This window comes from Scyliorhinus canicula, chromosome 7 (genome assembly GCF_902713615.1).
Source record: "Scyliorhinus canicula chromosome 7, sScyCan1.1, whole genome shotgun sequence".
In the NCBI taxonomy this organism is placed as follows: Eukaryota; Metazoa; Chordata; class Chondrichthyes; order Carcharhiniformes; family Scyliorhinidae; genus Scyliorhinus; species Scyliorhinus canicula.
Window position 1 is genome coordinate 199004754 of NC_052152.1, and position 130116 is coordinate 199134869.

General features: G+C 47.3%; 1 protein-coding gene across 1 annotated transcript; it reads left to right on the forward strand.

The window, feature by feature from the left end:
• Positions 1 to 34307: 34307 nt before the first annotated feature.
• Positions 34308 to 119642, forward strand: LOC119969694 (deoxynucleoside triphosphate triphosphohydrolase SAMHD1-like). The gene is made up of 15 exons (XM_038803684.1): positions 34308 to 34756; positions 47746 to 47784; positions 49558 to 49718; positions 50975 to 51090; positions 54146 to 54216; positions 70443 to 70607; positions 82809 to 82909; positions 85196 to 85304; positions 88335 to 88426; positions 97827 to 97942; positions 100321 to 100460; positions 105065 to 105148; positions 112092 to 112211; positions 117827 to 117964; positions 119423 to 119642. The coding sequence occupies exons 2-15, from the start codon at positions 47767 to 47769 to the stop codon at positions 119459 to 119461; spliced, it is 1470 nt and encodes a 489-aa protein (XP_038659612.1). The 5' UTR covers positions 34308 to 34756; positions 47746 to 47766; the 3' UTR covers positions 119462 to 119642.
• Positions 119643 to 130116: the final 10474 nt, after the last annotated feature.

Sequence of the window (130116 nt, forward strand, 5' to 3'; positions counted from 1 at the left end):
TGTGGAGTCTGCAGGTCCACCCTGTGTGTGCGTGGGTTTCCTCCGGGTGCTCCGGTTTCCTCCCACAGTCCAAAGATGTGCGGGTTAGGTGGATTGGCCATGCTAAATTGCCCGTAGTGTAAGGTTAATGGGGGGATTGTTGGGATTGTTGGGATACGGATTACGTGGGTTTAAGTAGGGTGATCATTGCTCGGCACAACATCGAGGGCCGAAGGGCCTGTTCTGTGCTGTACTGTTCTATTCTATAGGTGGCTGGGGAGGAATTCAGCCGCTCCTGTCCTGACAGTGAGGTAGCGTCAATAAGCCAGCATCATCGGTTACATCAAACTGACATGAGTCATGCTTTAGGTATCTGACAGCCCCGGTCATGCATTAATGAAATCTCCCTTTTCTAGCAGCCACATAAGGAGAGCAGCCCAGGGCCTCCACCAACCAGGTCTGCGGAAGCTCTGACCCCAGCGCAGGTGATTTCCCAGATATTCACATTGAAGCACAATCACAACTTTCATCCACACGCTGCCCCAGCACAGCGACACACACCTCAGTGGGACTTAGTATCCGAGTTCACTTGTGTTGGGACTCCGGGGCCTATGGGGCTGGAATTGACCATGCACTAGCCCATGTCGTAAAACTATTTGTATCTCAACACCAGTCCTATTTGTACCTTGATACTGCTCCTAAGATCCCACCAGTGAGTTTCTGGAAGGTTTCTAATTTTCACCAATGTCTGGTTGTTCATCTGTTGTAACTAGTAACACACCCTCTGTGGTCCCTCGATAGATCTAAATAACTGTCAATTGCTCAGGAAGTGATGGTATGTTATACCCAAATTCCTCCACATACATAAAAGCAAAATACTGCGGATGCTGAAAACCTGAAATAAAAACTGCTGGAATACCTCAGCAGGTCCAGCAGCATGTGTGGCGGGAGAATCAGAGTTATCGTTTCATGTCCACGTCGTCTGCTCTGAAGAAGGACTCCTCCAGACTCGGAATGTTAACTCTGTTTCTCTCTCCAGACCTGCTGAGTTTTCCCAGCATTTTCTGTTTTTACTTCGCCACGTATATGTGCAGTTGATCCGTTAGCTCATTTCGGACTTTAATTTCGATGCTGTTGTGCTGGTAAATGTTCACAAGTTTGCTCTTGGCTTTGTTTCTGGTAGCTTCAGGGTGCAACAAAAGGTTGGCTGAGGTACCTCTCCCACATTAATAGGCTGCTTACCCTGTGTGACAATATTTCCCTTCTCCCACACAGGCAGTCTGAGTGGGCTTCAAGCTGGCCTTGCTGGTTTCCATATTACAATTTACCTCAGTACAACTGAACCCAAGTATTAGTTAGGAGTGTTTCTGCAGTCAGTAGTGCCTCTAGGAATTATATTCATCCAGCCACGGTCCTATCGTGTACTCACCCATATTTATCACTGGGCTATCGTCCAGTGGCTCTGACATTCATCATCATGAAGTGCTTCAAGAGGTTAGTCATGGCACGAATCAACTCCAGCCTCCCGGATTGTCTTGATCCACTACAGTTCGTCTACCGCTGCAACAGGTCCACAGCAGACGCCATCTCCATGGCCCTGCACTCTACCCTGGAACACCTAGATAACAAAGACACCCGTGTTAGACTCCTATTTATCGACTACAGCTCAGCCTTCAACCCCATCATTCCTACAAAACCCATCTCCAAACTCTGTGGCTTTGGCCTCGGCTCCTCCCTCTGCGACTGGATCCTGAACTTTCTAACCCACAGGCCACAATCAATAAGGATAGACTACAACACCTCCTCCATGATCATCCTCAACACCGATGCCCCACAAGGCTGTGTCCCCTACTATACTCCTTGTACACCTATGACTGTGTGGCCAAATTCCCCTCCAACTAGATTTTCAAATTTGCTGATGACACCACAGTAGTGGGTCGGATTTCAAACAATGATGAAACAGAGTACAGGAATGGGATAGACAATCTGGTGAACTGGTGTGACAACAATAATCTCTCCCTCAATGTCAACAAAACAAAGGAGATTGTCATCGACTTCAGGAAGCGTAGTGGAGAACATGCCCCTGTCTACATCAATAGGAATGAAGTAGAAAGGGTCGAGAGCTTCAAGTTCTTAGGGGTCCAGATCACCAACAACCTGTCCTGGCCCCCCCATGCCGATACTATAGTTGAGAGAGCCCACCAAAGACTTTACTTTCTCAGAAGACTAAGGAAATTTGGCATGTCACCTACGACTCTCACCAACTTCTACAGATGCACCATAGAAAGCATTCTTTCTGGTTGTATCAGAGCCTGGTATCAGAGCCTGCTCTGCCCAAGACAGCAGGAAATTACAAAAGGTTGTGAATATAGCCCAATCCATCACGCAAACCAGTCTCCCATCCATCGACTGTCTACAATTCACGCTGCCTCAGAAAGGCAGCCAGCATAATTAAGGACCCCACGCACCCCGGACATACTCTTCATCCACCTTCTTCCATCAGGAAAAAGATACAAAAGTTTGAGGTCACGTACCAACCGACTCAAGAATAGCTTCTTCCCTACTGCCATCAGACTTTTGAATGGACCTACCTCGTATTAAATTGATCTTTTCTCTACACCTTGCTATAAATGTAACATTATATTCTGCAGTCTCTCCTTCCTTCCCTATGTACGGTATGCATTGTTTGTACAGCATGCAAGTAACAATACTTTTCACTGTTTATTAATACATGTGACAATAAGAAATCAAATCAAAATCATTTGGCTGAATGCCATTGTTGTAATATCACTTTAAGAGAGCATATGCTAATGGTGAGTAGCCAGGATGTCAATTATGTGACCAGCAGACATTGTTCAGAGGGGTTTTCAGTTCAGCTAACAGCATGTGGTGTGAAGAAATTTCAGCTGTACTTTACTGTTAACAATACCAATTGAATCTTTATAGTAAATATGATGGCGGAGAAATCATGTACCATATCTTCAAATAAACCATGTGCATACACGGCTGATGGTAAATACGAGACTGCCCAATTCCCAAAGGGAAAACTGGAAACATCTGCCACAATGAATTGTGTACTGTGAGACCCCCTGTTCATAATCATTTCTACCACTTGCCTTCACGCATCCTTTATTAATGTTTTGACCACTGCTTGTTTCCAGTTTAATTTGTCATACTAATGAAGGAAAAACACAAAATTACATCTGGAAATATTGAACTGCAGAGCCCCTACAGTGCTGAAGGAGGCCATTCGGCCCAACTTTGAATAAGACCTGAGAGTTTTTTATAAATGGACATACAAGCCAAACATGAGTAAGGATATAAAGTCAAATATAAAGGACACTGATACTAAAACGTCTGAAAATGAATCAAACAAGCAAGAAGGAACAGATCTTGAGCAGACAAATGCAACTGCGGAACGACAGACCGTACACAACGGTACGACTCTGAAACAGAAGGACAACTAAACAGCACAGTCCAATGCAATGGCAAGAAAGTGTTGAAACTTGCAGCCACAATTGACAGACCATACAGTATGGAAACAAATCCAGGTGGCAACCGAGCAAGGAACTGCAGGACAGTGCGTGAAACACAGGTACAGGTCGAGGTCGGACAAATAAATGCGTGTGTGGACAATTCAAAATTCATGCATGGGTGGCACAAATGCCAGGAAGAAAAGAACATTGTTTAAACAAAAAGAAGTCATGCCAACAAATTTAATGAGTTTGTATTTGCTCAAGTCACATTTCAGCTTACATCAGGCAATTAATTGTCCATTGTGGGTCACACCCCACTGATTGCACATTCCTTTCTCTTAACACTGATTAGATCGGTCCAATTTGTTGCAAGTTTCAGCTTGTTAAGCCACCTGTGGCTCTCGTAATTTCTTCGATGCCTTCCTGGTGCAAGGTTAAGGACGTTTCCTGATGACCAGAGAGGAATTTGGAGAAACAGTGGGAGGATCCAGTTGTTCTGGTTCACATAGGAACCCAACAACACTGATAGAACTAGGAATGAAATTCTGCTGAGAGAATTCAGGAAGTTAGGATCCAAATTAAAATACAGAACCCCAAAGGTGAGATAACATCACGATTGTTACCTGAGCTACGTGCCAACTGGCACAGAATCAAGCCGATTGGAGAATGCCTTCTGAACCTTGATGTTACTTCACCCCTCCTGTTTGCTGCATGTCTGGCTACACCACCATAAAACATAGGAGCAGAATTAGGCCACTTGGCCCATTGAGTCTGCTCCGCCATTCAATCATGGCTGATATTTTTCTCATCCCCATTCTCCTGCCTTCTCCCCATATCCCCTTATTAATCAAGCACTTATCTATCTCTGTATTAAAGACACTCAGTGATTTCACAATCAGTTTTTACACAATACATCTGTTTTGCCGTATGTAAATAATCTTACAACTGTTCCAGGAAGCAGTTACACCCTTCTTAGGTTAGGTAGAACTTTAGAGGTGACCAGTGGTCATAGACAGGGTCTTGTGACTGGGAATCCTGCAGGTATGGGGACCCTGCAGGTAGTGACAGAGGAGCCTCTGCCCTTGGTTTTGACCACCAGGTACAAGGTGCTTATTACCTGTGTGGATGAGGAGAAGGACTGCAGGGTAGATGAGCAAGCCAAGTACGGTACAATGCTACAGGAAGCTATTTAATTGGGGGTATTGGAAAGAAATGTGATATAGAACAATCTCATCGAGAGAATAGATTCTGTCTCTGCAGTCATGAGGTCCTGAAGGTTGTGTTGCCTGCCTGGTGCCAGGGTTAAGGACACTTTTTGTTGGCTGGGCAGGAATTTGGAAAGGGAATGGGAGGGTCCAGTTGTTCTGGTCCAATAGGAACTGACAACATAGATACAATGAGGAATGATGTTCTGCTGAGTTTAGGAATTTAGGGTCCAAATTAAAATACAAAACCTCAAAGGTGATAACCTTGGGACTGTTACCTGAGCTCTGTGCCAACTGGCATAGAATCAAGCAGATTAAAGAATTAAATGTGGGGCCTAAAATATGGTGTGGAATGCAGGGGCTTCAAATCATCAGGCAGTGTACCCGTATTCAGGAAAGAGGGAGCCATTCCACTTAAAACAGGCTAGGATCAGTGTTCTAGGGAATCGTATAACTATGGCTGCAGATAGTAGTTGAAACTAACAGCGGAGTGAGGGGAAGGTTGTTAGTGAAGGGAGAATTAGAAATCCAAAGTGAAAAGTTGAGGCAATAGAACAGTTTAATGATGTGAACAAGTAGAGTGGAACAGGAAGGGACTGTGAATCGAATGATAATAGTATATCATCCAGTAATGTCCATGCAACTATTTGCAGCAAAACAATAAATTAAAGTTACTTGACGGGATGTGTGAAACATCTGCAATAAGATAGGTGAAATAATGGCACAAATAAAGATAATTGGTTTAGATCTGATTGCCAATACAGAGACATGGTTACAAGATGTCCAAGGTTGGGAAATAAATATTCCGAGTACATTAAGGGCAGCAGGGTAGCATGGTGGTTAGCATAAATGCTTCACAGCTCCAGGGTCCCAGGTTCGATTCCTGGCTGGGTCACTGTCTGTGTGGAGTCTGCACGTCCTCCCCGTGTGTGCGTGGGTTTCCTCCGGGTGCTCCGGTTTCCTCCCACAGTCCAAAGATGTGCGGGTTAGGTGGATTGGCCATGCTAAATTGCCCGTAGTGTCCTAATAAAAGTAAGGTTAAGGGGGGGGTTGTTGGGTTACGGGTATAGGGTGGATACGTGGGTTTGAGTAGGGTGACCATGACTCGGCACAACATTAAGGGCCTGTTCTGTGCTGTACTGTTCTATGTTCTATCGTTATTGTAAATAAATATTGGTGTGGTGACGGAACTCCTATCTCCCGTGGATTACTACAAATGCTGGCAAACTGGTTGAACCAGTTGATCTGTTTTGGCACTAGACTTGCAACTTAGTTCGAAACACTGCGCCACTGTGCTGCCCCATAAATGCTGGCATAAACTGGTTGAACCAGTGATCTGTTTTGGCACGGGACTTGCAACTTAGTTCCAGGTAAATACTTACTGCTCGAATTGTTGTTTCAGCTTCAGGTTGAGTTTGACCAATCCATTTGTAGAGCTTGCGACAAATGATATGCGCGGGTTCCAGTTCAGGTTCAGATGAATTCAGGATCTGTTGAAAGATTGCATCTAGAAAAAACAATCAAAGCTCAGGTCAACTAAACAAATTGTTTCTTCGTCTTCTCACAGAAAAAGGTAAACATTTATATCAACAAAAATATAAGGCCCAAAGCCCTTAATAATGTGTCATCTATTTTTTTTCTGGCTCTTTCCTTCACCTTCGGGTTCCCCATCTCCTGCAGCCAGATTTTGCAGAAGGCTCAATTTCCCTAGAAATAATGATGTGGAGATGCCGGCGTTGGACTGGGGTGAGCACAGTAAGAAGTCTTACAACACCAGGTTAAAGTCCCAACAGGTTTGTTTCAAACACTAGCTTTCGGAGCGCAGCTCCTTCTTCAGGTGACTGGAGAGGTATGACATAACCTGTTGGACTTTAACCTGGTGTTGTAAGACTTCTTACCTAGAAATAATGGCAGGGGGGAAAAAAAGCAATGCAGATCTTCTTTAAAGTTTATTAAACATCGTTTGACTGGGCAGCACGGTTAGCCCTGCAGCCTCACGGCGCCGAGGTCCCAGGTTCGATCCTGGCTCTGGGTCACTGTCCGTGTGGAGTTTGCACATTCTCCCCGTGTCTGCGTGGGTTTCGCCCCCACAACCCAAAGATGTGCAGGCTGGGTGGATTGGCCACGTTAAAATTGCCCCTTAATTGGAAAAAAAATGAATTGGGTACTCTAAATTTAAAAAAAAAACACCATTAGACCATTTCTGGCCACATCTTTGGCAGATGCTGCACTGTTGGAAAGGGTGCAGAATATCATCAGGGTCTTAATTATGCGATGAGATCACAAAAGCTGGGATCGTTCTCCGTAGAGCAGGGAAGGTTAAGGGGAATCTGATGAAGGCGTTCCAATCCATGGGGGGTTCTGATGATGAGTAAATAAGGTTTGAGTAGGGTGATCATGGCTCGGCACAACATTGAGGGCCGAAGGGCCTGTTCTGTGCTGTACTGTTCTATGTTCTATTACATTTCAAAAAGACAAGTATACTGGGAAAGGAAGATGGGAAGCTCTGATAGTAAAGGGTGAATTAAGGGGATTAGTGCAAAACTATCTCAGGTCAGAAGGATCAGAAAGTAGAATCAGTTTGGGTAGAGATTAGGAATAAGAACATGAGAAATAGGAGCATGACTAGATCACACGCCCTGTTGAGCCTGCTGCACATTTACTACGATCATGGCGAGACTGGGGCTTCAACTCCATTTCCCACCTACTCCCCACAACCTGTAATTTCCTGACAGATCAAAAGTCTGTCCATCCCAGTCATAAATATATTCAACAGTGAAATATCCACAACCCTCTGGGGAAGGGATTGCCAAAGACTCACAGGCCTTTAAGTGAAGCGGTTTCTCTGTTCGCAATCCGCAATGATTGGCCCCTTACTGTGCCCCCAAGTTTTAGATTTCCCGATCAATGGAAACAATCTCTCAGTGTTCACCCAATGAAACTCCTTCAAAATTTTATAGGTTTCAATGAGATCATCTCCCATTTCCATAAACTCAAGTGAATATAAGCCCAATTTACTCAGCCTCTCGTCCTAGGACAACGTCCTCGTCCCAGATACAAATTTAGTTCTACCGCCTCCTAATGTAAATCTCCTGCCAGTCATAGCACATCAATTTTCCAATTCCTTAACCTTCTCCTAAGATACTTCTACGCTCCAACTAACTCTACTTCTCTGTTGTGACAATTTTGATATTTATCTATAATTAATTAATATAAAATTAACGTATTGTACAAAGTAAGTAGCAAAAATGTGGTTTCAGAATGAATCCTAGTCCAGTTGTTTCCCCATCTGCTAACTCCACTTCAATACGTCGATTCTTCAGGAGTCTTGACCCTTCAGTAGCAATGCCGTAAGAGATATTTATTAATGTTTTTCTCATTGTTTACTTTGTATCTGAGAAAAAAAGCCTCTCCACCAAAGGTCCAGTTTCAAATTGTCTGAATAAAATTTCAAGTTTTGCGTTAACTAGAGGTGGTTTTCCATTCCATTGTTACATATTTGAAAAACAATCATGGCAATTTGTGTCAGGGAACAAGTCAAATACTTTCAGTATTTTATTTCTATTGGACTGTCTGCCAGCACCAGCTGCCACACCAACTGTGTCTTGCAGGATCTCCTGGCGATGAGGCGGGCCTTCTGGTGCCCTCCCACCCCCCGACCCCAACCACAACCCCAGGAGAAGATCAGCGAGGAGGAGGATACGGACAACGACGGGGGCCCCTGACCCGTAGCCCAAGACACCCTGGAGCACCAGTCCGCGGTTGACAGCATCTCCAACACCTTTCACCATCCCAGAAACACTCACTTAGGTTGGGCACGTTAGTGAAGAGGCTCCTGGGGCATTATCTTGTTGCCAATCAGCACCGGAGTCACCAATAACGTTGCTCTTTTTAATGAGTGGAATACTATCCCACAAATCGGCATCAATGATGTTGTCAAATCAACTAAATATGAGTTATTATTGATAATGTTGCTTTTCAGAGTCGCCAGATATCAAATGATACCAACACAAGGCTTTACCAAATAATCGATCAAAGACCAAACAACCAGTTAGTCAGTTCATGTTCAAAGATAGCTTATTTACACACAAGGATTACTTTGACATGCAACATAAAACACCACAAGTTAAACTACACCTAACAAATGCAATTTGAAAAAAAAATTTGGGGCCTCACGGTAGCATGGTGGTTAGCATCAATGCTTCACAGCTCCAGGGTCCCAGGTTCGATTCCCGGCTGGGTCACTGTCTGTGTGGAGTCTGCACGTCCTCCCCGTGTGTGCGTGGGTTTCCTCCGGGTGCTCCGGTTTCCTCCCACAGTCCAAAGATGTGCGGGTTAGGTGGATTGGCCATGCTAAATTGCCCGTAGTGTAAGGTTAATGGGGGGATTGTTGGGTTACGGGTATACGGATTACGTGGGTTTAAGTAGGGTGATCATTGCTCGGCACAACATCGAGGGCCGAAGGGCCTGTTCTGTGCTGTACTGTTCTATGTTCTATGTTCTAACTGCAATAACCTATATTTATTTCAGGGCAACCGGTTCTATGCAGATGAACAAGGCCTTTGTTCGGATCTTCCGTGGCTGGGTAGAAGAAGTGGCTTCTTTTCTGCTGGGCTCATCCGTCTGGTAGCGATCGTTGGTTTTGAACTTGTCTTCTGGTCATAATACTGTGGTGATTGTAGATCTGAGTAGATGCAATACAACTGAGCAAGCACTAGAGGGAGCACGGGAGAGCGATAAATACACAGGGACAGGAAGTTAGGACACACTTCACGGAAGGGCGAACTGGTAGCAGGACACAGACACACAGGCAGACAGCATTTGAGGTAGTCGTAAGTTAAGCTCTGAAGACAGAACAAATTCACAATAAAGCATCTTCTCCACCTTTGAGACTACGAGCTTTATTAAGACACGAGGTACCAGCAGTGGCTTCAGACGCTTACTACAAGACAACTCAGCTGCAGACACAGAAAGACCAAAATGGCAAGAAAAACTCCTACTGGACATTCGACTTGGGAAGACATCGCTTATTCGAGGATGTGGGTTGGACATGACCGGCAATGTAAGAAATGTCTGGAAAATATTTAAACAAATGTTCAATTTTTATATCATACTTAATGATTTGGCAGCAGCCTCAGACGAAATTAAAATAGCAATGCTCATCGCAGGACATGAAGCTAGGAAAGTATATAATGGATTTAAATACTCAAAAGCTGAAGACAGCAACAACTTACAAATAATACTAAACAAATTTGAAGAGTACTGTATGGAATTTCAACAGCACTGTATGCTCAGAGGCCAAACTGCACAGAGACTGAGTCATGCAAAACTCAAACAATCACTAAAAGAACAGAAAGGGTTCAGTCAAAAAATTGCGAGTGAAAAGTACAGATCAAAAGAAAGAATACATTTTTCACAAAGCCAAAACGTTGAAATCCAGTCTAGATCGAAAGGAAAAGGTAACGTACAACTTTCAGAAAGAAAAAACGCTGAAATCCGCGATAAAATGGCGTCGGAGCACATTTTACAGTCTCTGGGAGACAAAGAACTAAAATCTGCATCTGCGCATGAAACAGAAGCCGCGCATGCGCAGTTACAACCACCCGTTTTGCGTTCTGCGCATGCGCAGTTAAAAAAGTTCTTGCTGATCGTTATGCACATGCGTAAGCCGCGCATGCGCAGTCTCAAAACGTTTTGGTCGCGGATCGTTATGCGCATGCGCAAGGCATAACGCATGCGCATGTTTGAAGACATGCAACTATTATCTTTTTATTAATCAGAGGAGTTGCCTATTATCTGCACACTTGTGTGGGCCATTGAAGAGTGCTGTGGACAACAGAGCATCACGAGCGTCATGACGTTTGAGTATCCGGACCACGCCCACTTAAAAGGGAAATGCCCGAAAATTGAAAACAAGATATTTAAAGCTGTAAAACCAAATTTTCTTGCATCAGAAGACAGAAAAACGCCTGAACTTAAACCAGCAGTTGAAAATAACTCTCACAACACCCTGGAAAAAGCAGTCTGCACCACCCAAAGTGAAGAGAACAAAAAAAAAATCCGAAACAAAAAAAGATGATTTGTTTTTTGAACAATACTACTCAGACATGGCTGAGTTATTCGGATATGCTGATCACAGCATCAGCAACACGGTCGCAAAGCTCAACACAAATCTACTCGCGGTAGATGAATCCAACACCATGGTGCCATGGCAGATCGTCGATACATTGGATGACAGCAATACCCAAGACAAAGACGACGCCACACAGAGAGCACAGAAAGACTCCACAGAGAGAGCGATGACAGGCTCCACAGTGAGAGTGATGAAAGACTCCAAAAGGGAAGCAAGCAAACACTCCCTGGCGAACACCATGCATGAACAAGACCATGAAGGTCAACCCGCCTTATCTGAGCAACCGCAAGCAGACTATGAAAGTCTACCAAGCTCACATAATCAAGAAGAACCCACTGCATGCAAAAACAGTGACAAGGTGATCACACTCGACATACAGGAGGTACAGGATCACAGCGAGACTGACAGTTCTCAGCTTGTCGGTACAGAAGTACAGAATAGGGTCACCCAAGAGTCCAGAGAGACCACGCCAATAGAAACCATCCAGATTTTGACTCCAGAAGAGGAGCACCAAGAGTCCAGTGAGACCACATCAACAGAAACCATGAAGATTTTGACTCCAGAAGCGGAGCACCAAGAGTCCAGTGAGACCACATCAACAGAACCCATGAAGATTTTGACTCCAGAAGAGGAGCGCCAAGAGTCCAGAGAGACCACGTCAATTGAAATCATGAAGATTTTGACTCTGGAAGAGGAGCACCAAGAGTCCAGAGAGACCGCGTCAAATGAAATCGTGAAGAATTTGACTCCAGAAGAGGAACACCAAGAAAGCAAAGACGACGAATCAAATCCACCACAAATGACTGATGTCACCAGCATCAATGCAACATCAGATCATTCTCGCCATTCTCGAGACGAAACGTTCAATGTAACAGATTCCACAAAGGACACTCGCACCAATAATTGTGACAATGACTCAAATTATCCACACGGGACACTCATTGAGCATAACAAGAAAAACAAAAATCACAAGAAGCACCGCAGAAACAAGAACAACAGCGCCAACAAAAACTGCAAGCACAACGTCAAAAACTACAAGAAGAACAACAAAACCAACAAGAAGCATAACAAAGATAGCGACAACAACAAAGACAGAAACGACAAAAACAGCAACAAGAACGGCAACGAAAACAACAAAGACAGGAACGACAGAAACAACAGCAATGAAACAACGACTTGTACACAATGGTACTACTTGGCACATGAAGGACAATGCCACAACACACTGCAAAGCAATGACAAGACTACAAACATGCCATGGGATGACAACGAATCGCACAAACTCACATCTGCTCCAGAACAAGCAAGCACACCAGCTTTCAAGGCAGATGATATACTAAATCGATACCACAAGCACAGAAAAAAGTCCATGTCAGTCAACATCAGTGGTTCAACCATGCAAACACCATGGGATGACGTATTGATTACTTAAAATAACAAGAACACCGACAACATTCACAACGGAGTTGCAATATCAATATCACCACGTCAACAACAACAAAAGAAAAAACTCAGTGAACAAATTCATCAAGTTTGGACTCATAAATGTTTTTATTACGATTGGACTCGTAAATATAAATTGGCTTTGTAAAATATGCAATAGCACCATCTCTTGTATAGATACACATACCGTAAGTAATCTAACTGTTTTGTACAATTTTCTTTAACGATGTACAGAAAATATGTAAAGAAAAAAGGGGGGATGTGGTGATTGTAGATCTGAGTAGATGCAATACAACTGAGCAAGCACTAGAGGGAGCACGGGAGAGCTATAAATACACAGGGACAGGAAGTGAGGACACACTTCATGGAAGGGAGAACTGGTAGCAGGACACAGACACACAGGCAGACAGCATTTGAGGTAGCCGTAAGTTAAGCTCTGAAGACAGAATGAATTCACAATAAAGCATCTTCTCCACCTTTGAGACTACGAGCTTTATTAAGACACGAGGTACCAGCAGTGGCTTCAGACACTTACTACAAGACAACTCAGCTGCAGACACAGAAAGACCAAAATGGCAAGAAAAACTCCTACTGGACATTCGACTTGGGAAGACATCGCTTATTCGAGGATGTGGGTTGGACATGACCGGCAATGTAAGAAATGTCTGGAAAATATTTAAACAAATGTTCGATTTTTATATCATAGTTAATGATTTTGCAGCAGCCTCAGACGAAATTAAAATAGCAATGCTCATCGCAGGACATGAAGCTAGGAAAGTATATAATGGATTTAAATACTCAAAAGCTGAAGACAGCAACAACTTACAAATAATACTAAACAAATTTGAAGAGTACTGTATGGAATTTCAACAGCACTGTATGCTCAGAGGCCAAACTGCACAGAGACTGAGTCATGCAAAACTCAAACAATCACTAAAAATACTACACTTGGTTTTAGGCGTAGGCCGGGGCCAAGAGAGACTGAACACATGTCTGTGTCACTTTTTATCCCTCTGGGATTTCACCCTCTTTGGGGCGGTCCTTAGCTTTGGACCCAATAATTTGGCTGGCTTTGATCACTGCCTTCAATTTTGGCCAATAAAAGGGCGGATGCCTTGATGGCTGGGCGTGTCCTTAGCAGTAATTGTCCTTGGCTGTTTGGGCTCCCTGAGTAAAGGGAGTGCCGCCGGTTAGTCTGTATCGGTTACCTGAGTACAGTCTTTTTGTTCTGGGAAAATGGGCCATTAGAATGCAAATGAATGCAAATGGGGGTTTCGATAGTGTCTAGCTATCTGGGTTGCAAATACACACATAAGCTCTGAGTGTGTCTGAGTCCTGGGTTGACCATAATTCCCATGGTTCTTTGCAGGTGGCCATCTGTGATGGCTACAATCTGGTATGCAGCACACACATCCAGTGGTACATCAGGTGGAGGTAGGAAACCCTGAGGGGGTGGATGGTTGGAGGGTGGCCTGACCCCAGGAACTAGCTGCCACCCGGATGGTTTTCGAGATTCTGTAAATGGTGGTCCCATCAGTAGTGCAGATGCAGTCTCAGAGCCAGGGACTACATGAGGGGGTGTCAGCGAGCATCCAAAGTCTGCAGGTGCAGTTGGAGGAGTCCAACCGTCTGAAGGAGCAGGAGGTTTTGCTGACTACGCATGGGTGGCGTCCGTGGTGGAGACACTGGGGGCGAAGGTTTCAATCATGGGTCAGTATGTCCGACGCCTGGGGCACTCTGTGCAGGTGGTGGCCGAGGCCCAGGACAGTGCTGCACTATCACAGGCAGCCATGTACCAGGGCCACCTGGACATTGCATCAGCGCTTGAGAGCGTGGCTCAGTCACAGCAGGCCATGGCTGAGGGCATCGGCAGCATTGCCCGGGTGCTGGCTGATGTAGCACAAACCTAGAGGGAGGTGGTGCAGTTGTGAATGTGTCTTTAATTCACTTGTCTCTCAGTCCAGAGGAAACAATCTCAAACACGTTCGTACTTTAGAATATTCTTTATTGCGATCGGGGCAGCCCTCTAGGTATTCCGGGGAACCACCTTGGAGAGTGCCAAAGTATTGCTCAAAACATCCTTTTTTTATATGTATTTTTAAGGGGCTGTCCCTTACATTCACTTGAGCTTGCCCCCATTACAAAGCATAACTTGTTTTTGCCATAGTTTCAATACATGATTTTACAGACTTTAAAGTTATCTATTGGCACATAAGTATGTAGCAGTCTTAGCATAAACAGCAGGTGTTTAGCCATAATTGCAAGCGGCTCCCACATTTCATATTCCGTCATCCAGCCATCTTCCTTGTTTCTCAAGGCTATTCGGCTTACAGTCATGAGTCGGCTCACAAATTCAATAACAACTCCCCTATTTGTAATTTTCCACTAATGTGTCCCATTAATTGTGGCTTGTTCTAGCTATTAACCCTTGCTTCACATTCTCATTCCCCCCTTTGATCATTCCATGATCACACAGCCCTCAGGGACTTATCCTTGAAAGTCTGAGGAATTCCTCCAGGAAATCATCCTTTGGTCCAATGTCCTCATACACATTTCCAGCATCTACTAAGTCCTGCTTGTCTAACTAGAAAGGCCGCTGCAGCATCTGTGGCATCACAGAGGCGCCTAAACAATTACAAAAGCATTTAACACAGGTTATAATAAAACATAGCAAAAGGCAAATAACGATAAAGATAATAAATCCATGAAACAGATAGGTGGACCAGGAGCTAGACCACAGCCATCCCCACCAGTTGTCCGAGGAGGACTGGCGGAGTCTCTTTACCCCATCCCTAATGTGAGTAGGTGAGTAATGTTCTCCGAGCTATCAGGGATATAAGTACAGCACTCAGAACCCACTATAGCACATGTACCTTCCTCGCTGGCGAGGAGGTAGTCTAGAGCCATGCGGTTCTGTAAGGCAACCGTCCGAACAGCTACTAACTGTGCGCTGAGCTCACTGAGTCCTTCCGCGGTATCATTATCAGGATCGGTGCGATTACGTCGCAGAGCCCATTCTGCGACGTCCTCGATCAAATAGGAAAGAGGGACCAAAGGAATACCCCCATGGGCATGGCTAGGAACATGCGTACATACCCAACAAGAGGAGACATTCAATTTCTTTGCATAAGTATAAGACATAAACAGGAATGAATTTGCAGTCACATGGTGCGTTGCCCGCTTCCTCCTGGTAGGCGGGTGAGTATGGAAAGTCTTACATTCAGGAACTCGTGGCTTGCCTTTCCTCGTACACTGGTGGTCCCACCGGCAAGCGTACCGATTGCAGGTCAGGGATTCGCGGGTAGTCAGGAACCGAGGCTTCTGCTCGTCTTGATGAATGATGGTGGTGCAGGTATCTACCGGGGTCGCCGTCCACAAGGTCTCATCTGTGGTGCTGTTGGCACAGCTAAAGGTGTCCTCACGACAAAGGTGCAGAATTCTTCCGCCGGGTCTACATCGCCGGTCGCTAGTGAATGTAAACTGGATGGCGCTGGCGAGGATCACTAGTAAAAAGAGCAGCTTCATCGTGGGGTCCTGCTCCTAGTTCGAGTAAGGTCGTATGTACCTAAAACGAGAGTTAATAATCACGAAAACGTCACTAGCTTACAGTGGTGGGTATGAATCCACGCATTGCATCCTTCAACTTTGACTGCCGTGGGGGTGGTTGGGAGAACTTGGAATGGTCCCTCCCAAAGCGGTTCCAACCCCTTCCGTGTCCAATTGCGGATCATCACATGATCTCCCGGTTGTACAATATCGGAGCTAGCTAAGGGTGGCACTTCCTCTTGTGCGGCACGTACTCGCAAGTGGAGACTCTTTAAGACTTTAGTGAGGGCTATTATATAATTAGCCATTTCTGTAGTCATGTGGTGGAACGGGACCTCTTGGGGAATCTCACAATCCCATGGAGTGCGGAGAGGTCTTCCATACAGGATTTCCGCAGGGCTTAATCGAGTCTTTCCTGCTGGGGTGGCTCGTATTTGAAAGAGTGCAATAGGTAATAATTCAAGCCAAGTGGCTCCAGTCTCTGCTTGTAATTTAAAAAGCTTAGTCTTTAAAGTCTGGTTAGCTCTTTCCACTATCCCAGCTGCCTGGGGTCTGTAGGCGCGGTGTAACTGCTGTTTAATTCCTAGTTGAGTTCAGAATTCTTTATTTATTTATTTTTTTAATAAATTTAGATTACCCAATTATTTTTTCCAATTAAGGGGCAATTTAGCGTGGCCAATACACCTACTCTGCACAATTTTGGGTTGTGGGGGCGAAACCCACGCAGACACGGGGAGAATGTGCAAACTCCACATGGACAGTGACCCAGAGCCGGGATCGAACCTGGGAACTCAGCGCCGTGAGGCGGTTGTGCTAACCACTAGGCCACCGTGCTGCCCTCAGAATTCTTTATTGATCTGTCCCACAAAGTGATGCCCATTATCAGAGCTTAAACGATAGGGAATTCCAAATCTTGGTACAATTTCACGCAGAAGAACTTGTACTACAGTTGAAGCCTTATTATCTACAGTAGGATAGGCCTCTATCCATTTACTAAACACATCAACAATCACTAATACATGCTTATAACACTGGCATCTTTACAACTCAATGTAGTCCAGTTGCAGGGTCTCAAAGGGACCCTCGGGCAATGGTGTTTTCCCCTGCTCGCAGGGGACAGCCTTCCCAGGGTTATACTGCTGACATATCGAGCAGCGATTGCTAATTCGTTGGGCTATTTCCTGCAGTCTGGGATGCCACCAGGTTTTTAACAATATATCACCTGTAGCGCGAGCACCACAGTGAGTTGCAAAGTGTACACATTCGGCCACCCAGGCTGCCAAAGCATCGGGCATACATGTCTGCCCTGCTGGGGTGACCCACAGCTTATTTTCTTTATCACATGTACATCCTAATTCTTCCCATAACTTTTTATCGCTAGCAGGAGCGTCCTCCTGTAGCTGTAATGGTCGGCATAGGTTTTTCAGAGGGGGACTGGCTCTTTGAGCTTTTAGTCTGGCTCATCATTTTGGGCACTACCATGGCCTTTGACTTTGAGGCTTCTTTTGCTTGGTGGTCGGCCTGCCTATTTCCTTCATCTACTGGAGTTTTTCCTTTCGTATGGGCAGTACACTTTATCACTGCTACCTTTTCTGGGAGCATAAGAGTTTGGAGTAACTGGGTTACTAGTTGCTGATGGGAAATTGGGGTGCCAGCGGATGTTAAGAATCCTCTGTTCTTCCATAATTGTCCAAAATCATGTACGAATCCAAAAGCGTATCTGGAGTCTGTATAAATATTTACTTTTTTGTCTGCTCCTAGTGCGCATGCGCATATTAGTGCGAACAATTCTGCTTGCTGGGCCGAGAATGGAGTTTCAAATGCTGCTGATTCTACTGTCTCCCCATCCTGGTTGACTATAGCATATCCTGATAACCGCTCCCCCCTTTCACCGATGGAAGCACTTCCATCTGTGAACATGGTCAGGTCTGGGTCGTTAAGAGGGTGAAAATTCAAAACTTAAGATTTGTAAGTTCCAATTAAAATGCATCTTCAGCTGTGTGGACTGTTCATTACTTTATCAGAATTAAAAGGGCCAGAGGTCACAGGCAAACCCAGCATGGGAGTGTCAAGACATCTTCTGGATTACACACAAAAGCTTGTTGAAAGGATTAATTTTCTTGCAGAGACAAAAAGGGGCGTATAGTGGGTGGATAAATTGGAATGATGCCATTCGCATCTCGAAACGTTTTTTATATTTTTCACTCAAATGGACTGGGAGTAAAAGTTGGAGTGCTGCCAAATTCCCGTTATCAAGTCTTTCAGAAAACACATATTTCATCTACCCATCTGTTGTTTATACTTAATTCTGCAATCTCATAATTAAAACATCTGCGTTGTGAGGCAGGTTAGTTTCACCCTACTGTTGATTATTTGTGTCAGAGAAGTTTTAACCCTGAACTAATAAAACACCGGCTTGATCAAATTTGTCATATGCATTGCAACTTGTCATATGTATTTCAATTATCCTAACTTCCACTGAACACCATAAAACTAATATTTTCTTATTCTTACATACGTGATTTTGCACCCTGATTAAAATTCCTTGTGTATCAAAATTACCCTGGAAATGCCAATGATAGCCTTTGAAAAGAAAAAATTGTTAACTGTACTCAAACTATAATCTTTAAAGGCAACAGGGAGCGGGTGTCCTCCCCCATACCCCCGCGGTGCCAGATGCGCCATGATCTGGCAGATATGTCATACTATCCGCCTGCCCAACCGGAGTCTTCAACGGCATGCCCGCTCCGGCAGGTCCTCGAATGACAGGCAGTGCCGGCACACTCGAGACCTCACGCAGCGCCTCATTCCCATCTCCTCCTCGCTATCTGGGTGGCCGGCTGCCCATTCTCACTGGTTGCCACCTGTTTCTTTGGGGCAGGCTCCATTGCTGCAGGGTCCCCCTCAAGCAGTTCCATCTTGTAATGCCTCAGTGCCACAGCTACCAGAATGAAAGCCACCATTCCTGGTTGAATTCCGAAGTCCATTGTCTGTAGGGGTAAAAGGCAGACATGTTAGCATGGTGCGTACCTCTGTGCCCAACCAGGTCCACCACGGTGGCCGTGGTCTGCACTGTAGGCCTTGCCCCTGCATGCCACCCCCCTGACATTACCCCCCTCCCTGCTGCGATTTTGGCTTCACGACCGATTGTCCGCCAAATCGGCTTTCCCGATTACAGCGTTGGTTAACGGAGAACCCTGTTCTTGGGTTTTAACCACAAAACACACTTTTTTCTGAAGTGCTTAGTGCAAGTTAAAATTTCAACAATGCGTTAAATCTTAATGATTGTTTTTTTAAAATATAAATTTAAAGTACCCGGTTCTTTTTTATTCAATTAAGGGACAATTTAGCGTGGCCAATCCACCTACCCTGCCCATCTTTTTTGGGTTGTGGGGACGAAACACACGCAGACACGGGGAGAATGTGCAAACTCCACACAGTCAGTGAGCCAGAGCCGGGATCAAACCCAGGTCCTTGGCGCCGTGAGGCAGTAGTGCTAACCACTGCGCCACCCAAGTTCTATTTTATTCTAAATAAAACATATGGGAAATTTGTCAACCGCTCCAGAGTGGAAAATTAGCTGTGCTGGGATCTTGTCACATTATTAGTGACCAGCACCTTGACAAAGAAGAAAATAGCAAAATCATGATGGGCTGTGTTGGGATAATTTGGTTAATTATTGAATTGATAAATGTTGACTTTATTGTGCACATAATTTCTCTTGTTTGTGATTTAAAATGTTCAGTTTTATGAGTGAAGGAGTGATGTAGCGAAAAGATAAAAGTGAAACCAATTAACTCAGTAATCAGAATTGTTTAGTGAATGAAGAATGATTGGATTATGTACCTGCTTCTATTTATTTTCAACAAAAGCTGTGTACGCAAGATGGTTGGCAATGGTTTATTACATGTTTCTGTTTGAGAAATGTTTGACAGCTTTGCGATTTGTTTAACCGCCACCATCCACCCCAAATTGAGAACTACAGACCTGTTAATTCAACGTCAGTAGCAAGGAAAATGTTAGAATCTATTATAAAGGATGTGATAACTGGACAATGAGAAAGTAATGGTAAAATTGGGCAGAGTCAACATGGATTTATGAAAGGAAAAGTGTGTTTGACAAACCTGCTGGAGTTGTTCTTGAAAATACAGAAAAATGTGTCATTTGAAACATGGAAGTCTGGCAATATCTGGTCTGTGAGGGTACAGGGAAAGATCCCACAAAAGGTTAATAGCAGCTGCAAAGAGCAGGATTATAAAATGCAGATTCTTGCTCACAAGCAGGCTTATCAAACACACAGGTTTCATGTGGTAAGCTAAAACAATGGCTCACATCTTCATGGAATGTAACTATCTCAGGAAGCATCTGGAAAAGCATGGATGAGAGTTTCAATTGAATTAAGTGACGAATGTTTGAAGCAGGCAGGTCTTTCAAGTCATAACCAAGTTAAATTTTAGCATACAGCTAAAAGCAAAGTTTCACACCTTAATTGAAATAAACTCTCTTAGTAAACAGCTGGAAAGGATGGATGATGCTCAGTCGAATTTGGTGTCAATTCTAAAGTGTAAAATTCTACAAACATCAAGTCAATTAAAAGAAAATTGGAGACGACCTGTCTACGAGAGACATAATTTAAAGTCAAAATCAAAGGCAAAGTTATGAGCTGGGGACAATTGGAAAATTAAACGATTCGAAATCACAGAAATAAAAGTTAACTATTGAAACCAAAGCATTTTTTAATCAGATCTGAGAGGAGACGTAATGCCCAAAATTAATAATTAGTTGTATTAAAATGTTTACATCAAAGATACTTTTTAACTATCAAAGTGAAACAAGCTCATTTACAATAAAGTCGTTAAAACTTAATAACTCTTCGAAAGCGAATATAAACCCGAAGAAAGGGGACAGCCAGCAGAGCCAGAGCCAGCTCTCACAGCTCGGTACATGGGAAAGATGAAATGAAAATCGCTTATTGTCACGAGTAGGCTTTAATGAAGTTACTGTGAAAAGCCCGTAGTCGCCACATTCCGGCGCCTGTTCGGGGAGGCTGGTACGGGAATCGAACCGTGCTGCTGGCCTGCTTGGTCTGCTTAAAAAGCCAGCGATTTTAGCTGAGCGAGCTAAACCAGCCCCTAAGGACATAGGACACAGCAACCGTGTTCACCAGCGAATACATCTCAAGAAGACCAGATTTTAAAGAAGATTGATTGTCAAGGTGGGCCTGAAGGTCCCTTCAACCAACAGGAAGGATCCAGAAGCAAGGTCTTTTTACCTTTCTGTTAAGAAAGTATTTACAGCTTTAAAAAAAATTAAATTATAATAATAAAATAATTTTAAAGTTTTAACCTGAAAAAGAAATTTTAAAAAAAATTATAATAATAAAATAACTTAAAAGTTTTAACCTGAAACAGTGGTTATTAGCCTACTTTACTTACTTAACAACGCAGGACCCAGAACATCGATGCTACTAAGGGGTAAGTAGGTAAAATTCTTCGGTGAAGGTATGGGTTATACCGGGGGATAACTTGAAAATATAGTTTGACCTGAATAGCACCCACCGAAGCCTGAATCCCTGTTCACCATTTAGAATATCGACCCTTTTTTGGTATAGGGGGAATTCTAAGAATAGTGGTGAGTTTTAACTTCAGAGTTCTTTTGAGAATGTTCCTTGTAACATCGATCAAGGTTTCCCAAATCAGGGTTTCCCAAATCTTTTGAGCCATGGAACCCCTAGTGACTTCCCAAGTACATCAAGGAACCCCATAATATCGACACCCCTTTTTCTGCCACAAAATTAGTCCAAGCACAAAGTCAAATGTCCCCCTCTCTCTCACAGAAACGCGCCACCTTCTCTCTCTGACGCACACATGCATATCCTACGCTCTTGTGCCCACGGGTCTTCCCTGCTCCCGCCCACATGCATCTCCCATGCACCTGTATCCCGTGCTCTCACGCACATGCGTCCCGTGCACTCCCACATATCTCCTGTACTCTCGCGCACACACGTGTCTCCTGCATTTTCGATCACATGTCTCCCATTCTCTTTTTTTAAAAATAATTTTTATTGAAATTTTCCGATACAAACATTTACCCCTATTACATTTTAGATTATAACACCACAAGTCCCCCCTGGAAAAACCTCCCCACGCCCTCCCCCGCGCGCACCCCCCCACCCCCCCTCCCCCCCCCCCCCCCCCCCTCCGCGCTATCAGTCTAGCAACCAAACCGTTTTTCCCTTTCTGCCGATGGCCTCGGGCAGTCCTTGCCCGCGACCCCCCGCTGACGTGCTCCCTTCGTTGCTATCCCTCCCCCCCCTCCCTTCCCCCCCCCTTTTCTCCCCGGGTTGCTGCTGTTTCGGCCTCCGGTTCCTATCTCTGATCCAGAAAGTCAAGGAAGGGCTGCCACCGCCGGAAGAACCCCTGTACCGACCCTCTCAGGGCGAATTTGATTCTTTCCAATTGGATGAAGCTTGCCATGTCGTTTAACCAGGTGTTAACGCTTGGTGGCCTTGTGTCCCTCCACTGAATCAAGATCCTTCTCCGAGCTACCAAGGACGCAAAGGCCAATATTCCGGCCTCCCTTGCCTCCTGTACTCCTGGCTCCACCCCAACCCCAAAAATCGCTAGCCCCCACCCTGGTTTGACCCTGGTTCCCACCACTCTCGATACCGTCCCCGCCACCCCCTCCCAGAACTCTTCCAGTGCCGGACACATCCAGAACATATGTACATGGTTCGCAGGGCTTCCCGAACACCTAACACACCTGTCCTCCCCCCCGAAGAACCGACTCATCCTAGTCCCCGTCATATGGGCTCTGTGCAGCACCTTAAATTGGATGAGGCCCAACCTTGCGCACGACGACGACGAATTGACCCTCTCTAGGGCATCCGCCCATGTCCCATCTTCTATCTGCTCTCCCAGCTCCGCTTCCCACTTGTCTTTCAGCTCCTCTATCGGTACCTCCTCCACCTCCTGCATTATTTTGTAGATGTCCGAGACCTTCCCTTCTCCGACCCAGGCCCCTGACAGCACCCTATCACTCGCCCCTCCATCGGGAAGCAAGGGGAATCCTTCCACCTGTCATCTGGCAAATGCCTTCACCTGCAGGTATCTAAACGTGTTCCCCGGGGGGAGCTCAAATTTCTCCTCCAGCTCTCCCAGGCTCGCAAACCTCCCCTCTATGAACATGTCCCTCAGTTGCCTGATGCCCGCCCTGTGCCAGCTCTGGAATCCCCCGCCAGTGTTCCCCGGGACAAATCTGTGGTTCCCTCTCAGTGGCGCCGCCATCAGACCCCCCACTTCCCTCCTGTGTCGCCTCCACTGCCCCCAGATTTTAAGGGTGGCCGCCACTACCGGACTCGTGGTATACCTTGTGGGGGGGAGCGGCCATGGTGCCGTTACTAGCGCCCCCAGGCTTGTATTGCCGCAGGACGCCCTCTCCATACGTTTCCAAGCTGCCCCCTCCCCCTCCATCACCCACTTGCGCACCATCGATGCGTTCGCCGCCCAGTAGTATCCGGAAAGATTGGGTAGCGCTAATCTTCCACTGTCCCTACTCCGTTCCAAGAAAATCCTTCTCACTCTAGGGGTGCCATGCGCCCACACATAGCCCATAATGCTGCTAGTTACCTTCTTGAAGAAGGCCCTGGGGAGGAAGATGGGCAAGCACTGGAACAGAAACAAGAACCTCGGGAGGACCGTCATTTTGACTGACTGCACCCTCCCTGCTAGCGACAGCGGTACCATGTCCCACCTCTTGAACTCCTCCTCCATCTGCTCCACCAGCCTTGAAAAGTTCAGCTTGTGGAGGGTCCCCCAGTTCCTTGCCACCTGCACCCCCAAGTACCTGAAGCTCTTTACTGCTCTCCTAAAGGGGAGCCGCCCAATTCCCTCCCCCTGATCTCCCGGGTGTATCACAAAGACCTCACTTTTACCCACATTTAATTTATATCCCGAAAAGTCCCCAAACTCCGCTAGTATTTCCATTACCTCTGGCATTCCCCCTTCCGGATCCGCCACATACAACAACAAATCATCCGCATAGAGTGATACCCGATGCTCCTCCCCTCCCCTTGTCAGTCCTCTCCAACCCCCTGAACCCCTCAGTGCCATCGCCAACGGTTCGATCGCTAATGCAAATAGTAAGGGGGATAGGGGGCATCCCTGCCTGGTACCTCGATGGAGCCCAAAATACTCCGACCTCCTCCCGTTTGTAACCACACTCGCCATCGGGGCCGAATACAGCAGCTTCACCCACTTGATAAATCCCTCCCCAAACCCAAACCGTTCCAGCGTCTCCCACAGGTATTCCCACTCCACCCTATCGAATGCCTTCTCCGCATCCAGTGCTACCACTATCTCAGCCTCCCCCTCCACTGCTGGCATCATAATTACATTCAACAGCCTCCGGACATTTGTATTAAGTTGTCGTCCCTTTACGAAACCCGTCTGGTCCTCATGGATTACCCCTGGCACACAATCCTCTATTCTGGTTGCCAGGACCTTTGCCAACAGTTTGGCATCTACATTCAAGAGGGAGATAGGCCTGTAGGACCCGCACTGTACAGGGTCTTTGTCCCGCTTCAGGATCAAGGAGATCAGGGCCTGTGACATTGTCGGGGGCAGAGCCCCCCCCTCTCGCGCCTCATTGAAGGCTCGCACCAGCACTGGACCCACCAAGTCCACATACTTCTTATAAAATTCCACCGGGAACCCATCCGGCCCCGGCGCCTTCCCCGCCTGCATCTGGCCTATCCCTTTAACTAGTTCCTGCAGCTCTATCGGCGCCCCCAGCCCCTCCACCCGTTCCTCCTGGACCTTTGGGAACCTCAATCTATCGAGGAAGTTCTCCATTCCCCCCCTCCTCCTGGGCGGCTCAGACCGGTACAATTCCCTGTAGAAATCCCTGAAGACCCCGTTCACCTCTTGCCCCTTCTGCACTACGTTCCCTCCCTTCTCTCTCACTCCCCCAATCTCTCTGGCTGCATCTCGCTTGCGCAGCTGGTGTGCTAGCATCCTGCTCGCCTTTTCCCCGTACTCATAGACCGCACCCTGTGCCCTTCTCCATTGCGTCTCCGCCTTCCTAGTGGTCAGTAGGTCAAACTGGGCCTGTAAACTGCGCCGCTCCCTCAACAGCCCCTCCTCTGGTGTCTCCGCATATCTCCTGTCCACTTCTATAAGTTCCCCCACCAGTCTCTCCCTCTCCTGCCTCTCCTTCCTTTCTCTGTGTGCCCTTATGGAGATCAGCTCTCCTCTGATCACTGCTTTCAGGGCCTCCCATACTACCCCCACCTTCACCTCGCCCGTGTCGTTCGTGCCCAGATATCTCTCAATGCCCTTCCGGACCCTTCCGCACACCTCATCGTCCGCCAGCAGCCCCACATCCAGGCGCCACAGCGGGCGCTGGTCCCGTGCTTCCCCCAGTTCTACCTCTACCCAGTGTGGTGCATGGTCCGAAATCGCAATGGCCGAGTACTCCGTGTCCTGCACTCTCGAAATCAGCCCCCTGCTCAGTACAAAAAAGTCTATTCTGGAGTACACCCTGTGGACGTGGGAGAAAAAAGAATACTCCCTCGCCCTTGGCCTGCCAAATCTCCAAGGGTCTACCCTCCCCATCTGCTCCATGAACCCCCTTAGCACCTCCGCCGCTGCCGGCCTCCTATTCGTCCTGGAACTCGATCTGTCCAGCCCAGGGTCGAGCACTGTGTTGAAGTCCCCCCCCATGATCAGGCCTCCTGCCTCCAGACCCGGAATGAGGCCCAACAGGCGCCTCATAAAACCCGCGTCATCCCAATTCGGGGCATATACATTTACCAGCACCACATTCTCTCCCTGCAGCCTACCCTTCACCATCACGTACCTACCCTCCTTATCTGCTACCACCTGCGCCGCCACGAACGACACCCTCTTTCCCACCAAAATCGCCACCCCCCCGGTTCTTTGCGTCCAAGCCTGAGTGGAACACCTGTCCCACCCACCCCCTTCTCAGGCGCACCTGGTCTACTACTCTCAAGTGAGTCTCCTGCAACATTGCCACATCCGCCTGCAGTCCCTTTAGGTGTGAAAAAACCCTTGATCTCTTGACCGGTCCGTTCAGCCCCCTCACATTCCAAGTAATCAACCGGGTCGCGGAGCGACCCGTCCCTTTCCCCTGTCTATTAGCCATGTTCTGTCCCCTGTTCGCCCCGGGTCGACCCTCCCCTTCTGACCCGTTCCCCATGGCGATGGCCCCCCCCCCTCTCTCCTCCCGTTCTTCCCTTCCCGTCCTCAGCCTTTCCAGCAGCAACCCGGTATCCCCCCCTAACCCCCCATCCCCCCCCCCCCCCCCCCCTGGCTAGGACCCCTCCTAGCCGCAGTGTATCCACCATCGTACTCCCGAGAGTCAGCTGGTTTTCGCTGACCCGGCTGCCCCTGCCACACTCCGACTCCTCCCGATGTGGGGGGGGGAGGGGCCTCCCCCCCCCCTTGCCATCCCTCTCTGACTCCGCTTCAGCGCGGGAAAAGCCGCCATTGCTGGCCACACCCCACTCTTCTCTCCTCCCCCTTCCTCCGTCCCGCGCGCGGGAAACAGGGGAGAGCCCGCGCTTTCGCCCGGCCACACCCTACCCCGCCATCTTCAATTCCACCCCCGTCCCCATCCACACCGATAACAAAGTCCCCTTAAAACGAGAGGAAGAAAAAAGAGAAAAAGAAAACACGCATAACCCACTTGCTCCCCCCCCGTCCCGCCTCCCCAACTTAACAATATAATAATATAAATAACAAATCGCAAATAAATACATAAATACATAACTATGCCTGCATAACTAAATAACTAAATAACTACCCAATAATAACGTAGTTAACCAACAGTAACCATAACCCTTAAAGAACAGATCAAAAAACAGTAAAAAAGCCCCCCCTACAACAACAATAATTAAGGGAAGTTGGCAACGGGAAGAGACACACAAAAAGGAACAAAGAAACCCCCCATAACACAAGTTTCAAAGAAACCAAACGATCCATCAACTTTAACCAAGTTCCGACCTGGCCTAAGAAAGACATGGGCCACTTGATCAGTCAAGGGTACTCGGGCGGCCTCGACCGCCGGCGTTCCCAAGTTCTAGTTCAGGTCCAGCTTTTCCTCCCGAACAAAAGTCCATGCCTCCTCTGGGGTCTCAAAGTAATGGTGCTGGTCCTTGTAGGTGACCCACAAGCGCGCTGGCTGCAGCATTCCAAACTTGATCCTTTTTGCGTGCAGCACCGCCTTCGTTCGGTTAAACCGGGCCCGCCGCTTTGCCACCTCCGCACTCCAGTCCTGATATATCCGCACCGTCGAATTCTCCCATTTGCTGCTTTTCTCCCTCTTGGCCCACCTCAGCACTTTCTCCCGATCGCAGAGACGCTGGAACCGCACCAGCACCGCCCTCGGGGGCTCGCTTGCCCTAGGCCGCCTAGCCATGACCCGATATGCTTCTTCCAGCTCCAGGGGCGATGGACCGGCCCCCTCTCCCATCAGGGAGCTCAACATCTCCGCTACATATTTCGGGAGATCAGGCCCCTCCAGGCCTTCTGCTAGGCCCAGGATCCTCAAGTTCTTCCGCCTCATTCGCGTGTCCAGCTCCTCAAAGCGGCTCTGCCATTTCAGGTGGAGTGCCTCGTGCACCTCCACCTTTCCCACGAGGACCGTGGCTTCCTCCTCCCTCACCGCCATCTCCTGCTGCAGCTCTCTTATCGACGCCTCTTGGGTCGCCTGGGCCCCCATCAGCCTTGTGGTCGTCGCGTTCATGGACTCTAAGAGTTCCACTTTCAGCTCCGTAAAACACCGGAGGAGAGCGGCCTGCTGCTCCTCCGCCCATTTTCTCCAATCTTCTAGTGCACCACCGGCCGCCATTTTGGTCCTCTTCCCCCGCTTTTTTTGGGGAGCTGCTGCCGCTTTTTTTGTCGCCCCTCTCCGAGTACCGACCATAAAGTTGGTCTCACTCTCCTCAGGGAGCCTTCCCCCACCGGGATTTGTCTTTACAGTACCGTCGGGGCCCTCCAATCGGCCCTTAAACACCTTTGTCGCAGGAGCTGCCAAATGTGCGACTTAGCTGGTCATAGCCGCAACCGGAAGTCATGTCTCCCATTCTCATGCACACACGTGTCTCCTGTGTTCTCAAACATAAATTTCTCCCTCTCTCATGCAGTCTCCCACACGCCTCCCTCCCTCGCACATCTCCCTCTATTGCATGAGTGCAGAGCTCACTCTCGCATACATGCGCGCCTCCCTTACTCACATGTGCACCTCCCTCCCTCGCACGCACCTTGATATGCGCATTTCCCTCACCTCCTGTGAACCTGACTTAAGTGACATCGTGAGGATCAAGCAGGCTCTTCTTTTGCTTTAAAGGTAAGCAAAATCACAGATCTCTGAAGGTTGCCACTCAAGTGGATAGAGCCGTGAAGAAGGCTTATAGTGTGTTCGCGTTTATTAACAGGGGGTTTGAGTTTAAAAGCTACGTAGTTATGCTGCAACTATACATGATGTGGAAGCATTGGAAAGGGTGCAAAGGAGATTTACCAGGATGCTGCCTGGTTTGTAGGATAGGTCTTACGAGGAAAGGTTGAGGGAGAAGGGCTTTTCTCTTTGGAGCGGAGAAGGATGAGAGGTGACTTAATAGAGGTTTATAAGATGATGAGGGGGATAGATAGAGTGGACGTTCAGAGACTATTTCCTCGGGTGGATGTAGCTGTTACAAGGGGGCATAACTATAAGATTCAGGGTGGGAGATATAGGAGGGATGTCCAAGGTAGGTTCTTTACTCAGAGAGTGGTTAGGGTGTGGAATGGACTGCCTGCTGTGATAGTGGAGTCGGACACTTTAGGAACTTTCAAGCGGTTATTAGATAGGCACATGGAGCACATCAGAATGACAGGTAGTGGGATAGCTTGATCTTGGTTTCGGACAAGACTCGGCACAACATCGAGGGCCGAAGGGCCTGTTCTGTGCTGTACTGATCTATGTTCTATGAAAGAGGCGGGTAGCACAAGGGTCAACCAAAGTGCGTCCTAGGGAAAAAAATATTTGAAAGACACTGCTTTAAGCAGCTTTATAGTGACCTCACTCCTGGTCATATGTTTATCACAAGGCTCACTAAATTGAGGAGCATTTTAAAAACCAAAAACACCTGTTCATCACACACCAAAACACCTGTTCATCACACACCAAAACACCTGTTCATCACACACCAAAACACCTGTTCATCACACACCAAAACACCTGTTCATCACACAGCTCTCTTTCCAACTTTATGACAATAAATAAGGGGAACCACAAACTTATTTATTTGCACCCTCCTGTCTCTCAGCTCCTAACTCTGGGGCGGGACATCTCCTATAACATTGGCACGTAACTTTCAGCTAGTGATGGGAAGCTACAGGCCACTGATTTTATTGGAGAAATCTGCGCACTTATCTGCGCTCCGCTGATGCAACGAATGTTCTATGTTTTTCATGCATGGGATCTGCCTGGACTGCACACAGAACAATACTTTTCACTGTACCTCAGTACACCTGACACTAAATCTGAATCCTTTCCCTATGGCAGTCTCGGGCCTCTAGCGCCCCAGTCTGCGCAGGCTCCAGCGCAGCACAGCAGACCTGCCAGCTTGTGAATGCCCACTGAAGGCAGGCATGTAAACAACAGACTTAGATAGAAAACAACAGACAACCTTTATAACAAGTGTTTTAAAGGCATGTGGACCTATTTTAACAGATATTTTGCTCTTTCTTTCAAACAGGCATTACTATTGTTGATTCTTTTAAAGTAATTTTTAATTTTTTTATGATTGAAGGTATTTATACATATGTTTGGTTATTTGTTTTAAATCTGTGAAACTATTTAAATCTGCACTATATTACTTCATAATAATAATAATCGCTTCTTGTCACAAATAGAATTCAATGAAGTTACTGTGAAAAGCCCCCAGTTGCGTGTGGTAGGCTTAAAAATGTTTGTATGAGGGCAGCACGGTGGCCTAGTGGTTAGCACAACTGCCTCACGGCGCTGAAGTCCCAGGTTCGATCCAGGCTCTGGGTCACTGTCCGTGTGGAGTTTGCACATTCTCTCCGTGTCTGCGTGGGTTTCGCCCCCACAATCCAAAAATGTGCAGAGTAGGTAGATTAGCCACGCTAAATTGCCCCTTAATTGGAAAAAATAATTGGGTAATCTAAATTTGTAAAAAAAAATGTTTGTATGTTTTTTCTTACAAATTTAGAGTACCCAATCTTTTTTTCCATCTTAAGAACAAAGAAAAGTACAGCACAGGAACAGGCCCTTCGGCCCTCTAAGCCCGTGCCGACCATGCTGCCTGACTGCACTACAATCTTCTACACTTCCTGGGCCCGTATCCTTCTAGTCCCATCCTATTCAAGTATTTGTCAAGATGCCCCTTAAATGTCACTATCATCTCTGCTTCCACTACCTCCTCTGGCAGCGAGTTCCAGGCACCCACTACCCTCTGTGTAAAAAACTTGCCTTGTACATCTCCTCTAAACCGTGCCCCTCGCACCTTAAACCTATGCCCCCAATCTAACGTGGCCAATCTACCTAGACTGCGCATCTTTGGGTTGTGGGGTGAGACCCACGCAGACACGGGGAGAATGTGCAAACTCCACACACCGGACAGTGATCCGGAGCTGGAATTGAACCTGAGTCCTCACCGCCGTGAAGCAGCAGTGCTAACCACTGCGCCACCCTACTGTTCGTATGTTTTAATTTAGATTATGGTAATAAGATTTTAAAGGCGCCCAGTGCTTTTTGCTGTCACTCTCCTTGTAACATCTGTATTTTTTATTATTAGTGTTCATCGAATCATAGAACTAGTACAGTGCAGAAGAATGCCATTCGGCCCATCAGGTCTGCACTGACACTCTGAAAGTGCATCCTACCCAGGCCCACGACCCCACCCTATCCCCATAACCTCACCTAACGTTTGGACACGAAGGGCAATTTAGCAAGCCAATCCACTTAACCTGTACATCTTTGGACTGTGGGAGGAAAACGAAGAACTCGGAGGAAATGGCGGTGGCATGGTGGCAGTCATTAGCACTGGTGTCTCACAGCACCAGAGACCCGGGTTCAATTCAGGCCTTGGGCGACAGCCTGTGTGGACTTTGTACGTTCTCCTTGTGTCTGCATGGATTTCCTCCCATGGTCCAAAGATGTGCAGGTTAGGTAATTTGGCCATGTTAAGTTGCCTCTTAGTGTCCAGGGCTGTGCAAGTTAGGTTCCAGGGATAAGGCGGAAGAGTGGATCCAGTTAGGGTACTCTTTCAGAGGGTCGGTGCAGACGTGATGGGCCGAATGTCCATGTACTGTAGGAATTCTATTCTATGGTTCTCGGAAACCCATGCAGACATGGGGAGAATGTACAAACATTGCACAGCCACCTAAGGCCAGAATTGTACCCGGGTCCCTGGTGTTGTGAGGCAGCAGTGCTAACTAGTGTGATACCATGTTAAATATGTTTCTGCCTTTTTTACTTCCATTATCTTAATCATTTATCTCATGATTAAATGTTGTGTTCTATGTTTCAGTCAGACATTTGGAGAAGCTTGTAAAGTTTAATGTAAAACATTTATCAACAAAAAGAATTTTATAAATCCCAAACTTTGAAACCAAACATTAAATTTAACGTTCAACTTTATCAGCTGGGGGCAGAATGGTGGCGCGGTGGTTAGCACTGCTGCCTCACGGCGTCGAGCTCCCAGGTACAATCCCGGCTCTAGATCACTGTCCGTGTGGAGTTTGCACATCCTCCCCATATCTGCGTGGGTCTCACTCCCACAATGCAAAGGATGTGCAGGTTAGGTGGATTGGCCACGCAAATTGGCAATTAAGTGGAAAAAAATAATTGGGCGCTCTAAATTTTTAAAAACTTTATCAACTGAACAATGACATAAAACTACCTCAACTTTTACAAATTTCTTGCAATAAAATATATTTTCATCTGCTCATCTGCACACCCGGAGCTGGGGTTTGCAAGTTGGGTATTTTGTTCCCAACCTGTGGTCCGTTGGGCGGGGGCGGGGATGTTTATTTTACCATGTTGACGTCATTGTTTATATCACTGTTATAAAAAAAATTCAAATACCTCAATCAAATATTATTTTTCTTTAAATTCTATAGTAAACGCTTTTGCAAGTATATAAAAAGTAAGAGAGGAAGAGAATAACTAAAGTAAATGTTGGTCCCTCAGAAGAGGCAGAAAAAAATCATGGAAAACGAGGAAAATGCAGAGATTGAAGAAATATTTTGTGTCTTTCTTCATGATCAAAGTCACAAATTAAATACCAGAAATAAGTGTTTATGGAAGAGCCAAAAATTAGAAAATTAAGGTAATTAGAAGAGCAAAAAATTACTGGAGAAACAAAAGAGACCAAAATCTGACAAATCCCCAAGACCTGATGGTCTACATCCTTGAGTTCTAAAGGAGATAGCTGCAGCAGTGGCGGATGCACTCATCTTAATTTTCCATAATTTCCGAGATTCTGGAACAGTCCTACCAAATCCCCGTTGCCAAGGCCCTCTTGCCTGCTCAAGGCATATGAGTAAACCAAATAATACAAGGTCCATGGACTATGTGATGAACCAGTCTACAAATGGACTTTGGTTTTTTAAAAGGCTGCTGGAAGGGTGTGGGAAATGACGTGATGGGCTATGCGCCAGCGACTGCAGCCCAATCAAATGCAAATAGTTCTGTGTTGTTAGCCCTGTTCATATGTTGTGAATAGTTTACACATTGTGACTGGTTTCTTACACTGTTACACCTCAGTACTATGACTACTGGTTGTCCCAAGTTAAAGGGGGAAGATGTCGGCCGGGTGGTCATATGGATGCTGGGATGGCGCTTGCACAAAAGAGGTTATATGTCGGGGAGCTAGCGAGTTCTCCTCTGAGTGTGGGTAGGCACACAGCATGTAAGTCCTGATCAATAAATATATTTTATCAATAAATCTTTATTGTTGTTGGTCCCAGGTCACTAGTTATTGCAACCTAATACGTCTACAGCTGTAACCATTTGATTATTCAATTCTGTGATTCTATCAGTTCGTGATCTGGAATGCACTGTCTGACGAGTAAATTCTTTTTTTTAAATTTAGTGTATCCAATTAATTTTTTTCCAATTAAGGGGCAATTTAGCATGGCCAATCCACCTACCCTGCACATCTTTGGGTTGTGGGGGTGAAACCTACGCAAACACGGGGAGAATGTGCAAACTCCACACGGACAGTGACCAGAACCGGGATCGAACCTGGGACCTCGGCGCCGTGAGGCAACAGGGCTAATCCACTGCGCCACAGTGCTGCCCCGGACGAGTAAATTCAACAGTAACTTTCAAAAGAAGATTAGATGGGGGGATATTTGTAGGAATTAGGGGTGGCATTCTCCAATCCCACAGCAGAGTGTCCACGCCATTGTAAACACCGTCGCGTTTTACGACGGCGTGAATGGGCCACTCCCACGACTAATTCTGGCCCCTCCAGGGGTTCGCGCCGCTCCAGCTGCAGATCCCGGCGTGAATTGTGCACCGCGGGATCCACGCAAGGACAGTTGCACTGGCACCAACGAGGACATGCGCAGTGGCACCGCCACCAATGTGCACATATGCAGTGGCCTTTAATGCGCTGGCCCCGACACAACATGGCGCAGGACTACAGGGGCCGCCACGTAGGAATGGAGGCCCCCTGCCAGAGAGGCCGGCCCGCAGATCGGTGGGCCCCGATCGCCGGCCAGGCCACATTGGAGGCCCCCCCCCCCCCAGAGTTGGACCCCCTCTCCCCCACAGGACGCCACCCGACCCTTACACACCGAGGTCCAGCCGGCCCAGAGCAAGTTAGAACGGCGCCGGCGGGACTCGGCTCTTTTCTTACGGCCGCTCAGTCCATCCGTGCTGGAGATTCAGTGGGCCGGCCACGTGGAGCGGCCCGCGACCGGGGCCGCGCCAACCACACCGCCGCCAATTCTCCGCTCTGCGAGAATCGTATGCCGGCGTCGGGGCAGTGTGGTGCGATTCACGCGGCCTGCCATCGATTCTCCGACCCGGTGCGGGATCGGAGTATCCCGCCCCAGGGGAACGGACAGGGGACTGGGATGGATTGGATAGTTTTTATAAATGGCTATCTTCTGCATTGTAGTGGCATCGGAAATAGTTTACAACTTAAAATTGTCTCGCACCTTTATTGTCGTAAAAAATCTCAAGTCACTTCACAAAAGCTTGAGCAAAGTTCGACAGGCAAGGAGATATTAGGACAAGTGATTGTCTCAGTCAAAAAGGTTGACTGGAAGTGATGTGGGCAAAGAAATAGAAAGATTAATACCAGCAGGAACCTGCTGGGCCGAATGGCCTCTTCCCTTACTGTAAGTTCTCTGCTGGACTCAGGATTTGATTGGCAGTGAGAATGAATACAATCGATCAATCAGCGGCGAGAGGCGGCCCGATTCCTGGGATATTTTAGCAATCGCTGAGCTGTCAGAGGGACAGAGGCAGCTGTCAGCGGAGAGAGAGAGAGAACGTCAGTGAGAGTGAGAGAGCAAGGAAGTCAGAATCAGGGAGAGAGGGAGAACTGTCAGCGGAGAGGGAACAGACAGCGAGTCAGTGAGAAAAAGCTGTCAGCGGAGACAGAGTGAGCTGACAGTGGAGAGGGACAGAGACAGGGTGGGAGGGCTGTCAGTGGAGAGGGTCAGAGACAAGGTGGGAGGGCTGTCAGTGGAGAGGGACAGAGACAGGGTGGGAGGGCTGTCAGTGGAGAGGGACAGAGACAGTGAGCTGACAGTGGAGAGGGACAGAGACAGTGAGCTGACAGTGGAGAGAGACACAGTGGGAGGGCTGTCAGTGGAGGGAGACGGAGAGTGAAACTTCATTGCGTTCAGAGAGCAGCGGTACCATCCAATTACCAGGACTGGGATGTGGAGGAAGTTTCCTGTGTGAAGAGTTCGTGAAGTTGTGCCAAAGTAAGTAGAGGACGATAGAAGGTCGCAACACAAAAGTAGCCCATTCGACCCATTATTTTACCTTGCAATTTTACTCCCTACATTTGTTGAAAGCAAAATGCATCAAGAAGAGATGCATTTCCTCTGAGATGTACCATTGCTATTTCATTTTGGCCACTTAATCACATCCAAAATCACATTGTGTTCGATTGGTTTTTATCAACCTTGTTTCAGAAATGTTCTTGCAAAGCATGTAAGAGATGTTCTTGGATGATTCGTGGAGTCCTAAATAATTTTAATTTCATTACATTGTAATTACACTTAGTTTATTTTTTGAACTATTTTCATAGGATGTGGACATCTTTGGCTAATCATTTATTATCCATCCCTAATTGCCCCTTGAGAAGGTGGTGGTGAGCGCCTTCTTGAACCGTGCAGTCCCTGGGGTGTAGGTACATTCACTGTGCTGTTATGGAGGGAGTTCCAGGATTTTGACCTGGTGACTGTGAAGGAACAGTGATATACTTCCAAGTCAGGATGGTATGTGACTTGGAGGGGAAGCTCCAAGTGGTGGTGTTCCCAAGTGTCTGCTGACCTTGTCCTTCTAGGTGTTAGAAGGGAGGTTGGAAGGTGTTGCTAAAGAAACATCGGTGAGTTCCTGCAGTGCATCTAGTAGATGGTACACACGGCTGCTACTGTGTCGGTGGTAGATGGAGTGAATGTTTGTGGAAGGGGGAGCGATCAAGTGGGCTGCTTTGTCCTGGGTCGTGTCGAGTTTTTGAGTGTTGTTGGAGCTGCATTCATCCAGGCAAGTGGAGAGAATTCCATTACATGCCTGACTTGTGTCTTGTAAATGGTGGACAGGCTTTGGGGATTCAAGAAGTTGTTTACTGCGGAACTCCCTGCCTCTGAATTGCTTTTATAGTTGCTGTTAATAATGCTAATAGCATATCAAATGTGCTTTGTATGTTGTGAACTCGTTACTTGGGTAATGCCATTGTGTGACACATAGGATACTTTTCTTTGACTCCTTTCACACTGAAATCCCATAACACTAGCAAGTGTGTCTAGCAGACCTGTTTAACTGTATTATTTCACAGTCAAAACCAGTACAAAATAAAGGTAATATTTTGTTGTTAAGTAGCCGTGGTCAACCAATGGTGTAAGTGTCTGTCTCTCAAGTCAATGCAATAAAACTGTATGGACCATTACTGGATCACACCTGGATTAGTGCGAACTGTTCTGGCCTGCCTGTTATATAAATAGTATAGAGGCACTTAAGAAGCTGCAGAATTGATTATACCTCAGTGGAAAAATAGAACAGGCTGCGGCTTTTAACGGAGGAGAAAGTTCAATCGACATCTCAACCCCCTTTTTGTTTTTTGTTCTCTTGGTTTGGCCCAGTACAACTCTGCCCCCCCCCCCCCCCCCCCCAATTGGGCCACCTGTCACTTGTCTTTATGTTTTGCTTTCACTGAGCACTTGTTCTTTTATAACACATTCTGCTATCTTACCTTAATGCTGCTATCAATACCTTCTTTAGTCCTTGATGCCACCATTGATACTCCCTTTGTCTTGTGTCCATGATATCTTTGTCAATCTCGGTACCTTTGACAAGGTACGTTTAATAATAATGATCATTATTAGTGTCACAAGTAGGCTTACTTTAACACTGCAATAAAGTTACTATGAAAATCCCCTAGTCGACACACTCCAGCACCTGTTCAGGTACACTGAGGGAGAATTCAGAATCCAATTCACCGAACAAGCACATCTTTCAGGATTTGTGGAAGGAAACCAGAGCACCCGGTGGAAACCCACGCAGACAAAGGGAGAACGTGCAGACAGTGACCCAAGCCGGGAATTGAACCTGGAATCCTGGCACTGTGAAGCAACAATGCTAACCACTGTGCTACCGTGCCATCCATGACAAGATGCAGCATGGTAGGTTGCTGCATAAGGTTAAATCTCATGTGGTCCAGGGTGAGGTAGCCCATTGGATACAAAATTGGCTTGACGACAAAAGACAAATAGTGGCTGTAGAGGGTTGTTTTTCAAACTGGAGGCTTGTGACTGGTGGTGTGCCTCAGGGACCAATGCTAGGTCCACTGTTATTTGTTATTTATATTAATGATTTGGATGGAAATTTAGGAGGCATGATTAGTAAGTTTGCAAAGGGCACCAAGATTGGTGGCATAGTGGACAGTGAAAAACACTATCTAGGATTGCAACGGGATCTTGATCAATTGGGCCAATGGGCCGAGGAATGGCAGACAGAGTTTAATTTAGATAAATGTGAGGTGATGCACTTTGATAGATCGCAGGACCTACTCAGTTAATGGTAGTGTGTTGGGGAGAGTTATAGAACAAAGCAGTCTAAGAGTACAGGTTCATAGTTCCTTGAAAGTAGAGGCACAGGTGGACAGGGTAGTGAAGAAGGCATTCAGTATGCTAGATATCATTGGTCAGAACATTGAATAGAGGAGTAGTGATGTCTTGTTGAAATTGTACAAATTGTAAGACCACATTTGTAATACTGTGCACAGTTCTGGTCACCTTAATATAGAAACAATATTATTAAACTAGAAAGAATGCATAGAGTCATAGACATTTACATAATGGAAACAGGCCCATCGACCCAGCTTGCCCATGCCGCCCAGTTTCTATCAGTAAACTAGCCCCACTGGCCAGCATTTGGCCCTTATACTCACCCTGTCCATGTAACTGTGTAACCTTTTTTTTGTTTTTATAAATTTAGAGTACCAAATTGTTTTTTTTTCGTGGGATTGAGACCCACGCAGACACGGGGAGAATGTGCAAATTCCACACAGACAGTGACCTAGAACCGGGATCGAACCTGGGTCCTCAGCGCTGTAGGCAGCAGTGCTAACCACTGTGCTCCGTGCTGCCCTAACTGTTTTTTAAAGGAAAATATTGTACCCGTCTCTACCACCACTGCCTCTGGCAGCCCATTCCAGATGCTCACCAACCTCTGTTTGAAAGAATTTCCCCTCTGGTCTCATTTGTATCCCCCCCTCTCACCTTAAACCCATGCCCTCTAGTTCTAGACTCTTTACCTTTGGGAAACGATGTTGACTATCTACCTTATCTATGCTCCTCATTATTTTATAGACCTCTATAAGATCACCCCTAAGCCTCCTATGTTCCAGGGAAAAATGTCCCAGCCTATCCAGCCTCTCCTTATAACCCAGACAATCAAGTCCTGGTAGCATCCTCATAAATCTCTTCTGCACTCTTTCTAGTTCAACAATATCCTTCCTATAATAGGCTGACCAGAACTGAACACAGTATTCCATGTGTGGTTTTACCAATGTTTTGTACAACTGCAACCAGACGTTCCAACTCCTGTACTCAATATTCTGACCAATAAAACCTAGCATGCTGAATGTCTTCTTCACCACCCTGCCCTCCTGCAGCTCCACCTTTAAGGAGCTATGGACCTGTAACCCTAGATCCCTTTGTTATGTAATTCTCCCCAACTCCCTACCATTAACTGAGTAGGTCCTGCCCTGATTGATCTCTCAAAATGCATCACCTCACATTTATCCAAATTAAATTCCATCTGCCATTCATCGGCCCACTGGTCCAATTGGTCAAGATTCTGTCGCAATCTTTCATAACCTTCTTCACCACCCACTATGCCACCAATCTTGGTGTCATCTGAAACTTACTACCCATGCCTCCTACATTCTCATCCAAATCATTAATATATATTACAAATAACAGTGGACCCTGCACTGATCCCGATTCCTGAGACACACCGCTGGTCACAGGCCCCAGTTTGAAAAACAACCTTCCACAACCACCCTTTGGCTTCGGTTGCCAAGCCAATTTTGTATCCAATTGGCTACCTCGTCCTGAATTTTGTGAGATTTAACCTTTTGCAGCAACCTACCATGCAGTACCTTGTCAAAGGCCTTGCTAAGTCCATGTAGACAACGTCGACTGCACTTATCTACCTTCTTGGTTCCCCCTTCAAAAATCTCAATCAAATTGGTGAGACATGACTTTCCCCATGCTGACTTTCCCTAATTAGCCTTTACCTGTCTAAATGCCTGTAGATCCTGTCCCTCAGAATATCTTCTAACAATATACTCACGACAGAAGTAAGGCTAACCAGTCTGTAGTCCTCAGGCTTATCCCTATATCCTTTCTTAAACAAGGGCACAGCATTTGCTACCCTCCAATCTTCAGGCACCTCTCCTGTGGCCGTCGATGATTCAAATATCGCAGCTAGGGGCCAGCAATTTCCTCCCCAGCCTCCCACAAAGTCTTGGGATACATTTCATCCGGTCCCGGGGATTTATCTATCTTGATGCAAAAAATATTTACTGGGATGCTCCCGGAACTTGATGGTTTGAGTTATAAGGAGACGCTGGATAGACTGGGACTTTTTTCCTTGGAGCATAGGAGGCTTATGGGTGATCTTATAGAGGTCGATGAAATAATGAGGGGCTCACATAAGGTAGGTAGTCAATTTCTTTCCCCAAAGATAGGGGAGTCTAACACCAGAGGGCATAGGTTTAAGGTGAGAGATACAAATAAGTTCAAAGTGGCAATTCTTTCACAGAGTAGGGGTGTCAGTGTCTGGAACAAGCTGCCAGTGGCATTTCGACAGTACTGTATTATTATGGCTAAGATGGGTATAGAGGAATATGGGCCAAATGCAATTGGGACCAGCTCAGTGATAATGACTGGGCAGTATGGACAGGTTGGGCTGTTTCCATTCTGTAAACCTTTATGAATCTATGACTCTCCTTAGCTCTGGCCTAGCTCTGACCTTCTACTTTGCCTTACCTCCCCACCCTCATTCTCCAACTGTATAATTCAGCATATTTGTACCTCTCTTCAGTTCTGTACAGAAGAGTGGCACAGACTCGAAACGTTAACTCTGTTTCTCTCTTCACAGATGCTGCAAGACCAGCTGAGTTCATCCATTATTTTTGTGTTTTAACTCAGAGTTCCAGAATCAACAGTATATTGCTTTTGGCTTTTAAAAGTGACAGGCGAGTCTTGATTCCGGGATTCCTGACCCCATTCCCAGACTGATTTTTCGGAGTGCCTTTTAAAGTGTACGGGCTGGGTCCAGTCACGAGCCCAATCCTGACACTTGTGACCTGGCCGGTTTCATTGGGGGATATGCATGTCCGCAAATTTAATGGAGCTGGTTTAAAAGGATCAAAGTTCACAGCTCCTCAGAGGAGTTATGAACACTAGTCTGCATGAGGTGACCATTAAAGAAGTGAGTTTAAAAGGTCCACCGCCTGCCCCTGTGCCAAGTTTTGACCCCACCCACCCCCATGTACTTTATGCCCCCGATGCCAAACTATGCACTTTAATGCCCTTTGTCCCACAATACACTGTACAGAATCAATAGGCCCTTATAGAATCACTACCGTGCAGAAGGAGGCTATTCGGCCCATCAAGTCTGCACTGACCCTCTGACCCATCCTACCTGGGCCCACAACTCACCTTATCCCCGTAACCCAATAAGTCCACCTAACCTTTTGAACATTAAGGGGTCATTAAGGGGGCAGCAGGGTAGCATGGTGGTTAGCATAAATGCTTCACAGCTCCAGGGTCCCAGGTTCGATTCCCGGCTGGGTCACTGTCTGTGTGGAGTCTGCACGTCCTCCCCCTGTGTGCGTGGGTTTCCTCCGGGTGCTCCGGTTTCCTCCCACAGTCCAAAGATGTGCGGGTTAGGTGGATTGGCCATGCTAAATTGCCCCTAGTGTCCTAATAAAAGTAAGGTTAAGGGGGGGGGGGGGGGTTGTTGGGTTACGGGTATAGGGGGGATACGTGGGTTTGAGTAGGGTGATCATGGCTCGGCACAACATTGAGGGCTGACGGGCCTGTTCTGTGCTGTACTGTTCTATGTTCTATGTTCTATTTATCATGGCCAACCCAACTGACCTGGACATCTTTGGACTGTGGAGGAAACTGGAGCACCCGGAGGAAACCCACACAGACACGGCGAGAACGTGCAGACTCCACACAGTCACCCTCAGCAGGAATTGAATACGGGTTCCTGATGCTGTGAGGCAGCAGTGCTAACCACTGTGCCACCATACCATCTAATTTAGTGACAGTAGGACATATAAAAAAAGGATTTAAAAAGATAATTCATTCAGAACTTTCCACTAGATGACAAGTCAATAAAAGTGTCAATCATTGATAAGCAAGTTAATTGCAGTGTTAATGTAAGCCTACTTGTGACACAAATAAAGATGACTAATATTACCAACTGATATGTGTCACTAACAACAACAGAGCATTCCCCAAATTATGCAATTTATGTCAACATGGCACAATATGTGCCATGCACGAGGGGACATAGCTTTAAATTGAGGGGTGATAGATATAGGACAGATATCAGAGGAAGTTTCTTTACTCAGAGAGTAGTAGGGGTGTGGAACGCCCTGCCTGCAACAGTAGTAGACTCACCAACTTTAAGGGCATTTAAGTGGTCACTGGATAGACATATGGATGAAAATGGAATAGTGTAGGTCAGATAGGCTTCAGATGGTTTCACAGGTCGGCGCAACATCGAGGGCCGAAGGGCCCGTACTGCGCTGTAGTGTTCTATGTTCTATGTATCCTTTAAAATATCAATAACAAGAAACACAAGCCCTTGTAACCATTTAACCTTATGGAAATAATCATGGTGAAATTGATTAGAGACCAGAGGGCCATGGCTGCCAATCAAGCAATGTGTTTCCTGGGGCACAGTCGTTCCAACAATAATAAATGTTGCCATAGTCCCAGAAGGCCATGGTCTGCTCTCACTTTTGAGAGAAAGCTGAATGGTGGCTATTTAACCTGAGGATCGCCACACCTCAGACAAGGAGCAAGGATGAGAAGACTGTACCTTCATGCCGGACGGGAATTGAACCCACATTATGAGCAATGCTCTACATCACGAACCAACCATCCAGCCAACTGAGCTAATCGAACCCCAGCCATCGTAATAGGTGTCTGGCATTTCACCCAAGCATACATAATGTACCAGAAGCACATATTGTGCCATGTTGACATATAATTGCAGAATTTGGGGAATGCTCTGTTGTTGTTAGTGACACATATCAGTTGGTAATGTTAGACCAAGTTCCTCCTTGTTCTAATGCTTCAGGTGGATGCTAAGGGTTTAAGCACTATGTCAAGAGGAGCACGGATCCTGGGGTCATTTATGCTGAAAACAAAACTAATGGAGTGTTCTTTGCATTGGCCATGCTAAATTGTCCCTCAATGTCCAAAGATATGCAGGTTAGCTGGTTACGGGTGTGGGGTTGGGGAGTGGGCCTGGTTGTGGTGTTCTTTTGGAGGGTTGGTACAGACTCAATGGGCTGAATGGCCTCCTTCTGCACTGTAGGAAGTCTATGGATTCATCATGTTGCTGTTAACACGTACAGTAATGTTAAAGTTACAACACGGATTACAGACAGTCAGTGTTCCGTTTCCACACAAACAGCAGCCCTAATCCCACATTTCTGCTCGGTTTTCAATCCCTTTTGTACCTTTTTCCATGAAACTAATACCTAACTATGTTTTACCTATTGATACAGTCTCTGTTTCAATCACTAAGTTACTTAGGACCCTCTGCAAAAAGAAAAATGATTGTGCTTGCAATTAAATCTCTTCCATTTATTGTTCTATTTCTGTCTCTTTAGTCACGGTAAACAATATTCTTTCTACCTGTCGCCTGCTGTTCCTTCATGTACGGTGGCACAGTGGCCAGCACCTGCTACCTCATACAGCCAGTTCAATTCCGGACTTGGGTGACTGTCTGTGTGGAGTTTGCATGTTCTTCCCGTGTCTACTTGGGTTTGCTCCAGGTGCTCCGGTTTACTCCCACAGTCCAAAGATGTGCAGGTTAGGTGGATTGGTCATGCTAAATTGCCACTTAGTGTTCAAAGATGTGCTGGTTAGGTGGGGTTACAGAGATCATAGAATTTACAGTGCAGAAGGAGGCCATTCGGCCCATCGAGTCTGCACCGGCACTTGGAAATAGCATCCCACATCCGTAACCCTACCTTTTTTTTTAAGGGGCAATTTAGCATGGCCAATCCACCTACTCTGCACATTTTTGGGTTGTGGGGGCGAAACCCACGCAGACACGGGGAGAATGTGCAAACTCCACACGGACAGTGACCCAGAGCCGGGATCGAACCTGGGACCTCAGCGCCGTGAGGCGGTTGTGCTAACCACTAGGCCACCGTGCTGCCCCGATCCGTAACCCTACCTAACCTTTTTGGACACTGAGGGCAGCTTAGCAGGGCAAATCCACCTAACCTGCACATCTTTGGACTGTGGGAGGAAACCGGAGCACCCGGAGGAAACCCACGCAGACATGGCGAGAACGTGCAGACTCCGCACAGACAGTGACCCAAGCTGGGAATCGAACCTGGGATTCTGGCGCTGTGAAGCAACTGTGCTAACCACTGTGCTACCGTGGATAGACTGTGGGAATGGGTCTGGTAAGGTGCTCTTTCGGAGGGTCGATGCAGACTTGATGGGCTGAAGGGCTTCCTTCTGCACTATATGAATTCTAAAGTGCAGTGCCACAAAACAATTTCAGTCCTATATGTCTCTATTTAAATTCCTTATTTCCTGAGACAACGTTAAATTATTAGCTGATGGGCTAAACTGAACTTGGCTTGTTTGTTCATTGTTTGTTTCACTATGCGCTGTCATTGATCATCTTTATTTGTGCTAGTCTGAACAGGTGATCAGAAAAAGTTTCTCGCTTATCCTACTTGAGGGAAATTTTATATTTTTCTTTTGTGATTATAAATTTAGAGTACACAATTATTTTTCTTTTCCAATTAAGGAGCAATTTAGCCTGGCAAATCCACCTACCATGCACATCTTTGGGTTGTGGGGGTGAGGTCGATACAAACATGGGGAGAATATGCAAACTCCACACGGTCATTGACCCAGGGACGGATTGAACCCAGGTCCTCAGTGCCGTGAGGCTACAGTGCTGACCTCTGCGCCACCTTGCTGCCCCGGGAATTTTATATTTTTCAACGTAATATTTGTAAAAGGGAAACTGATGATGTGGTAGGTGGAGCAATTATAAAAATTTATTCTAATAAATTTAAAATTGCTTGATCTGACTTCACATTCGTAACAATTACGATTTTTAAAATGTTCTTTTGTGGGATGTGGGTGTCACAGGCGAGGCTAGCATATTTATTGCCCACCTCGAATTGCTCTTCAGAAGATGGTGGTGAGCGGCCTTCTTGAACCGTTGTAGTCCATGAGATGTAGGCACACCCACAGTGCTGTTATGGAGTGAGTTCCAGGATATTGTCCCAGCGACAATGAAGTAACGTCGATATATTTCCAAATCAGGGTGATGTGTGGATTAACAAAGAAAATTACAGCACAGGAACAGGCCCTTCGGCCCTCCCAGCCTGCGCTGATCCAGATCCTTTATCTAAACCTGTCGCCTATTTTCCAAGGATCTACTTCCCTCTGTTCCCTGCCTGTTCATATATCTGTCTAGATGCATCTTAAATTATGCTATCATGCCCGCCTCTACCACCTCCGCTGGGAAAGCGGTCCAGGCACCCACCACCCTCTGCGTAAAAAACTTTCCACGCACATCTCCCTTAAACTTTCCTTCTCTCACCTTGAAATCGTGACCCCTTGTAATTGACACCCCACTCTTGGAAAAAGCTTGTTGCTATCCACCCTGCCCATACCTCTCATAATTTTGTAGCCCTCAATCAGGTCTACCCTCAACCTCCGTCTTTCCAACAAAAACAATCCTAATCTACTCAACCTTTCTTCATAGCTAGCACCCTTCATACCAGGCAACATCCTGGTGAACCTCCTCTGCACCGTCTCTAAAGCATCCACATCCTTCTGGTGATGTGGCAACCAGAACTGCACGCAGTATTCAAAATGTGGCCTAACCAAAGTCCTATACAACCGTAACATGACCTGCCGACTCTTGTACTCAATACCCCGTCCAATGAAGGCAAGCATGCTGTATGCCTTCTTGACCACTCTATCGACCTTCGTTGCCACCTTCAGGGTACAATGGACCTGAACTCACTGATCTCTCTGTACATCAATTTTCCCAAGGTCTCTTCCATTGACCGTATAGTTCGCTCTTGAATTAGATCTTCCAAAATGCATCACCTCGCATTTGCCTGGATTGAACTCCATCTGCCATTTCTCTGCCCAACTCTCCAATCTATCTACATTTTGCTGTATTCTCTGACAGTCCTCCTCCACCAATCTTAGTATCATCTGCAAACTTGCTAATCAGACTTGGAGGCTTGGAGGGCAATTGCAAGTGGCAATGTTCCCAGGCATTCATTGCCCTTGTCCTTCTAGATGATAGAGATTGTGGGTTCGGAAAGTTTTCTCAAAGAAGCTTTGGTGAGTTGTTGTTTCATGGGGCGGCATTCTCCCCTACCCGGCGTGACGGAGGGTCCCGGAGTAGGGAAGTGGCGCCAACCACTCAGGGGTCGGGCCTCCCGAAAGGTGGGGAATTCTCCCCAGCCCGGCCAGCCCCACGCCGGAGCGGTTAGCACCAGAAGACTGGCGCAAAAAACCGGCGCCCCCGGCAGCGGGGCTGGCCGAAAGGCTTTCGCCGGTCGGCGCATGCGCTATGTGGGGTTCTCTTCCGCTTCCGCCATGGCGGCTGCGGAGGAAAATAGTGCACCCAGGGCACTGGCCCGGAGTCTGAGCGGGGGGCCCCGATCGCGGGCCAGGCCACCGTGGGGGCACTCCCCGGGGTTCGATCGCCCCCCGCCCCCCCAGGACCCCGGGGCCTGCTCGCGTCGCTGATCCCGCCGTTCCAGAGGTGGTTCAAACCTCAGCAGCCGGAGAGGCCTCCCAGCGGTGGGACTTCGGCCCATCTGGGCCGGAGAATCACCTCAGGGGCCTCTCCGATCGGAGTAGCGAGATTCCTGCCGCCGCCACTTCCCGGGTGGCGGAGAATCTCTGCCACGGCGGGGGCGGGATTTACGGCGGCCCCAGGCGATTCTCCGACCCTGCTGGGGGTCGGAGAATTTTGCCCATGGTTGCTGACATGACTATGAAAATTGAAGGTGACCAGATTTCTGTTATTTCAAATTTAGATTTAGACATTTCCTTTTTCCTAATTTTAACAAAGCAGGAATAGAACTATAGACGAGCAATAATAATAAATTGCAATTGTAATATTAAATAATAGTAAAAAGAGTTATATTTCATAGAACATAGCATCATATCTTTTAAAAAAAATAAATTTAAAGTGCCTAATTCTGTTTTTTCAATTAAAGGGCAATTTAGCGTGGCCAACCCACTGACCTGCACGCACACACGGGGAAAATGTGCAAACTGCACACGGACCGTGACCCGGGGCCAGGATCGAAGCCAGGTCCTCAGCGTCGTGAGGCAGCAATGCTAACCACTGCGCCACTCTGCCGCCCTTGATAATATCTTAACAGATATCACACATTCTCAGCACTCCGCAGACATTTCAAAGGATCATAGAATTTACAGTGCAGAAGGAGGCCATCCGGCCCGTCAAGTTGGCACCGGCCCTTGGAAAGAGCACCCTACCTAAACACACACCTCTACCTTATCCCCGTAACCCAGTATCCCCACCTAACCTTTTTGGACACAAAGGGCAATTTAGCGTGGCCAATCCACCTAATGTGCACATCTTTGGACTGTGGGAGGGAACCTACACAGACACGGGGAGAACGTGCAGACTCCGCACAGACAGTGACCCAAGCCGGGAATCAAACCTGGGACCCAGGCGCTGAGAAGCAACACTGCTAACCACTGTGGTACCGTGCCGAGCTAAGATATCCCTATGAACAACTATAAGCCTCATTATTTTCCTCCCTTATTTACAGCAGCAAAAATTATTTTTTGCAATTAGCTGTGTCACTACATCTGCCAGGTCAATGAACAGTCCATGAGGTGGGGGAGGGGGGATGGTTACAGAATAATATCACTCATAACAAGCTTCGAGTCATTTAATTCCGGCAACGCTAATCATTCGAAATACCCTCATAAGGCTGCATTTTTACACAGGCTCCCATTTCCCCATTATCTTGAGATGTGTGGAAGATAGCACTTTTTTTTTTAAAATTTAGATTACCCAATTATTTTTTCCAATTAAGGGGCAATTTAGCGTGGCCAATCCACCTACTCTGCACATTTTTGGGCTGTGGGGGCGAAACCCACGCAGACACGGGGAGAATGTGCAAACTCCACACAGACAGTGACCCAGAGCCGGGATCGAACCTGGGACCTCAGCGCCGTGAGGCGGTTGTGCTAACCACTAGGCCACCGTGCTGCCCGAAGATAGCACTTTTAATAGAGAAGCTCATTTCTGGACAGCCATAAGGGCTGGATTGGATTGGATTTGATTGTCACGTGTACCGAGGTACAGTGAGAAGTATTTTTCTGCGTGCAGCTCAAACAGATCATTTAGTACATGAAAAGAAAACAGGGCAACACAAGGTGCACAATGAAAACAGAAAGGTTAGTGATAGTGTGATAGAATAACATTTTAAGTGAATAGTAGTTATAGGAGATGTAAGAAGAGGATTTGTATGAGAGAGCGAGCAGAGAGTCGCCACGCTCCAGCGTTGAGGGAAATTTATCTTGGCTGTTCCTTCTTTCGATTCATCTGTCTGGGCGTAACCCACTTTGATGAAACAGGCTCAAGGGGCTGAATGGCCTCTCTCTATGAAGGGATGCAAGTGCAGTATTCACTCTATTGTGGCTGAGATGTCTTGTAATATGGTGAACCTAGATTTCGCTCCCATTGTCTCCTGTCACTCACTCGGGGTAGTGTGTTTTGAGGGTTGCGGATAAGGAAGGGCAAAGCACACAGGGTTTGTGGCCAATTTACTCAATTCCAAATGGATGTTTTGTGCGGCATGCTTTGCCAAGTATCAGCTATTCTTCTTTTGTAAGCAAGAATTGATTATGAGATGATGTCTGAAGTTCTTGCTTTGTATTCTTCTTTCCAGCACTTGTGGAGAACAATCAAAATGGTCCCTGTCGCAAAGGTAGGTGAATTCAGTTCATAGAATCAAAGAATTTACAGTGCAGAAGGAGGCCATTCGGCCCATCGGGTCTGCACTGGCCCTTACAAAGAGCACCCTACTGAAGCCCACGTATCTACCCTATCCCCGTAACCCCCATTTAACATTTTTGGGCACTAAGGACAATTTATCATGGCCAATCCACCTAACCCGCACATCTTGAAAATGAAAATCGCTTATTGTCACGAGTAGGCTTCAATTAAGTTACTGTGAAAAGCCCCTAGTCGCCACATTCCGGCGCCTGTTCGGGGAGGCTGGTACGGGAATCGAACCGTGCTGCTGGCCGGCTTGGTCTGCTTTAAAAGCCAGCGATTTAGCTGAGTGAGCTAAACCAGCCCCTATTCTTTGGACTGTGGGTGGAAACCAGAGCACTCGGAGGAAACCCATGCAGACATGGGGAGAACGTGCAGACTCTGCACAGATAGGGACCCAGCGAGGAGTCAAACCTGGGATCCTGGAGCTGTGAAGCAACTGTGCTAACCACTATGCTGCCGTGCTGCCCATCAGCAGGGGAAATCGAAGAATCGATTGAAGAGGAAATCGAGTAATTTCTGGGTAACAGTCATCTTTCTGGCTTGCAGCAATGTTGAGAGTTTGGAATAGGTTATCAAGTGGAAAAAACAATAAATGATGGAGGAGGAGGTGGGGATGAATTAAGAAATTATGACACTGCATCTTTCTAGATGGGCTGTTTTAGCACAGGGCTAAATAGCTGGCTTTTAAAGCAGATCAAGGCAGGCCAGCAGCACGGGTTCAATTCCCGTACCCACCTCCCCGAACAGGCGCCGGAATGTGGCGACTAGGCGTTTTTCACAGTAACTTCATTTGAAATCTCTTGTGACAGTAAGCGATTTTCATTTCATTTTTTTTTCTGTTGCTCTCCTCTGTTGAGGAAGAAGGTAGCCCAATGCTTACATGATCTGTGTCTGCACATTGCCAATTACATGGTGATGGTCTGTGTGATCAGATACACTGAAAGTTGAGACACAGGTGAATAAGACCATCATAAGCCATGCACTGTGATTCATTTGTGATTAAATTGAAAAATTGCGTCAAACCTTGGTTCATGCCCACTTAGAGTACTGTGTGAATTTTCAAATTACAAAAGAGCTATAGAGACATTGGTGAAGACACAGAAATAATTTACAAGGAAAATACCAGAACTGAGATGTTATACCTGGCAGGAAAGATGAAAGAGGCAGGACCATGTTATTTGGCAAGAAAAGATAAAGTTGGGAGGTGACTTGGTAGAGGTCTTTAAGAGTATGGAATGGTTCGATAGAAAGTTGTGTGGGATCCAAAAACCAAGAGCCATGAAATAAGATAGTCACTTCTAAATACAGTCGAGAATTCAGGAGAAAATTCATTACCCAAAAAATGTGAAATATTCCACCACAAGGACTTATGGAACGAAATAGCTTGGATGCCTTGAAGGAGAACCTAGTAGTACATGAGAGAGAAGGGGAAAGAAAGAAATGGGTGGATGGTTGACTGGAACATTAACACAGCACAGATTAATTAGGCCGAATGACCTGAGTTTGTGTTGACTTGATGTAACTCAAAAGTTTTGTTGTTGTGCTGTGTTGGGAGTTGGTGAGTACGAATAATTTCATGATTGAATGCCTGCAAATTAATCATTAATTAATTATGATAAACAGGGTTAGGAATTTAATGAACATGTTCACATTTGTAACCCTATAATGTGATGTGGTAAGACACCTTTCAATTTTTCTGTAGATTTTCAATGACCCAATCCACGGACACATTGAGATGCACCCACTCCTCGTCCGAATCATTGACACACCACAGTTCCAGCGACTTCGCTTTATCAAGCAACTCGGTGGGCTGTACTTTGTGTTTCCGGGGGCTTCGCACAATAGGTTCGAGCACTCCATTGGGTAAGGATCTGCAAAGGAATTCTGAACATTTAATTTTGGAAGCAGATTGGGATAATTTTATCAACCTGAAATATTAGCTTTGTTTTTCTAACTCCATAAATATTCTTGACTTGCTGAGCATTTCCAGCATTTTCTGGTTGTCTTATATTGCCTTACGTTCCTTGGTGTCAGATATTGCTTTACAAAGCTTCCGTGAGACATCTTGGGATATTTTGAGAAGTTAAAGGTAATAAAGAAATTTTTATCACATTGATATTTGCGGGACCTTGACATGCATAAATTAGTTGTTTCTTACATTCCAACAACTAAGATTCTTGAAGTGTAATTTTTTAGCTGTGAAGCAATTTTGAACATGGTGAATATCATAGAATCATAGAATACCGACAGTGCATAAGACCATTCGGCCCATTGAGTCTGCACCGATCCTCTGAAAAAGCACCCTACCCAGGCCCAAACCCGATCCCTGTAACTCCACCTAACCTGCACATCCCTGGACACTAAAGGGCAATTTCCTTTTAGCACAGCCAATCCATCTAACCTGCGCATCTTTGGACTGTGGGAGGAAATCGAGCACCCGGAGGAAACCCACACTGTCACGGGGAGAAAGTGCAAACTCCACAGTCACCCAAGGCCGGAATTGAACCCGGGTCCCTGGTGCTGTGAGGCACCAGTGCTAACCACTGTGGCCCGTGCCGCCACGGTGAAAAGGTTTTCTTCCCAAAAGGACATTTCTCTTAGTTTCTCACCAGGAACAGCTCACATCTCTCCCTCCCTATAACACCTACACTACCTTGCATCTTTCTCTATACATCTCACAACCTTCTGCCTCAGAGGTGAGAGTGCTACTCACTGAGCTGTGATCAATACAGATGCATAGTTGCACCATGGAGGTGGGGATCTGGAACTCACTTCATGAAAGGGTGATAAAGACAGAAGCCCTCACTGCATTTAAAAAAATACTTGGATGTACACTTGAAGTGCTGCTTACCTACAGGACTACGGACTGAGAGTTTTAAAGTGTGATTTCGCTAGGTGGCACGTTTCTGGCCAACAGACATGATAGTCTGAATGTCATACGCCTGTGCTGTAAACGTTCTATATTTGCAAGAAATTGGGTGAAGAAAATTTGGAGTTGTCCATCACTAGATGATATTCTCTGGTAAAATATATGGGTGTTTACTGTGTTTGGGACTCCATGACAATTGATGTATAAAGAATTGGGTGCCCTTGTTTAAATTCTCTGTTTTGCCCTGCAGTGTGGGATACCTGGCAGGCCAGTTGGTTACAGGTCTCAAAGAGCGGCAACCGGAACTGTTGATTAACGAACAGGACGTGTTATGTGTGCAGATTGCAGGACTTTGCCACGATCTGGGTGAGTGAGCATTTCTGAAAGAGCTGGTGGAGCAGGGATATTTTTTTCTTCAAATTTGTTCCGGGGATGTGGCCGGGGATGTGGGATAAGGGCTGCATTTATCAACATTCAGAGGGTGTGGGTGAACCGTCCTCTTGAACCATTGCAGTTCATGTTGGGTAGGTTCACTCAGTACTTTCTGTAATGATTCGATACAAGTGTGTGGTTTGCGAGGTGATTTCAGAGGACAGTTAACTATACTTATGTGGGTGTGTAGTCATGTGGAGGTCAGTGTGGGGAAGGGTGGTGTGAATCAGATTTTTTTTAAATTAAAGACAATCTGGCAGATTCATGATGATTATAAACAAGACCAGCTTTTTACTAATTAAGTTCAGATTTCCCTCAGCTACTAGGGTTGGATTTAGACTCAGGGCTCACAGCATTATTCCTGGCCTTGTGATAATTCATCCAGTACCATTTCTAACATGCTGCTCTCCATGTGTGTGATTTAAAAAAAAGTAAGATTATAACGTTAATTTGCTTCCAGACTTGGGCTCAAAATGCACATGAATGCATCTTTCTTATCCAAAGTGCTCAGCTTAACAGTAAGGTGTACAGATCCATAGATTCCAGGTTTGATCCATTAGTTGCATGGATGTTCCAATCTACACTCAGGCCTGAATGTTTGCTCCCGGGTCAGGAGTGCGGAGTCGGGAAATTCCCAGCGCCACAAACCCAATCAGGAAGAAAATGCCATGGAAAGTTGGATTTTCGTCCTGGGTGGGGTGTGGGATTTTTCGAGCCGTGGCTGGTGACCTTGGATGAGTTCAGAGGTTGTCAGGTGTGAAGGTGGACTGGGTGGAAAGCCTGTCTCACTGTTTCAGCACTGCGTGAAAATTAAAAAATAAATAAAACATAAAACAGCCTTTACCACGTTCACCCCTTCACCTCCACCCATTCCCCATGGCACCTCATACCCTCTAAGCCAACCTATGCCCCTCAACCATCTCCACGGCCCTTTTTTAGCCTCTATACCAACTTAGTATCAACGCACCATGCTAGCTCACCCAGTATCCAACATAGACAAACCTCAGCACCCATGCGGAGATGAGGTGAGAAAAAAAGTTCTCAAGTGTCTAATGAAGAACCCACTACTTAAAAAAATTCTTGTTTGGTGAAAATCCATTCACTACATTTAACCTCCTTTCTATTAGTCAGATATCCAAACACGACTTATGTATTTCTGGAGAAGATTTAAAGAGGTGGGAGAGGTAGGATGCCCTTTGAGAGATAAGGTACCCTTTTGGATATGGTCACGGCACCTTAGAAACACAAATTTTGGAATTCTTAGTCTCACTTCAGAACCAATTGGAACAGTTAATTAAAACTGAAATGACAGCCCATGTGAAAATGAAATTTTGTGAAATCAGTCACGCAGCAATAATCCTGTAGTGATAACCTTATGTCACCAGAGTGAAATAACAAGCAATGATTTTTTAAAAACAGACTTTGAAATGCCTTGACAGCTTAACAGCTTCCTTGACAGTTCCTATCGACACATCCTTTTGACAGCTCTGTTGGCAGCTCAAAGGAGCTCGACGTTTCCAATGAGGTTATGCACTTTTTACGCACATTCACATCTAACTTTAACAATCCCAAAGGGTTGCTTACCTCGCCCAAAGAGTACATGACTTCACCAAAAGTTGTCTCAGCACCTTATCCAAAACAATAACTAGCTCTAAAAAAAAGATATCCTGCTTCACCGAAGAGCTCCATCTGCATTAGACTTCTCCTAAAATGAGCAGGCCATGTTTTGGACATCCGGATATGGAACTCAGATCCGTTTGAGGCAGCTCCATTTTAACTTGTGCAGTTGTCTCTGTGAACCATGGATCTGCATATTAGAACTCACCCTGATTGCACCCACTGCCAAAATGGTAGGTGCCATGCTCGCCCACAGACTTCCAGACTCTGGTCTCTGGAGCAATTTGCATAACGATGGACAGACTCTCCGTGACTATGAAAATTCAGTCCTTAGTGTGGGCTCCTCATTTGTATCTCATTTCATGACTGGGAACATTCAGCGGCAGCTACATCAAGATCTGAACAAGCAGTCGATAATACAGTATTTTTTACTTCAAAATAATAATCTTTTAATTGTGTCACAAGTAGGCTTACACTAGCACTGTAATAAAGTTACTGTGAAAATCCCCTAGTTGTCACACTCCGACGCCTGTTCGGGTACACTGAAGGAGAATTCAGAATGTCCAAATCAGCGAACAGCACGTCTTTTGGGACTTGTGGGAGGAAACCGAAGCACCCGGAGGAAACCGACGCAGACAACGTGCAGACTCCGCACAGACAGTGACCCAAGCCGGGAATTGAACCCGGGTCCCTGGCGCTGTGTAACAACAGTGCTAACTACTGTGCTATGTGCCACCCGTAAGCCGGTGATGGTATGGGTCACTCCAGTCACAAGTTCTCTTGTGAGAAAATCATAGCAAGAGGGACGTTAACCATTTAATTAGTATCAACCCCTCAATACAGTAAAGGGCTTTGCACACCCACCTTGTTATGCATGGAGCAAGGAACTGGATGCAGGGCTTGCCCAGCACTTGGCCAGGATTTTCATTTTCTGCTTCCACATAAGCTTCAGCAAAATGCAGCCGCTTTTAAATAAAGTTAATGATTTTGCAGTTAATGGTCTCTTCCCATTTAAAGAACCCACAAAGCACCGTTGGCAGCGCCATGCCAAGTCTTCAAGGCAAACTTGGTTCTGAAAGAGGAAAATTCACTCTCAGATGCTCAAATGCACTGGAAAGAAGTCTCGCTATTTTCCTTACCATCCTAAAGCAGGCTGTCCATGGAGTGTGTGAAAAGTTGGAATAGTGGAAATAGAAATGACATTTAAATGTGGATCTTCCACTTAGCAATAGTAACATTCCTATAAAACTAGGATTAAAATCAACATAACTTTTAGCCAAGGAGAAACATCAGAGTATTAACAAGGTACCACATAATTAATTTTCTGAACTATCAGCCTTGATGCATACATAGATATATTTTCTTTTCCCAGGTCATGGGCCATTTTCACATTTGTTTGATCGAGCATTTATCCCTCGTGCTCGGCCAGAGAAGAAATGGAAGGTAAAGTTAGACTCTAGAGTAATTGTGAGTGTTACAAGAAATAATTGTCATGAACTGGAGGTCATTGTCACATCAATGGGGAAGGTCTTCGAGGAGCTCAATGGGAATGAAAATAATAATGGGAATTATTATTATAATAATTAATTAATTAAATATAATAATAATTAATATTATAATGGGAACAATGGGAATTAGATAATTCACCCAAAGCTCTGTCTGTTTGTCAAATCACAAGTCCTGTTCACGCATGGCCCATCACGCCTGGGTTTGCTGACCTATACCTGCACCCAGTCCAGCAACATGTCAATTTTAAAATTCTCATCCTTCGGTTGAAAGCCCTCCATATCCTCACCCTTTCCTATTTCTATAATCTCCTCCAGCCCTGCAACACTTCAAGATCACTTTTCTCCTCCAATTCCTGCCTTTTGCGCATCCCTAATTGCCTTCACTTCACCATTGGTGACCGTGCCTTCAGCCATTTGGATATCAGCTCTGGAGTTCTCTCTCTAAACCACTTCATTCTACGTCTGTTTCTCCTTCTTTAAGCTGCTCTTTGCAGCCGAATCTCAGATAATTTGTGGCTCAATATCCAATTTTGTTTGGTAACACCCCACAGCACTTGGGATCTTTTATTATAAGTTCTCAAAATAAATGCAAGATGTTGTGTGATTTTAAAATGTTTGATGCTAGTAGCAGGAAAAAGTAAAGAAAACATATTCACCCTGTTGGGCACACATTATTGGTTCAACTGACCATGACTATATTTTCAACAAAACCTATGGAGCTGGAAATCTGTTCACTTTGAGCAACATTACCAAAGGCCACCACCATTTGCAGGGTGTGATGCACCGAATGCTTTCTGCATGACCTGTGGTGCACTGCTGGAGGATAAGGCGCATAGAGGTGAGTCCCCTGTAGGACGGTATTTTACCATATTTTTAAAAAAGTGTCGATTCTGGTGAGAAAATCGTCAGTTGGAGTCATGCCCAAGCTGAGGTGCCTCACATTGGCCAGCGAGGAGCAGAACTACACATGTGCAGAGGGCAGAGTGGGGGCAACAGATAAAAGTGAGAATCCTCAAGACACACAGTCATGGTTCAAGCCTCACGTGAGTAACCTTTCTCCTGTCAGTTATCTCCCATGATGCACTAATACATCACCCTTCCCTTGCAGGGCAATCTGTTGAGCAGCCCACTACAGACACGAGCACCACTGAGGGAAACTTCTCCGAGATGAGCATAGAAGAGGTGCCATATCTTCCACCTGCACCCTCCACCAATGTAGATACTCACATCTCGGTGGGATTAACCAGTGGGCAGGTTTCTGGGTCACTCACTGGTGAGCACCTCACAATTGACTATGCAGCAGGTGGAGGCAGGGACGTCACAGGGATCCGGCACTTGGAGGAATGCGGAGCCCAGGACTCTGCTGAGTCCTAGTCAGATAATGTGCCCCATGATCCGGTTGTCCCAGAGCTGCTGGAGCTGCAAAGGCAGAGTTGCGAGCATCAGGAAGGGATGACAGCATTCCTCCTCAGACTTCAAAGCCGCTGGAGGAATCCCATCGCCTTCTGTCCGAGGAGATGGAGCTGTCACTCCAACACAAGGCCACACTGCAAGGGAGGCATCAACAGTGGAGACGGAGAGGGGGTGTAGGACATGCACTCCATGGTGGGGGATGTCCGCTCCATGGTTCAACTCATGAGCTCCATGTTCAAGGCTTCAATAGTGATGCAGGACACCCTCTGGGGCTGTATTGGAGGGCACTCTCTGACTGGTCCAGGCATCGGAACCGCACTTTCAACAGTCCAATCGCCTGCTTGACCAGCACACGTGTTGATGCATGAGCCTCGTTATAGCGAGCCTCAGTGGGTGTTTGTGCTCCCCCCACTGGCGTCACCAGCCACCTCTTGAGTGGGTTCTCCTTGCCCCCGAGGAGTCATCCCTCCAGACGCTGCTCTCCCTCAAAGATGGCTGGGATCTGTGAGTGCTGCAAAATGTAACTGTCATGGACACTCCACGGGAAATGGACACACATCTACATCATGCGCTTCGTGTTATCACAGATGATCTGGAGTGGTATTCCATGTGGTTTGTGAATGGCATCACATGCCGCCATGGAGACCGCAGAGTAATGTGGGTGCTTTCTCTCACATCCTGCATCTGGATCACGTCTGCCAAGTGGATGATTCCCATGATCCTGGCGTCCTGGTCCTGGTCTAAATTGATGTAGATGTGCACCCTCGCAAATAGCGCATCTGTGACCTCCCTTATACATTAGTGTGAGACTGGCTGGGGAATGCCGCACAGGTTACACGTGTTGCCCTGAAACGAGCCCCTGATATAGAATTTCAGAGTGGCGGTAAATTTAAGGACCACAAGCAACGGGTGACCTCCCAGTCCATGTGTGCCAACTCTTCCATCACCTGGAATAGGTAGTCCACCGTTCCCCGGGATAGACTCAGTTTTCTCCAGCATTGCAGCTCTCATATCTGGAGGTAGGATGGTCGACTTGGGGAAATCCTTTGCGGATAGTGTCTCCTACGAGGCTCCACGATCTGTGGTTCTGCTCCCGAAAAGGCAATGGGCCCAGCCTCCCTCTCCTCTGCAGGGAGCTTGTCCTGGCTGTGCACAGGGGCACGTCAATGTCATTACTGCTGGTCGATCGCAGTCAATAGAATAGCCAACTTGACAGGCTCCATGATTCTCCAGAATCATAAACTGAAAGGAAGAGTGAGAATGAGTATTGCTGACAATGCCCTGACCCTCAGCCCTCTGCACTTCTGGAACATCCAACCACGCACTTCCCCTCTTCACTAAGAGTCCCACTTCGCTAAGCCTCATTCCTCCCCCTTCACACAATAGTCAATTCCCTACAGTTGCTCCTCTCCAGCTGGATGAAGCATGTTAACCCTGGAGTCTCAGTGGTACCCAATCCCTGATAAACCCCCTCCTCCAACTCAAGCATTCGGTGATAGGGCAGTTGAGTGCATGCATTGGACCAGAGTTTTAACTTCACGGAGGACCTCAATGATGCCCTCCATCATGACCTTGAATGGGCGAGTGATGATAAACTTCACCATAACACCTTGCTTTGGGGTCAACATCAGTGTGATCTCGCTAATGCAGATGTCACTTTGAGCATTGGAGTGCAATGCTTGAGGCCAATGCTTCGAAGGTGTTAAGAACTTGGCTCCAACTATTTTAATCGAATCAAACAAACTAAATTAAACAAACTGAGGGATAAATTAAAAGAGGAAGATCCTTAAAGGGATACTATCTTAAACAAAAACAAAACACAAATGAGACTTAAAACATTAAACTGAAATGTGATTAAAAGGGTCAATAAAGCACCCCATACCCTGTGGTATGCAGTGGACACAGAAGGCCTTGATGGTACCTCTTCAGTGAAACTTGGCCGCAAATAAAGCCGCAGAAGAGGGGCAGTCGGGTTGGATGACCCCCGTGGATTGCCTGCTCCTTGGCCCTGTTTATGGCAAGTTTTGCCAGGTTTATGGCAGGGTTTGCCAGGAACAATTTGGCTCCAATCAATGGCACAGTGATGTGTTGCTGTGCTGACTTAATTGGTACAATTGACTCGTCAAGGGTTAGGGAGCAGCTGATCAGGCAACTGGCTTCCTCTTGTGGAAAGCTCGGCTCAACGGCCGATGCTCCAGTTGATACTGGTACGCCGCCAGTAGTAGGGCCAGCATTGGATCCGGGCTGAAGCTATTGGTGGTATTGCTTTGTCTTCTTTCAACAAACCCAGCAATGGCTTGTGGTCTGTAATTATAGTGAATTTCCGCCCACACAAGTACTGGTGAAATTTCTTCCCCCCGAAGATCACAGCTAGTCCTTCCTTTTCGATTTGGGCGTACTTTTGTTCTGCTGCTGCCAGCGTCCTGGAAGCAAACGCTATAGGCCGTTCCTGTCCGTTTTGCCCTCTGTGTGCCAAAACCGCACCAATGCCAAATGGTGACAGGTCGCACGTGAGCACCAATTCTTTCATGGGGTCATGTTGTGCCAAGACGTTCTCTGAGGAAAGCTGTACTTTTATCTTCTTGAAAGCCCTGTCTTAGCGGGCGGACCACGTCCAGACTTGCCCCTTTTTTAGTCATTGGTGTAGGGGGTCCAGGATGGAAGCTCTGTTCTGCATGAACTTTCCATAATATGTCACCAGTCCTAAAAAAGACCTTAATCCCTGGATTGTGGTGGGGGCCGGGGCATCTTTAATCGCCCTCACCCAGTCCTCCAAAAGGTGCAGCCCTGATTTGTCAACCCCAGATAGGTTACTTGAGGTGCTAGGAAAACACATTTCTCCCTCTTTAGGCGCATGCCTGCTGCTGAAAACCTCCTTAGGACTTCCTCCAGGGTTTGCAGGTGTTCGGCATTTGTTTTTCCTGTAATGAGGACGTTGTCCACGTAAATGGCGACTTTGTGGTAGCCCTTGTAATATATTCTCCATTGTCCTCTGGAATATCGCACAAGCCGACGATACCCTGAAGGGTAATCTTGTATACTGGAAAAGGCCCTTCAGGGTGTTTATCGTTGAGAATTTTTGGGACTCTTCGTCCAGTTTCAGCTGTAGATATACGTGGCTCATATCCAGCTTTGAGAATAAGAGTCCCCCAGCCACCTTTGCATACAAATCCTCAATCTGGGGAATTGGGGGCGAAATTCTCCGCACACGCGGAAAATCGTAAAACCGTCGTAAAAATCGGGAGCGTTTTACGACGGTCGCGAAGGCTTCATTTCCCGACGGATTCACTTCCTGGAAATGGGCTAGTAGCGCGGCCGCGTCAATTACGTGCGTGATGACGACGGAACGCGGCGACGACACGATCACGCCCACGTGACGCCGCCCGACACCGTAAAAAGGCGCGGGCGACCACAGAATCTGTCGGGCAGGATGTCGGAGCCGAGGAGAGCTGCTCCTCGCTTTGTAGATGCAGACGTCGAGGCGCTGCTCGATGCCGTGGAGCAGAGGAGGGGCATCATCCGCCCGCGGAGAGGGCATCGCCAACCTGCCAGCGCGGTACGCCAGGCCTGGCGTGACGTGGCTGCTGCCGTCAGTGCTGTGGGGCAGACCCCTCGCTCAGCTGAGCAATGTAGGAAGAAGCTACACGACCTCACCAGGTCAGCCATGAGGGTGCCCCCTAGTCACAACCATCCCTCCCCCTTAACTTAAGCACCCCCCCCCCCCCTCCTCCCGGCACGGGAGGGGGATTGGGGCAGAGGTATTTGAGGATGGTTCACAAAGTTGTCGCAGACCCAGCGCTCTGGCCCCGAGGAGAGATGCAATCGTCTTATGACAACTTGACCCCCCCAAACTGTGCCAGTATCTGAACGGACTGCTGATACCTTCCGTTTTGTAATGATCTACCTATGTTCCCTCCCCCAACAGGCCAAGGCCGCTCACAACCACCGTGAGCGGCACAAGACTGGAGGGGGTTCGCCCAACCTGCACCCCCTCAGCACCTTTGAACAGAGGGCCCTGGACCTTGTTGGGGGGTCTGCCACCCGCGATATCGCGCTATGCGAGGTTGGCGGAACTGCAGCAAGTGAGACAACGCTCCCTGACAAACACTCACCCCTCCCCCATCCTCTGTCCCTTCACACACCCTGCCCACTGGGACACCTCCCCCATCCTCTGTCCCTTCACACACCCTGCCCACTGGGACACCTCCCCCATCCTCTGTCCCTTCACACACCCTGCCCACTGGGACCGTCCAGCGGCCTGCCGAGCAAATCGAAATAACCCGTCTCATTCTCTTCCCTAGGACGTGATGCCGAACGACCAGGGCCGTCTGCCTCCAGACGGAGACAGGAAACTGCCGCCACCTCACCCGGGGCCTCACAACAGAGGGTGCCCGATCAGCGGGCAGCCCCATCCGCCCCAACCCAATCTGCGGACCAGGACGCACAGAGGGTTCGAAGTCCACAACCACCAGAAATGGCCAGGGACAACCCTCCTGACGCTGAGCAGCCCCACACCCTGGAGGAGGCCCTAAACATTGAGAGCGTCGGGCTTGCGGCACTGCTTTCTCCCACCACATCCATCATCCCAGAGACACACACCCCGGCGGGCCTATTTAGTGATGAGTCTCCTGGGGCACAGTCTGGTTGGCACATCACAGCTGAGCAGGTACAGCAGGTGGAGGTCGGAGAAACAGAGGGCCCGGACTCGCGGAGGCCAGGCCAGGCCCAGGATGCAGCTGGCTCCCAGACGTTTTCTGAGTTCCTGGAGTTTATCAACCCACCCGCACAGTCGATGCCTCAGGAAACCCAGGGAAACAATGACGGGAGGAGGGCTGCCTTCCTGGCTCTGCAGACGCTGTTAGAGGAGTCGAACCGCGTCCAAGAGCAGGGTGTGGTGCCGCTCATGGCAGAGACCCAGTCCGACACCGCACGGGGGGCATCCGCGGTGGAGGCAATGGGTCAGGTTATGCAAGACGTTGGGGTTAATGTGCACGCGTCATCCTCGGCCCTGGACAGGGTTGCCCTCTCACAGGCAGCAATGTGCCAGAGCCAAAACCACATTGCCGGCGCCCTGCGGGCCATGGCCGAGTCTCAGCAGGTCATGGCCCAGTCGCAGCACGCCATGGCACAGTCCCAGCAGTCGATAGCACAGTCCCAGCAGTCGATAGCACAGTCCCAGCAGTCGGTCGCGGAGACCATCAACCGCCTGACACATGTGCTGGATGGCGTCGTGCACACACAGGTTGAGGTCGCACAGTCCCTGGTGGGAATGTCTAACTCCCTGGACTCCGTCTCTGCAAACCTTCGGATCCTGGTGGATACCATTGCAGGCCTCCAGGACTGGCAGCGCCAGGTGTCGGTGGCGCGACGGGGCACCTCCCCGCTCGCACCTCTGTCCCAAAGTGAGGCCCGGGGGCCACCGGGCTCCCCGAGGGAGGAGGAGGTTTTGGGGTCCGTCCCATTAAGGCCATCACGGGACGTCCCGGAATTCTCGGCCTCCCCCTGTCCCATCCCTGGTGCATCGGGTGGGCAGCAGGCAGAGCAGGGTGGCACAATGTCACCCGAGACGCCCGAAGAGCAGCCTGGCCCATCAAGGCCGGGTCGCCCCAGGAAACGCTTAGCCAAGGAGAAACGAGTCGAGGGGGGCGATTCACAGCAATCCTCCTCCACTCCTGCTGTATCATCTGGGGAGTCACTTAGACGTAGTGGTAGGGCCCGTAAGGCAACTAAGATAGACACTGAGTAAGTTGGCACGGGTGAAGGGCACAGTTTAGTTGTAGGGGCTAGGGCACCTGTAAATAATTGTTAATATTAAACGCACTGTTCCACCTTACTTGTAATACCGTGTGATTGTTCCACAGCCACAGGAATCGTGATGGTGACCGAGTGTCGCTGGGGTTGACGGGTGGTGAAACCTCGGTGCCGGGTGTGCAGTCCCTGCCCCTACCCCCTCCCACAGCTAGCCCACGCGGGCACGTGATGGAGTGTCAGTGACGAACTCAGCGGCCACCAAGGTGGATGGTTCAGCTATTGCCATGGATCAGACTCTCTCTAACGATTCTGAGCTCACAGCTCTTCGCAGAGCGGGCTGCCATCATTCCACATGGCACTGATCACACCCGCTGACACAGCCATCAATGTTGTGCCATACCGTCTGGACCCAGTGATAAGCGTGATGTCGAAGTGGAGCAGTGTACACTGAGAGGGGGGGGGGGGTTGTGGTGGTGGCAGTTGTGTGGTGACCCTCTGCATGACTAGCGATGCAGGTGGTGGTTTGGTGTTCATCGGGGACGTCACATGCGATGCGTGAACCGTGCTGCCACCAGGGCGTCGCGTGCCCGCCGTCCTTGCCGGGTCCGTCGTGCCGCCTCCTGGACATCACCAGCACTTGGGTCGTGTCTGCGTTCTGCGCCCGCCACTCCGCCAGCCTCCTCCTCCTCCTCCCTCGCCTCCTCCTCCTCCTCTGTGCTGGCACCACTAGCTTCTCCCTCCGCCTCCTGCAGCAGGTAATCTCTCCTCTGCATCGCGATGTTGTGCAGTGCACAGCAGACCACTACAATGCGAGCGACCCTGTCGGCCTGGTACTGCAGGGCCCCTCCGGAGCGGTCCAGGCACCTGAATCTCATCTTCAGGAGGCCAAGGCAGCGCTCCACCACACCCCTGGTTGCTGCATGGGCCTCGTTGTATCGTGTTTCCGCATTGGTCTGAGGCCTCCGTATAGGCGTCATCAGCCAAGACCTCAGCGGATAACCCCTGTCGCCTAGCAACCAGCCCCTCAGCCGGGGGGGACGTCCCTCAAACATCGCAGGTATGAACAACTGCGCCAGTATGTAGGAGTCATGCACACTCCCTGGGAACCTTGCACAGACGTTCATGGTCCTCATGTGGGGGTCGCATACCACCTGGACATTAATGGAGTATGTCCCCCTTCTGTTTGTGAACACTTCCTTGTCCACAGCAGGCGGGCGCATGGGGACGTGAACACAGTCGATTGACCCCTGAACCCTCGGTATCCCGGCCACACTGGCAAATCCACGAGCTCGTGAGTCTTGACTTGCTTGGTCCTCGGGAAAGGTGATGTAGCGGTCCGCGATGGCATAGAGGGCGTCGGTCACATCCTGGATGCACCTGTGCAACGATGACTGGGAGATCCCAGAGACGTCCCCGCTCGGAGACTGGAAGGAGCCGGTAGCATAGAAGTTCAGAGCGACCGTCACCTTGATGGCAACCGGGATCGCGTGTCCTCCCCCCGTTCCACGTGGGGCGAGGTGCGACAGGAGTTGGCAGATATGTATCACCGTCTGCCTACTCAGCCGGAGTCTTCTCCTGCAGGTGATGTCCGTCATTGTTAGGAAAGAGACCCGGACACGGTACACCCTCGGCTTTGGTCGTCGCCTCTGGCGCCGTGGCTGCACCCTCACTCTCTCCTCTTCCTCTTCCTCCTCCCCTCCCCCCATGCTGCTCGACGACTGGCAACTCCTCGGCCCTTCCCTCTGCTGCTGCAGCTGGCCCTGCATCCACTGCGGGTTGTGGATGTAGGTGCTGCTGCATCTCCAAATCCAGTAGAGCGGCCCCAACCACTGCGCAGAACATAGCCGTTCTGTTCCCATACATCGTGCTAACCTACAGAAGGGTGGTGGGGGCAGAGAAACGGGACATGTTAGACGGAGGTTAGTCGATACCTCGGCAGCCGCCAGCCATGGGATACCAGTGTGTCCCGGTGGCCTGGTCGCGCTGCTGACACGCGGTCAGCCTAACCCCTGGTCACTTTCTGCATCCAACGGCCAGTAAACTATGGCCTCCTCACGGGTGCGTCAGTGGCCTGTGTCCGGAAGCCACAGGGGAACCAGCGGCCGTGTCCTCGTGACCGGCACACCATGGCACGCTGGCAGACATATTGTTACGGGGTTGGACGGCTCACTCTCTACCTAACCCCCCCCCCTCCGTCGCCCCCCACTGCCTCCCCCGTCTCCCCCACTGCCCCCTCCGTCTCCCCCACTGCCCCCTCCGTCTCCCCCACTGCCCCCTCCGTCTCCCCCACTGCCCCCTCCGTCTCCCCCACTGCCCCCTCCGTCTCCCCCACTGCCCCCTCCGTCTCCCCCACTGCCCCCTCCGTCTCCCCCACTGCCTCCCCCGTTGCCCCCACTGCCTCCCCCGTCGCCCCCACTCTGGACCCCCTCCCGTTCTCAGGGATGCCTTCCCCGTTGTGGCCAGACTCGAGCGGTGCGCTGAGCAGTGCGCTGAGCGGTGCGCAGAGTGGTGCCCTGACCTCCTCCAAGCTGTCGTCAGCCAGGCCGACGAATTTAAAAAGCAGGTGTGTTTCACGACGTGCAAACAGGGCGCCATGACGTCGGGACTTCGGCCCATCCGGGCCGGTGAATAGCGGGGGGGGCTATCAGTGGCGATTCTGGTCGTGTCAGGGGCGGGAAGGAGGCGTTTGTCGGGAATGGCGACTCCGACATTTTGCGGGGTTCGGAGAATAGCGGGAGGGCGTCGGAACAGCGTCGCCGTAAAAATTTCCGACGCCCGCTATTCTCCGAACCGTCGTGAGTCCGGAGAATCGCGCCCTGGGTATATGTCCAGTTGTGAGTAGCGATTAATTGTTTGTTTGAAATCTCCACAAAGCCGGACCGAGCCGCCCGGCTCAAGGATAGGCACTACGGGTGCTGCCCACTCTGCAAACTGGACCCGTTTTATTATTCCCTCACGCTCTAATCGTTTTATTTCCATATTGACTTTCTGCCTTAATGGTACTGGTCGGGCCTTGCAGGATTTTGGGTTAGCCTGTGGATCTACATGCAATGTCGCCTTTGCTCCCTTTATTGTTCCGAGCCTATCTCGGAAAACCTCTGGGTATTTGCACAGAAGTTCGTTCAGGCGACCATTTTCCAATTGGAAAATGTTTACCCAATCCAGCTGGATCTCTTTTAGTCAGTTTCATCCCAATAAGCTTGGCCCCACACCTTTCATTACCATTAAAGGCAGCCAAACCAGTTGCTCTCCATCAGCCACAGTTACATGTGTTGTGCCCAACACTCAGTGGTTCCCCTGTGTATGTCCTCAGTTTTGCCAAAGTCCTGGTTAGGGATAAGGGTTGGAGTCCGGTGCAAATTTTATTGAATACATTTTCTCCTATCACTGATACGGCTGCCACAGTGTCGACTTCCATCAGTGTGGAACATCCGTTCAACCTTATGGATAATTTAATGGGTTTTGATTTCACCATCGTTACACAATTTAGTTGTTCCTCCTTGGAGGTAGGTGGGGCTACTAGGGTATGCATTCTCCTGTACTCCGGCCTACGTGACCTTCTCCAAGATGATGGTCTTGGTCTTCTATTTCTCCTTCTTGGCTCCGATCTCTGGCAACAACTACAATGTTTTAGATCATAGAATTTACAGTGCAGGAGGCCATTCGGCCCATCGAGTCTGCACCGGCTCTTTGAAAGAGCACCCTACCCAGCCCACACCTCCACCCTATCCCCATAACCCAGTAACCCCATCCAACACTAAGGGCAATTTTGGACACTAAGGGCAATTTAGCACGGCCAAGCCACGTAACCTGCACATCTTTGGTTTGTGGGAGGAAACTGAAGAACCCGGAGGAAACACACGCACACACGGGGAGAACGTGCAGACTCTGCACAGTGACCCAAGTCGGGAATCGAACCTGGGACCCTGGAGCTGTGAAGCAATTGTGCTAACCACCATGCTACCGTTGCCGGGTGAAATCAGCAGGGGCTGCTGTCTGTCTGGACCTAATTTTCCCTTGCTTCGGAGGGCTTTTGCGAGTGGGCCTGGTTAACTTAGTATCCGAGAAAAATGCTAGGATCCCAAAGAAGGTCCTACAAAAAACAAAATCCAGGGGGGGGGCTAGCTCTCCCGAATCTACAATTCTACCACTGGGCGGCAACAGCCGAGCGAGTAAGGGGATGGATCCAGGAGCCAGAAGCCGAGTGGGTGCCTGCGGAGGAGGCCTCCTGCATGGGGACCTCCCTCCGGGCCCTCACCACGGCAGCACTCCCATCCCCACCCAAAAAACACTCCAGCAGCCCAGTGGTGACAGCCACCCTCCAATCCTGGAACCAACTGCGGCAGCAATTTGGCCTGACCAAAATGTCGGACAAGACTCCCATCTGCAACAACCATAGGTTCACACCAGCACTGACTGACACCACCTTCAAAAGGTGGAGACAGGACGGGGGGACACTGACAATCAGGGACCTATACACGGACGACAGGATCGCAACACTGGACGAACTGACAGAGAAATTTCGGCTAGCTGGGGAGAACGAGCTGCGGTATCTCCAGCTCAAAAACTTCCTACGAAAGGAGACAAGGACGTACCCACAACCGCCACTACTGGAAGACCTACTGGACGCAAGTATCCAAGAGAAAGGGAACTGTAGCAACTTGTATGACCGACTGGTAGAAAGGGACGACACCGTACTGGACGCAACAAGAAGGAAATGGGAGGACGACCTGGGGATGGACATAGGGTGGGGACTCTGGAGCGAAGCACTACATAGGGTCAACTCCACCTCCACGTGCGCAAGGCTCAGCCTGACGCAACTAAAAGTGGTACATAGAGCCCACTTAACAAGAAACCGTATGAGCAGGTTCTTCCCGGAGGTGGAGGACAGATGCGAACGGTGCCAAAGAGGCCCGGCCAACCACGCCCACATGTTCTGGTCTTGCCCCAGACTTGTGGAGTACTGGACAGCCTTCTTCGAGGCTATGTCCAAAGTGGTGGGGGTGAGGGTGGAGCCATGCCCGATAGTGGCGGTCTTCGGGGTTTCAGACCAGCCAGATCTATTCCTGGGGAGGAGGGCGGACGCCCTTGCCTTTGCCTCCCTGATTGCCCGCCGTAGAATCCTGTTTGGCTGGCGGTCAGCAGCACCGCCCAGAGCTGCAGACTGGCTGTCCGACCTCTCGGAATCTCTCCAAATGGAGAAAATCAAATTCGCCATCCGAGGGTCGGACGACGGCTTCCACAGAACGTGGGAGCCATTCATGCAATTGTTCCGGGACCTGTTTGTGGCCAACGTACAAGAGGAAGAATAGTCGGGTGGCCAAGAATCAGGGGAAAATGGACGGGAATCGGGGGAAGGTAGCCGGGGGGGAGGGCTACGGGTTCGTTATGGGGGTTTGATGGCTAGCTAAGGCCCAAAACCAAACTGTAAATAAATGCCAATAAACATGTGCCTCGGCCATATTGGGGAATGTAAAATATGTATGCCGGCTAAAGGGGGGAGGCCACAGTTATTATTACGAAGCTGCTTACCTGTAAATATATGTTAATTTTCGCGTGTTTTTTTTTTTCTCTTCTCTCTCTCTAACAATTTGTGATTTGTTCAATATAAAACATGAAAACTGAATAAAAAACATTTATAAAAAAAAACGTAGTATCCGAGTTGTTCCCAAGAGTGGCTATGCAGTTGCCTAGCCCCAGCGGTAGTCCCTTAACTCAGTTTCATTGATATGGGTGTCTACTTCCATCGGAGTACCCTGTAACTCATGCACTCCGCTTGCCGCTTTTCTAAGGACAAAGCCAGCTGCAATGCTTGTTTGCAATCCAGCTTGGCCTCTGCTAACAAAACTTTCTGTATTGCTAAATTATTTATTCCACATACCAAACGGTGTCGGAGCACCTCATTTAGCGACAGGCCAAATTCGCAAGCCTCTTCTAACCGTCTTAATCTTGTTAAAAAAGTTTGTAACTGACCCCCCCGGTGTCTCGGAATGCTGAGTAAAACCAGTACCTACATAGGATCAGAGGTGGCTTGGGGTCATAGTACTCTTTTACAAAGTCCGTCAATTCCTGGGAAGTTTTTGTGTCCGGTGCCTCCAGAAAAGTGAGACTGCGCATAATGGCAAAGGCTGCTGGCCCACATGCGGTCAGCAGAATGACCCGCTGCTTTTCATCCGGAATTATATTGTTTGCTCTAAAGAAGTACTTCATCTGCTCTACATATTGGGCCCAGTCTTCCACTGCAGGGTCAAAAGAATCCAACTTTCCAAATAAAGGCATTTTGCCTGTCAGTGGCTTACCCTCAATATGGGCAGCTGCTGACGAGCAGGTGTCTTCAGGTCGTTCCGTTTTCCTCATCGCCACTGTAATAAAGGGGCAGCACGGTAGCATTGTGGATAGCACAATCGCTTCACAGCTCAAGGGTCCCAGGTTCGATTCCGGCTTGGGTCACTGTCTGTGCGGAGTCTGCACATCCTCCCCGTGTGTGCGTGGGTTTCCTCTGGATGCTCCGGTTTCCTCCCACAGTCCAAAGATGTGCAGGTTAGGTGGATTGGCCATGATAAATTGCCCTGAGTGTTCAAAATTGCCCTTAGCGTTGGGTGAGGTTACTGGGTTATGGGGATAGGGTGGAGGTGTTAACCTTGGGTAGGGTGCTCTTTCCAGGAGCCGGTGCAGACTCGATGGGCCGAATGGCCTCCTTCTGCACTGTAAATTCTATGTAATCTATGTAATAAGTCCACAGAGGCAGAAGTCCCATCACCAGAATTCCTATAAATTGACAAAATCAACAGCTGAACAACCATAGCCATTCAGTCTGCTGTCTACACCGGGAGCGTAGAGGATCTGACAGAAAGGGGTTCCCTGATTGGGCGCGATTCTCCGCCCCCCACGACGGGTCGGAGAATAGCGGGAGGGCCTTCCCGACATTTTTCCCGCCCTCCCGCTATTCTCCCACCCCCCGCCCAACTCCCGACACGAATCGCTGCCGCCGTTTTTTTTTACGGCCGGCAGCGATTCACAGCTGATAGATGGGCCGAAGTCCCAGCCCTTTACGCTGTTTTTACGAACGGCAAACACACCTGGTCTGGCCGTTCGTAAAAACGGCGGGAACAACTCGCTTTTTATAACCATGGCACCGATTGGCACGGCATTACCACGGCCGTGCCAAGGGTGCCATGGGCCCGCGATCGGTGCCCACCGATCGCGGGCAGCGGGCCCGATGCCCGCGCACTATTTCTCCTTCCGCCGCCCCGCAGTATCCATTCGTGGGGCGGCTGAGGGGCATCCCGGCCCGCGCATGCGCGGGTTTCGCGCAAATACGCAATGACGTCATCTGCGCATGCGCGGGTTGGAGTCTTCCAATCCGCGCATGGGCGGCTGACGTCATATGACTCGTCAGCCGGCGCTAACTCCGGAAATTCGTTAAGCCCGTGATGCCGGAGCTTATGGCGTCGGGCTGCTAGCCCCGACCGGGGACCAGAATCGGACCAGAATCTGCAGCCTTACGATTTCTCCCGTTTTGGGAGAATCGCGCCCAACATCTTTTCCCAAAGGATGAGGACTCTAGAACTAGAGGGCACAGGTTTAAGGTGAGAGGGTAGAGATACAAGAGACACCAGAGGGGAAATTTCTTCACGCAGAGGGTGGTAAGCATCTGGAATGGGCTGCCAGAGGCAGTGGTAGAGGCGGGTACAATTTTGTCCTTTAAAAAGCAGTTAGACAGTTACATGGGCAGGGTGAGTATAGATGGATATGGGCCAAATGCAGGCAAGTGGGACTAGCTTAGTGATAGAAACTGGACGGCAGAGACCAGCTGGGCCGAAGGGCCTGTTTCCATGCTGTAAACATCTGTGACTCTATTCTCCTTGTGTCAGCGTGGGTCTCACCCCCACAACCCAAAGATGTGCAGGATTAGCCACGCTAAATTGCCTGTTAATTGGAAAAACATAATTTCGTACTCTAACATATTCAAGAAAAAATAAAAACAGGGCACCCAAATTACAGGTATGGTAATTTTTGGAAACATTTTCTATTTGGATCTGTCTGGACTGTTTTAGGAAGAGTTGTGATGAGTTTGTGGTTAGTATTGCAGTATTCTCAGCGTGAGGTGGGTGGTGGGGAATGGGTGCCGTGGGGAGAATTGATGACATATCCACACAGGTGACAACCTTCAGCCATGTGGTCACCTGTTGATCTCAAGCCAATTTGCATGCCGGATGGACATAATCCAGAAATTGTAACCTGAGGCCCTTTTCTTTAATTTAGCCCTTAGCCTTGGTACTTCTAAAATCAAGACTGTCTAAGACCTGTGTTATCGGTCCCAGCATGGAGAACAATCATAGATTATCATAGAATTTACAGTGCAGAAGAAGGCCATTTGGCCCATCGAGTCTGCACCAGCTCTTGGAAAGAGCACCCTACCCAAGGTCAACACCTCCATCCTATCCCCATAACCCAGTAACCCCACCCAACACTAAGGGCAATTTTGGACACTAAGGGCAATTTATCATGGCCAATCCACCTAACCTGCACATCTTTGGACTGTGGGAAGAAACCGGAGCACCCGGAGGAAACCCACGCACACACGGGGAGGATGCGCAGACTCCGCACAGAGTGACCCAAGCCGGAATTCAACCTGGGACCCTGGAGCTGTGAAGCAATTGTGCTATCCACAATGCTACCGTGCTGCCCAATGATTAGATCCTCCCCATCCCTCTGATTCAAGCTGATTCAGGATGCCCCTCATCCTGACGCCAGTTGGCAACATAGCACGGTGAGATTCTTGAAGTCACAACATTGTGCTTCTCCTCCTTCAGACAGCCTCCTGGTCCAAGGTACCTTTTTTTTAACATTCTGGCTGTCCTTTCAACAGTTTTAGTCCTTATGCAGACACACAGCAAGTATGTTGTATTGTTGGATAGGATCAGTTTCTGTAAATTTCATTTATTCTTAGTTGACATAGATTGTTGATCTAATTTTCGTTCTATGTTATTATAGCACGAGATTGCTTCATCAATGATGTTTGATCACTTGATCTCATGCAATGATCTGAAAGAAGATTTTGTGAGACATGGCCTAAATTTCGAAGATGATCTTAAATTTATCAAGGAGCAGATTGAAGGCCCAAAAACTGTGGCAGAAGATCAAGGACAGGGTTCAAAGGTAAGTGACAATTACCCAATCAGAAGGGAAAAAGAATGGTCTGTGCAAGGTAACTGGTCTAAAAATAATAATCAATGCAGTGGGAATTTCTGATTTTTGCACCGAATGATTCTGCTGTAGATATTCTTTACAAATACTATAGTGGAAAGGCTTGGACGATAAATACATCTCATGGAACAGAGTCACAGCATTGGAAGGTCGTTGGTTCAATTTAGTTAGCAGATCAATTATTGGGATCACTGGATTTGGTAGCGGGTTGGTCACATTACTGGATTAATAATCCAGAAAATGAGAGTTCAGTTCATACCAGGGGAGGCTGAGGTTAAATTCAGTTTAATAAAAAAATCTAGAAATAAAAATCTGTTGAAGCTGTCAGAATGTTGGAAAAATCCAGCTGGGTTGTTGATGTTGTTTGGAGGTGTGGTATGATCATAACTATCAGCATTACAAGGGTTAATGTAGTACCATGAATAGCCACTAGAGGGAGCTGCAGATACTACTATATAAGGCAGTAATGCTACACCTTAGGGGAGGGGTGCATGCAGGAGACAGCTGTTGAAGGTCATAAGAGCAGTTAGTATGAGGTTAGATTATAGTTTATACCAGTAGTGAGATTAGCAGTAGTTGTGTGTAGTTAGATGTTATTAATCAATTCAGTATTATAAAATGACTAAGTATTAAAACCCAGTTTAGTAGTGTAAATAAAATCCAAAAGTATTGGCGAAGATACTGGCGGTTAGGCTGGAGGAGTGCCTCCCGAAGGTGACAGGTGAAGATCAGACAGGATTCATGAGAGGGAGGCAGCTCTTTTCAAACGTTAGAAGGCTATTGAACGTTATTATGGCACCGGCAGAGGGGAAGGAAACAGAAGTGGTTGTGACATGGGACGCTGAGAAGGCGTTTGACCGGCTAGAATGAGGGTACTTGATGGCAGTTCTGGAGCGGCTTGGGATTGGACCAAGATTTGTGAATTGGGTAAAGCTACTGTATAAGGAGCCGAGGGTGAGTGTCAGCACAAACATCATCAGCTCGAGATACTTTTCTCACCACTGTGGGACTAGGCAGAGATGTCCCATGTCCCCCTTGCTGTTTGCACTCGTGATTGAGCCGTTGGCCATCGCATTAAGAAGTTCGGATGTATGGAAAGGAATAGTGCGGGGGATAGAGCATAGGGTGTCCTTATATGCCGATGACTTGCTGTTATACGTGTCGGAACCTAGTGTATTGATAGGGGGAATATTGGAGCTGCTTCAAGTGTTTAGGTCTTTCTTGGGGTACAAACAAGATCTAGACAAGAGTGAGTATTTTGTGGTGTTTCGGCCGGGGGTGGGGGCAGGGGTGGGGGGGGGGGGGGGTGCTGCCATTCCGTAGGGCAGGGACTCACTTTAGATACATGGGGGTGCAGGTTGCCCGGGAGTGGGGGGGGGGGGGGGGGGGGGGGCTCCGTAGGTACAACATTTCTAGTCTGCTGGGGAGAGTGAAAGCTGATCTGGCAAGGTGGGATGGTCTTCCCCTGTCACTGGCGGGTTGGGTACAGGCGGTTAAAATGAACGTGTTGCTGCGATTTCTGTTTATTTTTTTAATGCCTGCCAATTTTCCTGCCAAAGGCTTTTTTCAGAGAGATAGAGGGAAGGATTACTTCGTGCATATGGGGAGGGAAGAGTTAGAAAGGTGCTGCTACAGGGGGGAAGGCAGGCAGGGGGTTTGGGTCTTCTGAACCTGATGTATTACTACTGGGCGGCGAATGTGGAGAAGGTGCGGAGCTGAGTCAGAGGGGTTGATTTCCAGTGGGTCAGAATGGAGGAGAGTTTGTGCAGGGGGTAAGGATTGAAAGCACTAGCAACAGCGCTGCTCCCAATGGCCCCGGGAAAATACTCAGGGAGTCCAGTAATAATAACTTTATTGAGAATTTGGAGGCAGTTTCACCAACACTTCAGGTTGGGGGCTGGGTCAGGGGAAATGCCGATACCGGGGAACCACAGATTTGAGACAGGGAGGTGGGATGGAAATTTCCGGAAATGGGAGGAGAAGGGGATTAAGACACTAAAAGATTTGTTTCTTAGGGGTTGGTTTGCAGGATTGAAGGAGCTGGAAGCGAAGTATGGGCTGGAGCAGGGGGAAATGTTTAGATACATGCAGGTTCGAGATTTTGCCAGAAAGGAGATACAGAGCTTCCAGGTGGAGCCGGCCTCCACATTGCTGGAGGAGGTGCTGATGACATGGGGACTGGAGAAGCGGGTAGTGTCAGCGGTTTCCAGAGCTATTTTGGAAGAGAAGAAGGCACCACTGGAAGGGATCAAAGCAAAGTGGGAGGAAGAGTTCGGAGAGGATATGAAGGAGGGATTCTGGTGTGAGGTGCTCCAGAGAGTGAATGCCTCCACCTCGTGCGCGAGGTTGGGGCTGACACAGCTGAAGGTGGTATACAGAGCACACCTCACGAGGGCGAGGATGAGCCGATTCTCTGAAGGAGTAGAAGATATGTGTGAAAGTTGTGATGGGGGGTGGGGGGGGGGTCTAATCACGTTCATATGTTTTGGTCCTGTCCAAAGCTAGAGGATTACTGGAAGGAGGTTTTTAGGGTAATTTCTAACGTGGTGCACATGAAACTGGACCCGGGCCCCTGGGAGGCCATATTCAGGGTCTCGGACCGGCCAGGGTTGGAAACGGGTGCAGAGGCAGATGTTGTAGCCTTTGCCTCGTTGAACGCCCGAAGGCGGATCCTGATAGGTTGGAGAGCAACCCCCTCCACCCTGTGCCCTGGCGTGGTGGGGGGACCTGTTAGAATTCTTGACTCTTGAAAAGGTTAAATTTGAACTGAGGGGAAGGATGGAGGGGTTCTACAATTCATGGGCATTATTCATTCTGCATTTTCAAGAACTGGGTAACATCGAACATTAGTTGGGGCATGTGGGTGGGAGGGTTGGGGGGCTGTGTGTGTTAATGGCGACTATGGGTAATCCCTGATTCCTTTTTGTCATTTGTTTGTGTGAACATGCGGGCTAATGTTTGGGGTTTGGTGGGAGGATGGGATCGTTGTTATTGATATGGGGATTGACATATTTGTTACTGATTATTGTTTATTGTTGGTGGGTGCAAATTTGGGAGAAAATGAGAAAGAGGAGAATAAAAAAGTATTTAAAAAAAAGTAGTGTAAATAAAATCATAACTTTGTTTAAGTAAAAGCTATACTGTGGTATTTGTGGAACACTATGCTAACCGTCCTAAATAAGCAACAAAAGAATATCACATGGTACCAGAATGCCACATGGTACCAGGAGTTTATTCCTTGAAAGAAACAGTAAGCAGATTAGTGTAGAATAGCATTGGAGATTGAAGAAATCAATCCAGTAGCTACAACTCATAAAAAATCAACAGTAAAGATGATCAGAAGGCGGAATGTCTCAGGAAACCTGACCACTTGAAGACACACATAAACTATGTGCCAGAACTGGGCTTTCTTCAAGCAACAGTTCAAAGTTTTTATTTCTGCCTTTGCGTTAGAAAATGCATCAGGCCAGTGTAGGATAGCTCTCCTACTAAATTTGGCCGGGCTGCAAGCATTGGAGTTACTGAATTCATAAATTCAGTGCAGATGAGGACAAAAGTAAATACAGCATGGTGAAACAGAGATGTTCGATTGTGAAAAAATTCTATGAGCGCTCTATGTTATACAAACGGCTGCAGGTCAGAGGAGAGTCTGTAGATTCAGGCATCACAGATCTTCAGCTCCGAGTGCAGTCCGGTAATTATGATTCAGGCTCCGAGTCTATGCTACGAGATAAAAGTCGTGTTCGGAATAAACAGAGAACGGGTGCGTGAGAAAAAATTCAGAAGAGCGGTGTTGTCGATTGAAGACGCTATAAATATGTGTAAGGCCAGCGAACAGGCATCGAGCGAATATGCCAAATTCGTGGCTCAGGAAAAGAGCGCGAAATCGATAAACGTGGCTGATGCCATATGCTGTGTCTCAGCAAAGAAAACTGCATACAACGGCCGGTGGCCATTTTGATTGTTTTTGGCCTTTCGGCCAGCCCCGGCGCCGGGCGTCAAAGGCCGCTGGTGCCGGTTTTGGCACCAGTCGGCGTGGTGCCAACCGCTCTGGCGCGGGCCTAGCCCCAAAGGTGCGCCACTCCCTTACGCCGGGACCCCCCGCCCCGCCGGGTCGGGGAGAATCCCGCCCATGGGGAGAATGTGCAAACTCCACACGGACAGTGACCCAGAGCCGGGATTCGAACCCAGGTCCTCAGCGCCGCTGTCCCAGTGCTAACCACTGCACCACATGCCGCCCTTGGACTGTCTCACTTGAAATAAATGGTGAATTGATCCCATTCAAGATTGACACAGGAGCGCACGCAAATATTATCACATTCTGATCTTTAAAACAAGCAATCAGAAAGCCTCTGTTAAAGCTCAGATTACAATGGTAACATAATAGCTACAAAGTGGCCATGGTGTCTCGTCATGAAGAATGGGACAATAGAGATACCCATTGTCTTTGAGGGTCAGAAAACTTCATTGATTGGTGTTGCTGCTTGTGAAAGATTGCAGCTAGTTGAAAGGATTCACTCAACCGGTCCTTCAGATGACACAGATGAAGAGTCTGGGGAAGACCTAGGTGATGTGAAAGACCACTCCAAAGCTACTACTGGTGCTTAAACATCAGAAAACAGGGCAACTACTGATGCTGAAACATCAGAACCCAAGTTAGTCCGAATATTGGAATTGTTTAATTTCTGAGATATTACGAGATTCCAAACTACAGACCATAAAAGCCAAAACTGAAAAGGACTTGACCCTCCAGAAGGTAAAACAAGACCTCAGAGAAGGATGGCCTGCTGGATGCAACTCATCATTTCAGAGATAATCTGACAATTGATGATGTCCTGCTAAAAGGAGACAGGATAGTGATACCTGCCAGATTACGTCTCGGGATTCTACAGCGGATTCACGAGGGTCATCAGGGCATTGAAAGTGTCATAGGCGAGCCAGACAATCGATGTATTGGCCGGGAATAAACAGAGAGATCGATCAGTGTGTTCAAGCTTGTCCAATTTGTCAGATGCATCAGCCTGCACAGAGCAAAGAGACCATGCAACAGATGGAAATTGTGACCAATCCATGGAACAAAGTGGGCATGGATCTATTTCATTTTCAGGGTCATGACTATTTGATGGTCGTAGTCTATTACTCCATCTTTCCAGAAGTGATGTTGTTGAGAGATTTGACTGCCAGATCAGTGATAAAGGCAACAAAATTGATTTTTGCATGCCGTGGTATTCCGCTTAACATTGTCGCTGACAATGGTCCATGCTTCTTGAGTTGGGAGTGGACACAGTTTGCAGGACAATATAATTTCATCCATGTAACATCTAGCCCATGTTATCCTCAGTCTAATGGGAAAGCAGAGAGAGTAAGGATTAGATTATTCTGCAAGGCAAGTGAAGATGGTCAAGACGTGTCATTAGCATTGTTAGCAGACCGAGCAACACCCTTATCGATGGGTCTCTCACCTGCACAAATGTTGATGGGGAGAAGACTACGGACCACTTTACCACAAATCATCAGTCCAGAAACGGATAACAAGAAGATACGTGAAAGAATCACAAACACAAAAACGAAGCAACAAGAGGTCGACAATAGACATACCAAGCCTCCAGCTGAGCTTCATGAAGGGGACATTGTGAGGGTTCAAAATACAGAAGGTGGCTAGCCAAACCTAGCACCTAGGATCTACTTGGTGCAACCAGAACAAGGATCGCTGTTCAGGAGAAACAGACAAGCATTACTTCGTGTCAAGCACAAGGTTCAATCTCAACGTGAAAACGTTATTCCACGTGACAGCATATTCAAGAACATTGCCATATCAGATCCATGTTTAGTACTAACACAGCTAGAAGATGGGACAGAGCAATCCAACACCTTGAATGTTCCACTGAGATGTTCGACCAGAAGAAGACGACCTCCAGAGGGACTGAACCTGTGATTGTAAATTTAACTTATACTCATCTAAGTGATGTGACTGTCATTACAAATATACCGTATTGTATGATAATAAGTTATTTGGACAACAGTACGACTGCAAGGTCAGAGTTAAAAGAAAATATCATAACCACTGTAATACTATTTACTTTCACAAAGAGGGATGTGTTATTCTCATAACTATTAGCATTATGTAGTACTATGAATAGCCACTAGAGGGAGCAACAGATACTACTACATAAAGCAGTGGTGCTAGACCTTAGGGGAGGGGTACATGCAGGAGACAGCTCGCGAAGGTCATAAAAGCAGTTAGTGTGTGAAGGTTAGATTATAGTTTATACCAGTAGTCCTTTTAAAAAAAAATTTAATTAAGGGGCAATTTATCATGGCCAATCAACCTAGCCTGCGCATCTTTTGAGTTGTGGGGGTGAAACCCACGCAAACACGGGGAGAATGTGCAAAATCCACACGGACAGTGACCCGGGGCGGGGATCAAACCTGGGACCTCGGCGCCGTCAGGCCGCAGTGCTAACCCACTGCGCGACCGTGCTGCCCGTTTATACCAGTAGTGAGATTAGCAATAGATGAGTTCAGTTAGATGTTATTGATCAATTCTGTATTCTAAACGGACTAAGTGTCAAAACCCTCAGGAAACTAAGGAAATTCGGCATGTCCACATTAACTCTTACCAACGTTTACAGATGCACCATAGAAAGCATCCTATCGGGCTGCATCACAGCCTGGTATGGCAACTGCTTGGTCCAAGAAACTTCAGAGTCATGAACACCGCCCAGTCCATCATATGAACCTGCCTCCCATCCATTGACTCCATCTACACCTCCCGCTGCCTGGGGAAAGCGGGCAGCATAATCAAAGACCCCTCCCACCCGGCTTACTCTTCCAACTTCTTCCATCAGGCAGGAGATACAAAAGTCTGAGAACACACAAACAGATTCAAAAACAGCTTCTTCCCCACTGTCACCAGACTCCTAAACGACCCTCTTATGGACTGACCTCATTAACACACCCCTGTATGCTTCACCTGATGCTGGTGCTTATGTAGTTACATTGTATACCTTGTGTTGCCCTATTATGTATTTCCTATTATTTCCTTTTCATTTCATGTACTTAATGATCTGTTGAGCTGCTTGCAAAAAAATACTTTTCACTGTACCTCGGTAAACGTGACAATAAAAAAATCCAATCCAATCCTAGTTTAATAGTGTAAATAAAATCATAGCTTTGTTTAAGTAAAAGCTATACTGTGTCATTGTGAACACTACGTAAAACATCCTAAATAAGCAACACAAAGAACACCACAGGAGGATGTTGTCATTACCTGATCTGGACCTATACATGACTTAGACCATAAGACATAGGAGCGGAAGTAAGGCCATTCGGCCCATCGAGTCCACTCCACCATTCAATCATGGTTGATTTCAACTCCATTTACCCGCTCTCTCCCCATAGCCCTTAATTCCTCGAGAAATCAAGAATTTATCAGTTTCTGTCTTAAAGACACTCAACGTCCCGGCCTCCACCGCCCTCTGTGGCAATGAATTCCACAGACCTACCACTCTCTGGCTGAAGAAATTTCTCCTCATCTCTGTTCTAAGTGACTCCCTTTTATTCTAAGGCTGTGCCCCCGCGTCCTATTCTCCCCTGCTAATGGAAACAACTTCCCTACGTCCATCCTATCCAAGCCATTCATTATCTTGTAAGTTTCTATTAGATCTCCCCTCAACCTCCTAAACTCCAATGAATATAATCCCACGATCCTCAGACGTTCATCGTATGTTAGGCCTACCATTCCTGGGATCATCCGTGTGAATCTCCGCTGGACCCGCTCCAGTGCCAGTATGTCCTTCCTGAGGTGTGGGGCCCAAAATTGCTCACAGTATTCTAAATGGGGCCTAACTAGTGCTTTATAAAGCCTCAGAAGTACATACCTGCTTTTATATTCCAAGCCTCTTGAGATAAATGACAACATTACATTTGCTTTCTTAATTACGGACTCAACCTGCAAGTTTACCTTTAGAGAATCCTGGACTAGGACTCCCAAGTCCCTTTGCACTTTAGCATTATGAATTTTGTCACCGTTTAGAAAATAGTCCATGCCTCTATTCTTTTTTCCAAAGTGCAAGACCTCGCACTTGCCCACGTTGAATTTCATCAGCCACTTCTTGGACCATTCTCCTAAACTGTCTAAATCTTTCTGCAGCCTCCCCACCTCCTCAATACTACCTGCCCCTCCACCTATCTTTGTATCATCGGCAAACTTGGCCAGAATGCCCCCAGTCCCGTCATCTAGATCGTTAATATATAAAGAGAACAGCTGTGGCCCCAACACTGAACCCTGCGGGACACCACTTGTCACCGGTTGCCATTCCGAAAAAGAACCTTTTATCCCAACTCTCTGCCTTCTGTCTGACAGCCAATCGTCAATCCATGTTAGTACCTTGCCTCGAATACCATGGGCCCTTATTTTACTCAGCAGTCTCCCGTGAGGCACCTTGTCAAAGGCCTTTTGGAAGTCAAGATAGATAACATCCATTGGCTCTCCTTGGTCTAACCTATTTGTTATCTCTTCAAAGAACTCTAACAGGTTTGTCAGGCACGACCTCCCCTTACTAAATCCATGCTGACTTGTCCTAATCCGACACTGCACTTCCAAGAATTTAGAAATCTCATCCTTAACGATGGATTCTAGAATTTTGCCAACAACCGAGGTTAGGCTAATTGGCCTATAATTTTCCATCTTTTTTCTTGTTCCCTTCTTGAACAGGGGGGTTACAACAGCGATTTTCCAATCCTCTGGGACTTTCCCTGATTCCAGTGACTTTTGAAAGATCATAACTAACGCCTCCACTATTTCTTCAGCTATCTCCTTTAGAACTAGGATGTAGCCCATCTGGGCCCGGAGATTTATCAATTTTCAGACCTTTTAGTTTCTCTAGCACCTTCTCCTTTGTGATGGCAACCATATTCAACTCTGCCCCCTGACTTTCCTGAATTGTTGGGATGTTACTCATGTCTTCTACTGTGAAGATTGACGCAAAGTACTTATTAAGTGCCTCAGCTATTTCCTTGTCTCCCATCACTAGATTACCAGCGCATTTTGGAGCGGCCCAATGTCTACTTTTGCCTCCCATTTGTTTTTAATGTATTTAAAGAAACTTTTACTATCATTCCTAATGTTACTGGCTAGCCTACCTTCATATTTGATCCTCTCCTTCCTTATTTCTCTCTTTGTTATCCTCTGTTTGTTTTTGTAGCCTTCCCAATCTTCTGACTTCCCACTACTCTTTGCCACATTATAGGCTCTCTCTTTTGCCTTGATGCATTCCCTGACTTCCTTTATCAGCCATGGCTGCCTAATCCTCCCTCTGATAACCTTTCTTTTCTTTGGGATGAACCTCTGCACTGTGTCCTCAATTACTCCCAGAAACTCCTGCCATTGCTGTTCTACTGTCTTTCCCACTAGGCTCTGCTTCCAGTCGATTTTCGTCAGTTCCTCCCTCATGCGCCTGTAATTACCTTTATTTAACTGTAAAACCTTTACATCTGATTCTACCTTCCTTCTTTCAAATTGCAGACTGAATTCTACCATATTATGATCACTGCTTCCTAAGTGTTCCCTTACTTTAAGATCTTTTATCAATTCTGGCTCATTACACAACGCTAAGTCCAGAATAGCCTGTTCCCTCGTGGGCTCCATCACAAGCTGTTCCAAAAAGCCATCCTGTAAACATTCAATGAATTCCCTTTCTTTGGGTCCACTGGCAACATTATTTACCCAGTCCACCTGCATATTGAAGTCCCCCATGATCACTGTGACCTTGCCTTTCTGGCATGCCCTTTCTATTTCGTGGTGCATTTTGTGCCCCGGTCCTGACCACTGTCAGGAGGCCTGTACATAACTCCCATTATGGTTTTTTTGCCTTTGTGGTTCCTCAACTCTACCCACACAGACTCCACATCGTCTGACCCTATGTCGTTTAGTGCTATTGATTTAATTTCATTTCTAATTAACAAGGCATCCCCGCCCCCTCTACCCACCTCTCTGTCTTTTCGATAGGTTGTAAATCCCTGGATGTTTAACTGCCAGTCCTGAACCCCCTGCAACCACGTCTCTGTGATGCCTACCACATCATACCTGTCAGTCACAATCTGGGCCACAAGCTCATCTACCTTGTTCCGTACACTGCGGGCATTTAAATATAGCACCTTTAATTCCCTATTGACTGTCCCTTTTTGTTTTCTTAGTGTGGTGGACCTTGGTTTACTGAGCCTTTCCATACACTGTGTCATATTTTGTGAGATGGGGACTATCGTAACCTCTCCTGAGCTCTGTCTTTTCGTGATTTTTTGTAATCCTAAGCAGCTACGCTTCCCACTGATTCCTTCACCTCTTGGTTCCCTGACTTTCCCTTCCCCCCCCAATCTCTAGTTTAAAGTCCTATTGACCACCCTATTTACTCTTTTCGCCAGAACACTGGTTCCAGCTCAGTTCAGGTGGAGACCATCCCAACGGTATAGGTCCCCCCTGTCCCAAAACTGATGCCAGTGTCCCATGAAAAGGAACCCCTCTTTCCCACACCACTCTTTCAGCCACGTGTTAACTTCCCTTATTCTTGCCTCCCTATGCCAATTTGCACGTGGCTCGGGCAGTAATCCGGAGATTATGACCCTTGAGGACCTGTTTTTTAATTTGAATCCTAGCTCTTTATAATCTCTAAACAGGTCCTCTTTCCTAGACTTGCCTAAGTTGTTGGTACCGACATGGACCACAACTGGATCCTCCCCCTCCCTCTCCAATATCCTTTCAAGCCGGTCAGAGATGTCCCGCACCCTAGCACCGGGCAGGCAACATACCATGTGGGACCCTCTATCCTGCTCACAAAGGATACTATCTATCCCTCTGATAATAGAATCCCCTATAACTACAACTTGCATATTTACTTCCTCCCCTTGAATGGCCTGCTGAACCATCGTGCCTTGGTCAGCTGACTCATCCTTCCTGCAGCCCTGTTCGCCATCCACACAGGGAGCAAGTGCCTCGTACCTGTTGGACAGGGTCAAGGGCTGAGGCTCCTGAGTTCCTGACTGCTGGTTCCCTTTACCTGCCTGACTTGCAGTCACACCCTGCTGTCCCTGGCCACTGGCAGGATTTAAACTATTTACTCTGACAGGTGTGACTGCCTCCTGAAACAAAGTGTCCAGGTAAGCCTCCCCCTCCCAGATGTGCCTCAGTGTGTGAAGCTCAGACTCCAGCTCATCAACTCTGAGCCGGAGTTCTTCGAGCAGCCAACACTTACTGCAGATGTGGTCGCTGCAGCTCGCAATGGGATCTGCCAGCTCCCACATCAAGCAGCTTAAGCTTGACTTCAGTCAAACACAAATGTAGTTCACTCTTAATTGCTCCCTGCAGTAGTTTAGCAGTTAAATGCGTGTTACAAACTCACTTCCACTGCAGGGAGAGGATTAGCCAGATTCCAGCACCTATTTGCTATCCAAAACTATTGGTTGGAAATATGCATGTGTGATGTTGGTTAAAAACATGGGCAGGCTTCAGTCTGATTCTCCCTACAATTCAATAGTTTGTTGTCAAGGTGAAGGCTGCTTACTTGGGTGAGGGAGCCAGTGTCTCGGTGATGTACCATTAATTCACTGCAAGACGATGAGAGTGAGTGAACTTAGGCTTTATTAACCAAGAACTTGCCTGCCTATGTCTGCTGTAAAAATGAGCACCGCCCCCAGGCGGCCAGTCTATATACCGTCCGAGGGGGGCGGAGCTGGAGGTGGAGCCCACCAGGTTCCAGTATAATATCTGTAAGGAAATCACATTACCATTGGGTCACAGTACTGCACAGACAGCTTATACTATGGTGAGTACATTCACCACACTCGGCAACATACATCTCTACAGTTTTAGGAGAGGAGATATCGGGGGAAAAAACGGTGAACTTAGAGGACAGAGTGCTGGTGATTGGTTTGCACAGGGTTGGTAGATGTTGGCAATTACTGCATAAGCTGCTGTGCTACATCCTGACCCTGTAGGGTATGGCAGACCAGAGCTACTAGATGAGAAATCTAATTTCAACTGCACCTTTTGTTCATAGGAAGGTGATTGAAGATAGGGGTAAGGGCCAAGTGATGCTTATCAATATCTGTGCTGTAAACAGTATTTTGTATCTGACTCTGGTATTTTGTTTTTTTCAGTGGCCATACGAAGGTCGGCCCAGAGAGAAGGGTTTTCTGTATGAAATTGTTGCCAATAAGAGAAATGGGATTGATGTTGACAAGTGGGATTACTTTGCCAGGTAAACCTGTTCTCTCAATCTGTCTGATCACTTGATGCATTGTCTCTATAATCCATCCCAGAAGAGTTCACCAGATACATTCCAAAGATAATTTAAAGCAAGTTTCTGTGTTGTGGTATTCTGCGTTTAAGGACAAGCCCCATACTTTAGCACTAGACAGCATAAAAGGAGGCTATTTAGACATTGTACTGTGCCAGCTCTTCAAACATTAGTCCCACTTCCCTGCTATTTCTACATATCTGCACATTATTTTTTCTTTCAGTATATGTCCAGTATTCTTTTGAAAACGATTATGGAATCTGTTTACACCCACTCTTCCAGTCATTACGTTCTTAATCAGAACACACTGAGTTAAAAAAATGCTCCTCATCTGACACCCAGCTTTCTCCCTGTGACAATCTGGTCTGTATGGCTTAGTGCTACATGAGGTTGTCTGCATATATTTGAATCTTGCTCAGCACCTTTTCTCTCTTCTCAGTAGAATGATGTCACAGTGGTTAGCACTGTTGCTTCACAGCGCCAGGGACCCGGGTTCGATTCACGGCTTGGGTCACTGTCTGTGCGGAGTCTGCATGTTCTCTCCATGGCTGTGTGGGCTTCCTCCGGGTGCTCCGGTTTCCTCCCACAAGTCCCAAAAGATGTGCTTGTTAGGTGAATTGGGCATTCTGAATTTTCCCTCTGTGTACCCGAACATGCGCCGAAGTGTGGCAACTCAGGGATTTTCACAGTAACCTCATTGCAGTGTTAATGTAATTACACTAATTAAAATTATTATGTCAGGACTCAAAAGGTTAAATTATGAGGACAGTTTGTATAAGCTTTGTTTGCGCTCCCTTAAGTTTAGAATATCGAGAGATAATATAATCAAAGCGTTCAAAATTATAAAAAAAATAGTTGGATATGATCGATATCATGAGTCCAGGCCTCACTCCAGGGCTTGAAAAATCAAAAAAAATCAAGGGATGCTCTAATGCTGACTTTCAAATGAAACTTTGAACTGATGTCCAATCTGCCCCATCATTTAGAAGGATGAGGGGGGATCTTATAGAAACATTTAAAATTATGAAGGGAATAGATAGGATAGATGCGGGCAGGTTGTTTCCACTGGCGGGTGACAGCAGAACTAGGGGACATAGCCTCAAAATAAGGGTAAGTAGATTTACGACTGAGTTTAGGAGGAACTTCTTCACCCAAAGGGTTGTGAATCTATGGAATTCCTTGCCCAGTGAAGCAGTTGAGGCTCCTTCATTACATGTTTTTAAGGTAAAGATAGATAGTTTTTTGAAGAATAAAGGAATTAAGGGTTATGGTGTTCGGGCCGGAAAGTGGAGCTGAGTCCACAAAAGATCAGCCATGATCTAATTGAATGGCAGAGCAGGCTCGAGGGTCCAGATGGCCTACTCCTGCTCCTAGTTCTTATGTATCTCATGGCACTATTTTGATGAAGATCAGTGAAGTTATCCCTGGCCATTGACCAAATTTATCCCACAGTCAACATCACAAACTTAGATTACTTGGTCTTTATACTGTTGTTTGTGAGAGCTTGTTGCTCAACATATAAAATAATGAAGAGAATAGATAGGATAGCTGCGGGCAGGTTGTTTCCACTGGCGGGTGAAAGCAGAACCAGGGGGTATAGCCTCAAAATAAGGGGAAGTAGATTTAGGACTGAGCTTTGGAGGAACTTCTTCACCCAAAGGGTTGTGAATCTATGGAATTCCTTGCCCAGTGAAGCAGTTGAGGCTCCTTCATTAAATGTTTTTAAGATAAAGATAGATAGTTTTTTGAAGAATAAAGGGATTAAGGGTTATAGTGTTCGGGCCGGAAAGTGGAGCTGAGTCCACAAAAGATCAGCCATGATCTCATTGAATGGCGGAGCAGGCTCGAGGGGCCAGATGGCCTGCTCCCGCTCCTAGTTCTTATGTTGCGGACAGATTGGCTACTGCGTTTCCTACATTGCACCAGTGACTAAATTTTGAAACTACTTCATTGGCAATAAATTGCTTTGGAAGGATTTGGGGTCATGAAAGTTCCCATGTAAATGCAAGTCTTTCTTTACACAGAGAAAATAACATTCTGGTGGGAAAATCCAGTGCATAGCAGCATATTTAGGCCATCTAGATGTGAGATCAGGAAGCCCTTTTTCCCACTGGGCAACTTGCTTCCAATTTAAAAATACAACTCTCTTCATTCGGGGTATGCATGTTGATTCAGCAGAGTGTTTCACCATGTTAATCGAGATGACATGAAGGCTGGGATTGATGGTGTCCTGTTTTGTTTCTGAAGGGACTGTTATCACCTGGGAATCCGGAACAACTTTGACTCTTCACGCTTCCTCGCATTTGCTCGAGTTTGTGAAACTAAAGGAACAAAACTGATTTGCACTCGAGATAAGGTGCTCTGTGTTGTGCGATAGAATGGAGAGTCATGATTAGGTTGTGGTCTTGTAAAATAACATTCTGATGTGCACCACTTGAGCTCAGGCAAACTAAAGTCTATAATAGAATGGCTGCTGACAGCAAATTCAATGCAACTATTTCCCACTCCCTATCTGCAATATGGTAACCTTGCAATAGGCATTTTCAAAATGTATTCAAGGGATGTGGGCATTGCTGGCTAGGCCAGCAATTATTACCCATCCCTAATTGCCCTTGAGAAGGTGGTGGGAAGTTGCCCTCTTGAACCACTGCAGCCCATGATCCATCATAGAAATCTACAACATAAAGAATAATAAACTAGAATGAATGTTATTTGTACCAAATTCCAACAATTTCCTTTTAGCTCTCTTTTGTAAATACCTATCAGTGAATACAATTACCTGATAGAAGTAAAAATGCTGTGGATGTTGGAAACCTGAAATTAAAAAGAACGTGATGGAAATACTCCCCAAATCTGTGGAGAGGGGAACAGAGCCAATGGGCGGGGTTCTCGTGTCTTGTCCATGGCGGGACCCGTTGCAAGTGAGAACGGAAAATTTGGCATTCCAGCCAAAATTCCATTTACTCTCAGTCGCACCGGCAAATCCCAGCTGCGAATGAACAGGAAGATTTCAGCCAACGTTTTGAGTCTAACATGACTTCTTCAGAACTGAAGGGTAGAAATGTGATAAGGTTTATGCTGTTGAAATGGGGTGGGGGTTGGAAGAACAAAAAGGAAGGGCTGGGATGAGGTAGACTGGGGAGATTAAGTGACAAATATGTCATGGAACAAAGGCAGTGGTAATGTTGTAACAGGGAAACAATGCATTGGTCCAGAGTGAGTATGAATGTCCTCCAAAGCTTCTCACCTCATTGACCCGTGATCCTGATGAGTCCAATTATATTTCCTTCTGAAAATCCACAAACAGGCCTGTCCTGAGAGACCCATGTTTCAGCCTGTTCATGCCTCACTGAACTTATTTCTTCCCATCCTAACTCTATTTCTTTCTCCCCTAGTTCAGTCTTTTCACACCTACATCCATGGCTCTACATCATTTCAACAACTTACAGTTTTCTGCCTCTAACTTCCTACTATTCACTATGTGTGTCCAATCTTTCTACATCTGCGTCTCCTATCAGGAGGGTTTGAGGGCTCTTCACTGCTTCCTTGAGTGGATATCCATCTCTCCTTCAGTGATCCCCAGTATCACAGATACCAGTCTTCAGCCAATTCCATTCACTCCGCAGGGTATCAAGAGAAAGCTAAAGGCATTGGATGCTGCAAAGGCTATGAGATCTGATAATATCCTGACAATAGTACTGAAGTCGTGTGCTCCAGAGCTAGCTATGCCACTAGCCAAGTTGTTCCAGTATAACTACAACACCAGCAATGTGGAAAATTGCCAAGGCATGTTCTGAACACAAAAGTATAACAAATCCAAACTGGCCAATTGCCGCCCCATCTATTCTCAATCATCAGTAAAGTGATGGAAGGCATCATTAATGGTGCTACCAAGCGCATTGACTCAGCAATAACCTGCTCACTGATGCTCAGTTCCGCCAGGACCACTCAGCTCCTGACCTCATTATAGCCTTGGTTCAAACATGGACAAAAGAGCTGAACTCCAGAAGTGAACATGAGTGACTGTCCTTGACATCAAGGCAGCATTTGTCCAAGTGTGGCACCAAAGAGCCCTACCTGAACTGGAGTCAATGGGAATTGGGGGGAACTCTTCGCTGGCTGGCGTCATACCTGGCACAAAGGAAGATAGTTGAGGTTTTTGGAGGTGAATTATCTCAGTCCTGGGATTCCTGCAGGAATTTTTCACGGTAGTATCCTCGGCCCAGCCATCTTCAGTTGCTTCATCAATGCATAATTAACAACACCATTCGTGACTCCTCTGGCATTGAAGAGGTCCATAGCCAAATACAGCAAGACCTAGAGCTTTGGCAAGGAATCATTCAGACTCGAAACGTTAGCTCTCTTTTCTCTCCACAAATGCTGTCAGACCTGCTGAGATTGTCCAGCATTTTCTGTTTCTGGTTTTACTGAACAACATCCAAGCTTGTGCTGACAAGTAACTCACCCAACTCTTCAAATCCTGTCCACAATCTACAAGGCACAAGTCAGGAATGTGATGGTATACTCTCCACTTCCCTGGATGAGTGCAGCTCCAAGAACACACAGGGAGCTTGCGACCATCTAGGACAAAGCTGCCCACTTGATTTCTACCCCTTCCACATTCACTCTATCCACCATTGATGTATAGCAGTAGCCATGTGCACCATCTACAAGATGCATTGCAGGAACTCACCAAGGCTATTGAGACAGCACCTTCCAAACACATGACCACTAGATAGCAGAACTTGAGACAACCCCGCCTGGAGTTACGATCCAAGCCACTCACCATCCTGACTTGTAAATATTTTGCCGTTCCTTCACTGTCGCTGGGTCAAAATCCTGGAACTCACTCCCTAACAGCACCGTGGGTGTACCTACACCATCTGGATTGCAGTGGATCAAGAAGGCAGCTCACCACTACCGTCTCAATTTCAATTAGGGATGGGCAATAAATGCTGGCCTCACCAGAGGTATCCAAGTACTTTAAATGAAAAAAATGTATTGAATTATCTTGGGTTCCTATTTAAAAAAAAATTAATTTAGAGTCCCCAATTTATTTATTTTTCCAATTAAGGGGCAATTTAGCATGGCCAATCCACCTACCCTGCACATCTTTGGGTTGTGGGAGCGAAACCCACGCAAACACAGGGAGAATGTGCAAACTCCACACGGACAGTGACCCAGAACCGGGATCGAACCTGGGACCTCGGCGCAGTGAGGCAGAAATGCTAACCACTGCACCACCCTGCTGCCCTTTGGGTTCCTGTTTTAACTGAATTACTCACTGGTAAATCCTGCTCCATGCTATCTGTCCAGGAACTTTGCTGCTGATGCACAGTTGATGACCAAGAGTTTAATTCCAGTTTATGTCTTTCATTCTCTGCAGGAGGCTGGTGATTTGTATGACATGTTTCACACGCGTTATACTTTGCATCGCAGAGCCTATCAGCACAGAGTGAACAACATCATCGAGTGGATGTGAGTTTAGCTGCAGTGAAGTTGTGTCTCGGAATTTCGCTATTTTTTTTCTTTCATCTCCTTCCCTTCTGAAGGAACTTGTTGTGAAGTCCAAGTCCCTGTTTTCAGTCGTCTTCTGCCACGGTATCTTTAACTATGAACCCATGATGATGAGGGTCAGCAGCCAATTGATGTTCCCCAAGAGAAACCAAACTCAAGCCCGCCTGGTCCTCACTGACGGTGACAAGTTTACGCTGCAGCAACAGTCTCCTAGCTGTTGGCCAACATTAGGAACCCTGGCGGATTTGTATTCTCTTTAATCTTCCCCTTCCCGATCCAAAGGACACTGAGGCCAATAACAGGCCATTGCTGCTGTGCCTGATCAGCTGTGCAAACTCTGTACAGACCAGTGATCAACCCTGGGCTTCAGTCTGTCCCCCATGGCACTGAATCCTGGGTAAACAATTTAACAATCCTCTTGTTTGGAAAACATTTGTTGCTCGTTATGCTTTCCCTTAATTTGCTCTGTTTTAATTACCTTTGGTCAAGAGTCGCCAGGTATCTTTCTGATACCACCACAAGGTTCAAAACCGAATACTGATCAATGACTTGATACACCAGTTAGTAAGTTTGAAATCAATGCACATTTATTTACACACACAGTCAATTATTACTCATGCATTAACTCTACTCTGGGCAGCACGGTGGCCTAGTGGTTAGCACAACCGCCTCACGGCGCTGAGGTCCCAAGTTCGATCCCGGCTCTGGGTCACTGTCCGTGTGGAGTTTGCACGTTCTCCCCGTGTCTGCGTGGGTTTCGCCCCCATAACCCAAAAATGTGCAGAGTAGGTGGATTGGCCACGCTAAATTGCCCCATAATTGGAAAAAATAATTGGCTAATCTAAATTTAAAAAAAAAAACTCTACTCGCTACGGTGGCCTAGTGGTTAGCACAGCTGCCTCACGGCGCTGAGGTCCCAGGTTCGATCCTGGCTCTGGGTCACTGTCCGTGTGGAGTTTGCACATTCTCCCCGTGTCTGCGTGGGTTTCGCCCCCGCAACCCAAAAATGTGCAGGCTAGGTGGATTGGCCACGCTAAATTGCCCCCTTAATTGGAAAAAATAATTGGGTAATCTAAATTTATAAAAAAAAAGAAAAAAAAAACTACTCGCTAAACTACAACTACTACTAAAAGCCTATACTTAGCTTCGGGGAGGGGGCCCACTCAGTCAGAGGAACAATGGCCGTTGTCCGGTTCTGATACTGCTTGCTTTGAACTGGTATAGAATAGTAGCTAGGAGCGCCTTTCTCATAGCGTGCGTTCACCTTAGACTTACTTGGCTGGTGGTTGGCGGGCCTCTCGTCGCTGAGAGCCAAAGGCCAAGGTGAAGGTGACGAAAAAGAGTAAGAGTTCTTAAGAGAGCGTTCTGACCTTGGCGACTCTGTTTTATAGCCTCCAGGGTTTCGTGCCCTTCTGGGCGGACCCTGGACTTGGTCCCAATTAATTGGACCATGTCCCAATCGTTTGTATCGATTCTCTCCAATAACAGGGTCGTTCCCCAATCGCTGGGCGGGCTCTAGGTAACCATTGGCCTGCCTTTGTTTTAGCTCACCATCTGTGACTCCCTCATTTTTATTTAAACCGAATTTCTGGACAAGGCATCCTAGAAAAATACTGACACAGTGCGAGCACTCTCGCAGCCTGTGCGATTCACCACCCCAATGTTTGAGGATGTAAATAGCATGAGGAAAGCAACTGAAGGGTCACTATAAAAAAAAACTTTTGAAATGAAAGAGCCAAAATGAGGTGCGTATGGGCGGGTAAGAATTGGATGGATTCCCGGGTAGGACGGGTTGTGCTCTACCCGAGCTTAGCTGGCCAGAGGGGGGTCCTCACGCAGGGCGGGCATAAGTGCCGTTTCTCCACTGCCTGAGTAACCGGCAAGAATGTAGTCGTCGTGGGGGGGTTGCAGTATTGCCTCTTCTACCCTCAAATTAGAAGAGCAGTTACGAAGCGGTGTCTGGGCAAATTCTCAGAGGTTTCTGCGGACAAACTAGGTGGCGCTCCGTGGACAAACTTGCTCCATTATCTGCCAGGGGGCGTTAAAAGAGTGGTGGCGTGGGGCTGTGGAAAGCTGTTTAAATTCTAAACACTGAACACTTAACAAACACATATAAACAAACATGCAACAAATATCGTGCAGGTTCCATCAGAAAGGACACCGTATCTCTCTAGCGGTTCCGTTTAAACATCATGTGGACACCTCAGTTTTCAGTTGCGAACAGGGTCGCAAAGGGATTCGCATGGTGGGAGCCAGACTCAATGTCATCATCTTCTCCCGGCTGCCATACTCGTGACTGTAGAAGCCTTGCTAAAGCTGCGTGGGGCAATTTGGGGTCCATCTCATCGTTCCTGATGAGCCTGAATGAATTGTCCCGGTGGCAGATTCGTGTGTCTAGGTTGGAGATAATGAAGTTCAGTCCGTAGTCGTCGGGTGGTGGGTCTGGGTCAGAGGCTTTAATGTATGTGATCTCGAAGGGATCACTTGAATTGTACTCGGAGTCGCTGGGAGTGGGGCCTGGTGCAGGGGGATAGTAACGTGGCATACTGTGGCTGACGTCAGTGCTCTCGCAGTCACTGTCGCTGCTGTCTGGGGGCAGGGAGAGGCAGAGTCGTGTGTCGGGGGCGGAGTCGAAGTTGAGTCTGAGGACGGACTCGTCTGTCTGGGGGAGGGTAGGAATGCGTTTCCTGTGGGCGGGGAGAGCTCGTCTGCTGCTGCGAGCAGGATATGGTGTGTGTGGTTGTTCTGCGAGCCATAAGCCTTGAGCTGGTTTATGTGAAATCACGCAGGCTTTCCATTAGGGTACTTTATCTTGTAGACAGAGGGGCTTAATTTGTCCGAAATGGAGTACGGACCTGAGTACTTTGATGACAGCAATGTGCTGGGGTTGTATAGGGAAAGCATCACTTGCTGCCCTACTTCAAACTCAGTGGCATGCACTGTCTTATTGAAACAAGCCTTGCTTTGTTTCTTCCTTGTGCCCATTCTCACAGCGGCTGCGAGTTGGGCCGCCTTCACATTTGCTATAAACTGCTGTACAGCGTTTTTGTGTGTGAGGGCTGTCACTGCGGGGCTGGTCAAATCTAAGCCTAATAAATATTCCATTCCTTTCATGGGGCGTCCGGTCATGAGAGTGTGGGGGGTGTATCCTGTGGACGTTTTCTCAAAAATATTAATGCAAATGGGAGGACTGAATCCCAGATGCTATTGTTCTGCTGAACCATTTTCCTAAGGGTGGCTTTTAGTGTCCTATTCAAGCATTCGATAATACCACTTGACTGCGGGTGGTCTGTGAGATGAAACTTTTGAGTAATTCCAAAAATTGTGAGGACGTTTTTCATAACTCGTCCTGTAAAATGGGAGCCTTGATCGGACTCTATACTGCGGGGGAGTCCCCATCTTGTAAAGATGTGGTGGGTTAGTATTTTGGCTGTGGTCTTTGACCTATTAGTGCGCGATGGAATTGCTTCCACCCATTTTGTGAAGGTGTCGATAACCACCAACACATACTTATATCCGTTTCTGCAAGAGGGTAGGGGTCCTATGAAGTCTATCTGGAGGTTAGTCCATGGGCCAATAACGGGGCAGGTGTGGCTAAGTTGAGCCTTCTTTGCGTATCTGTCCGGATTGTTCTGGGCACAGATCAAGCAATTCTCAATGTAGTGTGTTACGTCGAATTTTTAATTTAACAGAGCGGTCTGAGGTGGGCTAAAGTGGGTTCAATTCCCTGATGTCCGTGATTGTCATGGAACAAACAAATGAGTTGGTTCCTATCCTGCTCTGGAACTACATAAAGGCTGTCTTTTAGAATCACACCGTCATGTGTGGTTATGGAATTCTTAAATTTGTCATAAGGGGCTGGGAATGTTCCCGTTAAAACTTTCCTGAGCTTCTCATCCTGTTTCTGTGACTGGGCTAAATCCTGTATGTTGGTCTGTGAGACCTGAACTGCGTGCTTTCGGGGGGGGGGGGGGTTCCAAAAATAACCATGTCTAGAACCTGCCTTTGCTAGGGCGTCTGCTTTAACATTTACAGGTTGCGATGAACGGTGGTGACTGCGAACTTTTACAATGCCATATTTCCTGTCCTTTGCCTGATTCAAGATATGGCTGAGTAATGGGGCTGATGGTAGGGGTTTTCCGTCTGCGGAAACAAATCCTCTTGCTTCCCACAGGGGTAGGAATTCTGTTAAGCTGTTACAGACATACAGGCTGTCTGAGTAGATGTCTTCTGGGCTGGGGAACAAATCGGGGTGATCAACTATGTACGCTATTGCTGCCAGTTCTGCTGCCTGCGAGCCTAAGTATCTTGGCAACTTTAGTGAAATTTCTTCTAGGGCGCGTCCATGCGTGTCCGCTACATAAATATTGCATTCTGTTATGCGTTTCCGTCTAAAACTGTGGAGGAGCCATCCACATATATCTTCAGGGGTGCGCACGTGTCTGTGGGCTGGGGTCTCTGGGGTGAACTACCTGTCTTCCTGGGAGGTATCTTTGGAATGAATGGGCTTGTGTTGTGCTGTGTGGAGATAATCTCATATTCATGAGGGGTGCCTGGGTACTGTAAATTGTCTGCGAGGAATGTGTGTGTCTTTGTTCTTTTAACTGTGATGTCCCGTCCCTGTAAAAGGGTCCAACGGGCTGCTTGGATTTGGCTGAGTGTGCCACCTTTAAGTCAGCCGTCTAACAAAAGCTGTGTTGGGGTGTGTTCTGTGAGGATGGTATGGGGTTGAGTCCTGTAATGTATGACAGGTACTGTACTGCCCAAAAAACTGCGAGCAGGTGCCTTTCACAGGCAGAAAATCCTTGCTCGACAGGGTCTAACACTCTTGAGGCGTATGCCACGGGTCTTAACTGCTCATGGCGTTCCTGGAGGAGCACGGCCGAAAGGGTTCGGTCGGTGCTTGCTACTTCGATAGCGTATGGGGAAAGTGGTTCTGGGACCTGTAGTGCGGGGGCTGTGCGAGTGCTCTTTTTAAAGCATCCACGGCATCTGTATGCTGCGGAAGCCATTCCCAAGGTGCCTTTTTCTTAAGAAGGTCCGATAGGGGTGCTGTCTTAGTGGCGAAACCGTCAATATGGTTTCGGCAGTAGCCAACCAGTCCTAAAAACGACCAGTGGGCTGAGACATTGTGGGGAAGGGGCAATTTGACAATCGAGTCAATCCTTTTCTGCTCGATCTAGCGCTTACCATGTGTGATAACTGTTCCCAAGTATATCACTTTGTCTTCCAAAATCTGGGCCTTTTTGTGGTTAACCTTACATCCAATTTCTTTTAGGAGTCCTACGAGTTCTGCTAGAAGCGAAATGTGCTCTGCCTTTGTGTCTGTCTGTAGTAGCAGGTCGTCTACATACTGGACCAGACATTCGGGGCGGGAAAAGTTTGCTAATCTATTTGCCAGTTGTCGGTGGAAAATGGAGGGGGAGTTATGGAAGCCTTGTGGAAGGCGCGTCCACGTATACTGCTGTCCTTTAAAAGTGAAGGCAAATTTGTACTGGCACGCTTTAGCCAATGGAATGGACCAAAAACCATTACTAATGTCCAAAACCGTAAAGAATCGTGACTGGAGTACCTGCTTAAGCATGGTCCCGGGACATGTGGCTACAGTGGGGGCTGCTGCTGGGGTTACTTTGTTCAGTTCCTGGTAATCAATGGTTAGTCGCCGTGATCCATCGGGTTTCCTGACGGGCCAAATCAGGGCATTATTAGTGGAGGCTACTGATCTCAGTATGCCCTGTTCTAACAAGCTATCTATCACTTTTGAGATTTATCCCTCTGCTTCCTGGGGAAATTCGGACTGTTTCTGGGGTCAGGACCTGTAATCTGCACAGAGCCAGCCATTCTGCAACAGTCGTGCTTGTGCTGTGCAAATGCTGCTGTGTGTTCTTGCAGGACTGCCCTAACCTGTTTATCTGCACTAATCGTTCTCGGGTCAAACCAGTAGTCTCCAACTGAGCTGATCCTATTTGCATATTCTCCTACTGTGAGCGTGGCGGGGGCTCGTGCTGCTTTTGCCATTTTCCAGACAAATTTGTTAACTGGATCAAATGAACGGTTGTGGGAGCTCATAAAGTCGATTCCTAAAATGTGTTCTGCTGTGTGGGGCAGATCAACTAACACTATGAGGTGCTTTGTGGTGATGTTGCCGATTTGTATGGATACAGGGGCTGTGATGTGTCCCTGCTGTAAGTGGCCTGTAAAGCCGCTGAGGGTGATGGTGTCTGTTGTGGGCTACGTGTCCCTCTGAAACATCGTGGAGGAATTGAGTGTGGTGCGGGACCTTCCTGTGTCCCAAAGAAATTCAACGGGCTGACCCCGAACTTTGGCTGCTACGACCTGTCAGCCGGACCTATCCCAAAGCTTGTCACAGACCCAAGTTGGGGAGCCCGAACACCGTCAGTCTGTGCCGTTCATGTCTCCCTGGTCTGAATGGGTGCTAACACTATGAATAGGCTTTGCCCTATTCCTATTTAGGGTGCCTGTCTTTTGGGCTCTCTGTGGTTTCTGTGGCGCGTTGCACTCTCGTGCAAATGTCCTAACTGACCACAGTTGTAACACTCCTGTGATTTGGGCTGGGGTGGGCTGTTCTTACTCTCATTTATCCATGCGGAGTTTTGGTGCACTTTAACTGTATGCATATCTGCATCGGCCTGCTTTTCCTCGGGTTTCCTAAAATTGGTCTTGTTCTGAACGGATTGCTCCCAAGTGCGGGATAACCTTTTCAAAACCCATTTCTCATTGTGGGCCTCATCTGAGGAGTCGTAATTTGCGCAAGCTCTCTGTCCTGCCTCTGTTGCATGAGACTAAGATTCAAGTCCATTTTGCCATGTTATCTGGGGACAAATGGGCACGGGCTAATTCTCCAAAAACTGCAGCGAAATGAATCCACAAGCGTCCAGCAAACGCTGTGGGGTGCTCGGTCTTCTTTTGCCTGCATCTATTTAGGCCTTCTACCGGGTCTCCTCTGTTATAGCCGATCGCATCAAGGATCCTTGTGTGCATCTCGGTTAGGGTGCCTCCTCCTACATTCTGTGGGTCGGGAAGGGCTGCCACGACTGAAGGGTCGAGGCCCAAAACTGTGAGTTTATCTGCTCTCTCTCGTCCAGGCCGTACGTGGTGGCCTGCTGCTTTACCCTAGCGAAGAATTGGTGGGGGTCTGAAGTGGGGAGGTACGGTGTGATTTTCTCACAAGCGTCCCGTAATTGGGTCATGGTTAAGGGGGTTGTGTACAGGAAATCTGTGTCTCCTTCTGCTACGGCCCTGCCGTGTGTGGTTACCGGATTCATGGGGGTGTGTTCTGCCTGTTCAGTGGGGGGTTGGGGTGCATTTCTTTTCTGGGGTTTTTCCTGCGCACATGCTCCATGTACGTATCTATGGGCTGTTTTGTTTAATTCCTGCCAATCGGGTCATTTTGCTCATCTAGTTGGGGTCCGAATGTGCTCTGAAAGCCATTTGAACTGAAAGCAGGGATTGCAATTCTGCAATTTGCTTCCGGCACTTTGCGTGGTCTACCGAGCTCTGCCTTTGTTCCGTTGTGGAAGCATGGAGTGCTCGTAGGGCTGCTTTTAAATCATTGCACTGTTTCTGCAATGCTTCTACCTGCTGTTCTGTTTCTTGTCTTACCAAGACCGCACGTTGTGTGTCCTGGTAGGCCTTGTCATATTGTGCCTGGAAGCTGCTTAAGTGCGCCAGACAAGACTGGTGTGCCCTCTTGGCATCATCCACCTCTCTGTCTTTTGCTGCTAACTTCCCTCTTAACTCGCTGTTCTCTCTCTCTATGTTGCTCACATCTACCTTACTCGTTCTATCTCTCTCCTCTATCTCTCTACGGAGCGTCCTGACGACCTCCCCTGTGCCTAGTAATTGTGCCAGACAGGACACGATTGCCATCGGCTTGCGAGCTTTTCCCAAGCTTTTCTTGTGGATCTCTGTCAGGTTCTCCCACCAAGTATGTCCTATACTCCCGGGACCTGTTTCTTCATTCGCGCAAAATTAGCTCCAAAGGGGCCATCCTTTCCCATTGAGGTACTTCCTAATTTCCTCTTCCCAAATGAGGCACTGTCCTACTCTGCTGGTCGCTGCGACCTCGAATTCCTGTGGGTTCATAAGGCGTTCCATTGCCTTCATTGCCATTTTTCCTATCTCTGGGTTCTCTATTAAATTTGGAACGGGGGTGATAAAGCAGTGATGTAAACATGGGTACTGCTTACGCTAATTTCCGGCTTACAAAACTCCCGACAGTTTTACGCAACTAAATCTCTCAGGTTTAGCTTATATCCCTGTTAGTACGCATGCATTAACACACTTCCGAATTGTGGAGGATTGATCAGTACTGCTTAAACTCTTGCGGTTCTTCTGTTTCCAATTGGATTTCTAATTCAAATTTTGGGTTCTCTCGGAGTGGGGGGGCCAGTTCTAAGTCGAGTCTCGTCAGATGTCACCAGTAAATGTTGCTCGTTATGCTTTCCCTTAATTTGTTCTGTTTTAATTACCTTTGGTCAGGAGTCGCCAGGTATCTTTCTGATACCACCACAAGGTTCAAAACCGAATACTGATCAATGACTTGATACACCAATTAGTAAGTTTGAAATCAATGCACATTTATTTACACACACAGTCAATTATTACTCATACATAAACTCTACTAGCTAAACTACAACTACTACTAAAAGCCTATACTTAGCTTCGGGGGGGGGGGGGCACTCATCAGAGGGACAATGGCTGTTGTCCGGTTCTGATACTGCTGGCTTCAAACTGGTATAGAATAGTAGCTAGGAGCGCCTATCTCGTAGCGTGCGTTGACCTTAGACTTACTTGGCTGGTGCTTGGCGGGCCTCTCATAGCTGAGAGCCAAAGGCCAAGGTGAAGGTGACAAAAAAGAGTAAGAGTTCGTAAGAGAGCATTCTGACCTTGGGGACTCTGTTTTATAGCCCCCAGGGTTTCACACCCTTCTGGGCAAACCCTGGACTTGGTCCCAATTAATTGGACCATGTCCCAATTGTTTGTATAGATTCTCTCCAATAGTGGGGTTGTTCCCCAATCGCTGGGCGGGCTCTAGGTAACCATTGGCCTGCCTTTGTTTTAGTCTCCACTGGATCCGGGGAGTCTGCCCTGGTACCGATTGTTTCAATGTTTCTTTTTGTCCCCGGAGAGAGCTCATTACTACGCTAATGGCTTGTAGTTTCAGTTCTGTCTGGGCTCTGCAGGTTCCAACCCACAGGAAACCTTGTACCTGCTTGTTTTTCTAGTGCTGTCCATTTTTCCCTGCACTCTTTGCGAGTATTCATTTTGGAATCGGGACGTGGCCACCCCAGGTGGCTACACATTGCTGACACATTTCTGAAAATATTTAATCCCTCAGGATCACAGAGGCACTGATGTTGGCGGATCCACATATCGAGATAAGTGGAGCGAATGGGGAGCTTTATAAAATCTCCACATCAATCGATGACATGGTGGCTTACACCAAACTGACAGGTGAGTGTTTCTGTGCGATTCAGTCAGATATAAAGTTTTTTTTAAATCCTGGTGTAAAGTTCAGTTTCAAGAGTCAGAGATTACAGAAAAATGGGTCAACTTCATAAATGATGGTGGTGCAGTGGTTAGCCCTGTTGCCTCACGGCACCGAGGTCTCAGGTTCGAATCCAGGCCCTGGGTCACTCTCCGTGTGGAATTTGCACATTCTCCCTGTGTTTGCGTGGGTTTCGCCCCCACAACCCAAAGATGTGCAGGCTAGGTGGATTGGCCATGTTAAATTGCCCCTTAATTGGAAAAAAAATGAATTGGATAAGCTAAACTTAAAAAAGAAACTTCATAAATGATTTAAAAATAATTCATTAAGTTAGCTTTTCAGAATTTATTTTTAAATTTTAGAGTACCCAACTATTTTTTTTCAATTAAGGGGCTAGTTAGCATGACCACTCCACCTAACCTGCACATCTTTGGGATGTGGGGGCGAAACCCACGCAGACACGGGGAGAATGTGCAAATTTCACACAGACAATGACCCGGGGCCAGGATTCGAACCCGGGTCTTCAGCGCCGCAGTCCCAGTGCTAACCACTGTGCCACATGCTGCCCTAGCTTTTCAGAAATAACAATTTTAATGTGATACATATGCTAAATAGGCACTAAAAATCGACAAGCTGGGGCAACATGGTGGCGCAGTGGTTAGCACTGCTCCTTCACGGCGCCGAGAACCCAGGTTTGATCCCAGCCCTGGGTCACTGCCATGTGGAGTTTCCACATTCTACCCGTGTCTGCATGGGTCTCACAGAATCATAGAATTTACAGTGCAGGAGGCCATTCAGTCCATCACGTTTGTACCAGCTCTTGGCAAGAGCACCCTACCCAAGACCACATCCCCACCCTATCCCCATAACCAGTAACCCCACCCAACACTAAGGGCAATTTTGGACACTAAGGACAATTTAACATGGCCAATCCACCTAACCTGCACATCTTTGGACTGTGGGAGGAAACCGGAGCACCCGGAGGAAACCCACACACACATGGGGAGAACATGCAGATTCCACACAGAGAGTGACCCAAGCCGGGAATCGAACCGGGGACCCTGGAGCTGTGAAGCAATTGTGCTAACCACTATGCTACCGTGCTGCCCACTACAACATAAAAAATATGTGCAGGGTAGGTGGATTGCCACACTAAATTGCACCTTAATTGGAAAAAAACACCCCTTTTTCCCCAAACAACATCCTATATTATATAACTATGAGCTAAATCCAGCATATATTACAAACCACAGGTTATTGGTCCACGTTTGGGAAAACCGTCTTCGTTTCGGTGAAGGTACAATTTTCTCTGTTCAAGTTTTGGATTTTAACAATTTTGGATTTTAACAATTAGAAGATTCCATGTGCAGGTTCCTTGCATCCTCCTTGCCTCGAAGGACCACCTCATTCTCCTCCCCCTCATGCAGTCCCTGTTCATTTCATGGCTATCTTGTACTACTCCCATAGCCACTATATGTTTGCCACCAAAGTTTGTTGCCTCCTTGATTTTAGTCAGCAGATCTTCAAAAAAACACCTAAAAAATATACCACAGTTTCTCGAATAACACAAACAAGGCAGAGTCAGTTTCCTTCAAAAATATTCTTTCATGGGCCGTGGGCGTCATTGGAACGGCCAGTATTTGTTCCCATCCCTAATTGCCCTTGAACTGAATGGTCTGCTCGGCCATTTCAAAGGCCAGTTAAGAGTTAATTGCTATGGGTCTGGAGTCACATGTAGACCAGACCAGGTAAGGACGGCAGATTTCCTTCCCTAAAAGACACTAATGATGGTTTTTTACAACAATTGATGACAGCTTCATGGCCACCATTACTGAGACTAGCTTTGTATTCCAGGTTCTAATTTAAATTCCACTATCTGCCGTGGTGGGATTTGAACTCATATCACCAGAGCATCAGCCAGAACCTCTGAATTACTAGTTCGGTAACATGGCTACTATGCCCCAAGTCAAAAGTATCTCACCCGAAAGATTGTGCCTGGCCGGTTTATATAACGCTAACGGAGATGGGGTGGGGAAGAAGGCCATCGCTTGTGCTCTTAAAACACAGCTGGGACTGATCGGAACTGGTGTTCAGTGTAAATGTGCAGATCAAGTTTACTGAATCAGCATCATGGCAGTCAGAATGTTTTCTGAGATCTTGACAGCGTTTCCACTGTCCCTTCTGGGATCCACATGACATGCCTACACTCATGCCCTTCCCAGGAAACCTGGTTGGCACCTTTGTAAACTGTTTGACCCTTCGTAGTGTTGTTGGTGCCAGTGTTACAGGAGCCCACTTTCACAGGCCATACTTTCGTTGATTGGAGCGTGACTTTTTTTTCCAGATAATATATTTCAGCAGATCCTGAATTCATCTAAACCCGAATTGCAAAAAGCGCAGACAATCCTCAACAATATTCTTTGCCGCAAGCTCTATAAATGCATTGATCAGATTCGGCCTCATGAAGAAAGCGAAGTTAAAAAGGTCAGTATTACATACAACTATACATTACTTACAAATCATTTGGTTCAACTGGTCTACAATTGGTCTCCCTCCACTCTAATTACATCACCCACCCTGCCCTTGCATCCTGATATTCTGAGGTTCCACGCCCTGCTCTTTGGGTGGAAGTGATAGCCGGCAGACAAGATGGGCTGAAAGGCCTCTTTCTGTGCTGTAAAATTCTATGATTCTCTGGTGGATTGGCTTCCATTTATACCCTCAAACTGTTCAAAGCTTTTTGTTGCCAAGCTATGCTATTCATCTTGCAATGCAACAAAATGTCAAAATATTTTATTTTCCTTTTTAGTGATACTGAGATACTCAGCTCATTTAAATGCAATGACATTTGCAAGCAGTGGGCAAATGCCATGTGATTAAGCATCAAATGAATGGTGTCACATTGTTGAATGCCATGTGATCAAATGTTATATCACAAAAAGCTAGAGATACCTCTACACAGAGTTGGCAACCCTGCTCTTTTCTCATTTCCTTCCTATTCATATCAAACCTCCCTTTTAGGTGCAATAAAGCTGTCAGCTTCAGCCACTTTATGTGGCAGCAAGCTTCACATTCTCATTACTTTGTGCATCAAGAAAATGTCATGTGAGTATCCCTTTAAGGAAGGGTTTTGTCTTATCTCATGGCTTCAGTGATGTCATTTTGTGGGTGGAGTTGGGCAGTGACTGTGTGAGCTATTTTTACTTTCACTTTTGGCTGCTGTGGGCTACAGACAGAGAACAGAAGTGTTTTGGTGGCTTTAGATATTGTTTGCTTTCCGGAAGGGTTTAAACCTGCTGGTGAGACGGGATCAGTATCTCAGAGAAAGCCAGTCTTATTCAAGTGAGAATGCAGAGTGCTGGGCCACGCCCTTGAAAAGGGGTTTTTGATTTATGGGATTTTGTTTCTGAATTGGAACAGTTAAAGAGGAATCCATTAAGTGGTTATACATAGATTACTGTAGCTGTGGGGTATCTTTTATGTTTGTAATTGATAAACATTCTTGATGTGTGTTTATAGAACATAGAACAGTACAGCACAGAACAGGCCCTTCGGCCCTTGATGTTGTGCCGAGCAATAATCACCCTACTCAAACCCACGTATCCACACTATACCTGTAACCCAACAACCACCCCCCCCCTTAACCTTACTTTTTAGAACACTACGGGCAATTTAGCATGGCCAATCCACCTAACCCGCACATCTTTGGACTGTGGGAGGAAACCGGAGCACCCGGAGGAAACCCACGCACACACGGGGAGGACGTGCAGACTCCGCACAGACAGTGACCCAGCTGGGAATCGAACCTGGGACCCTGGAGCTGTGAAGCATTTATGCTAACCACCATGCTACCGTGCTGCCCAAAGGTATAAAGGTTAACTAAGTTCTTAGAATAAAGCTTATTTTGATTCAAGTGTCTAAGAAGACTGTTGAATCACACCTGAAGGGAAGGCTCTTGTGCTCATCCTAGTCAAATTCAACATAACGGTTGGAGGTCAGGTGGACCTAATAATACACTTTGGAGTTTCTAAGCCCTGGCCCATAACAAAATTCTCCTAAATTCTTCATCTAATCTATCTTTTTTTAAACGCATTTTATTACAAACTTGTATAAAAGTAGGTTACAGCAAATAAACACCCCGGGAAACATAATTCCCAACAATCAGCTATACAGTTTCTACAGATTTTTCCCCTTTTTCACACCCCCTCCACATCACCCACCACCCCACCCCTCTGCGACGAACAGCTCCTCAAACACGGTCACAAACATCCCCCACCTTTTCTCAAACTCCCCTGCTGAGCCCTTTAACTCATACTTTATCTTCTCTAACCGCAGGAAGTTATACAGGTGACGCAACCATGCTGCTACCCCCCGGTGGCATGCCGACCGCCACTCCAGCAAAATTCATCGCCGTACAATCAGAGAAGCGAAGGCCAAGACATCGGCCTTCCTCCGCTCCATGAGCTCCGGCTTCTCTGAAACCCCAAATATCGCCACCAAAGTGTCCGGGTCCACCCACTCCTCCACTATCCTGGCTAAGACCGCAAACACTCCCGCCCAGAACCTTCCCAATTTTCCGCAACCCCAAAACATGTGCGCGTGATTCGCTGGCCCCCGCCCACACCTCTCACACTCATCTGCTACCCCTGAAAGAACCCACTCGTTCTCGCCCGAGTCATATGCACCCTGTGCACCACCTTAAACTGTATCAGGCTCACCCTCGCACAAGAGGTCCCGTTTACCCTTCGCAGTGCCTCACTCCATACTCCCCAATTTATCTTCATTCCCAACTCCGCTTTCCATTTCTCCTTGATCTTCACCAGCCTCTCGCCTCCCTGCTCCCCCAGCCACTTATATATATCCCCAATTCTTCCCGCCCCTTCCACACCCGGAAGCAGCAGTCGCTCCAGCAGGGTGTATCCCGGCAATCTAGGGAACCCCTTCCAGACCTTTTGTGCAAAGTCCCTAATCTGTAGATACCTGAACTCACTACCTCTCGGCAGCTCCACCCTCTCCCTTAGCTTTTCCAGACTGGCGAACCCTTCCTCCAAATACAATTGCTCACCGTGACCAGCCCCACTTCCCTCCACCTCCTATATACACTCTCCATCCCCCCCGGCTCAAACCCATGATTCGCGCACATCGGCATTTGCACCGACATCCCTTCCACCCTAAAATGCCTCCTCAGCTGATTCCATATCTTCACCGTGGACTGCACCACCGGGCTCCCCGAATACCTACTCAGAGCCGTTGGCAATGCTGCCGTTACCATAGCCCCAAACTGGACCCCTTACAAGATTCCTCCTCCATCCTAACCCACTTTACCCCTTCTCCTTCCCACCACTGGGATTTGTATTTGGAGGAAGGGTTCGCCAGTCTGCAGGAGCTAAGGGAGAGGATAGAGCGGCCAAGGGGAAGCGAGTATCTGCAGGTTAAGGACTTTGCGCAAAAGGGATGCCGGGATACACCCTGCTGGTGCGACTGCTGCTTCCAAATGTGGAAGGAGATGGAAGATTTGGGGATATATATACAAGTGGTTGGGGGAGCAGGGAGGCGAGTGGGTGGTGAAGTTCAAGAAGAAAAGGGAAGGGGAGTTGGGAGGGGAAGACCTGTACGACTTCCTGCGGTTGGAAAAGATAAAGTATGCATTAAAGGGCTCTGCAGGGGGGTTTGAGAAAAGGTGGGGGATGTTTGTGACCATGTTTGACGAGATGTTCGTCGTGGAGAGTGGGGGGGAGAGAAGAAGGGTGAAAAAGGGAAAAAAATCTGGACAGACTGTATAGTTGATTGCTGGGAAGTATGTTTCCCGGGGTGTTTATTTGCTGTAACCTATTTTGATACATGTTTGTAATAAAATACAATTTTAAAAAAAGATGGCACCCAGAAGAGCAGCACCACGCTTTGCGAACACAGAAGTGGAGGCATTATTGGATGGCATGGAGGAAAGATGGAACACCCTTTCTCCAGGGTGGGAAGAAGGTTGCCACCCGCAGTTATCAACTGGGTCTGGGCGCAGCTGGCAGAGGCCATGAGTCCCACAGCCAGGACCGGCCAGCAGTGCAGAAAGAAGCAGCACAATCTCCTCTGGGTGGTCAGGGTGAGTCACCAGCTCCCGTGCCCCTGGTGCCACCCTCCACCCTGTCCCACATTCCCCATACCAAGAACCCGCCATGAATATTAATTATCATTAACTTTCAATTTGTCTGCAATTTTGCAACCAAATTCCTCTTCTATGTTCAGTCTACAGCCGCAGCCTTCTGTGTTTGGTCTTCATCACAGTCCTCTCCTAAACAGTAAATTCTTCTTCCTGTTATCAATTATTCCACCAAATCCCAATCACCCGACCCCCCTGTTCTCACTGATCTAAATTCACTCCTAATCCAGCAGCTCCCGAGATGTAAAATTCTCATCCTGGTCTTTAAATTGCTTTAACCCTGCTTCTCTCTGTACTCTCCTCCAGCGCTACAACAATCCAGGGTCTCTGGATACCTCCAATTCAAGCCTCTTGGGCACCCACTGCCTTTAGTTTCCTGGGTGATAAGGTCTAGGATTTCCTCCTATACCTATCTATCTCTCTCTTCATTTGAAATGAACATCACTTATTGTCACAAGTAGGCTTCAATGAAGTTACTGTGAAAAGCCCGTAGTCGCCACATTCCGGCGGTTCGGGGAGGCTGGTACGGGAATTGAACCGTGCTGCTGACCTGCCTTGGTCTGCTTTGAAAGCCAGCTATTTAGCCCAGTGTGCTAAACCAGCCCCGTTTCTTCAAAACGTTTCTTCAAACCTACCTTTCTGACTTAGCTTTTAGTCACCTATCCTAATATCTCCCTTCATGGTTTGATGTCAAAGAGTATCTGGTAACACTCCTGTGACATTATACTATGATAAATGTAACTTGTTATTTGGTTCAGGTACTCTGTGGATGAACTTTGAGCTATTGCTAAAACCCTGGATAAACTTTATAACATTAATTTTATATTGTTTATTCTCTTTTGCTATCAACACACGTGACAGATATTTTGTTGTAAAGTTACTTTATTTTTGAATGAAATCAATTTTAGGACAAACCGTTGCAATCTTTTTTCAGGAAGAGTTCGACAAACTGGCTGGTGAGGTAGCTTCATCAACAACTTCAGCTGTCAGATTTGCTCCAGAAGATTTCATAGTAAATGCAAGTATTGGATCGTTATGGATTAATTCAAATCTTCCTCTTCCTGCCCTCACTTCCCCCAAGAAAATTGTCAGTGTACATGTACACTGTTGCAAAGCGACCATGGCTGGGATCTGAACATGAAAAAGAAGTGTAAAGTATCCAAATCATTTTTTTTCCAATTAAGGGGCAATTTAGCATGGCCAATTCATCTACCCTGCACGTCTTTGGATTGTGGTCCTTGTCATGATATGCACTCATGCACATAATGAGATACAGACAGGCAGTGACAGACACCCAGTACACCCAATCAACACACAGGACAGAACACAACCAATCACCAGGCAGAACACTAGAAGGTGGTCTACCACTATAAAACACATGAGGCATCAACACTCTGCCTCTTTCCACTGGTGACAACTGTAGTGACAGTCAGGGTGTATATATTAGTTAGCACCTTCTACACGTGGCTCAGAGCTAGTCTGGTCTAGTTAGTTATAGTAAGCACGCTTAGATTAGTAGAGTGTCAACCCACAGCGAACTGTGTGCACTGCTGAACAAGTTCAATAAAGCATATTGAACTAACATCAAAGTTTGGAGTCTACTTTCAAGTACAACTGCATCCAGTTGCAATCCGTGTTACCCCAGGGTGATTAAAACGACGGGGTGACACTCACAAAGATGCGGGGAGAATGTGCAAGCTCCACACGGACAGTGGGGATCTGAACATTTAAGGGTATTTGACATTTTGGAATGGCAGAAGGAAAGGAAAAAGAGGTTGAGCAGCTCTGTTAAAAAGGGTAACATCAATACAGCAGTGAGAAATGATCTTGGTTTGGAAGGTCAAGATGGCGAATCTATTTGGGTGGAGATAAGAAATAGCAAAGGAAAGAAGTCACAGGCCCCAATATTTATAGGCTCCTGCTCAGCAGCTGCACTGTAGCACAGAGAGTAAATAAAGAAACATTGAGAACTCATAAGAAAGATACTGCAATAATAACGGGTGATTCTAATCTTCATATAGATTGAATAAAATTGGCAAAGGTAGAATGCTTGCCTTAATTGGTCGGGACATTGATTATAAAAATTGGCAAGCCATACTGCAGCTGTATAGAATCTTAGTTAGGCCACATTTGGAATATTGTATACAATTCTGGTCGGCACATTACGAGGAGGATATGGGCTTTGGAGAGCGTACAGAAGAGGTTTACCAGGATGTTGCCTGTCTGGAGGGCTTTAGCTATGAGGAGAGGTTGGATAAACTCAGATTGTTTTCACTGGAACGACGGAGGTTGAGGGGTGACCTGATAGAGGTTTACAAAATTATGAGTGGCATAGGCAGAGTGGATAGTCAGATGCTTTTTACCAGGGTGCAATAGTCAATTACTGGGGTACATAGGTTTTAGCTGAAAGGGGCAAGTTTAGAGATGTTTTTACAGAGGGTGGTGAGTGCCTGGAACACACTGCCAGAGGAGGTGGTGGATGCAGGTACAATAGCGGCATCTAAGAGGCAACTTGATGAATACACGAACAAGATAGGAATAGAGGGATAAGTGCAGAAGGTTTTAGCTTAGACTGGCATCATGAATGGCGCAGGCTTGGAGGGCCAAAGGGTCTGTTCCTGTGGAGATCAGTCCAGATTCTCTACCAGCGGCAGCACTTCTTCTCCAGAACAGTGAATCCAGGCCCTGGTTGAAAGGTAAGATTGTAGATAAGCCATGGCAAGCATTTAAGGAGATATTTCAATAACTCTAAATGAAGCCTTTTGGAAATCCAGGTATATTGCATCTACTGGTTCCCCCTTTCCCACCTTTCTGGTTACAACCTCAAAAAATACTAATACCTTTGTCAAACAGGATTTCCCTTTAATAAAACCTCATTGACTTGTTTGAATGAGACTATGCTTTTCGGAGTGCATTGCGGAGGCGTCCTTAAAAATAGATTCCAACATTTTGCAAAGAACTGATGTTAGGCTAACTGGCCCAAAGCTCACTGTTTTCTCTCTCTCCTTTCTTGGAAAATGCTGTAACATTTACCAACTTCCAATGGGGCCGTTCTGAATCTAACTCATAACCAGCACATCCAGTGCTTCGGCAGCTGTCTAGAACCTAAGGGTGTAGGCCATCAGATCTGGGGGATTTGTCAGATTTTAGCCCCTTAAGTTTTGCCAATACATTTTCTTTGCTGATATTTATTTTGCTCATTTTCTCGCTGTCTAATTCTGGTATGAGATGAGTGTCATCCATAGAAGACGGACACAAAATATTTGTTCAATGCCACTGCCATTTCTTCATTCCCCACGATAATTTCTCCTGCCTCTACTTTCTAAGGGCTAATGTTTATTTCAGCTACTCTCTTCCTCTTTATATGCTTAGAAATGCTCTTACATCCTGTTTGGATCCCTGCTTAGTTTACTCTCATGTTCTATTTTTTCCACTTTTTAACAACTTTTTGATGTCTCTCTGCTGACTTCTAAAACACTGCCAATCCTCAGACTCGCAACTGTCTTTTGCAACATTTTAAAGGCAGTCTTACACTCTGCAAACAAGAATTGTTTTTGTTTTTAAATGTTTCATGATGAGAGCCAATAAAAATTTAGAGCAGGTATTTATGTTCCTTGATCCTCACTAGCATTTTGTGTCTTTTCAAATCTTCCTTCAGGCAGATGTGAGGTGGCATGGCCCATCAGTTAGGGTGAGAGAGTAATAGAGGTATTCTGGCACAGAAGGAGGCCATTTTATTTGTCAAGTCATGCCTACGGTTTGTAGACAAATCCATTTCCTGTAACCCTGAAAGCTTATATTGCCCAAGGGCCCATCCAATTTCGATTTGAAATCATTCATCATCTCCATATCCACCCATGTAGAATGTGACTGCAATTTTCAAACTCTTCCCGCCAGTGGGATCATCCGGTCCTGTCAATGGCAACACCCCCCTGCCCACCACCACCAATGACCCCAGCAGCAGAGGGTATGAGGTATACAAAACCCAATGGGCGGGATTCTCCATTGCCTGACGCCAATATCGTAATTGGCGATCGGGAAGGGAATTGACTCTGATGCTCAAATCAGAGCTGCTGCCGGTTTGACATGGTCAGCCATGCTCCGCCCCCCCGTACGAAATGGCATAATCGCGTCATAGGCAGGCCCTACTGCATGCTCCGCCCCCGATGGGCCGAGTTCCCGACCTTGCGGGACACGTGTGGTCTCAGCAGTCGGGAACCTGGCATGGCGGCTGCAGACTGTCTCCAGCGCCGTCACACTCGGCCAGGAATCCATGCCGCTGGCCAGGGGATTTCCGCGAGGTCCAGTGGGACTGGTGGGGGGGTGGCCAGGGGATGGCCTGTTGGGTCGCGGATCGGGTCTGCCTACAGCCGGCACCATGTTGTACTGCGTGACCGCTGCAGTTCTTTACCGTGAGATTAGGTGGCCAGGGACCATGCCATTTTCCGGTCGTTTTTGGCGTGGGAGCCGATAGTTTCACCAGGCGCCGCTGCTAGCCCCCTCACCGGTCCCAGAATCGGTGAGGGGCGGCGCTGATTTTTCGGTTGTAGAACTCCCGCAAATTCTCAGTTCGAGCCGGCACTTAACCGCTGAAATGGAGAATCCAGCTCCATGTACATCAGCGGGACTGGAAGGTTCCACTGCCAGCTAATGATAGGCCGCCTCTCCAACTGGAAAATGCACCCCGGGGGTAGGGTGGGGGGTGGAAATCAGTTCCGGGCCATTGCCACTCATGGCGTAAAAGACTTTGTCTTCACATCCTGCATCAATCGCCGAAAACATTAAATCTGGGTTGCCTAGTTCATTGCACCATCAGCTAATGGGAACAGCTGGCCTTTGTCTACCATATCCAAACCTGCCAGAATCGTGTGCACCTCTATCAAATCTGCCCTCAATCCCAAGGGGAACAACCCTAACTTTTTCACTCTAACCTGGAGGCTAAAATTCCCCAATTTGCCAAATCTCCTTTGCAACCTCTCAAGGATGCACGCTTCCTTAGTTTGGTGATTAGATCTGGATGTAACAGCCTAACCAGAGCTTTACAAACATCCAGCATAACGTTCCTTTTGTGCCCAATGCCTTTATTTATAAAGCCCAAGATTCCATATGCTTTGCTGATCGCTCTGTCAATATGCCCTGCCATCTTCAAAAGATTTAATGCACATGATCCTCGAGGTCTCTCTCTCGCTGCACACTCTTTAGCACTGATCATTTGAGTCTATATTGCCTCTCCCTAAATATATCACCTTCCACTTCTCTGTGTTAAACTCCATCTGTCACCTGTCTGCCCAATCTGATGGTCTATTGATGTCCTGTTGTAATTGTTTGGTATTATCCTCACTGTCAGTTATACAGTTTAGTATAATTGGAAAATTTTGAAATTTCCATTCTGAAAAACAACCATTCAACATGTATCTCTACTTTCTTTCCTTTGTTATATTACGGTTAGTGACCAACAACCTTTTGTTTATAACAGCCAAAAATTTGAAATCCCAGTTATCCACTGGTAAAAGAAAGCTTTAGGATTCCAGAATTTTAAATAAACAGAATAAACTTCACTTCACAACGTCAGAAAAATAAAACAATTTACAATATCTATCTTATTCTCCAACATCAGAATAAATATGAGCTAAATATGAATTAGCAGGCAAACTATGATCAAGCATCACATTGCGCATTAAATGGCAAATGTAATCAAGAGAGATCCCAAGGATTTCTCAGCAACCTACCTAGATGTCAATGACCACTGTTACTCTCAAAATCTCATTAGCTCTGTCTTCCTCATGAGGGGTTTTCAACTGAAGATCTATTCTCTGAATTCCCTCAACAGCCACCCTGACTAGGACTGCCTCAATGACTTCTCACCTCCCAATGGTTCAACTTATCCCAAAATTGTGTTCATTGGATTCCTGAGACGGCACTCCAGCATCTGATTACCGGCACAATTTTAATTCTTTATCAGACAGCTAACTTCTGAGCTACTAATGCCCCTAGATATTACCGAGCTCCAATCATTCCAACTGCACCAAGCCACAGCAGCTCCCAGGGCTTCATCTAACCCCTAACCCTCTCAGTATCATGGCGCCATGATCTTCCGCCACCTTGTCAGTTCCGCAGGACTTCCTCTGAACCCTAATTGCACGGAGGTATCAAATAGCTCCTTGGACTTCTCCTGAGCCACAACTATGCAAGGCCAGTTAACAGCAAGACTTTTTCCTGCCTGGAGCCTCTTCGTCTACTCCCAGTAAACACACCAATAAATTGAAACCAGAGAATCTTCTTCAGCTCCATCCACCTCTCTGACAACATCGTCTTTTAGGATTGATTGAATGCTTTGAAACTAATAAAGCTGTAACTCCCAAAACAAAACATCTCTCTGGACTGGATTTTGGCAACCAGTGAAACCATTAAGTCTCCACCATTTTAGCTAGCCAACTAATTGCATTTATCCCATTATCTACAGTTAAACATCAATATTTCCAAATGTAAAAATTATCTCTTAAATATTAATGCGAACCATGAACTAGATATTGATCTCACCATAGGCCAATTATTTTAACCAAACTGACATTAACACTCCTATTCCATGAACCTCAATTTTGTTAAACCAGCCTTTTATGTGATACTTTTACAAGCCTTTTCTTAAAATCCATATGGACAACTTTCTTGGTTTCCCTTCATCGACCATCTTTGTTATTTCTTCAAAACTTCGATCTGATTAGTCAACCATTTTACAAATTCATGCTGGCTTTCCTTCATTAACTCAAACCTGTCTAAGTGCCAGTTGTTTTTTCCTTTAATATATTTGTTTCTAAAACTTTATCCACCACCGATGTTAAACCAAGTGGCCGGCAGTTAATACACTCTTTCATGAAGAAGAGTGTCACATTTGCTACTCTCCAATCGTCTGGTACCTCCCCTATCTCTAGGGTAGATTGAAAGATCATGGAAAGTCCTTATGTTATCTCCACTCTGCCTTTCTTTTACAATCTGGGATGCAAGCCATCTGGCCCTGGTGACTTATCAACTCTAACCTGAACCAGGCTTTCCAGTACATCCTTTCAATCTATTTGCAATTCATCCATTATCTCTAACATCTTCACTTTTGCTGATAGTTTAGCGATTTTCTTCCCCCTCGTAAATATGAATATATATTTTTCTTGAAATTTAAAGTACTCAATTATTTTTTCCAATTAAGGGGCAATTTAGTGTGACCAATTCACCTAACCTGCAGATATGGGGAGAATGTGCAAACTCCACACGGACAGTGACCCAGGGCCAGGATCAAGCCCGGGTCCTCGACGCTGTAGGCAGCAGTGCTAACCACTATGCCACTGCACCGCCCGTAAATATGAATACAATGTACTCGTTTGGTATTCTGGCCTTGCCCTGCACATCTAAATATACATCATCCTTTGTCCCTTATTTGCTCTGATCACAATTATTCTGAAAAACAGGGAACAGGGTGCATTTCTAACTAACTCACATCACCAATATTTCCTCTCAGGGAAAACATCATTTCTGTTGGCTCTGGCCATCAGGAAGTTATTATAGAACTGGTGCGGTCTCGTCCAATGGTCTTAGTTGTGGTTCAATGGGTAGTACTCTCTTTTTTTAATTTAGAGTACCCAATAATTTTTTCCAATTTAGGGGCAATTTAGTATGGCCAATCCACCTAGCCTGCACATATTTGCGCTGTGGCCGGTGGTACCCATGCAGACACAGGGAGAATGTTCAAACTCCACACAGATAGTGACCCGGGGCCGGGATCGAACCTGGATCCTCAGTGCCATAGGTAGCAGTGCTAATGACTGCGCCTCCATGCCGCGCCAATGGGTAGTACTCTCGCCTCTGTCTCTGAATGTTATGGGTTCAAGGCCTACTTCTGTAATGTGAGCAGTCTGGCACTTTTCTGGATTGAATCATTCAAAATATTTCAACATCTGGTTCTGCTTATTTAGGTTGTTTCTTTGAACTACGGAATGAAGGGGAAAAATCCCATTGACGAGGCCTGGTTTTATCGCAAGGACTTTCCCGACCAGGACCCCCCCTACCAGGCAGTCCAAATTGAGAAAGGCCAGGTAAATGCAACATGTAAAGCAACACAATCCTACTTTTTTAAATTTAGAGTACCGAATTCTTTTTTTCCAATTAAGGGGCAATTTAGCGTTGCCAATCCACCTACCCTGCACATCTTTGGTTTGGTGAGGTGAGACCCACACAAACACTTGGAGAATGTTCAAACGCCACACGGACAGTGACCTGGGGCCGGAATAAAAGCCGGGTCCTCAGCGCCGAGAGACAGCAGTGCTAACCTCTGCCCCACCGTGCCGCCCATAAAAATATATAACTACTTTCAGGAATAAATCTTCTTTTAATTTTTCCAAGTAAGGGGCAATTTGGCATAGCCAATCCACCCAGCCTGCATATCTTTGGGTTGTGGGGGCGAAAACCACGCAGGCACAGGGAGAATGTGCAAACTCCACCCGGACAGTGACCCAGAGCCGGGATTGAACCTGGGACCTCGGCGGCATGAAGCAGCAGTGCTAACTCACCGTGCACCGCTAACGCAATCCTATTTTTAAGAAGCTTTAAAATCTTTCTGCCATCGGGGTAGTGGCTGACTCCTAGTGCTGCTGGGGAGCAGCCATTTTGAGGATGTTCCTCTTCTTGATTTGCTCCTCAGCAGCCTCTGCTTCTTGAGGCGTTATGTGGCTTCACAAATCAGAAAGTTAACAAATTGTTAATTTAATAAGGAAATAGAGATTCCCAACCGAGTAATACAAAGAACATAGATTTATTCACAATACGATATGTACACGACCCAGAAAACCACCGGGTTCCAATCCGGTCAGTGCCTCACTGGCTGACCTTCAATGCAATGGTTTTTTTAAAGTATTTTATTAAAACTTTTAGCATTTTATAAAAGAAAAGACAAAAATATTACACCGCTAAATACAATAAATCCTGCACCAACACCGCCCCCCCACCTTAACAGTGGACGGCAACTAGTTCACTGAAATGCAAAATAAATAAACCTCATCTCTTATGGAACCCTCATCTGCCCCCCTTAGGGCCAATTTCATCTTCTCAAGATGTAAGAACTCCATTAGATTCCCCTAGCCATGCCGAGGCACAAGGTGGAGAAGCTGACCTCCACCCCAACAGAACTCACCTGCCAGCAATCAACGAGGTGTAGGCTAAAACATCTGCCCCTGCTCCCGTTTGCAATTCCGGCAGTTCCGACACCCCGAATGTGGTCCCCATGGCACCCGGCTGCAAATCCACATGCAGGATCGTCTACATAGTGCTGAAAAACCCCCAAAATTTCTCCAACTTCGGGCAGGACCAGAACATGTGCACAATTGGCCGGGCCCATCCCACTGTTCACAAGTATCCTCTGCCCTCTCAAACAGCCGGCTCATCCTTGACTTTGTCAAATGCGCCCGATGCACCACCTTCAACTGATCAACCACAGTCTCACGCACAAGGTTGAGGCATTCATGCTCCACAGGACCTCACATCACAGTCCCTCCTCCAGTGCCATCTCCAGCTCCTCCTCATGCTTGGCCTTAACCTCCTTCATAGGCACCTTATCCGTCTCCAAAATCCTCCCATAAATCGCTGAGATGACCCCACCTCCAGCCTTATGCAATGGTTACTAGAGATCCCCCGCCCCTCGTGGGGAGCTAGTTCTGCGAGGATCATAGGGAAAATAATCATTCACACCCTGTAGGTCCCAGACAATTAACAATTTCCTCCCCCCCTCAAAGTCTGTTTGAGGAATCTCACGAGGAGGCAAACTCCGCGTGCGAATGTAATCAAAATGCCGTTTCATCAGTTGTCCCCGGACTCAGACCTGTTAAGAGAGCCAACAAGCACCTTCATTGAAGTTACGAACGAACAGCACGTCATCAGGAGAGGTTGACGGTGAACTGCGAATCTTGGTTACGGTGATGTCCGGGAGATTCAATCTCAGCCTGGTGTTCATTGAGCCAGAAGTCTGTTTCCTTAGCCCCTGTTTAACCATCTGCACGGCTCTCTCTGACAAGCTATTCAATGTTGGATGGTAGAGGGCAGTGCGGACGTGGAGAACCCCGTTTATCTTCACAAATGCAGCAAACTCTTTGCTCGTGAAAGAGGCCCCATTATCCGTTAGGAGCACCTCAGGGATTTCATTGGTGGAAAAAGAAGTGCGCAGTTGCACAACAGTCGCCCGGGAGGTAATTGTTGCCATCCTGTGGACTTCTCGCTACTTGAAGTGGGCACCCACCCGGATGGGAAAATCCCACCTCGGAATGGACCGGCGAAATTGGTGTGTATGCGAGCCAAAGGGCGCCCCGGCCACTCCCAAGGGTGTAGGGAAGCCACCGTGGGAAGCTTTTGGTGCTCTTGGCCTATTGAGCACTGTCGGGCCAACGTCTCGATATCTGTGTCCAAACCAGCCACCAGACATACCATCTCGCCAGCATCTTCATTTTGGACACTCTGGGGTGCCCGTTGTGAAAGTCGTTCAACACGACTGCCTGTCCCTTTGCCAGAACAAAGACCCTCATGCCCCACAGGAGGATACCATCTTCCACTGTTAACTCCGAGAACTTGGAAGAGAAAGTCCCCTGATAGCTGAAGATGCTGGCCACCGTATCGCACCAGTCGCCGCACTTTGGGAAGTACGGGGTCGATTTGTGTCCAGTCATGAATACACAATGCAGTGACGGGCAAGGAGTCCATAAAATTTAGGACAGCGACCCCTTCGTCCGCCGTAGGGGGGTTTGTGAATTCGGCCTGCAAAGGGTGAGGGCTCAACGCATCAGCATTCGCAGTCTGGGTCCTTGGATGGTGCTCGAAAGAGTATTCGTAAGCAGCCAATAACAAGTCCCATCGCTGAATCCTCGCGGACACAATTGGCGGAATTGCATTGTCTTCACGGAAGAGGCTCATCAACGGATTATGATCCATGACAATAAAAAAATGGCGCCATAGACGTACTAATGAAATCACTTTACACCAAACATGACCACCAGATCTTCTTTTTCAATTTGGCCATATTTTCAATCAGCCGCAGGCCAGCGTCTGGGAGGCAAAGGAGATCGGACGTTCACGGCCACAGTTCATCCGATGAGACAGGGCTGCCACAGTTTCATACAGCAATGCATTGCACATAATGTACAATGGTTTTGAAGGGTTGAAATGCGCCAAAACCTCCGAAGAGGACTAACATCATTTCACTTTCTTAAACACCTCACCCTGGGCCTTGTTCCATTCCCAAGGCTGTGCTTCTCAAGGAGCAAGTGAAGAGTGGCCAGGACCGTTGCAAAATTAAGAATGAATCAGCCATAGCAATTGAATCAGTTCAAGAAAAGAGCAAAGCTCTGTGACATCTCAAGGGGCTGGGGCTATCTTGATGGCTCGCATTTTCTCAGCGTCCAGGTGCAGGCTGTCTTGGTCAACCCAATACCCCAACAGCCAACTTATTTCGTGTGAAAAACACTCTCCGGCGCCTCGAAATTCTGTAAATGCCTCTGGTCTGTGCTCCCTGTGAATAGCCGTTGTCTAAGTAAACCGCAGTGTGCAGTAACCTGCATAGGATGTTTTCCATGATGCGCTGGATGATTGCGCACACTGAGGATACTCCAAACGGAAGCTGGGTGTACTCGCAGAGTTCCTTGTGTATATTGATCGTGACGCACTTACATGATGATTTATCAGGATTTCCAGCTGTAAATAACCGGTGCTCATATCCAATTTTGCAAATTTGCAGCCACCGGCCAATGTAGCACATAGATCTTCGATGTACGATAAAGGGCAATGGTCTAACCTTGAAGTCACGTTCACCGTCAGCTTATAGTCTCTGTAGAGGCGGCTGTCTTATCCGGCTTCATTACGAGGACCACAGGTACCACCCAACTTGCGAAGCGCACAGGTCCAATGATGCCCAAACCTCTCCAAGCGATGAAGTTTGTTCTCTACTTTCTCCACTAAATAGTATGGAACTGGCTGGGCGCGATCCTAGTCCACCTGGATTTTGGCCAGGGCTACTTTATTGGTAACCGAGCCAAGCTGGAAAACCTCGGGGAACTTGTTCAGTACTGCACACAGACCGCAAGAACCCACTTGGAGGATATGTTCCCAATCCAACTACAGATGGTGTAGCCAATCGTGGCCCAACAGGCTAGGGCTGTTTCCGTGCACAACAATGAGGGGAAGGTGAACTGATTGGCGCCCATAAACTACCGGTATAAGGGTGGACCCCGCAATATTCAGACCCCTGGATAAGTGGCCAAATGAGTGCCTTGTCAGCCAAAGTCAAAGTGTGTCCACCCCTTTTTATCTGCGACACCAGAGAAAAGGCAGCTCCCGTATTCAACTCCATTTGGAGCATATGGCCATTCACCTATATCAAGACACAAATAAGGGCCACACGGGGCGCTGTCAAACAATTAAACTGCATCTCAGCCTTACCTTTGGCCTCTTCTGGTCATCCAGATGCAAAGCCCACCCACGGCTGACGTTAGCCTCGACCAGAGCGCCTGGAGCGCTGGCCTGCTGCTGCCTGCGAGTACGCCTAGACCGACAGCCACATGTCGCACAGGGGCCGGAATCCCCTTCAGCCAAGTCCGGGAATTAACCAAATCTTGATGGCTGGCTCTTTGCCCAGGGGCTGGAGTCGCTACAGCGGTCGGCCCTGGCCGTGGGGATACCACGTGAGGGTCAATGCCCCAAAACATTCACCTCCATTCGTTGTATTTGGTGGATGCCGTGTTCTGCGCTTTCTCAGGACAATGAGATCTGCAGTGCCTTTTGAACAGTCAGTGATTTTTCACCCAACCGTTTTTTATACGTTTTGACATTATTTATACCACAGACCAAACAATCACGAGCATATCGGATAAAGCAGTTCCATACTCTGAAAACTCGGCTATCTTCCGTAGCCACGATGTGAACGCGGTGGTGGACTCACCAGGGAACCTCTCTGCTGCATTAAACCGATATCTTTGGACAATCACAGAAGGGGTCAGGTTAAAGTGTTGTGCAACAAATGCCATGAGTTGGTCAAACGATTGTGAATCTGCCATCACCGGATACGCAAGATTCTGGATCACCTTGAACGTGTCCACTCCGCAGGCCTTCAACAATATGACCACCTGGCGCACGTTCTCCGTGAAGTTGGCCCGGAAGAAGTAACACATCCTTTCAGCATACCGGTTCCAGTCTTCAACACCAGCGTCAAATGTATCTAACCGCCCAGAGGCATAGCAAAACCATTTCTTCCAACTTGGGTTCATACAATCGTGGAGGTGGCTTCAGCCAAGCAGGTTGCAATATTGTCAGTGAACCAGTGTACTCCTCGTCGCCAGTTTATTAAGGAGTTCAAATCGAGCAAAACAAAGAACATAGATTTATTCACAATATGATATTTACACAGCCCGATAGATCTCTACCGGGTTCCAATCTGATTGGTGCCTTACTGGCCGACCTTTTATACAGAGGTTAATAGAGATCCCCCGCTCCTTGTGGGTGAGCTCATATTCTGCGAGGACCATGGAGAAGATAATAATTTCTGCCCCGTAGGTCCCGTGCGGGATATTACAGTTAATTCACTGTGATATTGTAGCTCACTCCATTGCACTAGAAAGATTACCTTTGTCAGTTTGTTAATATGCGAGAATATCAACTTTCTCTTTTATGAACCCAGGTCTCTCGGTTGCTGCCAGAGAGGTTTACAGAGCAGCTGATCCAGGTGTACTGCAAGAAGACCGATAAGCAGAGTGTGAAAGCAGCCAAGAGCCACTGTGATCAATGGTGCAACAACAGGAAATTCACTACACCCAAGGTGGGGGTGGAGACCACAATGCAATGTTGTATTTTTGGCGTTCTTTCCATGTTCATGTTGCATGTTCATGTCGTTACTATTGAATCTCACTGTAGTAGTTCAAGAGGTTGGTCTGTAATGGATTTGTCCACTATTTGCTCACTACCATGCAATACTTCTGTTATTGATCTGATCAGAGCTGAGAGTCAGCGGGTTATGTGTTCGAGTCTCACTCCAGATACTTGATGCTGATGTGAGTGTGTCGGATGACGTTAAACTGTGGCAGAAAAAATTATGCAAATGAAGGAAGCTCACTCAACAACAACAGTTCACATTTGTCCAGCAGCTTTAATATTGATAAACATCCCAAGGTTCTTTACAAGGAATATATGCAGAAAACAATAGACACCAAACCAAAGAATGGTTTCTTAAGATGGATGACCAAAAACTCTTCAGTGTTGTTTGAAGTGGGAGATGGTGAGGCAGGTGGGCTTGTACTTCAGATCATAGGACTAAAGTCACAGTTGCCAATGATGGAAAGGGTGTGGGCGTGGGTAGAAACAGGGATGCACAATGCATCGACAATTTTGTTATACATAGTCTGCAGAGGGAATCTTCTTCAACCGTCACTCAGTAGTTCAATACATCCATTATTATTTCAAGAGGAATTGACTGTTCCACTTGTAAAATTTTCAAAGTGTGTGGGAACAGAGTACATGGCAGTCAGTGAGGAGATGCTACGTTCTGCTTACGGCCAGCGGGAAAACCAATGAGGGCAGAGAATCGTGAGGGAGTCCCGAAGCGGCTTTTACACCGGCAGGATTTCCCCGCTCGATTGTCGCCACTCCCTGTCAATGATGTAATGGGGTGGCCACCATGAAAGGATGGTAACCTCATTATTATACATTTGCATATCATTAATGGGACCATCCTTTAAAACAGATATGAGGAATTTCTTCAGCCTGAGGGTGGTGAATTTGTGGAACTCTTTGCCACAAAAGGCTGTGGAGGCCAAATCACTGAGTGTCTTTAAGACAGAGATAGATAGGTTCTTGATTAATAAGGGGATCAGGGGTTATGGGGAGAATGCAGGAGAATGGGGATAAGAAAATATCAGCCATGATTGAATGGCGTAGACTCGATGGGCCGAGTGGCCTAATTCTGCTCCTATGTCTTATGGGTTGCGCGCTCTATTATATCGCCCCACATTGGGAATTCTGCCAACCATCTCCCCCCCCCCCCCCTCCCCCATATGATAGCACACTGGTGGGGTTTACAAAAGGTTTAGACCAATGCGGACGTGCCAAGGGGCACAGCTGGCAAGGAGAGTGCCAGCTTGGATGTTGTTCTCACAATGGGCAGCTGAATAAATTGTAAAATATTCAAAGACATTTTAAGGGGCAAGGGTAAAGAAGATGGTAATTATTCTCCCTTCTCAAGAACAGTTGTTGACAGTTCCACTTTCTTACCTATCTGCAGGGTGGCGACCACATCGCTCCCGGGCATGATTCCCAATGACAGGGAACGGTGCCAGTAACGTTTCCGATGCGAAAGAGGAGCCCAAGTTCCGTCCCTGTTGATAGTGGTCAGAGGCCCAAGAGGAAGCCTTCAAGTAGTGAAATTGGGAATGTCCTGTGATACACTGGGAGACCTGCAATGGCGTGATATCCTTTTGGGCACCTTTATTATTTCCCTTTCAATGCTTTTAGAGTAAAATACTGTAGAGAGCTCTGATTGTTTATTTTCTTTGTTTGTTTTCTCATTTAAAAATAAGAAAAGTACTATTTATGCAAATGAACCTACCTCTCTCTCTCTCTCTATATATATATATATATATGGTTCAGCGCTTGGCGAGGGAATTAGGCGAGTACTATGTGAAGGCCAGTGGTTCTCAACCTGTGTGCCGCGAAAAAAGATTCAAAATTCGTGTAATTGAGCCAAAACTAACCGTCGCCAAGGCCTCCCCGCGCATGCGCCTGCTGGGAAAGAGCCGCACATGCGTGGTGTCGATTGTTTACCCTTGCCAGGCCCAACCAGCCGAAGACAAAGGCCCCCAGGCGCCTGCGCAGAAAGCCAACATTCAAAAAGGGCGCCAAAAAGCCTTTGGCGAGGCGCGCCGGGGGGGGGGGGGGGGGGGGGGGGGAGGGAGGAGAGACAGGGAGAGGCGAAGAATAACAGGAGGTTAACACGAAGTCCCCCAATAAGGGCAGAGAAAATAGGAGGCGTGCTTGAAAGTCTTTTTTTTGCCCTGTGGAGGTTTTTGCGCAACAAGGTTGGGAACCACGGCTGTTGAACCCGTAATTGCTTAACGGTATATTCCTTCAGTTTATATCGCAGTTTTATCTACTTAAATGCAAGATGAATTCTCAATTTTAATAAATGCTCAGGCAATTCGGATGAAGCCAGTAAAGAGGCTGCTCTCTGCACAGTTTTGTGAACGCTACTGAAATGAAAAAATGAAAATCACTTATTGTCAAATGAAGTTACTGTGAAAAGCCCCTAGTCGCCACATTCCGCCGCCTGTTCGGGGAGGCTGGGACGGAAATTGAACCGTGCTGCTGGCCTGCCTTGGCCTGCTTTAAAAGCCAGTGATTTATGGGCAGCATGGTGGTTAGCATAAATGCTTCACAGCTCCAGGGTCCCAGGTTCGATTCCTGGCTGGGTCACTGTCTGTGCGGTGTCCACGTCCTCCCCGTGTGTGCGTGGGTTTCCTCCGGGTGCTCCGGTTTCCTCCCACAGTCCAAAGATGTTCGGGTTAGGTGGATTGGCCATGCTAAATTGCCCGTAGTGTCCTAAAAAGTAAGGTTTAGGGGGGGTTGTTGGGTTACGGGTGTAGGGTGGATACGTGGTTTGAGTAGGGTGATCATGGCTCGGCACAACATCGAGGGCCGAAGGGCCTGTTCTGTGCTGTACTGTTCTATGTTCTATGTGAGGTCAGTGACCAAGCACATGGCCCAGTAATGACCACCCTGGCCATTAGATTGAAGATAATCCAGGTTTAGTGCGAGCTGCATTATTCTGGTTAATCTTTCCATTGCCGAGATCAGGGACGTTTTAGATGCATTTACATATTGTACCAGCGAGATGACCTTGAGCTGATGAGAATTCAGGTTTGATCGAATAAACCTTTCCAGGGGTTTGGAGCAACATTCTACATTGACTGGAATTTTTTCTAGAGTTTACAGGTGGAATATTTGCAATAATTCGTCATTATGTATACTCAGGGTCAGGTTTTCATGATAAATCTAAATTAGGAACCGCTGATTTTGCACTGAGTTTGTTTCTCACTGAGAAATAGAAAAAAGGGCTTCTCATTTGTTTCATGCATGCTGAGGTGAGGCATATTGGCCTGGATTTTCCTTTCCGAACCCCGAGTGCTCCCGCCAGCGGAGAATCGCTTCTGGTCTCCGTTGGTAGTAGGAGTGGGGCCTGGTGTGTAAGTCTCTCTCCTTCGCCTTTCTGATTTATGCATGGGGGAGTGCTCACCAGATTCCGTATGAATCCCAGTAATGGGCCACCATTTTGTGCAGGTGGCCCCATACCGAGGTCCCGCAGCAGGCTCCCCTCCCCCACAGAATGCAAATTCTCCCTCCTCTCCCTGCAAGTCAGGGCACCCCACCAACACGCATGCATGAGGGTGACCCAGCCACCGCCCATCTGAGAGCCAATCCATCAGAGACCCACCCCCCCATCGTGATTGACAGCTCCTAGGGCAGCACGGTGGCGCAGTGGTTAGCACTGCTGCCTCACGCCGCCGAGGTCCCAGGTTCGATCCTGGCTCTGGGTCACTGTCTGTGTGGAGTTTGCACATTCTCCCTGTGGTTTTGCCCCCACAACCCAAAGATGTGCCAGGTGGGTGGATTGGCCACGCTAAATTGGCCCTTAATTGTAAAAAAATGAATTCGGCACTCTAAATTAAAAAAAATGATTGACAGCTCCTCACCACATCAAAAACATCTATTTCTCTTCATGTACCAATCAGTTCCATATAAATTTATTAATGCACTAATTTTTAATCTGAGCAATATGTATCGTGATTTCAAAAACTATTCATTAACTGGTTGATTGAAACTTGTTTTAAATAAATAATGCAAAATCTTAAGAGGAGTGAATTTATTTCTGGTCTCTCTTACCTCTCTATCTTCCCCTCCTTGTCTTCCAACAATGGAGTTCTCAGAGAGTTGTTTACACTTTCCAAAACCTTTGAATAATCACTCATTTAATGCACTTTTGTGAAGCTTGTTGAATAATTGTGGTTGATTTAAATTTTTAACTTTCTTAATGTTTATAAGTTTTGACCATTTTTGTACATTTTTGAACATGTACATTTCTGAATAAATCTTTCCACTCTCATTTATAAATTGTCACATTTTTATTACAAATATGCTGTGCAAAATGTGAACAAGAAATAAATTGAGCGAAACTTTTGAACTGCAAAGTTCTGTTCATTTAACAATTATAATGAGTCTCTTCAAGTGTCCTAGTGCATGAATCACAAAAGACGAGTATGCAGGTACAGCAAATTATTAGGAAAGCTAATGTAATGTTATAATTTATTGTGAGGGGGAATTGAATATAAAAGTAAGGAAGTTATGCTTCAGTTGTACAGGACGTGAGATCACGAAAGTTGCAAAGGTAGCAGTTTAGAGAAGGTTTACCAAACTAAAAGCAGGAATGTGCAGGTTGTCTCATGAGGAAATGTTGGACAGGTTGGACTCATATCCACTGGAGTTTAGAAGAGTGAGAGGTGACTAGATTGATGGCTTTAAGATCCTTAGGGGTCTTGACTGGTTGGATGTGAAAAGGATGTTTCCTCTTGTAGAACTAGGGGTCACTGTTAAAAATAAGGGGTCGCTCATTTGAGATTTTTTTTCTCTCTGAGGATAATGAGTCTTTGGAACTCTCTTTCTCAAGAGAGCGGAAGAAGAGTCTGAATAGTTTTAAGGCAGAGGTACATAGAGTATTGATTAACAAAGGGGTAAAAGGTTACTGAGGATAGGCAGGAGGTTATAATCAGATCATCGCCGATCTTATTGAATGGCAGAGCAGGCTCGAGGGGCAAGGTGCCGACTCCTGCTCTTTGTATGTTTGCATGACCGCACAGTTACTTCATGTTTTAAAATTTTTATTACAACAAACATAGATCAAATACTACTTTTTAAAAATAAATTTAGAGTACCCAATTCATTTTTTCTAATTAAGGGGCAATTTAGTGTGGCCAATCCACCTACGCTGCACATCTTTTGGGTTGCGGGGGCAAAACCCACGCAAACACGGGGAGAATGTGCAAACTCCACACGGACGGTGACCAAGAGCCAGGATTGAACCGGGGACCTCGACGCTGTGAGGCAGCAGGGCTAACCCACTGCGCCACCATGCTGCCCGATGAACTGCTACTTGCCTGGTAACTAATACATCAACTTAAAGAAAGGTTACTCTTGCAGTAATTAATTAACTCAATCGATATAAGCTGTATTATGCATATTTATGTGACACCACTTTTAGACAGATGGATAGCAATACAAGTTTAGGTTTAAAGGGACTATCAGCTTCTGGCAGTTTCACTTAATTAAGACCCATTTGCATTAATTTTCATCCTCCCGCTGGCATGCGGGCATGATCCTGCCACCAGTGGGGGAGTCACAGCATTGCGTTTGGGTCGGTGCCCACCGCCGATCTCAATGTTTCAATTCTCCGTCCCATCGGGAATTGCGCTTCGAGCATCCCGGGACGGGGAATTCGCCCCGCTAATTCTTTCTACTCAGCTCCTGCTCACTCATCCGACTGCTCGTCATCTCTTCCATTCACAACGTCTCCCACTCCACCTGCTGTCTTTCCCATTCAGCACCAATTCCCCTCGCTGCCTCTCCCATTTTCTGAAGAGAATGATCCTACAGAACCTTAACTGTAGCACGTACAATGATTGTAATCGGGGCTCTATGTCAGAGGGCCGAGACTGTCACAGAAAGGTTTGAGATCTTCACTACCCTCAACATAATTCGCAGTAATGGCAGATTAAGTCAAGATTGATACTGGAGTGAAGGGTAATGTACTATCCAGCCAAAGGTTATGGGGAGTAGACCCACATATAGCACCAGACCTCAGTGCCCAGACGGACCTCATAACTTATGGCAGACAGACAATCAGTACCAAAGGTGCAGCAACCCTCCACTGCACACAGGAAAATTTACTCACAGCCGGTGGTGTAAAACCCATTGAATCCATAGAATCTCTACAGTGCAGAAGGGCCCACCGTTTTGCACTGAACCTCCGAAAGAGCACTCTACCTCGACCCACACCCCTGCCCTATTCACGCAACCCCGTAAACCCACCCAAGCTGCACATTATTAGACCCTGGTCAACCCACCTAACCTGTACATCTTTTGGATTGTGGGAGGAAACTGAAGCCCCCGAGAACCCACACAGACATGGGGAGAACGTGCAAACTCCACACAGACAAGACAAGGGCTACATGACAGTGGGAACTCCCATGGACAAGCACCCTCTACAGCATTTTCTTAGTATGACAAATTATCTTTTGAAATTTATCTGTGTTATAGTGAGGTCACTGGACTTCTCTGCCAGGACGTTGAATGGTGCTGGCAAAGGCACCACACAGCAATCTTCCACAGATTCAAATAGACACTCGCAGCCCCACGAGTGCTGCAAAACCTTTGACATAGATCTTACAGTGCAGAAGGAGGAGGCCATTCGGCCCATCGAGCCTTCATCGGCTCTTGGAAAGAGCACCCCATTTAAGTCCACACTTCCAACCTATCCACATAACCCAGTAACCCCACCTGACCTTGTTGGACACTAACGGCAATTCAGCATGGCCAATCCACCTAACCTGCACATCTTTGGACTGTGGGAGGAAACCGGAGCACCCGGCGGAAACCCACGCAGACATGGGGAGAACGTGCAGACTCTACACTGACAGCGATCCAATCCGGGAATCGAACCTGGGACCCTGGAGTGTGAAGCAACTGTGCTAATGACTGTGCTACCTTGCTGACATACAGGAGCCTGTACTCCTATCAGCAGACGACTCCCAGCACAGACTTGGCATCTTACTTCAGTGCTCTCAATGGCAATGAGGCTCATTATTTGAAAACTGAAATTTAATGCTTTAATTTTTGCCTGTTAGAAATTTCATGACTCCCTGAAATGACATTAGTGAACCAGACGGGTTTTTAATGACAATAGTTTCATTATACTCAAAATTCCAAATTTTTATCAAATTCAAATTTCACCAACTGCAGTGGTGGGATTTGAACCAAGTTCCCCTGTCTTCTGCTAGTCCAGTGAAAATACCACAATACCACCACCACCCTGAAACATTCAGAATGCATGTGGCTATGACCTGCAGCCAAGCAGTTGCAAGGTGGTCTCAGATGGTGCTCATTATGTATGCAATTTGGATTGGATTGGATTGGATTTGTTTATTGTCACGTGTACCGAGGTACAGTGAAAGTATTTTTCCGCGAGCAGCTCAACAGATCATTAAGTACATGGGAAGAAAAGGGAATAAAAGAAAATACATAATAGGGCAACTCAAGGCATACAATGTAACTACATAAGCACCAGCATCCGATGAATCATACGGGGTGTAGTGTTAATGAGGTCAGTCCATAAGATTCTGGTAACAGCGGGGAAGAAGCTGTTTTTGAGTCTGTTTGTGCGTGTTCTCAGACTACTGTATCTCCTGCCCGATGGAAGAAGTTGGAAGAGTAAGCCAGGTGGGAGGGTTCTTTGATTATGCTGCCCGCTTTCCCCAGGCAACGGGAGGTGTAGATGGAGTCAATGGATGGGAGGCAGGTTCGTTTGATGGACTGGACGGTGTTCACGACTCAATGAAGTTTCTTGCGGTCCTGGGCCGAGCAGTTGCCATGCCAGGCTGTGATGCAGCCAGATAGGATGCTTTCTATGGTGCATCTGTAAAAGTTGGTGAGGGTTAATGTGGACATGCTGAATTTCCTTAGTTTCCTGAGGAAGTATAGGCGTAGTGTGCTTTCTTGGTGTAGCGTCGATGTGGGTGGACCAGGACAGATTTTTGGAGATGTGCACCCCTAGGAATTTGAAATTGCTAACCATCTCCACCTCAGCCCCGTTGATGCTGACAGGGGTGTGTACAGTACTTTGCTTCCTGAAGGCAATGACCAGCTCTTTAGTTTTGCTGGCATTGAGGGAGAAATTGTTGTCGATGCACCACTCCACTAGGTTCTCTATCTCCCTCCTGTATTCTGACTCATCGTTATTCGAGATCCAGCGCACTATGGTCATATCGTCAGCAAACGTGTCGATGGAGTTGGAACCAAATTTTGCCACGCATTCGTGTGTGTACAGAGAGTAAAGTTGGGGCTAAGTACGCAGCCTTGCGGGGCCCCGGTATTGAGGACTATTGTGGAGGAGGTGTTGTTGTTCATTCTTACTGATTGTGGTCTGTTGGTCAGAAAATCAAGGATCCAGTTGCAGAGTAGAGGGCCTAGTCCTAGGTTTTGGAGCTTTGATATAAGCTTGGCTGGGATTATAGGGTTGAATGCGAAGCTGTAGTCAATTGGGAGGAGGTTGATTTGTTCTTAGTTTCAGAGTAGTTCGGCACAACATCGTGGGCCGAAGGGCCTGTACTGTGCTGTACAGTTCTATGTTCTATGTCTCAGACGAGTGTCATTGCCTAGCATTCCAGTCAAATTGCGAGGTCTGGACTGCCTGAAACCTGGTGGCGTCAGCGCCACAGAGGCAGCATCCAATGATAAAGTACTTATTAGGATACTGTTGGAAAACTTTTGTCTGCTCTGTCATGACTGCCTCTAATCCACATTCTTCTTGCTAGCTGCTGCAACACTGAGATTTATATTTAAACTACAGATTTTGGGCACAAAGAAACACCACTGCTCTATGGACCAGGCCTAGACGTCCCCTTTGGATTCTGTGGCAGAGCCCATGATGTCAGTTTGATGGACTTGGCAAGCAAGCAATTGGTGAATGTAGAATTCCCAGCCATCTCCTATTGTTGCCTGGGATTGGTGGCACTTTTTGGAAACGTATGGAATAGGAGACGCCAGGGCACACTCATCCCAGCCAACAAGATGGCACAATGACAGAGGGTTAAGGATTGTGGTGACTGAGCAAGGATAACTAAATCCGCAAATGAAATGACAATCAGTTTCTATTGCGCAGTTAAATTTCTCACTAACTTGTAAGTCTTCGATCCACACACATACACACTCAGGAGAATTGAGCACTTTCTAGCCTCTTTTGATCCCATTTGCGAAGAAAAAGCGTTCCAACTTTTCCGCATGTTCAGTTCAGTTCTCGCTCTCTTCCACAAAATGATTGATAGGCCCAGACAGAGTCATGGTGCTGCTAACTTTTTTTGCCGTCGCTAAACTTTACAAAACTTTGTGTTGAATGTGCTGAAATTTGAATCGTTTTTATTTTTATTGCCAAAAAGATATGGGGCGGAATTCTTCGTCGGGCAGTGCACCCACGCTCATGGATTTTATGACAGCGTGGGGTGGCCACAATGGAAAACCCCATTGGCCAGCTGCCGGAACAGAGAATCACACTACCAGCCTGGGCGCGTTGTGCAGGGAAACGTGGCTGGCGGACCGGAGAAACCCGCCCATGGTAACCTGACCACAAAAAGGAAGTCGAAAAGCACTGTGAAAGTTAACCTTCTTTAATAGGTACAAATAATGATATTTAAAATACAGTATGGTCTCAAAAACAGGAGCAGCTAGTTAAACATTGAAATAACAGTAACTGAATAGAATTAGAACTAACAACAGTTAAGTATGAATATACACAGGTAACGACAACAACTAACAAATCGGCAATGGATTTAAATAAGAAGGTGCATGATAGTAACTTTCTATAATACTATTCCTGGTGTTCTGGCCAATATTTCTCCTAAAATTTCACAAGGAAACAATGATTACATTGTTGTTTGTAGGATGTCCATTCTGCAAATTGGGTGCTGTGTTTGCCTATATTACAAGAATGACTGCATCTCGTTTCATTGGCTGTGGGACATCCTGAGTTATGATCATATTTTGTTTGGGAATATTCTCTTAATTAATCTGATCCGGCTAACTGTTTATCTTAGGCAGTCCCTGAGGATCAAGGACAACCGGCTTTTATTCTGGTTCAGAGTGTTCAGTGATGGTTGACAGTGAACGATCTGCAAACTCTGCCACACAGGAAGCAAGTGGTGGTTGAAGAGTTGAAAAGGTGGGCCGTTCGGAGTTTGTTCGCTTCCTCTGATGCCTGGACTTTGTCTGTGCACATTCCCAACAAAGTCTTTCGGCATGTTTGATGTATTCCTGAATGAGCCTTCTCTATTTTGGGGCTATCACGAAGCAGGATATCCCATGAGTCCGGCAGGGATGTTTGATCTCTTCAGGGATGCTTTGAGGTCACCCCTCCAAGTCCCTGCTGTCCTTCTGGAAGTCTGCTGCCACGATTGAATTCTGCATAGTTCTGCGTAGTTCAGTTCCTTCGGGAGTATGGAGTCAGGCATACGAATATGTCCCATCCAGCGGAGCTGGTTTTGAATGATTATCACCTCAATGTTGGCTTGGGAGAGGACATAGCTGTTGAGCCGTCTTACTTGCCACTGGATTTTGCAGACCTTACGATGACATTGCTAGTTGTCCAATGCTCTCGCTAATTATGTTGTAATGTCTCTGTGTGATCACTGGAGGGCACTGCTGTTTCACTTGTAAAACTGCAAAAAGGCAGCCAATTCTCAACCAGAGCTTACTTAATTCAAATTATCTGATAATTCATATGTTTTCAACTTTAAATTCTGACTATTTTCCACTTTATATTGCCCAATTAAAATTAGCAGAAGGCTCACGGGCTGGATTCTCTGATCCTACGGCTCTGTCCGAAGGATCCGTCTGAACGACAGCGCCGCCCCTGCACCGATCCGCCGTCCGATGGGGGGCTAGCAGCCGCACAGCCTAAAGCCCCCGACTTTACCTGCGGGTTTTGCCAGAGAATGGCCGGGTCCATGGTCACGCACGTGCACGCCGGCGTCCTGCGGCGGCCGCACCTTACAACGGGCCGGGACCCGGCCTGCCAAAAACTGCCCCCCCCCCCCCCCCCCCCCGTGACCAGCCTCATCACCCTGGACCACCCCCCAACAGTGCCCCACCTCCCGCCATTGGAACGGCTCCCTCCCCCCGACTGTGGCCGCGCTGGGCTCAGTCCTTAGCTGTCATGCTAGGTCCCCAAGCGGTGTTGGGGACTTCTTGCCTCATTGGGGCGGAGCATCGGGGGGGGGGGGGGGGGGCCTGAGGTGATGTCCTGAGGCCGTCCATACGGCGTACAGCGTACTCCATGAGTACGCTATTTTTGAGGAGGCGCAGCATCGCGAAAACGACGCTGTCCCCAATTCCGGTACAAATGGGGATTCTCTGACCGATCGCCGAACGTGGGGCACGATTCTCCCACACAGGGAGAAATCGTAAGGCTGGCGTCAAATCCGGGCGGGTTTGACGCCAGCCCCCCCCCCCTCCCCGACCGGGAACCGATTCTGGTCCCCGGTCGGGGCTAGCATGCCGCCGTCGTAAACTCCGGCATCGCGGGCTTAACGAATTTCGTTAAGCCCGCTTGCCAGAGTTTGCGCCGGCTGACGCGTCATATGACGTCAGCCGCGCATGCGCGGATTGGAAGACTCCAACCCGCGCATGCGCGGATGACGTCATCGCGCATTTGCCGAAACCCGCGCATGCGCGGGCCGGGATGCCCCTCAGCCGCCCCGCAAAGTGATACAGTGGGGCGGCGGAGGGACAAAGAGTGCGCGGGTATCGGACCCGCTGCCCGCGATCGGTGGGCACCGATCGCAGGCCCATGGCACCCTTGGCACGGCCGTGGTACTGCCGTGCCAATCGGTGCCATGGTTTTAAAAATCGGCACTTTACGGCCGTTTTTACGAACGGCCAGACCAGGTGTGTTTGCCGTTCGTAAAAACAGCCGTAAAGGGCTTGGAACTCGGCCCATCGGACAGCTGAGAATCGCTGCTGGCCGTAAAAAATGGCGGCAGCGATTCGTATCGGGAGTCGGGCGTGGGGGGGGGGAGAATAGCGGGAGGGCGTCAGACTAGCGTGGCCGTAAAATTTTACGAGCCACGCTATTCTCCGCACCTTCGTGAGTGCGGAGAATTG

Coding starts and splice junctions, on each gene's coding strand:
- LOC119969694 (XM_038803684.1), top strand. Junction 49,719..50,974: donor AGGTTCGAGCACTCCATTGG/GTAAGGATCTGC, acceptor TTTGCCCTGCAG/TGTGGGATACCTGGCAGGCC. Junction 105,149..112,091: donor CAGAAGATTTCATAGTAAAT/GCAAGTATTGGA, acceptor CTGCTTATTTAG/GTTGTTTCTTTGAACTACGG.